At 39.9% G+C, this 144,179-nt stretch overlaps 1 protein-coding gene and 2 long non-coding RNA genes across 4 annotated transcripts in view; 1 reads left to right on the top strand and 2 right to left on the bottom strand.

Annotated features, from left to right (window-relative positions):
* Positions 1–33,442: 33,442 nt before the first annotated feature.
* Positions 33,443–133,790, top strand: SACK1B (scaffolding CK1 anchoring protein B). 2 transcript variants are annotated; one of them, XM_081517482.1, is made up of 5 exons: positions 33,443–33,558; positions 54,586–55,089; positions 125,414–125,578; positions 126,260–126,384; positions 131,064–133,790. In XM_081517482.1, exons 2-5 carry the CDS (start codon positions 54,646–54,648, stop codon positions 133,372–133,374), a joined length of 3,045 nt encoding a protein of 1,014 aa, XP_081373608.1. In that variant the 5' UTR covers positions 33,443–33,558; positions 54,586–54,645; the 3' UTR covers positions 133,375–133,790. The 2 variants fall into 2 exon arrangements, with proteins under 2 accessions (XP_081373608.1, XP_081373609.1); XM_081517483.1 differs by lacking the exon at positions 33,443–33,558 and adding an exon at positions 34,353–34,711.
* LOC145516343 (uncharacterized) lies at positions 92,368–131,648 on the bottom strand. The gene is made up of 4 exons (XR_014061312.1): positions 131,408–131,648; positions 131,248–131,292; positions 95,859–95,963; positions 92,368–92,898 (listed from the first exon to the last, which is right to left on the bottom strand). It is a non-coding gene; the product is annotated as an uncharacterized LOC145516343 (long non-coding RNA).
* Positions 133,791–139,237: 5,447 nt separating the features above from the next.
* LOC145516340 (uncharacterized) overlaps positions 139,238–144,179 on the bottom strand; it is a 9,378-nt gene continuing 4,436 nt past the window's right edge. The window contains exons 2-3 of the long non-coding RNA XR_014061311.1: positions 142,416–142,581; positions 139,238–140,443 (exon numbers count right to left, since the gene is read on the bottom strand). This is a non-coding gene — a long non-coding RNA (uncharacterized LOC145516340). The remainder of the gene's footprint in view (positions 140,444–142,415; positions 142,582–144,179) is intronic.

Here is a 144,179-nt window from a genome sequence, read left to right as displayed (position 1 = left end):
TCTATCTCTGCTAAGTGATGTGACAAATGCTGTGTGTTACTGTGAGTGCCAGAGCTCTCCGTATCTCTGAAGAGGGTTCTGGAGTTGTACTCTAAAATGTAAGATAAGGAGGATACAGTACAAAAGAAAGCTTAATCCCCCTTTGGCTGAGTGATTCATTTCCTGGTGGAGGTGTAATGGAGCAATCTTCCCATGATAGACACCCCCACAGTGTCCTCCGTCTGCCTCTAGTATGTAGAAAAACTTTAGCCCAAGAATAAATTTCATTTGAGAAGTGAGAAAATGCAGAAACAAAGGAAAGCAGTCAAACAAAGCCAAATAATAACAGTTCAGTCTTTAAGCAAACTCAAGGATTTTAGTTCCTCTTCAAGAGCTGGAGATAGTAGGTGCATGCATGCTCAGTCGCTTCAGTCCTGTCTGACTCTTTTTTACCCTATGGACTGAAGCCTGCCAGGCTCCTGTGTACATGGGATTCTCCAGGCAAGAATACTGGAGTGGGTTGCCATGCCCTTCTCCAGGATATCTTCCCCACCCAGGGATCAAACCCACATCTCTTATGTCTCCTGCATTGGCAGGCGGGTTCTTTACCACTAGCGCTGCCTGGGAAGTCCATTATAGACAATATTCTGAGCCACATCCTTTGAGCTCAGATATACTGAGTCCCAAAATTATAGCTACTGAAGCCCCCACCAGGGGTAAGTTAACTACGTGATGACCAGACTCCCATAACAAGAACTGGCCTCAAAGAAATGGGAACAAACCAACCCTAGAACTGAAGATTAACTGTATGGACTTAAACCAATAAAGATGATGCTGGTCAGACCACCAATGACCACTTTCAAGATGACTGTCAGAGTTGACTGTGTTGTTTCTGCATGCGGCCCCCTCCCTCCACTGATAGACCCCTGAAACTGCCCTTTAAAAGTTCTTACCCCCTGACTGGCAGAGGGCAGTTTGTTCTTTGGGACATGAGTTTACCTTCTCCCCAGAATTGCTGACTTCCTCAATAAAGCTACCTTTCTTTTTACCCAACACTTATCTCTTAGTATTGGTCAAGAGCTCTTGAGCAACGAGGTCTCCAACTTGAGATTGGTAACAGAAGTGATACATGAAAACAGCTGTGTCACTAAGCAAGAGCAGGATGCTACAGACACTGTATGACCGGGGTCCCCAGTCCTTGGGCTGCAGAGCAGTATTGGTTCACAGCCTGTAAGAAACCAGGCCGCACAGTAGGAGGTGAGCGGAGGGCAAACGAGGGACACTTCATCTGCTGCTCCCCACCCACCCCCCATTGCTCGCATTACCATCTGAACCAACCCCCTCCACCCTGTCAGTGGAAAAATTGTCTTCCATGGAACTGGTCTCTAGTGTCAAAAAGCCTGGGGACCACTGATGTACAAGACTATTAGTACATGGTGATTTATTAAATATTTAACACAGCAAGCTCATGTGAAGAAGCATTGAAAAATGAGCTTGGCATTACTTTTCACTGCTCTGAGCCCTGCAGGAAGGAATCATAGTTGTTCTCTATCTTCTCAAGAGGGCAAGCTGGTCTTCTTTGGAAAGTAGATACTCCTTCTTCACAAGAAGACATCAGGAAAAAGAAAAAAAAAGGTTTTGTGTTTTATGAAGACATTGAAAGTGGAGATGGAAACCCTGGTGGCAACACTTTATGACTTTTGGAGCAAGGAGGCATCCCAGGAAGAGAAAGTTATGGCAGCTTTGCATTTAGAGTTGAGGTGTGTATGTGGGGAAGGGCTTAAAACAGGAAATACCCATCCAGCAACAGAGAAGTTTCAGGACTGAAATTTTGGGAGCAACACAGGGGCCTGAGAAAGCTTATTTGAAGTTTCTTTCTTAGGAAACCAGTGCTCAAAACCAAGCACATCTTCCTGGGTACCTGTGAGCACCAGGTATGTGGTTAGGAGCAGGGAACGGGGGCACTATGTAAGCAGCACAGCCTGGAAGCCCAAGCGGGGGGCCCCCAAGACAGAACCTGGACTCGAGGAGAGAGTGACACGTGGAGCGGTCCAGCTGGAGGGCTCTGCTGGTTTGGGCAGGAAGCTGAGGACGACCCCTCATCGGTGACACGTCAGCACCAGTGCTCTCCAAGATACTCTGCTCCCACTCGAAAATGAGGTTGCTATAGAAAGTGTGGGATTTTTTTTCTAAACCAAATAAGCACATGAGCCTGCATGTTTATATAAACTTAGGGATGGAAAAGGAGCTCCTGGAAAAAAGGTTGATAGAGGTAGTGGCTGTGGCTGCACTAAACGCGATTCAGTAATCCAATCCCCGTTCATTATTATTATTATCGTTAAGAGCACTTAACATGAGATATGCCTTCTTAAATGTTTGGGTCCAAAACAGTGTTAATAACTATGGACGATAAAGCAAAAGATAACAGGATCAGTGTTTACACAAGACCCAACAGTCTCTTTAAGTACAGTATTTAAAAGGATCTTCAATGGCTGTATATAATCCATGCATTGTCTATTTTGAGAGCCCTCCCCAATTTTAGCAAAGCTAATATGATGGATGACACAGACATTAAAAGCTCCTTTCTCTTTATGATACAATTAGGTCTGACAGCAATAACACTGGAACTGTTAGACGGAGATGAGTAGCCTGTTTGCAGAATGTTAAACACAGGCTAGGCTTTCTTGAGCATTTTCTATATGGTTTAGGACTTGGGATAGTATTGATTCTATCAGTAGCATATCATATATTACATTCATATAGAATATTTTAATCTATTCATTATGTATCTATTGCCTAGTGGTATCAAATAGAGATTAAAATATGGTAAATAGATAGAAGTGCACCACGCACAGTCCTCAGAGTGTCCCACCAGCGGGTAATTTATGGCTTTCTCTAATCTAGTTAATTCTTTCTGCCTTGTTTCTCCCTTGTAAAGTTGAGATAATACTACTTGTTAATATTTATAGGCTAGGCTTCAGGATACTATGCTTTGGAGAAGGGAACAGCTACCCACTCCGGTATTCTGGCCTAGAGAATTCCATGGACAGAGGAGCCTAGCAGGCTATAGTCCATGGGATCACAAAGAATATCCGATATGACTGAATGACTTTAACTCGCTTGGGATACTCAGATGAATGATGTTATTAGATACATATATTACACATAATTTAATTAACGACCACTTCACTTCTTGGGTTCAGTCGCTCAGTCATGTCTGACTCTTTGGGACCCCATGGACTGCAGCATGCCAGGCTTCCTTGTCCATCGCCAACTCCCCAAGCTTGCTCAAATTCATGTCCATTGAGTCGGTGATGCCATCCAACCATCTCATCCTCTATCATCCCCTTCTCCTTCTGTCTTCAATTTTTCCCATGATCAGGGTCTTTTCCAATGAGTCAGTTCTTTGCATAGATAGCCAAAGTATTGGAGTTTCAGCTTCAGCATCAGTCCTTCCAATGAATATTCAGAGTTGATTTCCTTTAGGATTGACTTTTTGCTGTCCAAGGGAATCTCAAGAGTCTTCTCCAACATCACAGTTCAAAAACACCAATTCTTCTGCACTCAGCTTTCTTTATAGTCCAACACTCACATCCATACATGACTACTGGAAAAATCATAGCTTTGACTAGATGGACGTTAGTTGGCAAAGTAATGTCTCTGCTTTTTAATATGCTGTCTAGGTTGGTCATAACTTTTCTTCCAAGGAGTGAAGAAAATAAAATCTGTCACTGTTTCCATTGTTCCTCCATCTATTTGCCGTGAAGTGATGGGACCAGATGCCATGATCTTCATTTTTTGAACGTTGAGTTTTAAGCCTCTTTCACTTTCATCAAGAGGCTCATTAGTTCTTCTTCACTTTCTGCCATAAGAGTGGTGTCATCTGCATATCTGAAGCTATTGATATTTCTCCTAGCAATCTTGATTCCAGCTTGTGCTTCATCCAGCCTGGCATTTTGCATTTAATTTATATACTCTGCATATAAGTCAGATAAGCAGGGTGACAATATGCAGCCTTGACGTACTCCTTTCCTGATTTGGAACCAGTCCATGTACATTTCTAACTATTGCTTCTTGACCTGCATACAGATTTCTCAGGAGGCAGGTCAGGTGGTCTGGTATTCCTGTCTCTTTAAGAATTTCCCACAGTTTGCTGCAATCCTTACAGTCAAAGGCTTTGGTGTAGTCAATAAAGCAGAAGTAGATGTTGTTCTGGAACTCTCTTGCTTTTTCTGTAATCCAAAAGATGTTGGCAATTTGATCTCTGGTTCCTCTGCCTTTTCTAAATTCAGCTTGAACATCTGGAAGTTCTCGGTTCACGTATTATTGAAGCCTGGCTTGGAGAATTTTGAGAATTACTTTGCTAGCGTGTGAGATGAGTACAGTTGTGTTGTAGTTTGAACATTGTCTGGCATTGCCTTTCTTTGGGATTGGAATGAGAACTGACCTTTTCCAGTCCTGTGGCCACTGCTGAGTTTTCCAAATTTGCTGGCACATTGAGTGTAGCACTTTCACAGCATCATCTTTTAGGTTTTGAAATAGCTCAGCTGTAATCCATCACCTCCACTAGCTTTGTTCATAGTGATGCTTCCTAAGGCCACTTGACTTCTCACTCCAGGATGTGTGGCCCTAGGTGAGTGATCACACCATCGTGATTATCTGGGCTGTGAAGATCTTTTTTTGTATGGTTCTTCTGTGTATTCTTGCCACCTCTTAATATCTTCTGTTTCTGTCTCTATTTCTTTGTGAATGTGGAACCTAAGATTGATGAGGGTAAGTGATGTGCTGAAAATAGTATTGTAAGTTAGGGATAGTGCTAGAAATATAGACTAATGATTATAAAACTAACTAGGATAGATATGAGTAGAATCAAATTCAAATCAAGAAATTCCCAACTATTTGTTTTATGTAGAGTTTAATGACAGGTTTGGTAAATTTTCAAAAGAAAGCCACTCACATACTAAACAAGAGTATTATAAAACATTTTTTACTCTAAAGCTCTTGTATTTGATATACACTATCATAGGTTTGCCAAAATCTATGAAAATTCTATGGACATAATGAGACAATAATTGGAGAATAAAGTTACAATGGAAATGCTATAGATGGTAATTTGAGATGTGAGTATAACATCTAACTTTATTTCCTTCAGTGAAAGATATTATGACTCTTACAAATCCTGAATTAAACATTTCTCTCCACTATTCTCATCTCCTGAAGTTTCTCAAAGTCCAACAATTTTCCTCAAACTTTATTCTGAACACAGTTTGCAACATCTCTTTCAGGTATTACAGTAATTTTCTAATGCTGTCGTAACAAATTACCGCAAGCTCAGTGGTTTAAAACAACACAACTTAACCATTTATAGTTCTAGAGCTCAGGAATTCAAAATGGGTCTCGTTGGCCAAATATCAAGGTGTGTGCAGGACTGTGTTTACTCTGGAGATTCTAGGGGGATAATCTTGTTTTCTTGCCTTTTCCAGCTTCTAGAAGCTTCCTCTTCATACTGTTGTTGTCTCTCTGCTTCTCCCTCTTTTTGTCTCCTCCTTACATCAATCACAACCCTTCTGATTACATCCCCCCCACACACAAAATAACACAGGAAAAGATTATCAACCTTGATCCCATCTTCTACCTTAATACTTCTCTGCCATGCAAGGTAACATATTTCCAGGTCTTGGGGATTTGAGTATGGATATCTTTGGAAGGTCATTAATCTGCCTGCCACAGATGTTAAAAATTAAAGATGCTCAAATGAGTAGTAAGTATAGAAATAGTTGCCAAAAATCTCCATATTAATCTCAAAAGTTCAGCCCTCTTTTCATTATGCCTAAATGTCAAGACTATGGTTTTTCCAGTGGTCATGTATGGATGTGAGTTGGACTATAAAGAAAGCTGAGCGCCGAAGAATTGATGCTTTTGAACTGTGGTGTTGGAGAAGACTCTTGCGAGTCCCTTGGACTGCAAGGAGATCCAACCAGTCCATCCTAAAGGAGATCAGTCCTGGTTGATCATTGGAAGGACTGATGTTGAAGCTGAAACTCCAGTACTTTGGCCACCTGATGCTTAGAGCTGACTCATTGGAAAAGACCCTGATACTGGGAAAGATTAAGGGCAGGAGGAGAAGGGGGTGACAGAGGATGAGATGGTTGGATGGCATCACTGACTGGATGGACACGGGTTTGGGTAAACCCCGGGAGTTGGTGATGGACAGGGAGGCCCGGTGTGCTGCAGTCCATGGGGTCGCAGAGTCGGACACGACTGAGTGACTGAACTGAACTGAACTAAGTGTCATCCTAATTACTTAGACAAGATTTTTAAACTCAAACTTTTGTATATTTTTTCTGATCATTAATGAAGATGAAAATACTCCTGGCTGATAATTATTTGAAAACATACAATAAATAGAATCATATATGACCAGTAACACCACCAGCTAGTCAACGTAAGCACACAGAATTTATAAATCTGCATGGTAATAGGAGTAGACAGACAAGGAGAAATGCATTTGGGCATTTTAAAATAGAAAACATATGTTTATAATGATGGTGAATAGTTCCTTTCTCATAATTTATATTGGAAAGTGATCACACATATTTTATGCTCCGTGAGAATTTTGTTCTTTTTGTTTTTTTCCTTTAATCAATACATCTTTCCATTAAAACTGGAGAGAAACTTTGTGACGGGCAATTACAGAATCATTTTTAATTTTAAATGTAATCTGTGTTATGTGGTTATCCAAAATATGTTGACTTAAATAAGTACATTTCTGAAGAAGTTTGCTAATTTCTCTTTTTGAAATATGGGTTCTTTTCTCATTATTTGTTGAGGACACTACTCTTCCCCACTCACTCAGCATCATCATTTGCACTTCAATTTCCTATCAAGATATTAAATTCTGCTATTCTTCTTTTGAAGTAATATTTTCACTGTTGCCTACTTGCAGTCCTAATCAATCAGTACCAACATTACTATAAGAACGTATCTTAAGGATTACTGTTTGTTGTTTGTAGTCAGTAAGTCTTCTCCGACTGTTTGCAACCCCACGGACTATCGCCCACTAGGTTCTTCTGTCCATGGAATTTCCCAGGCAAGAATACTGGAGTGAGTTGCCATTTCCTTCTCCAGGGGATCTTCCCACCCAGAGACTGAACCTACATCTCCTGCATTGGCAGGTTCTTTACCACTTAGCCACCTGGGAAACCTATCTTAAGAATTGGTCCATACTATTTTTTTTTTTTTTAATTAAGAAAAAAAAATCAGCTCACAGTTACTTTACAAAAGCTTTAAAATGTAAAGCTTTTTAGTTCCCACCTTACTCCTGTGAGTTGAGTACTATTTTAATCTCATTTCCCAAGTGAGAAAACGGAGATGTGGGGAAATTAAATAATTTGCTCAAAGTTGGGTAGATTGGAGTGGTAAAGCCAAATTTCACAATCAGGTAGCCTGGGCTGGGTTTCCACCAACCTGCTCCGCACTCTGCCTGGAATATTTTATGGGAGGCACATGAGCTCCGTTTGTACCTGGAGGACTGTGTGACCCACCATGCCTAATGCTATCATTCTGACAGATTTCACTGGGAGCTGGAGGGCGTATTTGATAGACAAGGAACCACTGGGTGTGAGGGCCTCCATTCCCAAAGAGGGAAAGAGAAGGAACAAGTCTTACCAGCCCCAGACAGAAACTAGCAGAGTCCTGTTTCCCTAGTCCTGCCTCATCAGCCTTCCCTCCTCCTAGCTTCACAGCATCGCTGACAACAGCTCTTACATCATGCTGACCTTCCCAAGATCCTAAAGCAACTTTGTTTTACTTACAGGAGCAAGCCTGGACGACTCCCTCTGGCTCAGGAGATTGGCTTCATTGTGTCTGTTAATCTTCTACTTCTTCCAAATGTAGATTTCCCAGTTCCAAAATCTCCTACTCATCCTTTACTCCTCTTTTTCTCTAACAAGTTATAGCCAATCTACGAGCCAATCCCACTGACTTCAGCTTCAAAACATACTCCAAATCCAAGAATTTCTCAATACCTTTCTGGCCACCACCCTAGACCTCATAACCCTCATGCCTTGTTTGGACCATTGACACAGCTGCCTAACTGGTCCTGCTGCTTTCACTCTTACCTTTCTACAGAATCCTCCAGACACTGCAGTCCTAAACTTTCATAGAAATTACTCCTCTGCTAAAGTCCCCAATATCCGCCTATACCACACTGGTTAAAAACCAGAAGGTTTTACCAGTATGTGCAGAGCTTAACATAACTGGGCCCCAGAAATCTGTGACTTAATTGCTTTCCACTCTTACACATGATCAGTTTACACCAACCACTTGGGACATAGTATTTTTAGTAGATGTGCCTATAGAGTAATTTCAAAAGTTTTAGTATCACTCCCTGGAACATTAAAATAAAATAAGAACCCTTGGATTTTATATAAAAATATTGATTGAAATTCCTGGGGGAAACAATCATCATTCTAGTTGAAGTTGCAGTCTTTGAAGAAACGCAGCTTTTTTTATACACGTCTTTGTTTGGAAAAATTAAGAATTAAAGGTCGTCATTAAGTCCTCTTACAGCTTTAAAAAAAAATCATTTTAACTAGATATAATGTACCACTAATAAAACAATGACACCAGAGTTGTTACTAAATTGATACTTTCTAAGGAGAAAGAATCTTTGAAAATAAAAATCTGACCCTGGCTTATCTTTTAGTTTGATTATCCAATTTTAATTTTTGGTAATACCTAGCAAAAAAACCAACCTTCAAAGTAGCTCCTCCTTTTCCTTTTTTGAAGTAAAATCACTCCTACGACTAAGAAAAGAAGATTTTTCTTTATGTTCTATCTAAGTATACATTTCAGGAAAGTCTCCGTAATGTGGTTTTTATGAATATTTAAAAAATAAACTCCATTTTAGTGATAAACAAACTTGTATAAAACTGAAAAAATAAATGTCTTCTGATAAACTTTTCTTATTTAAGGTTGACCTGGTTTTTGCAACCAGGACTCAATAGAAAATGAAACTACAAAAGTGTTAAATAACATAATGAGATAATTATTATTTTTTTTAAATTATGGTACAACATACACAACAAAATTTTACCATTATAGCCATTTTTAAGTGTACAGTTTAGTGGAATTCAGTGTTTTCACATCGTGTGTCATGAAGCCAATGCCACTCTCCATTTCTGTAGTTTATTTTTGTCATTGCAAGCTGAAACGCTGTGCTGCTAAACAGAAACTCCCTATTTCTCTCTCCCCAGCCTCTAGTAACCATTCTTCTACTTCCTACATCTATGAACTTGGCTATTCTAGGTACCTCAAAAAAGTGGAATCATGTATTTGTCCTTTTTGTGTTTGTTTTATTTACCTTAACACAGTGTTTTCAAGTTTTGTCCTTGCTGTAACGTGTATCAGAGTTTCATTCAGTTTTTATGCTGAATAATATTCCATTGGGTGTGTATACCACATTTTGTTTATCCATTCATCTGTTGAAAAACATTTCAGCTCTGTCCTCTTTTTGACTCCTGTGATTAAGACTACTTTCTGTCCCTTTGTGCACACACCTACAGGCGGGATTGCTAAGTCTCATGGCAATACTGTTTCATTTTTTGAGGAACTGCCACACTGCTTTCTACAGCAGGTGCATCATCTTGTATTCCCATCAGCTATGCACTGTAGTTAACGTTTCTTCACATCCTAACATTTGTTGTTTTCTACTTTTTAAAAAATAGTCATCTTATTTGATGTGGAGATAATTCTTTTTTAATCTCAGAATAAGGAAGACTTTGGGCTTCCCAGGTGCCTCAGTGGTAAAGAACTTGCCTGCCAATGCAAGAGACATAAGACATGAGGGTTTGATCCCTGAGTCAGGAAGATACCCTGCAGACGAAAATGGCAACCTGCTCCAGTATTTTTGCCTGGAGAACTCCATGGACAGAGGAGCCAGGCAGGTTACAGTCCATGGGTGGCAAAAGAGTCAGACACAAATTAGTGACTAAACAACTAAAGGAAGACTTTTCCAAATATGATATAAAACCAAAACAGAGAGAGAGAGAAGCCATGAAATATTATGTTGATGAATTTGATTACTCAAAAGCAAAAATTGTTAAGGTTTCTGCAAGGCTGAAGTCACCTTAAGAAAAACCAGTATGAACACAAACTAGAAAATAATTGTGACTTTCAGACAAAGAGTTAATTTCCCTAACTTAGAAAAAGCTCCTTCAAATACTTAAGGAAATAATCACAAACTAATGAGAAGTGGAGAAAAGATATAATTAAAAATTATAGGAATAAGAAAACATCAATAGATCGTGAATATATGAAAAGATAAGTCTTAGGTCATCCATCTTCAAAATGAGCTAATGATGTCTACTGCATTAGGCCAAAATAAAGATTCAGGAAATAAGTATGCAATGAGTACATTTCATACATTTTCATTAACAATGCAAAATCTCTGGGAAGTAGAGTACCACAATCCACATACAACTCAGACAATGGGAAAAATCGTTCTTATTTTGAATTCAGCTAACATAATTAATTTCTTTAGGACAAATCAGGTTAAGATATTATAGTACAAGCCAAGTTATTGAATTGCATTGTCAAGTTAGTTCAGTAGAACAGTAACTTACAGAGAAGTGAAAGAAAGTGAAAGTGTTAGTTGCTCAGTCGTGCCTGATGCTTTGCAACCCCACGGACGGCAGCCCACCAGACTCCTCTGTCCACTGCATTTTCCAAGCAAGGATACTGGAGTGGTTTACCATTTCCTTCTCCAGCGGATCTTCCCGACCCAGGGATCGAACCGGGTCTCTTGTGTCTCCTGCAATGCCGGCAGATTCTTTACCGACTGAGCTACCAGAGAAGCCCATCTTACAGAATGGATACTCCAAAAAGGATATAGGGAAAATTTTAAACCAAACATCTATTTCCAAGGAGAAACCTTGGAACTTTTTGGATCCTAGCAACAGAAAACTCTCAGAGGATCTCTTCCAACACCTTCATCACCAGAGTTTGAAATAGCTAATCACATTATTCATACACATGAAAATCTCTAAAAGTCTTCACTCACTATGAAAAATGTGGTTTCAGTGAGTCTTGTAACTATTTAAGTGTAATTCTAAGATGCCTCATTAACTCTGAGAATGATTCTTCCTTGAGCAAAATTCCTTGGTAAGGAAAATATATTTAAATTTCATGAACATTTTGTATGGGAGGTATTTAATTATCATGTTTCACATCAGGGGATCAGAAAGATCAAGAGCATTTATGTAAGAGCACTTCTCATTTTCTCCATGAAGCTGTCAGGGAGAAAGTTTTCCTTTCATCTTCTAAGATCTTTTCGCTGGTAAAAGAATTAAATTGACATGAGACAGATTAGCAGCAGAAAATTACATAAAAGTTTAATAACAAATATATATAGAAGAGACTCAGGAAAACTGAGTTACTCTCCAAAATGAACCAAAGCCTTCACCTTAAAATACCATGTTCAGCTAAAGACAAAAAGAAGATGTTGCAGGTAATGGTTGGGATTTCAAAGAGGAGGAAGACATTTCATATAAAGGTAGAAAAGCTACTGTTTGCTGGGCTAGGCAGAGGTGCCTGGATGCAAACTGGACTCAGACCTCTAGGTTCTGCCAAGTTCTCCCCACCACACCCAGCCCATAGCTTTCCAGATATCTCTGGTAATAGCTCTGTTCTGGGAATGTCACCAAATCCAAGCTCTGTCTTCTCATGGCATGACAGACCAATAATCAGAGACGAGGTGTTGAGGTAAGGAAGGCGCTGTGTTGTGTGCTAAGTCACTTCAGTCGTGTCTGGCTCTGCGGGACCCCATGGACTGTAGCCTGCCAGGCTCCTCTGTCCATGAGATTCTCTAGGCAAGAATACTGGAGTGGGTGGCCGTGCCCTCCTTCAGGGAATCTTCCCAACCCAGGGGTGAAACCCATGTCTCACGTCTCCTGCACTGGCAGACGGGTTGTTTACCACTAGCACCACCTGCGAAATTCAATGTAAGCAATAGTGACTTTATCTGGAAAGCTTGCAGACAGAGAAGATGGCGGACTAGAGTCCTAGAACACCATGTTATCAGGGTCTGGATGCCAGTTCCTTTTATAGAACAGGAGAGGGGGAAGTAAGAAAGTAAGTTAAAAAGACGTTATTCTTGCAAAATATCTCCTGGCTTGGCCAGCATCAGGGAGGGGATGTGTTAATTTCTTCTTTTCTGCAGCCACTCACAGATGGGCCAGGTCTGAAGGTCTCCCTTTGAGCTGGACGTAGGCACTTCCGTTTAACATTCAGGCAGAGGGGGCAAGGTTTGCCATGGGGAACCTGAGGTTTCCCCAAGGCAATCCACTATATATGCTTTCATCTATAGACAGCATCCTTGTAGTGATTATAATAACAAAAGCAGCAAAGAGCAAAGGTTAAAGTAAAAGAAACAGATCCAACATAAGTCAGCATTTGCTCTTTCCTGGTGTAGAAACAGGCCCTTGATCTAAATCCTGCTAGGCAGTGAAGGGGGCAATAATGAGAACAACTCCCTGAGTCATGTTCTTAAAAACAGTCTACACTAATCCTTATGCCAAAGAGACACATTTTGGGGTGACAAACTCTCCTCCCTTATAAAACCACTATTAAATGAGTAATCAATATTCATGTAAAGGGAAAGCTAAAGCTATTGAACTCAAAAAGTTCTTTTCTACACTAGAAGTTAGCTTTTTCTCCAACTTCCATTAATAAATGTAATTGGCTTCTTTGGTGGCTCAGATGGTAAAGAATCTGTCTGTGATGTAGGAGAGCCAGGTTCAATTCCTGGGTTGGGAAGGTTCCCTGGGGAAGAGAATGACAATCGTCTCCAGTATTCGTGCCTGGAGAATTCCATGGACAGAGAAACCTGGTGAGCTATAGCCCACGGGGTCACAAAGGGTCAGACACGACTGAGCAACTGACACTTCCTATTAGATATTGAGTACCTTCTCTGTGTGCCAAATGCTACTCGTGATGTTTTTAGGTAGAATTGTGAATACATGTGATGAAATCCCCAAACTCAGAAAGACTCCATGGTAATAGGAAGAGGCCACGAAAAAGGTAAAAACGAACAAAGATGTAATAGAGTAAGTGTTGCAGGAAGGAGTACCCCTTCCAGGGCGTGAGGGTGGGCTCTTGCCTAACTCTCGGAAGTGAATTGTCTGAGGAGACACGTGGTACCGACAAAGCAAGAGATTTATTGGGAAGGGACTCCCAGGTGGAGAACAGCAGGATAAGGGAACCCAGGAGGACTGCTCTTGGGTGCCCTAAGCCTGCAGCAGCTTGAAGCAGTGTTTCCATCCCTGGTCAGCAATTGAGGTAGGGTTGCTGCAGTGAGAGCCACATCCTAGCCACTATACTAGTGGTCAGTGACAAAGCCCTGACTCTTCAGCTTTGCAGAAAAGTGTTCCCACAAGAGAGGAGCGAAACCAGTAGTGTTTATTAGGGGAAAAAGATACAGTACATGTGGATAGACATGCAGGCGTCCTCAGAGAGAGTAGTGCCCTTGTGGTAGTTTAAATCACTTTCATGGGGCATTTCTTTTGGGTTTCCTTTGGCCAATCATTTTGATTTGCTGATTCGGAGTCCTTATTTGATATATTTCAGGATCCTCCCATATGTGTGCATGCATCTCTCAGCCAAGACGGATTCTAGCAAACAAGACTATGGGTAGACTTGGCATCACTCCCCGTTTGACCTCCAAGGAGCTTTCTAGTCAGGAAGGTCTCCTTGACTTCAAGAATAAGAAATACATGGCCTCTTATCTCTTATCTGGGCAGGGCCCAGCCTCCTCTCTCAATTGTCCTGTTATTAATACTTTGGAGTTTCTGACTCATGGTCCTCTCTGCTGGCATGAGCATCTCTCAGCCAAGATGGATTCCAGAGTGAGGGATTCTGGGTAGTTGGCAGGATGTATTATGGGCTGACATCTCCTCTCTCCTTTTGGCCATTCCTGAGTTCTCCTGGTTAGTTTTCAGTGGCAGCACCAAATGCCTTATTGGTAACATGACCATGGGCATGGCTCCTGAGGTAGATTGCAGGTTAAGAAGATTGGAGGAAAAATTAACAACAACAACAACAACAAAAATCACTGGTGACCAGAGCATGTAGGAGAAATAACCTGTGTGGATACCGTACTCACTGGGAATCCAAGAAATAACCAGATGCTAGGGGCGTCAGGGAATCAGAGAGGGTGTCTAAGAAGTGTGTAGATGACACCAACAGGAGAGATACCAGGTGGCCAGATGACTCATGTCTGCTTTCAGCTGGGCTGTCTTAGCTGTCTGAGTGCCCTGGAACCTTGGGGTACTCCTCTGTTGGATATGTTTAATAACATTGGCATATTTTATCCATTTTATTAAGTGCTGACAATATAATAGGCCCTGAAGAAGGAAGGAGAATAAGGATGGCACAGTCTCTGGTATTAGGAAAATCCATATAACAGGAAAGCTGGGAGGAAAACAAATGGTAATGCAGTAAAAATGCATTCCAGCAATCTATGGAATATCAGCAACAGGAAATTATGATAGTGGTAAGTTTTTTAAATGAAACCATTCTGAATCACACACAAGTCATCCCTGGTTGCAGTTCAAAACTGGATCCACCTCCCATTGATTGTCTCAAAAATATCTACTGAGTACAATATAAAAGTGTACACAATATGGTAGAAGATACAAACATATATTAGACCGAAACTCTGTCTTAATATTGAACTATGTGATGGCAGGTCATGTTACAGGTAAGATTTCCCATGATTCATTTTCTTTTTCAGACCTTTTTATTTAGGTAGCTATGGAGGTTCTATGTAGCTAGGGCTAAAGATGTTCTTTCATGTTACATCAAATTGTCTGTGTCATGTAAGCATTTGTTTAAAATTTAAAACCAGAGTATCAACTAAGAAAAATATCAGGGGAAAGCAAAACCATATCCTGAAGACACTATATACCAAGTGTTATCTCTCTGAACATAATCACAAGATTTTCTATCAGAACTTAAAATAGGATCAGTATCTGTGGGGTATCATTATTTTTGTTTGTGGGGAATATTTGGATCAAATAATCATATCTGTCAAGATGACTCATAATGCCACCTGATGGCTGGTATTTACTTCTTAATAACAATCATACCATGCTAGTGAATAACTGATACAAAAAACAGAACTAAAAAAACAAAAAACTTACTTCTCTTCTTGGAATTATTCCAACCTTTTCTGTTGGAAGTTTAATATATTATAGTTCACTTAAGGAAACTCATTATTTATTAATTCTTTAATTTATAATAATTTGCCTGACATTTATAATAACTTATTTATAATAACTTATAATAACGCGGGCTTCCCTGATAGCTCAAGGGACTTCCCTGGTGGCTCAGACGGTAAAGCGTCTGCCTACAATGCAGGAGACCCGGGTTCAATTCCTGGGTCTGGAAGATCTCCTGGAGAAGGAAATGGCAACCCACTCCAGTATTCTTGCCTGGAAAATCCCATGGACGGAGGAGCCTGGTAGGCTACAGTCCATGGGATCGCAAAGAGTCAGACACGACTGAGTGACTTCACTCACTCCCTGATAGCTCAGTTGGTAAAGAATCCACCTGCAATGCAGGACACCCCGGTTTGATCCCTGGGTTGGGAAGATCCCCTGGAGAAGGGATAGGCTGCCCATCCCAGTGTTCTGGCCTGGAGAATACATAGGTGCCAGTGAACAGAACCCAGCTAGTGTTTGGGCACACACTCAGTGGAGCTTAATTGAATTTTCAGACAGAGAAATGACCTGAGGTCTGGATTGACGTTAAGCCTCGGAAGACAGTGGGATTAGGTCCAGGAGAGTCATCAAAAGTCTCTTTCCATCTCCCTTGTTTATCTCTGAACATCTGGATTGGCTTTTTCATTTCTGCTTACTGGCTTCCTCTGCTTCTCATCTTTAAGATGAAATGGGGTTGCCACAGCCCCTGAGTTTGCATGTTGTGGTTCCAGTCACACACCACAGCTCACTAGCTCATTCCCAAGACTGTATTTAATACAGAGAAAGTGTGATAGGTCCAGCTTGGCTCAATAAGCTCTTCCTGATTCCTTAGGATCCAGAAGCTGATGCAGTTTAATGGTGGCTGCCCTCTCACCCTCCTGATGCTTGAGAAGTTCCCAGGTGAAGGATGATTACTGTCAACCTTGCAAAAAAGACATGTCCTAGTCTTGACTTCTCAGCTCATCTATGTCTTTCTTTCTACATATCCAAAGATATCCTACTCATGATTCAACTAACCAATACATAATAACAAACGCTTAACTATTTCATGACTGGAGAAATCCTGAATTAATAATCATTATTTTGCCCAGAGGCAAAACATAGGGGATAGATCAGGACTTTTTAAGACAGAAACAACTCAAACTAACAAAACTAAAAGGGAAATTTATTAGCTCATTTAATTTGGAATTTCTAGATTCAGGCTCAAATAGATTTCAAAGTTCAAACAATTTTCCAATATGTACATCTCTACCTCCACTGCTTCCCTCTGTATAGAGCCTTAATATCCCCAGCTACAGAGGGGTGTTCTCCATGTGTCTAGGGAAGATATGTCACTATTAGATTCCTGGTGTGATAACCCAGTTTTTGCTCCACTATCTAATTATATGATCCAGTGGAAGACTCATGATTGATCTGTCTTGGTCATATACCCACCCAGGACCAACTGGTATATTTAAGCAAAATGGAATTTGGTCTATTTGCATTGTGTTATTTTTGTCTGCCAAATTCCTTTTTAAGACACCAATTTATGTATGAGGACTCTTTGGGTTTCAAGGGACAAAACCCAACTCAAATTATATTTAAAACATGAACAATGATTTTATACTTAGCTATTTCCAGGACACAATCATCTTATTAAGTGTCCGTTCCCCTATCTCCCAATTACTTCAAGTTTAATTTTCTTCGTAAGTTGGCTTTATCACCTTTCTCTTCATCATTCCTCCAAAAGTTAGGAAAGGAAAAGGCTATAGTTCCCCGCTTCAGCAGAAAGACAGCTTCTAACTTCTGTAACTGTATCATGATATACGGATGTCAGCTTAAACTTTAGAAAATAATCCTATATTTCATTTAGTGATACATTCATAAGTGAAGAACCAAGTGTCAGAACAGACATGGGAATGAAAATTGGGGAGAGCGATTACCTTTCCAAGATCACAGAATGACCTGTGGTGCGGTTCGTAGGGGCTGTATTAGGTTACAGCCGCCATGTGAGGTTCCATGTTAGGTTACAGCCTCCATGTGAGGTTCCATGTTAGGTTACAGCCTCCATGTGAGGCTACACGTTAGGTTACGGCCTCTATGTAAGGCTACACGTTAGGTTACGGCCTCCATGTGAGGTTACATGTTAGGTTACGGCCTCCATACGAGGTTACATGTTAGGTTACAGCCTCCATATGAGGTTACATGTTAGGTTACAGACTCCATATGAGGTTACATGGATCCTCATATGACTCCGTATATATTTTAGTCTGTTAAGATATTTTATCATTAAAATTTAAATGTTATTAATGTTGAAATTTTGGTTCTAGAGACAACTGCTGGATGGCCCTATGTAGATGATTTGAGCAGTCTAGTCTATTTTTTTTTTCCCAGGTAAACATGCAAGGTCAGATCATTCACTTACCACTGTGGCTGTGAAGAGAGTGAGGAAGTACTGGGGTCCTCAGCCCCATTAGACCCAGAAGGAACAGGGGAAATATAGTTTTCCCAAAATGAGGATATTGGCTGGACAAAAACATCTAAGGGGCATTACAATTAGTTAATTTTCTCTAAGTGAAGCTCATTCTTTCTTGAGTTCATTTTCAATCTGTTCTTATATACTGCTACCAAAAATTGCAGCCTTAACCATAGCCAACACACCTGAGAAACAGTGGTGGGAGGAAAACAGAATGAATCTTTAATGAAATAAATCCTGATCTTTTCCTTGTACGGTGCCCTTCAAAGTCTCCCCTGGGAGGAGCATGAGGAAAGCTCCTCTGTGCGGGGGTGTGTCTGCAAATACACATGGGTGTGTGGTCATCACTTACTTCCTAGTGCTGCTTAAACTTAGATCTGAGGGGAACCCAAGGGAATAATACTTCCTCCATTGTTTGTTATCATGGGTCACTGTTCCTCAGAATTTCACACTGTTACTGCCCTGAAACTTCCTGAGTTGTCTTTTAAATTCATTTGAGGGGACTTAAATTGCTTAAAAAAATTTTTTTTTCACAAGACACGGCTTATTAGGACACATTCCAAACAGTATTTTACCATGAGAGCTCCCTGTCTGTGATAATGAGTTATGACCAGTGCTTACCATCCTCTGCTGACTGACCTCGGCCACAGGTAACAATGGGATGAGGAAGAAGCCTTTCTTAACCATGACCCTGTCCTGCTCCTTCCTCCTGACAAGGAGGAGCCTTACGATGGAATGAGCCTTACGATGAAACACAAAGATTACTACTTCTGGGGACAAAATGTTAGAAGACAGCTTTAAAGACATGGGGAGGGAGGGGGGTGGTAAGTTTTAATATACATACACCCAATGTTTTGATTTATACTTTTAAAATCATTGCATCAATCTTATCCATAGTACCTGATGTATCCATCTACTGCATGTGATTTATGATTAATTTTTTTGTTTGGGTCTCAAATATGGCAGAAAGTGAAGAGGAACGAAGTAGCCTCTTGATGAGTGTGAAACAAGACAGTGAAAAACCTGGCTTGAAACTCAACATTCAAAAACTAAGATCATGGCATCCGGTCCCATCGCTTCATGGCAAATAGAAGGGGAAAAAGTGAAAGTAGTGACAGATTTAATTTTCTTGGGCTCCAAAATCACTGCAGATGGTGACTGCAGCCATGAAACTAAAAGGTACTTACTCCTTGGAAGGAAAGCTATGACAAAACTAGACCACATATTAAAAAGCAGAGACATGACTTTGCCAGCAAAGGTCCATCTAGTCAAAGCTACGGTTTTGCCAATAGTCAAGTTTGGATGTGAGAGTTGGACCATAAAGAGCACTGAGTGCCATCGGATTGATGCTTTTGAACTGTGGTGCTGGAGAAGACCCTTGAGAGTCCCTTGGACTGCAAGGAGGTCAAACCGGTCAATCTTAAAGGAAATTAAACCAAAATATTCTTTAGAAGGACTGTTGCTGAAGCTGAAGGTCCAATACTTTGGCCACCTGATGCAAAGAGTCAACTCATTGGAAAAGTCTCTGATGTTGGGCAAGACTGACGGCAGAAGGAAAAACGGGTGGCAGAGGGTGAGATGGTTAGATAGCATCACTGACTCAAAAGACATGAATCTGAGTAAACTCCAGGAGATAGAGGAGGGCTGAGGAGCCCTGGCGTGCTGTAGTCCGTGGGGGCACCAAGAGTCAGAAGCAACTTAGCAACTGAACAACAGCAACAATTTTTAATCATTGACCCAGATTTTCTTTATCTGCTTACAGACAAATGCAGGACTGGAATGTATCCTGGGTTAAAACAAAACATCTCAGGGGGCACACAGCACACTTCCATACATATTGTTATTTGTTACTGTTTCCACCAATGTTTCTTTTTTGGAAATCACAGAGCCTAAGTGTCAAGAGCCAACAGATGAGAGTTTAACCAAATACTTCACACTGTGGTGTGGTACACACTATCAGTTTCTCCTTCTGGGATGCGGGAATTCACCCTGGATCTGACTCTCTTGACAGCCAGTGCTACATTTTCTGCAGGTCTGTTATCCTTTCTCAGCTCTTTAACTGATACTAAACAGGTCATTAGTTAGAATTTTTAGATCTCGAGTAACAGAGGCCAGATTGTATTTGCAAATGTAGGAGTGAGAGATGCTTTAGGAGAATAAATGTATCTCTCCAAGCCTAGGATGGGATTGCACTGAAGCCCACAACAGAATCTGGACCTGGAAAGTGGAAAGCAACTAATGCTCAGTTTTAACTTTTGTCTCTACTCTGCTCTGGGCTTTTGTGAATTTATCCTCTTTGCAGGTAAGTTCTCTTTGCTTTCTGTCTAATGTAAGTTCCCTACACATGAACCTTCAAGTTGCAAACTTTCCAAGATGCGAACATGCATTCGCATGCCCAGTCATGTAAGTTAGTCTGCGTGTCTGGTGTACACTGTCACCTGTGTGCATCCTCTAAAAGTGGTTGTGCTTTGTGTGTTTTTCCATAGTACTGTATAGAGTACAGTAGTACAGTATCTTTATTTCAAGCTCGGGACACCCGGAACCAAGCATAAAAGCAGCGGTATATAGCTGATTGTTGGGTACCTAGGCTTACGGTTGGACTTCCAAACAAATTGGACTTGAAAACATTCTCAAAAAAGAACTCATTTGAATATAGGGCACTTACTGTACATGACTAAGTATGGCTTCTTGCAAGCTGATTTTATATTAATAGCTCTAGATAGATGCTGTGGTTGTCTCTAGATTCCAAGAAAATTTCTGATTGGCTTCCCCTAGTCCTCAGGTTGCGTGAGCTGAAAACCTAATGAGGTGGAGCGGTTATTTTGAAACATAATCTCCTCTTTTTAGGACATGATCATACATGGTGAGCCATCAGAATAGAGTTTTGTAATGTAGAGAATGAGGCTGCTTCTGTCCTAATTCATCTCAGAGCTTGTCTCCGCTTTGATGTTTGAAATAGGTGTGGCATGACTGCAGTAATGATAACCATAGTCATATTGGACTTTTGTATGTAATTGCAGGTTTTCTAAGCTACCTAACATCCCTTTGAGGTTGGTCAGTATTATTATAATTATACCAGATTTAGGGGTATGGATTTGTAGGCACAGGCATTTACGATGCCATGCTAAGGGTCATGACGAATCCAGGATTTGAAGGAAAGTCATCTGGCTGTAAAACTTGGGCTCATAAACTTTGGTCATATTATTGGATTTAAATCTTTTTTCCATCTGGATTTCTATTTTCTTCTCACCATTTTTCACTCCAGATGCTCTAATGTCCCAGCTGAATTTTATAATAGATTTTTAATTGAAAATAATGTTCTTTATATAATAACAAATAGCAATATAATTTGACTTTCTATAGCAAGAGTATCTCTTAGATTTGTCATTTTTTTCCTTTATTAAACATTCTCCCTTAACTTGTTTTCTCCAACTAATAATCATGATGATGGTGAGTTTTATTTTCCTTGTAAGCAGAATTAGAGCCTTAAGGAATATTTGCTTAAATGAAGTCTGCTGCTGCTAAGTCGCTTCAGTCGTGTCCGACTCTGTGCGACCCCACAGACGGCAGCCCACCAGGCTCTGCCATCCCTGGGATTCTCCAGGCAAGAATACTGGAGTGGGATGGCATTTCCTTCTCCAGTGCATGAAAGGGAAAAGTGAAAGTGAAGTCGCTCAGTCGTGTCCGACTCTTCGCGACCCCATGACCTACAGCCTACCAGGCTCCTCCGTCCATGGGATTTTCCAGGCAAGAGTTACTGGAGTGGGGTGCCATTGCCTTCTCCTAAATGAAGTCTAGTGTATTTAAAATAATCCCCTCTGGGGAAATAAACTTTTGGTTGGAATATGGTTGCTGGTGAAGGCAGAACATGGTGCTGTTAAAAAGTGAGTCTGTTTGTATTTGAATATGAATGACTTCATTCTCATGATTAGAGAGAGAGTAAAAGATACATTCTGATATTTGAAGTTTGAGCAATATAGAAGTGTGATTTTTGAAACTCACAGTGCCCTCTAACACCACATCAACTCAGTTTTCAGAGGGAAAGAGGAAATGGAAGCTCCAATACTTTGGCCCGCTGATGTGAAAAGCTGACTCATTGGAAAGAATTTTGATGCTGGGAAAAGTTAAGGGCAAGAGAAGAAGTGGGTGACAGAGGATGAAGTGGTGGGAAGGCATCACTGACTCAATGGACATGAAAGTGAAAGTCGCTCAGTCGTGTCCAGCTCTTCGCAACCTCATGGACTATACAGTCCATGGAATTCTCCAGGTCAGAATACAGGAGTGGGTAGCCTTTCCCTTCTCCAGGGATCTTCCCAATCCACGGATCGAACCCAAGTCTCCCACATTGCAGGCGAATTCTTTACCAGCTGAGCCACCAGGGAAGCTGGAAGCAAATCAGAGACAGTGAAGGACAGGGAGGCCTGGCATGTTGCAGTTCATGGGGTCGCAAAGAGTCGGACCTGACTGAGCAATTGCACAACAGCTACAGGAAATAATAAGAGACAAAAGGTGAGTACGCAGGCACCACTTGGAAGAGTGAAAGAGAAAGTGCTCTTGGATTTAATAAGTCATTCACCTCTTCATTCATTATTCATGTATATTTTAAGTAGGATTTCTTTTTTATGGGTTTATTTTTTAATCCGGAGCTAATTAAGGTTATGAACTATAGGTGACGTGATCATGACTAGATATTTGATCTTAAGGAGTTACTGTTAAACATTTTAAGTGTCATATTTTCTTTTTTAAAATGTTATTTATTTTTAATTGAAGATAATTGCTTTATAATACTGTATTGGTTTCTGCCGTATATCAACATGAATCAGCCATAGATATACATATGTACCCTCTCTCTTGAACCTCTGTCTCACCTCTCACCCCATCAGACCCCTCAGAGTTACGACAGAGCACCGGATTTGAACTCCCTGCATCATACAATAAAAGTCCACCGGCTATCTAATTTCACCTGTGGTGATGTGTGTTTCAATGCTACTCTCTCAGTTCGCCCCATTTCCCCCTATTTGTCTACAAGTCTGTTCTCTATGTCTACATCTCTACTGCTGCCCTGAAGACAGATTGTTCAGCATCATCTTTTTAGATTTCATATATATATTTTAAAATATACCTGTCTTTCTCTTTCTGACATACTTCACTCTGTAAAATAAGTTCTAGGTTCCTCCACCTTATTAGAACTGACTCACATGTGTTCCTTCTGAGGCTGAATAATATTCCATTGTGTATACATACCATGACTTCGTCATCCCTCCTTCTGCCAGTGGACATCTAGGTTGATTCCGTGTTGTCGCTACTGTAAATAGTGCTGCGATGAACAGTGGGGTGGTTTCCTCAGGGCACGTGCCCGGTACTGGAACTGTTGGGTCATGAAGTAGTTGTTATATTCCTGGTGTTTAAAGGAATCTCCATACTGTCTTCCATAGTGGCTGTATCAGTTTACACTCCCACCAACAGTGCAAGAGCGTTCCCTTTTCTCCACACCTTCTTCAGCGTTTATTATTTGTAGATTTTTTTGATGATGGCCATTCTGACGAGTGTGGGTGATACCTCATTGTAGTTTTGATTTGCATTTCTCTAGTAATAAGCAATGCTGAGCATTTTTTCCTGTGTTTATTGGCCATCCGTATGTCTCCTTGAAGAAATGTCTGTTTAGGCCTGCCCACTTTTGGACTGGGTTGCTTGTTTTTCTGGTATGGAGCTGAATGACCTGTTTGCACATTTTGGAGATTAATCCTTTGTCAGTTGTTTTGCTTGCTAATATTTTCTCCCTTTGGAGAAGGAAATGGCAACCCACTCCAGTGTTCTTGCCTGGAGAATCCCATGGACAGAGGGGCCTGGTGGGCTACAGTCTATGGGGTTGCAAAGAGTTTGACATGACTAAGCAACTAACACACATTTTCTCCCATTCTGAGGGTTTCACCTTGTTTATAGTTTCCTTCATGTACAAAAGCTTTTAAGCTTAATTAGGCCCCATTTATTCATTTTTGTTTTTATTTCCTTTACTCTAGGAAGTGGGTCATAGAGATCTCGCTGTGATTTATATCAAAGAATGTTCTGCCTATGTTTTCCTCTAAGAGTTTTATAATTTCTGGTCTTACATTTAGGTCTCTAGTCCATCTTGAGTTTATTATGCTGGTAGGGAGTGTTCTAATTTTATTCTTTTACACATAGTGGTCCAGTTTTCCCAGCACCATTTACTGAAGAGACTATCTTTTCTCCACTGTATATTCTTGCATCTTTTGTCAAAGATAAGGTGCCCATAGGTGCATGGGTTTCTCTCTGCACTTTCTGTCTTGTTCCATTGGCCTATTATTTCTGTTTTTGTGCTCGTACCATGCTGTCTTGGTGACTGTAGTTTTGTAGTATAATCTGAAGTCAGGCAGGTTGATTCCTCCAGCTCCATTCTTCTTTCTCAAGATTGCTTTGTCTATTCAGTGTCTTTTGTGTTTCCATACAAATTGTGAAATTTTGTTCCAGTTCTGTGAAAATTACCATTGGTAGTTTGACAGAGATTGCACTGAGTCTGTTGAGTGCTTTGGGTAATATATTCATTTTCACAATATTGATTCTTCCAGCCCAGGAACATGGTATATCTCTCCATCTGTTTGCATCATCTTTGATTTCTTTTATCAGTGTCTTATAGTTTTCTGCATACAGGTCTTTTATCTCTTTAGGTAGGTTTATTCCTTGGTATTTTATTATTTTTGTTGCAATGGTGAATGGGATTGTTTCCTTAATTTCGCTTTCTGATTTTTTCATTATTAGTGTATAAGAATGCAAGGAATTTTTGTGTATTAATTTTATATTCTACAACATTGCTATATTCATTGATTTGCTCTAGTAATTTTCTGGTGGCATCTTTAGGGTTTTCTATGTATAGTATCATGTTATAAGCAAATAGTGAGAGTTTTACTTCTTTTCCAATCTGGATTCCTTTTATTTCTTTTTTCTTTTCTGATTGCTCTAGCTAGGACTTCCAAAACTATTTTGAATAATCATGGCAAGAGTGGGCACCCTTGTCTTGTTCCCGATCTTAGAGGAAATGCTTTCAGTTTTTCACTGTTGAGAATAATGTTTGCTGTGGGTTTGTAATATATGTCCTTTATTATGTTAAGATATGTTCCTTCTATGCCTATTTACTGAAAAGTTTTTTTTTTTATCATAAATGGGGGTTGAATTTTGTCAAAAGTTTCTTTGCATCTATTGAGATGATTATATGATGTTTATCTTTCAATTTGTTAATATGGTATATCACATTGATTGATTTGTGTATGCTGAAGAGTTCTTGCATCCCTGGAATAAGAGCCCACTTGATCACAATGTATGATCCTTTTAATGTATTTTTTTGTTCTGTTTGCTAAAATTTGGGTGAGGATTTTTGCATCTATGTTCATCAATGATATTGGCCTGTAATTTTCTTTTTTGTGGCATCTCTATCTGGGTGAAGGTGGCTGGTGGAAAGGTTTTCAATCCTCTTCCTTAGCCACTCTGCCTCTGGGACTCAGTTGTATTTTTATCCCCACCTCTGCATGTGGGTCATCCAGAGGAGTCTGCCCTGAGGCTGCCCTGGAGGATGTGGGTCTGCCCAGTGAGGACCTGGCATGGAGGTGGCACAGCTGCTTGGATCATGGGGGCTCTGGAAGCACCAGGTGTGCAAGGGAGCTAGCGGTCATGGGCACACAGGTGAGATGGCACTGTTGGGGCTTTTTCCCAGCCTCTGGCAGCTCTGCCCCAGTGCGGATCAGGCATGGAGGTGGTGCAGCTGATTGGATCGTGGGAAACCCGGCAGCATCAGGTGTGCAGGAAAGCCAGTGGCCACAGGCATAGCGGATAAGGTGCCCTTAGAATCTTTCTCCAGTTTCTGGCAGCTGGCATTCGAGGGCTTGTCTGGCTGGTCATTCTTTGTTGCTTGGCACAGCAGGTGCTCAAAGGGCACCCCTGGCTGATGTCCTTGATCTATTGGTCAGCTTATCAGGCTCTCAAAGGCCACCTTCCCTGGGGTCTTCCTCTATTGGGCAGCTGCTGGCCCCTGCAGGTGGGGAGAAAGAGAGGCTATAGTGATGGTTCCACCTCCTTCGCCTTCGGTGACTCAGCAGTTGTTGCCTTGCCTCCTTGGCTGCCCAGCTCTCCTCCAAGGGCCTTCCCTGCTGTGATCTCCTCCTTCACATCCCCTTGGGGCCATCTCCCCACAGTCAACAGCAGTCCGCACCCTGAGATTGCCCTCCAATCCCTATGCTCTAGCTCCCAGCCATAGCAAGTACCAGAGGAACTGCATCCCCGTTTGGGGTGTGAAGGGCTGCTGTATGGATTGTCTATGCAGTTCTCACTCCATTCAGACCATCATAGATCAGCTGCTTCCCTCTCCAACAGCCTCAGATGCCTCTGCTCTGTCCCAAACTACTGCTCCTACATGGGGATCTCACCCCCGCTTCAGTTCCTCCACCCCTTGGGAGCAGGTCCAATCTCACTCTCCCCCTCTTTTTCCCTTCCCCCCTTTATCCTACCAAGTTTTGTGTGGACCTATATATTCCTTTCTGGTGGTCAGGGATACTGCCAGCCTTCAGTTGGCGCTCTGTGAGATCCTCTGCATCTGAAGATGTATTCTTGATGCATCCATGGAGAGAGAAATATTCCACATCCACCTACTCGTCCACCATCTCATCATCTCTCCATTAGTCATATATTTTTGAACCCCTTATTATGCACCGGGGGTCCTGTAGTGGACAGGAACAGATAGATGCTTATTCCCTGGGAACTAAAGGAGTGAAACAATTGTATAAATAACCTTAAAATTATAATTACTACTGGGACTTCCTTGGTGATCCAGTGGGTAAGAATCCACCTTCCAATGCAGGCAATGTGGATTCAATCCCTTGAAAGGGAACTAAGATCCCATAAGCTGATAGGGAGCTAAGTCTTCCCTCTTCAATCAGTGAGCCCAGGTTCCACAATTAAGACCTGACACAGCCAGAAATAAAGTAATTAAATAAATGATTTAGAAGATAGAATTACTATAGTTTTTAGGAAGACAAACCACGTGGAAATATACAAACTTAGAAGTGACCCAGTCTAAGAAGCCAGGAAGTCTTTCCAGTGGAAGAAAGGGTAACATTTAACTCAAAGGAGAAGCTCATAGTAGACCTTCCTTAAATGCACAAAGATGTTTATTGCAACATGGTGAATAGTAGACAAATAAAGGAATGTTACAGCAAGCCCCCTACACAAGAACCAGTTCCATTCTGAGACTGCGTTTGTAAGTCCAATTTGTTCATTAAGTCCAACAAAGTTAGCCAGGTACCCAACGAATACAATCGGCTGTATAATACTGTACTGTAATAGGTTTATAATACCTTTCACATAAGCAATACATAAAAACTAACACAAAAGTGAAGAAAACATTTTTAATCTTATAGCACAAAGTACAGTAGCACAACAGCTGGCGTACAAGGGCTGGCATTGAATGAATGGGCAGGGAGAGTTACCGGAGGAGGGAGGGGAGGTGGGAGATCTTGGAGCTGAAGGATCATTGGCAATTGGAGGCAGAGGGCACTCTGCCTTCCACCCAATCTTAACAGCATCTTTGAAAATACGCAGCTTTAAGGTTCATATGTTAGGAATCTTACTGTATAAGGTTGCACACTTTTGGCAGAGAAGTGGTAAAGAGATTGAGGCTTTTGAATTTTGAGAAGCCCACATTAGTCAAAGCTAGAATTAGATGCTGTAAGAACAGGGCTGGGTGGTGAGCAATAGCGACCCTGCAGAGAGGCAGAAGGGCACCCAGGAGAGGGGCAGGCATCACAGGACAGAGATCCACAGCGCAGACGCGGGCAAAGCGATGAAGGGCAAATAAACGTGGTTTGTCTGGGAGACAGGGATATAGGGTTGCAGATAGTCCCAAGTTAGACCTTCCAGAAAATGCAGTAGGATTGGCAGTTTGCTACTGTTTTCACACTCGCCGCCCCCTCATTGCTGTAACTACCAATGTACAAGCTACACCTCAGACCTCAACTGACCTCTTTGAAATCCACTCCAGGTATGAATGACCTTGAGAACACCTAGAATGATCACCACTGATGTATCTCTAAATAACTCACACAACGTAGGAGAGTGATGGATGTTAGTGATTATGTTAATAACACTGGTGATCATGGCTGCTGCATATTGCCATTCTAAACTGCCTTAGGAAATTCATATTCATCCATAAGAATGATAAAATAGCTAACGACATTTCAGAAGTGAAGCCTTTTAAAAGATATTTAAACTGGACAATTTTTATACATCTTTGCAAACAGTGTTTTCCACTAATGAAAATTGAAAAAGAAATAATTAGTACATTTCATTAAATATCTTCTGTTAGCATCGCTACATGTTCTGTCCCTCTATTTTATTGCATGATTATGTATTTTACTAGTAAACATTGGCAAGATTTTTAAAGTTATGTGTGAGGGTCATAAAAAATGTAAGAAAGCTATTTGTTCTGCCCAGATTGAAGAGAAAATGCATTTGTGAGAAGGTAGGACCTAATGGGCTATTTAAAAATATAGGAGGATGGTTTTCTGCATTTTAATTACCATTTTGTTTCTCTTTACCTCACTTCCTAAAATAATTTATTACAATTATCTAACCTTTTATATTTACTTCTAGATGAAAAAATAATTACACAGTAATACACCATAATTTCAAGGAATGGAGGAAGTACAAAGTACAATAATATTTGATATTTCCCATCCTTCTAAAAGAATTTAGTGGTGGAAAAAAAAACAGAAAAACTATGATTAATCTACATATGTAGCTACTTATATATAACTGCATTTTTTCCATACCTCTTTTCACAAAGAATCACAGCATCTTTTTGGACTTTAAATTGTATTTAAAATTTTTCCATCTTTACACACACATGAACATACACAGACACACAGACACACAGACACACACACATCAAAGATTCAGATAAACAGCTGATTTCTAGGCATACCTATTATGCCTAAGTAACTTTCCACCCTCTGCCCTAACTAGTGTCTGGTATGATGCCTTTTCTCCAGAAAGTTCTCAATAAATATGTGTTGAGTTAACGACACTTACCTTATGAAACAACTTAAATGTGGAACATAGATAAAATGTTCAATGATTTCCACAGTAGTCATTGAAATGTCATAAGACAATTAAACTCATGTGATTATTCACCCAACAGTACTTTTTGCCCAACACTGATAGGAATTTTCCTTCTTAATTTTCCCCAAAATACTGCGGGGAAACTGTTACTGATAAGCACAACTAGTTTTTTATTGTTAGATGTGACATTCTTTCTGTATCAATGGCTTTATCTGCCTGGAAGGTATTGCCTTGAAGTGCACTAAAATGTTTATTTTAAAGCTCTTGAAAGAGCTTTAGTATAGAAGCTTGGTACTCCTTTGGTCTATAAATAATGGCTGAAATCTAGTAATTCATTGAAATTGCTTCTTATCATTTTTCTAAGACATTTTGAAGGAACACAGATTTGTTAAAAGCATAATAAACAGAAAAAATAGTCAATGAGAATATAAATTTTCTTATTTTCCAGTAAACTTTAGTTGTTTTTTCTCTTCTATGATTTCTCTCTCTTATTTTTATGCATACTTTTGTGCATCTATATATTACTCTGTTATTCTATTTCATTATAGTTTGTCTTCTCAATTAAATTATAAGTACTTTGAGGGTCAGAAAAAATACCTCATACTCTTTTGAAATGCCTTGTGTATGTGAACTCAATATGGGAGATAGATCAAGCTCTGTTGAATGAAATTTGACATTGCCACTATTTTGTTCTTGGACCTCAGCCTAAATTTTGTGGAATGGGGTAAAGAGGGACTCACTGTTTGATCAATAAATATTGTCTTCGGAGCCTCTTAGTTATAAATACCATCTTCTCGCTCATCTTGTTTGTTATTTTTTAAGTATAAAATTATTTGTAAAATTCTTCTTTTAGTTCTTGGTTTCAATCTATGCTACTGTTAAAAAAAAAAAATAAAGGTTAGAACATGCTAAGCACAGTTTTCACAGGAAAGACTGAGGTTTATGTGTTCTTCCCACACTATCTGGATCTTGTTCCTTACCACTGTTCTTTCTATCCTCTGCTGTTTCCTTTTCACAATGTTTATAGATTTAGAGAGGTCCCTATCATCTCAGAAATAAATTTCACATGACCCTGTTCCTGAAAAGTAGGAAGACCTACTTTTCACACACATGGCTAGTTTATTTCTTTCCTTTCCCCCACTGATAACTTTTAGCTACTCTGGTCATTTCCTATTTCATTCCCTTGAATTTCCACATCCACTCTGACCCCAAATGATACTGATTTTCAGTCTCAGTGGTTGTCAAATTGGTCTCCTTTCTGTTGTCACTGCTGCCACCCTGCCACCCTTTTTATACCACAGCTGGCCCAACTGCTCTTACACTCTAGAATTTATCTAGATGGGAAACAGCTATGAGATTAGTCATTATTTCACCATCAGTAGATACCAGGTCTTTGCAGCTTTACAATCAGGAATCTTCACAATCCAAGCCCAAGTATAACAATAGTGGCCACTTATTACCACATATCAGAGCTCAGATAAGGGTTTTACAAGTACTATTCCTAATTCATAATTCTTACAACAATCCTAGGCAGTAAATAACTATGATCTCATTCTGCAGGTGAGGAAATATCTGTAAACTTTATTCCTAAACTTACCTTCCAACGCAGTCTTGCCACAACCATGGCCATGTGTGGCCACTTCTGTGCAGGGCCCCAGAACTCACTTTTACTGTCTTGCCTCTAACCTTTCCTCTGTGATCTCAGCACCTAGTTGTACGTCAGCTTCCATCTCCTGTCAAGTTTGCTTATCAGTCAGGACTCAATTCAAATTCCAACATTTCTGTGAAGTTCTGCTTGCATTCCCCAGTGATCTAAGCAGTTAATCATTTCTTCCTCTTGCCTGTAAAGCACCTGGAGCTTTCCACGTAAAGTTCCTTTCATTGGCTCATGCTAGTTCTGTTGCTGCACATGTGTCCTGTCTCATCTAGCTTGTTGGCTCCTTAAGATGTCATGTCAGTTTCATACAGTCTCTCAACACATTAAAGATGGAAAGCCCTTAGTATAGGGCCTTTAATAGATTCTTCCTCTCTACTTATAGTTTCCTCTCTTTTATTGTTTTGAATAATTAACATCTTAGTAGAGATCCTTCTTTGCGATTTCACTTGCTTTATGTACAAATGCATATCTTAATAAAATTCAGCTTCCCATGGGCCCTTTTAATTTGTTTAGTCTAAATAAGCTTGCTGTTTTTAAAATAAGATAAGCATATAATTATTAACATAGTTTCAGGTGCTAATATTTTAGAAGGAAATGGTAACCCACTCCAGTATTCTTGCCTGGAGAATCCCATGGACAGAGGAGCCTGGCAGGCTATATTCCATGGTGTCACAAGAGTTAGACATGACTTGGGGACTAAACCAGCTGCTCATCAGTTCAGTTCAGTTCAGTTCAGTCGCTCAGTCATTCTGACTCTTTGCGACCCCATGAATCGCAGCACACCAGGCCTCCCTGTCCATCACCAACTCCCGGAGTTTACCAGGTCCATCGAGTCAGTGATGCCATCCAACCATCTCATCCTCTGTCATCCCCTTCTCCTCCGCCTCCAATCCTTCCCAGCATTAGGGTCTTTTCCAATGAGTCAACGCTTCACATGAGGTGGCCAAAGTGTTGGAGTTTCAGCTTCAACATCAGTCTTTCCAATGAACAACCAGGACTGATCTCCTTTAGGATGGACTGATTGGATCTCCTTGCAGTCCAAGGGACTCTCAAGAGTCTTCTCCAACACCACAGTTCAAAAGCATCAATTCTTCGGCGCTCAGCTGTCTTCACCGTCCAACCCTCACATCCATACATGACCACTGGAAAAACCATAGCCTTGACTAGACGGACTTCTGTTGGCAGAGTAATGTCTCTGCTTTTAAATATGCTATCTAGGTTGGTCATAACCTTCCTTCCAAGGAGTAAGCGTCTTTTAATTTCATGGCTGCAATCACCATCAGCAGTGATTTTGGAGCCCCAAAATTAAAGTCTGACACTGTTTCCAAATAGGAAAAGGAGTACGTCAAGGCTGTATATTGTCACCCTGCTTATTTAACTTATATGCAGAGTACATCATGAGAAACGTTGGGCTGGAAGAAACACAAGGTGGAATCAAGATTGCTGGGAGGAATATCAATAACCTCAGATATGCAGATGACACCACCCTTATGGCAGAAAGTGAAGAAGAACTAAAGAGCCTCTTGATGATGGTGAAAGAGGAGAGTGAAAAAGTTGGCTTAAAGCTCAACGTTCAGAAAACTAAGATCATGGCATCTGGTCCCATCACTTCATGGCAGATAGATGGGAAACCAGCTGCTCATAGTAAATGCAAATCCACACAGAGAACATGAATTTAGTGACTCAGAAGAGTGCATGCAAAAAATGAAGAGCAGAATTGCAAAAATATTAAAAGGTGAAACATGGGAATTGGCAGAAAGGGAAGAAAGAAGTTAAATGTGTAAAACAAGAATATTCTCCACTTGCTGTTGAAGAAACTACAGATCACAGATACCGCAATCTTAGCTTTGTGATGTGATGGGACTTACTGTTAGTTTCCACCTTTGTCCTTTGCTCTGTTTCAACATCTAGAAAATCCAAATTTCATTCCCCTGCATCCACTCATCATTCAGGAGGACCTAACTCAAATCTCAACAGTTTAGCATTTTCCCCAAGTGATTTATTCCGGGCAAAATAACCATAAAAGTCATTTAAAAAGTCAATGCCAGCTTATGATAATTGACACATCATGCCAGAAGTTCAAAATATGCCTATTTTTTCCTAAAGATTCATTTTCCTCCCTACTAGGATGCATTTTTGACATTTATGGCAAATGGCTAGATCTTGAAGACAATGCGATGATACACTTATTAGAAACACTCGAAACAGATTTATGAGATGTAGACGAGAAAATATAAAATTCGTTTTATTAATTGCTGCAATTATATTCAAACCAAAGGAGAGTGTCTCTCGGTCCACAGTACTGCTCCATGGCACCCCACCGAGTGACCTGCTTTTCGCTGAGGTCTTCCTTTCATTCCAAGTCAGTAACCAGGACAATCCAAAGACAGTCCCACATCTCTGAGATTCTTAAAATTCTTCTCTCTTCCAAAAAGGTGACTTCACAAGCTCTTTGTCTGACCCTTTCTAGTGCCTTCTCTCCTCCAAGCCCGGACACACTGGGGCGGGCGGCGGGGTAGGGTCTGCAAGGCCAGCTCCAGATAGGAATTATCTCCCGGGAGCCTAGTCCGCCGGGTCCCCGGGGGTGGTCCCAGCCGGGCTCTCACCACGCCGCCCCCCGCCGCCCCCGCTGCATTCCTGAGCCGGGAGCGCACCGGGGAGAGGGGCCGGCGGCCGCCCCGCGCGCCCACCCCGGCCAGGTGAGCGCCGCCAGCCTCCTGGGGGTCTGCTCACCCGGGTCCGGATGCCGGGACCTGTCGAGGCTGAGTAGCCCCGAGAGCGGACAGAAAAAGAAGGGTTTTCTACTTTGCCGGCCGAGGGCTGGATGTCTGAGTTCGGACAGGCTCCCAGGCGCTGGCCAGCTGCGCGCGCTGCTGTGCGACCCGGCGCGGGACCTGTTGCAACCCGTCCCCACCCCGCCCTCGCCGTCGAGGCACCTGGGCCCGGGAGGCGCGGCCCGGGCGGGCCCGCGCTGCCCTCCGCCGCCCAACGCAGGTGACTCCCCGCCTCCTGCGCCCTCGGCCTCCTGGGACACGAACCTTCGGCGCGGGCGCGGCTGTGCACGGCGCGGGGCGCTCCCGGCGGTGAGTGGGGTCCCTGCTCCCGATCCTCCCTGGAGGGTGCGGGGCGACGACAGGGGCGGGGACCGCCGGCACCCCCGGGCTGCCGGGAGGGGAGGGCGCGCGCGCGCCGGATCGGACGGTCGCGGGCGTGCAGAGTTGGGTCCTCGCCTTTCTCTGGTTTTCTTTTCTGGGCGCGCGGGTTAGGAAGTTTGCAAAGTTCCGTCCCCGGCCGGCCGCGTTCGGCCGCCCCAGGGACCCGCGCCGCCCGCGATGGGCTTTGGATCCCGTTTCCTCGTGGCTCCGGGGTCCGCGGCGCGGGGGGTCCCGGAGGGGCGCGTGTGTGGGAGCCGCGGCTGCACCGCCCGTGGGTGTACTTCAGATCCCGCGTGGGGAACTGAGCTCAAAAAGGAAAATCCAAGTGTGCCTGGATACCCTCTCCCGTTTGTGTGGGTCCCGCTTCAGCTCTCAGAGGGGTCCAGACTTTAGAAACTTTCCGTTTCCCGGTCCCTGGGTCTGTGACCTTGACAAGCTCGCCGGGTCGTTCTGCTTCCAATCAGATTCTGAGAACCGCCGATGCGGGAGCTGGTGGCCTTCAGAGGAGAGGCGGTTACTCCTGGAGAGTCGCATGGAGACGTTAGGCCTGTTCTTTGTGTCTTGTTGGGAGAATGATTACCTCCATGGGGGGTGGGGGTGGTGAGGAGGCAGCTAACGTGTGTGTCAGTCGCTGGAATTACGGGTGAGTGAAGAGACAATAGTGCTTTATTGGGAAGAGGCTGGCGGTCCGGGAGCACAGGTCTGCCTGGGGCCGGTGCCCAGAGGGATGCGGTTATAAAGTGGAGTTAAGAGCTAAAGGCTTCGGGCTTCCCTGGTGGCTCAGCTGGTAAAGAATCCGCCTGCAGTGTGGGAGACCTGGGTTCGATTTCTGGGCCAGGAAGATCCCCTGGAGAAGGGAAAGGCTACCCACTCCAGTATTCTGGCCTGGAGAATTCCATGGACTGTATAGTCCATGGGGTCGCACAGAGTCGGACAGGACTGAGCGACTTTCACTTCACTTCATTTCAAGAGCTAAGGAGGCCCAAACAGTAGAAAAGACCCGCGCTGGTGGCCAGCAGTCAAGATGAGGCTGGATGTCCCACGGCTCCTTTCCAGATTCCTCTGGAGATTCTTCTGCCAGGTTAGGGCCAGGCACCTCCGGACTTCCCTGTCTCATCCCCAACACAGACAGAGCCCCAGGGAAGTCCATGATTGATGCTGAATCAGACTTGACAAGAAGTAGGATAGGAAACAGAGAGGAAAGAGAAAGCTGGTCTTTTTGGTTTTCCAGAATAACCAAAGAAGGGGAGCGGTGTGAAACCAGATCCAGTAGGGGTGGGCTGGGTCCTTGGTTTTGTTTGATTTCTCCCTGTCTTCCTACTGTTCCTGGAGTGATAGAGGCCCCCACACACCTTCCAGCCAAAATTGCCTCCCTCGCTTTTGAGTTTACAGCGCACGTGGTGTACACACCTGGCTGCACCCAGCAGAGCCTGCCTGAGGGGCTGGGTGGATCCTGTCTTTCAAGTTGGCACGTTCTAGACCCCAGATGCTCAGAACGTATTGTGGGAAACATCTCCCATTGAACCGCTGCTGAAAAGAATTGCATACAGGAAGACAAACCACACCCATTGCTGCTGACTCAGTGACGTTTTTTTTGTGATCACTCTTTGGAGGTTGTTGCTTTAACCATAACTGACTAAACTCTTTGGGATGGGTTAGTTAATTTATTATTCTATTATATCCCCTCCTGTGACCGTACTCCTTACAGTTTGTGGTGGAGCTTTTCTTGATCGTGACTTAGTCACCCTGCAACAACTCGCCTCCTGCTTCCTGTCCAGTTGCATCACACAACTGTGAGTTTCCAAGCTGGGAAAGGATCCTTCGAGTTTGGAGAACCTTGTGGTGAAAATGTGATTCCAGTAAATCAGGCCTCTTCTATAATATACATCTGGTGGGAGGAGACCTTTTGAAAAGGCCCCACACTTAGCTTAATTTAACTAATTATTTGTAAACATACAAGTTGTCCTTGTGTAGCTAGTTAGGTAAGTTCACGTCTCTCCCTCTGTAACTTGCCAAATGTAAGTGTTCCAGGGATGTTTCACAATTTCACAGAGTCTGTGAAACACAGTGTTTTAAATATACTTTTGATCGTTTAATTATTTCTAATTTGGAAGTGAGAGGTATTTGAGGACTTTGCTGGTGAATTTATTGAAAATCAATCAGAATGCCCCCCCTACCCCCCGCCACCACCATGGAAACACAATTCTAAATGATGGATTTTACTGATACCATGGATTAAATTTTATACAGATATCACCTACGCTTCATCAAGAATTAAATCCACCAACATGACTCTGAGCAAACATGCCGGAGCCTGTAGGTGACTCTTCCTTCCTACCACCATGCAAAGTAGAGCCGGGCTCCAAAGGGGATTGGCATCTGCCGGTTGGCAGATGAGTACTCTGGCTGGCTGACCCTGAAGGTGGGGGATGGTGGGCTCTAGTGGAAAGGGGAAGCGTGGAGGTGAATTTGAATGGGAGCCAGTTAACTTCCATTAGGAAAGGAGGGTTTTTAAGGAGTTGAGAAGCTGGCGTATGTAAGAGGTTAGGGACAGGGGTTGAGGGAGGCAAAAGATGTTTTGAGCAGCTGTGATGCTGTGCGGAAGATGCGCCTGGGCTGGAGAGATGATCCAAAGATAAGGGATATTCACCCGCTGGACACTTCTACTTCGGGACTTGCTTGAGCCACATGATCATGGCTAATACCAGGAACCTTTTCCTCAGGGGACATCTAATTACTACCCAGTTTGTGTTTTATTTTTCAAACTGTCCTTAAGAGTGAGGCCAGATGTCCCCTAGAGGCACAGGCCATTTAGCTTCTGAGCTATGTGTCAAATAATTCGTAGGCTGAGCCTATCCTTGGGGAAGGTACGGTGGTAGTGGGCAGTCTCTCGAGGACTGGTGTAGGGTCTGGTGTAACCTCCAGATTACTAGCAGCAGCCTACATTTAAATTTTTTTAAAATAGCATTCTTTCTTTGGCTGCTGTGGGACTCAGTTGTAGCACACAGGATCTTTGTTGCATCGTGCGGGATCCTTTGTGGACGCGTACAGACTCTCTAGTTGTGGGGCACCGGCTCACTCAATGCGCCGCGAGGGCTTAGTTGCTCTGCAGCATCTGCGATCTTCCTCCTCCGACCGGGGATCCAACTTGTGTCCCTGAATGACAAGGCGGATTCTTAACCACTGGGCCACCAGGGAAATCCGAGCAGCCTGTTTCAAAGAATTCAATACAAAAGTTGTGCACTCATGATGGGTAAAAGTTATAATTTTGTGCTTCTGTGCCCCTGTTGTTGTTCAGTCTCTAAGTTGTGTTTGACTCTTTATGACCCTATAGACAATGTAGCACACCTATCCTCCACTGTCTCCTAGAGTTTGCTCAAATTCATGTCCATTGAGGCAGTGATGCCATCCAACCATCTCATCCTTTGCCGCCTCCTTCTCCTCTTGCCTTCAAACTTTCCCAGCATCAGCGTCTTTTCCAGTGAGTCGACTGTTTGCATAAAGTGGCCAAAGTATTGGAGCTTCAGCTTTAGCATCCGTCCTGCCAATAGATATTCAGGGTTGAGTCCCTTTAGAATTGACTGCTTTGATCCCTTTGCAGTTCGAGGGACTCTCAAGAGTCTTCTTCAACACCACGGTTCAAAAGTATCAATTCTTTGGTGCTCAGCCTTCTTTATGGTCCGACTCTCACAACCATACATGACCACTGGAAAACTATAGCTTTGACTATACAGACCTTTGAAGGCAAAGTGATGTCTCTTTTTTAATATGCTGTCTAGGTTGGTCATAGCTTTTCTTCCAGGGAGCAAGTGTCTGTTAATTTCATGGCTGCAGTCACCATCTGCAGCGATTTTGGAGCCCAAGAAAAGAACATCTGCCACTGTTTCCAGTATTTCCCCTTCTCTTTGCCATGAAGTGATGGGACTGGATGCCATGATCTTAGTTTGTTTGAATGTTGAGTTTCAAGCCAACTTTTCCACTCTCCTCTCTCACCCTCACCAGGAGGCTCTTTAGTTCCTCTTCAGGCTTGTGCCCTATCCAGTCATTAGACCTACATATGTTGGCTATGATGTGCTCACCAATGTATTCTGCTCTGGGTATATGGGGTTAACATTGTTCTCGGCTCTCAGGAAGTTCATTGTTATGAACCTAATAATAAGTACAAACAGATATTAATGGATCAGGTTCCTTTACTTAGTATTCCCTTCATGCTCTCTGAAGATCCCAGCAGATACTGTATATGTTCACTAATAATTTGTGACATTATCAGACCTGAGTTAGTGGTAATTTTGGCCAAGTATTTAAATTCTCTCAGCCTCTCGAGTTTTTCAGTGATGCCACGAAGGCCTTGAACACTTGATCACTGGTGTGTGTCATCAGCTCTGAAATTCTGTGTGATCACTTTTTTTGAGGGTTCAATAAAATAATGTTAGCTAAGGTCTCCCCAGAGTGTCCCTGGAACCCAGTTATTTCCACTTCCGTTATCCAGCTTTCGTCTCGGTGAGTTTTAGATCTCTATTTATTATTACATTGCTTCTCAGATTGTATAAGCATTGCTCACTTGGGGAAGAAAAGGCAGTTTTCAGAGCACTAAAGTGTGGCATTTTCCACCCCAATGACCATGATAGAGTTCTTCACCGTAGGGTGTCAGTCTGTCATCAATATACATGCACAGTGATGATGGCTTCGCTATAAACAGCGAGTTCCTCTAAATACTCAGTCTCATCTGACTCATTCAACAGCTGTTTCCTGATTTTTTTTTTAATCTACATTTTTCTCAAATAAATGTAACTCCTGAATTGTTTGAGAAAAGTAAAATAAAGTTAAGGTGTTTTTAAAGTAAGGAACTGTTGACAGTGTTCCCCAATGGTTTCCTTTTTAATTTTTTATTTTTTCTTTCAGTCTCAGCCCTTCCTTTGCTTTCTAGTCTCTTACTGTCCTTTAACTTTTTGGTCCCATCTTGGCATTTCTGACCTCCCTTTGCCCCTTATTGTTCCTTCTTGCCCCCTTCTTTCTTTGCCTCGGTCTTCCCTTTCTGTTTTTGCTCTCTCTCTTTCCTTCCTCTCCTCCTCTTTGGTCACCTCATCTTTCATCTCTTCTCTGCTCTGCACGCCCAATCCCTGCTTCTGTTTGTCTGTTAGTATTCCCTTCATGCTCTCTGAAGATCCCAGCACATATTGTATATGTTCACTAATAACTTGTGAACTTGGACGTTATCAGGCCTGCGTCAGTGGTGATTTTGAACACAGTATTTAAATTCTCTCAGCCTCTCAACCTTTTCAGTGATGCCATGAAGGCCTTGAACACTTGATCACTGGTGTGTGTCATTCTGCTCTGAAATTCTGTGTGATTACTTTTATTTGAAGGTTCAATAAAATAATGTATTTTGTTCATCTGCTTTTTAAAAATCTTTCTTCGTTTCCATCTGCCATCTTTCTCCATCATTTCAAGACTCGATTTTGGCATATTATATGTTTCTAAGACTCTAAAATAAAATTATATTAAAAATATAAATTACAAAGGAAATTTTATTCTCTAACAGCCAAAATATGTTATAAATAAAATTTCCAGTTACACTTTAATGTTAAATACAGTGTTTAACGTACATTTATAGCATTTTTATGCATTTAAAATTTTTGTCTTTTCCTTCCTAGTGGAACGGATGTACAATGATCATCTGGTTAAAACTAAAGATTTGCCTCATTTGGCATATCTAATAATTCCATCTTTGCCTTGATTGTATTCCGCTTATTAGATAAGCATTTTGTCACTACCATGGAGACTTTTATTTTTCTGTTTTTCATAAATTTATAAAATGAGTTCAATTTGGAATAAAATATTCAAATAGAATGCAAATAAGACAATAAAAAGAGTGTAATGATGTTATTGAAACTGCATACTGGTGTGCTGACAGCCTAACTGGGCAGGAAATTGAAATATTTGTTAATGGATGGATTAAAGACTGGATTTGTCACAGAAGAGTTACTCTGAGTGTTAGTGTCTAATGCAGAAAAGTTCACAGGGCAAAAGAAGTAAGGAGGGAACCACTTATACATATAATTGAATCTTTCTTTAAAAAAAAAATCTCAGCAGGAATATTATACAAAAGAAAATTAAAAGTATACCCTATGTCTACAATTTCCATGTCTGTTAATGCCAGGCAAAAAGCATCAGCCTCTAGACATTGAAAGTGACACGGACATTGCTTTGTTACAAAAGCATTTGTTTCTGCAGTTGGCCACTTCTTGCACACTCATATCTAAAGGTACTCCTGAAAAATCAGTCGCATCTGGTACATCCTCAAAGGCCTAATTCAGAGCCCTATTATTAAGACAGTGTCTTCACACTATTTTACATTCTGTGTTGTGTTTATAGAGTAGATTTGCTTCCGTCTAGCAGTTTACATCTTGTACATAGTAGACTTAGGACAAAAAACCTAAATGGAAAAGAGCATAAACTCTCTTCAAAGCCACTGGATCCTGAATACTATTCCTCAGAAATTTGGCACAAGAGCCCTTGACCATCCTGAGTAAGACACCACCTGTGGAATAAGTGACTTGATAAAATCATTAATGATTCGAGTTAAAGAAACAAATTGTTATCTTTGATTTTAATATCATTGCATAATAATAACATTATTTGAGGGAGACCCAAACAGTTTATTTTGTTTACATTTCATATAGATGACTTTTATTTTTAATGATTTTTATCATGGTGAAAGTCACATAATATAAAGGATACTGTTTTAACCACATTTAGCTGTAGAGTTCAGTGGCACTAAGTATACTCATATTGTTGTATGCAGCTCTCACCATCGTCCATCTCATGAGGTTTTCAGCTTTCTAAACTGAAACTGGGTCCCCATTAAACACTAACTGCCCATTCCCTGTACCCTTTCCTCCCCCCATTCCTCATTGCCTGGCATCTACCCGTGTACTTTCTGACTCTATGAATTTGACTGTTCTAGTTATCTGGTATATAACTGGAATCAAACCTTATTTTTCAGCATCTAATGTATATTGGAATGCATTTTTCAGGTTAACTTAACATATGTCCTGCAAACATATTGTACCTTCGTTTTTCCCCACCCCTGTGCTATACACGGTACTCACTGGTTATCTGTTTTATTCATAGTAGTGTGTGTTTATGTCGATTTCCAATCTCCCAATTTATTCCACCCCTCCTTTTTCCCCGCTTTATGTCCATCCTATACCTGGATAAAACCACAATTGCAAAAGATGCACGCACCTCAGTGTTCCTTGCAGCACTGTTTACAGTAGCCAGGACATGGAAACAGCACAGATGTCTGTAGACAGAGGGACGGATACAGAAGATGTGGTACACGTATGCAATGGAATATTACTCAGCCAAAAAAGGGACAAAATCGTGCCCTTTGCAGAGACAGGAATGACTTTCTTGGTTTGTATAAAGGATGGTGACAGCTGAGGGCTTGCCTAGTGGCTCAGATAGTAAAGAATCTGCCTGCAATGCAGGAGACCTGGGTTCGATCCCTGGGTCAGGAAGATCCTGGAGAAGAGAAGAGAAGAAGAGGAGAATGGCTACCCGCTCCAGTGTTCTTGCCTGGAGAATCCATGGGCAGTCCATGGACTTGCAAAGGGTCGGACACACACACACACACACACCTCCACACCCCTGAAGCAAACAGAAGACAGCTTTTGCTAATGTAACCGATGATAACACACCTTCAGAACAGTGCTAAGTTCTTTCCACTTAGAAATGTACCTTGTTGTAGGTATTGTCTTCTGTTACACCCTCTACAGTTACAGAGGGAGTCACAGGGAACCGAGGTTACTGTTCCTGTGAAATCCTTAAGACCTAGAGTCCATTATACATTCCAGCAGCATTTTACACATGTAAGAAATGTGTTTATTTAGATCTCATTGACTGATTTCTTTGTGTGCATGTGTTTTATAAACAAGAGAAAGGAGCCAGTGAAGAAACTTATTGAGAAAATAATAAAAGGGCTGACTTAGCATGGCCTCTTTTTCCGGTCACATTTTTTTTGGGGGGTGGGGATCTCTGGGAGGAAATAAAAGAGGAATACTCTATTTCAACTGTGATATCTAGGAAGACTTGATTAAAAGTGACTCCCGAGGGAAAAGACAAATAAAAGACTGCTAGATGTTGGTGTTGTTTTAGATGTTCTGATTTTTTTTTTATGGCTCTTTACACAAATTGAAACTAATATTTTTCTGAGCTAGATATATTATTACCATTTTTTAGCATTTTAATGAAATAAATGTGTGTCAGTTTGTACAGTATGCACATCATCTTCGCATGGTTTTCAATGTTTACTTTCTAACAGTCCAGGATTATTTTTTTTGCTGCTAAATATTTATAACACCTTGAATTTCAATGGCTGTTCCCAACATACCTTCACAAAATACATCTTCTCAAGGCATTGTATTTAGAAGCTTCTGTTTTTTTCCTAAAGTACACTGTTTTTACTAATGTATTTGGAAAGCCACTTTTATAGTTCACATTGGAGCACAGAATTATTATGTTTTCCTACAGCACCTGTTCTTCTGTAAATGTCAATGTGAACCACGATTGACCTTTTATTACCTTAAATAGACTCAAAAGGTGGGCCAGGAATGCATTTAACACATGTTCAATCTTCCTCTGTAGGTGGTCCTTGTTGCCTGCAGTGCCCTGGGCTAAATATATCAAGCCTTTGTTATAAATTCTGCTAAAGTTCAGAAGCTGAAGTTGAAAGATCCTGAACCCCACTTCCTGTGGGATCAGGGATCTGTAGATGGGTGTTGTGAAGTGAGAGGAAAGGCGAGGCAAACAGGTGAGCAGATGAATGGATGGATGGATGGATGGATAGTTGGATGAATGGATGGATGGATGGATGGAGGCAGAGAGATAGATCCTTAGATATTTCTCCTTTGTGATTACACAGAGAGAATAAAACACAAGAGGAGAACATGAGACATGAGGCCTATCCAAGACAGTGGGGATATGTACTAACCAGTATGGTAAGGGCACTGGTAAACTAGAATACTGTTTGGTGGCCTTTGAGGGGTTTCCATTCTAGTGAGGGGGATACAGGCCGTGGCAAGTAAATAAATACCTTTGCTATTTTACAGCATGCTAAGTGATATAGGTTAAATAAAACCAGGGAAGAGAATTAAACATGGCAGGCAGGGTGTTTTTTTGTTTTTTCTTTTTATCAGCAGTCTGAAAGACTTCTGTAAGGGGGTGACATACAAGAAAGGAGTGAAAAGAAGGGGTGTTCCAGGTAGATGAACAACTAGTGTCAAGATCCTAAGATGGGAATGAACTCGTAATGTTAAAGGTAAAAAAAGAAAGGTACACAGGGAAGATGTTGGAACCAATTGACTATATGGATCTGGAGCCTAGGGGAGCAGTCAGGTCTGGGGATTCGCCTGTCACCTGTGGACACAGGGTGTGTCCACCTGTAAGGTTCCTGGGGAGAGTGTTGACAGAGACGGCTGAGGACGGAGATGAGTGTAGCTCCCAAGTTCAAGCCTAGAAACGGGAAAATGAGCCTTGGTGACATTTGAAGGTAACTCTCCGCTGCTGCCCTGGAGCCCAGCGTGGAGGGTATCTCAGCTGTGTTTTTTAGATATTGTGGCTCTAAAAATCACTTCCCCTAACACTCTAGCAGTTCTCAAGATAAAAGTAGATCCTGGTCCTATTGCAAGTTTTACCTGCCTTTAGAACAGAGAGATTTACATACTTCTTGAAACTATAATCTGGTTTTGTATCAGGATAACTTATGGGATAAACTGAAGCTTCACTGTGCAGTGTTTTATTAAGTTGTAAAAAGAAATATAGACTTTTAAGCTTCTCAGGGCTGCTCAGGAATATATAGTTTACTCCAGTTTCATGTTAACGATATACCAAACGTCTATAATCATAATTCATTTAAGCACCCAGTGAATACTTTCTTCCTGCTGAAATAAATCTGTTTAAAAATAGAACTGACATTAATGACACAGGGAAATGAGTCATGCTTTACAGCTAATTTGTACCACTATTTCTGTTGAAAAATGCAAGACTTAGAACTTTATTTCGTTAAGATGAAGTGCAGAGAAGTCATTTTTCAGAATGACTTTAACATAATTAAACATTTTAAAATACAAATTTTAGGAGAATCTCCAAGTGACACAATAACATTTTCATACTTCTGATAAAGTACTCATTTGAAATTAACTTTTTTTTTTTGATAGAGAGCATGGATTTATCTATGGACTTTTACAGTACTCAATGGATTTCTGATTATTCTCCTAAAAGTGCTTTGCAAAAGGGTAATAATTTGTATTACCAAAAAACTAAGCTCCACTTAGCAGAAACAAATAAGTGCTTACACCTTTCAAGTTCTGCACATGCGTGCGTGAATGCTTAGTCACTTCAGTCGTGTCTGACTCTTTGCAACCCCATGGACTGGAGCCTGTCATGCTCCTCTGTCTATGGGATTATCCCAGCAAGAATACTGGCGTTGTTTCCACACCCGCCTACAGAGGATCTTCCTGACCCAGGGATCAAACCCACGTCTCTTTACGTCTCCTGCGTTGGCACTAGCACCACTTTGAAGTGAAGTCACTCAGTCGTGTCCGACTCTTTGCGACCCCGTGAACTGTAGCCTGTCAGGCTCCTCCATCCACGGGATTTTCCAGGCAAGAATACTGGATTGGGTTGCCATTTCCTTCTCCAGGGGATCTTCCCAACCCAGGGATCGAACCACTTGAATCAACTCTAATTCTGTTACTTTGAGTTTTTAAGGCAGTATGTGATTAGCTGGTTATTTAACAGTTATGTCCATCCTGAGCACTGATGAGTGTGCTAAACAGACAGTTTCCTCGATCACAGGCTCCTAGCCTTAGGAAAGAGGTAGAGAACAAGGCCTTTAATCGAAGCATCACACAAGATGCTCGGTGCTGGAAGTGCTGTGGTTGCCCCTTGCCCTGGCTGTGGTCCTGACTCCCTGAGAGTTGGGGATGACATTGCATCTGTCTCCCTGAGCTACTTATCTCACTAACCACATGTAATTATTTTCATTGTCTTTTCTTTATGGCCCCCGTTACAATATAGCTTTATTTTCTGTATGTTTTGTACCTGTTCATGTGTTGCTTTGTAATAGTTATTAGACCATTTTATATGCAGTGTTTTGAATTACCTATTACAGTCAACTTAGCACATGAATGAAAAAAGAAGAGGATTTTCTAAAGTTAAAAGTAACTGTTGGAATAATTGTTTTATCAACTTTCTTTTTCCCCAGTGTGAACATTCTCTTTCCCAGTATGAACAGTATATAGTCATTGATAAAAGTGTGTGTTAGTTGCTCAGTTGTGTCCAACTTTTTGAGACCCCATGAACTGTAGCCCACCAGGCTCCTTTGTCCATGGGATTTTCCAACAAGAATACTGGAGTGGATAGCCATGTCCTTCTCTAGGAGATCTTCCTGACCCAGAGATCAAACCTGGTCTCCTGCATTGCAGGCAGACTCTTTACCATATGGGCCACCAGGCAATCCCATATATTCACTGCTAAAAAAGTGAAAGTTGCTCGTGTCCGATTCTGTGACCCCATGGACTATACAGTCCATGGAATTCTCCAGGCCAGAATACTGGAGTGGGTAGCCTTTCCCTTCTCCAGGGGATCTTTCCTACCCAGGGATCAAACCCAGGTCTCCTGCATTGCAGGCGGTTTCTTTACCAACTGAGCCACAAGGGAAGCCCAGTCATTACTAAACATTTGGCAGATACAGAAAGGTGTAAAGAATTTAAAAACATCACCCATAGCACCACCCCTCAAAGACAAGTGCTTTCATTTTTGTGTGTGTTTCCTTTTGGTTTTGGATGAATTTTCTTAAGTTATAATTTTTCTCTTAGGTAGTTCGGTAGCCTGCTTGTTGTCCGTATGGCATCCCAGCAGAAGTGAGAGACACCTGACTGTCTTGGCTTTTTTGTTCTTTTGTTTTGCATTTGAAAATGGGTGTGTTTAGTGTTGTTTATTTAGCTTCAATAAAATGAAGCTGAATGGTGGAGGCTGACCCAGGAGAATCCAGGACAGGACTTAGTAGGCAGGTCTTTGTCACACCCCAGTGAAACATACTTTCTTAACCACCTCCCTGCTTCCAAGTAAAGTTCATGAGTTTGTGGGTATCTATTCCAAATTTTTTCAGCAGGCAATATAGATATCATCTTAGAGCAAACGGTGTCCCCCCAGAACCCAACTTGTGACACGTTATAGGACTCTGTCCAAAAATGTGTCCTCTGCCTGAATACATACAGAAAGAGAGTACACGGTTAGAAAATAAGAAAAAATGGAGCCATTACTAAATGAAATCCATCGTATGTGACTGCCTCACCATTTGTAGCAATGTTTATGGCTGATATATAGTGAGGCTTTTGTAGAAACCCTTTGCTATCAGTACAGGAACATGAGGTTTGGAGTCATGAAATGACCAAGGTCTTACAACGAGTATGTGGCGGAGGAGAAGTCAAATCCTAGGCTATTTTTCCCACTCTGGGTCACTGAACCAACCTCTGATTTGTTGTTTGCCTTTAAAATCATTCTCCTTTCCTGTTTCATGTAGTTAAAGATTACCCTAATATGCCTCTCTTTGTGTTCTCTTTGGATGAACAATTTCCATTTTTCAAGTATTCTTTATGACATAATCTTCCCCCTACCCTCCTCCAGCCTGTATTTATACAACTAGTTTTTAATGTAAACTTAAACTTCAAAATTTATTGTATTGGGTTGCACCCTATCAAGTTGATTTATTATCTTACTATGTAAGATCATTTTCAATATTGAGTCTGTCATCTAACATATGTTGTTGTTCAATTCTGTAAACTGTATCAATGTTTTTCTATTTATTGGTACAAATAATTGTCACACACACTGATCAGGACTAGGCTGAGATGGAGCGTTTTTGGCACAAGATGCAACCAGTTGAGGTTGCCTTGTTCCATTCCTTGGATCTTTTGGTGTACTAATATCATAATAAAACACAATTTAGGAATAGGTCAGATATTGGTCCAAGAGTAATTTGCTTTAATTTCTCTTTCATTTTAAGCCATGCATAGAGTAATTCTCTGCAGTTTGACTATTAAGTACATATTCTCTCAGTAAAGTGTTTATTCTTTCTCCTACACATTTCTCTACAGGAATTACTCAATAAATTCCTCCAAATATAATAAATGACTATGTTTTATTGTCATGAACATAAACTCATGGTCTTTATTCTTACATTTGAACTATAGTTTAGACTGGGGATGCCAATATATTGAAGAGCAGCCAATAACAAATAAATGCTGGAATTATTTTGGTGTGAAAGTGCTCGTCATGCTATTTCCTAATTAAAAGAGATTAAGGAAACCGAGAAATGATTCGATAGTGAGCAAGTGATATTTTCGTCGGGATTTATAAGACGAGTTGCAGCTGCTTAGTTTTGTCCTTTTCAAGAGTTTGATAAGATGCATGATTCTCTTGATGGCCACGTGTGGAGGCATTTGCACCCACACTAACTGCGTGTGCCTCACGGGCATATCCACCTGTGGACAGTGTGTGCACCCGCACTGCATGTGCCACAAGAGCTTGAATTCCTTGGCTGCCCCGTGGAAGCCTGTGACCTGCACTATTGGCCATTTTGTCCTAAGTGTTATTATGGAGTCAACTTAGAAGCTTAGTATGTTTGGATGCCACATTAGGCATCTGATTGCCCTTGGCAGATTATTATAGTGAATTTTAAATTTAGTAATAGCTTCTTTAATGTTTTCATGGTCATCTTAAATTTCTTAAAATCAAAGTCAAACATAATATTGGCAGAGCTGGTGATGGACAGTGAAGCCTGGCATGCTGCAGTCCCCTGGGTTGCAAAGAGGTGGACATGACTGAGCGACTGAACTGAGCTGAAAAATTTGAAGAAAGACGAGATATGTTACTTTCAACTGTTGTCCACTCTAGATTATGATTTTATCAGACAGGGATGTTCTGAAACAAACCTTTATAAAACATTTTCTCATCTTCTATAAGCAAACATTTTGATGCACATCACAGAGTCAATGCTCCCTCCAAAAAGAGTGATTTGAAGTATCTTTTTCCTCAGTATTTGAAAGACTATAAAATGTCCCTTAAAGAAATTTGCCTAACGTTGAAGTTATGTCAGAAAACTTGTATTATAATAACACTTACACTAGAAAAACAATTGAAAGCATTTGTGAAGGGTAAATTAATTTTTTTAAGTTCCTTTATTTGACAGTTTTAAGATTTACAAATAAAAATAATCCTATGTGTGTTTACGTTAGCTTCCTAGGGCTGCTGTAACAAAACGCCACAAATTTTGGCCTATAACAATAGAGTTTATTCTCTCACAGTTCTAGAGGCTAATAGTCTGATGTCAGGGTGTCCTTGGGACTGTGTTTTCTTGGAAGCTCTGGGGGATAATCTGTTCATGACTTTCTCTTAGGTCTGGTGTTGCCGGTAACCTCTAGGATTCTGATCTCTGTCTCTTCAGTCACTTGGAGTTATCCCGTGTGTTTGTCTGTCTTGTGTCTTGCAGACAATACTCTGTTTCTAAATGAGATCACATTTGCTGGTACTGAGGGTTAGGTCTTGAACATATTTTCTTGGAGGACTCAGTTGAATCCATGACAACATTGTTGTTGTTTGTTCAGTCGCTCAGTCATGTCTGACTCTTTGTGACCCCATGGACTGCAGCACACCAGGCTTCCGGTCTTCACCATCTCCCGGGTCTTGCTCAAACTCAAGTCCATTGAGTCGGTGATGCCATCCAACCAACTTGTCCTCTGTCGTCGCCTTCTCCTCCTGCCTTCAATCCTTCCCAGCATCAAGGTCTTTTCCAATGAGTCAGCTCTTCGCATCAGGTGGCCAAAGTATTGAAGTTTCAGCTTTAGCATCAGTCCTTCCAATGAATATTCAGGATTGATTTCCTTTAGGATGGACTGGTTGGATCTCCTTGCAGTCCAAGGGACTCTCAAGAGTCTTCTCCAACATTACAGTTCAAAAGCATCAATTCTTCGGCACTCAGCTTTCTTTACCATCCAGCTCTCACATCCATACATGACTACTGGAAAAACCATAGGTTTGGCTATGCGGACCTCTGTCAGCAAAGTAATGTCTCTGCTTTTTAATACACTGTCTAGGTTTGTCATGGTTTTTCTTCCAAGGAGCAAACGTCTTTTAATTTCATGGCTGCAGTCACCATCTGCAGTGATTTTGGAGCCCAAGAAAATAAACACTGTCACTGTTTCCATTGTTTCCCCATCTATTTGCCATGAAGTGATGGGACCAGGTGCCGTGATCTTCATTTTTTGAATGTTGAGTTTTTGGCCAGCTTTTTCACTCTCCTCTTTCACCTTCATCAAGAAGCTCTGTAGTTCCTCTTTGCTTTCTGACATAAAGGTGGTGTCATATGCACTGGTTGAATAGCAACAGCCTAAGACTGAAGTTGGTAATAGGACCTCAGGGACATTGGCAATGCTCATCTCTTTGGGATTTCTTTCAGCCAAAGTCCTGATTTGGGGCCCCCTGCTTGCCCATGAGCTAATCATAACCTCAGACATATCTGTTATTTAAGAAGCTTATAATTTCTCCTTGGAGCATTTTTCCACCAACCTCTTATTTCAGAAGTCTTTCCAATGATTGTTCTGTGATCAGAAACTGTAAGCAGTGGAGACTAGGTTTAGTGTTGGCTTAACACTACAGTTGACAAAACAGTGCTAACATTGCTGATGGGATGACAGAGACTCTGCCATTTTTTGAATCCTAAAAGAATTTTGTGACCAAATGTTTTATATCTTTAGAATAATTATACTGTAACATATTGTTAAAATGTAAAATAGGAATACTAGTATAATAATAATTATGGTAAAAGCTAAATACTTTACGGGCATTTACCTCATTTATTTCTTAGAATGACATAATGTCATGAACATGTAACTGAGCAGGACCTTCCTGGGATGGGCCCCTCCCCATATCTTCTGCTTGAGCACCTCTCTGAAGTACTCCCACCATAACAGCATCTCGTATTTTCCCAAGTTTTTCAGATGCTAAAAGCCACCACCGAGTAAAAGAAATTGATGACCAGGAGTATATAGCCCTCAGACCTATTGGAGCCTGAGGACTGATCATGTTAACCCCTGTGACACCACGCTGGTACCCCACCATTAACCGGAGAATTGTGCATCAGATGATACATTCCTTGGGATGCTTCTGCCTCACCTGCCTTTAAAAATGCTCTGCTGAAGCATTTCAGGGAGTTAAGGGTTTTTGAGCAGGAGTCACCCACTGTCCGTTCAGGGCTCTGCAATATGCCTTTCTCCAAACTCTGATGTTTCAGTTTGTTTGACCTCACTGTGGATCAGGAACACAAACTTGCATTTGGTAACAGGCACAGACTGAGGTTGCGTACATAGGTCACTTTCCAAGAACTTCACAACACGGTAAGTCCCCTACATACAAATGAGTTCCATTCCAAGAGTGCCATTTGCAAGTCCAATTTGTTCATAAGTCAAACAAAGTTAACCTAGGTACCCAGCTAACACAATCAGAGGGCAAGCTGCAGCTTAACTCACGCCTGATATTGCTGGAACACATGTTCACATCTTTTAAAGCTCACAATTTAAAAGTTCGTATGTAGGGAATTGACTGTGATTTGGGAAGCAGGCTTTGAACCTAGTGGTGTGACCCTGAACACAAGCTCTCACCCTCCCAGTTATATGTTATTTTTATTTTGTTTTCTATTTAAGGCAGGTGAAATTGCTAGTGAGTACAATTTTTTTTAAGATAATTGTAGATTCACATGAAGTTGAGAGAAATAATACAGAGAAATTCGTTGTTATCTTTTATGCAATTTCCCTCCATGGTTACATCTTGCAGAACTGTAACTCTTTATCATAGTCTTTGGGATTTGGCCTTTTTCACCCAGCATACTTCTTGTGGGGTTCATTGAGGTTGTTCAGGCATCAGAAGTTAGTTCACTGTATAGCCGATGAATACTCCATGATATGAGGGGTACCACAATTTGTATAATACTCAACTGCAAAAGACATTTGAGTTGTTTCCATCTTGGGGCTATTATAAATAAAACTGCTATAAACATTCATGTACAAATCTTTACGTGAAGGTAAGTTTCCATTTCTCGGGATCAACCCTAGGAGTGCAGCTGTTGCCTTATGTTAGTTGAATATTTAGTTTTATAATTGAAATTTCCAAACTGATTTTCAGAGTGGCCAATGCATTGAAATCTATTCTTTTATACCCTGTTTATATCTTTTGTATGTACAGATTTCCTTTTTGGAATTTATACTTCCCACTATGACCCTAAAGTTTGATAGCAAATGCAGTATATGGTGGTTTAGGGGTCTGAATTTGAATCATGTGTTTTGCAAGGCTCTTTTTCTAGAGTGAGTCACTTAAATTATAAATGAGCCAAGCCATCTCCTCAGCTTTTATATCATGGAGAGATTTTATTTTTCTCTCCTCGTTAACTCTATCCTGTGAAAAGAATGTACGTGAAACAGTATGTGAAAAGAATATACTTTCTAAGAGTTTTCAATGATTATTAATTAAATGATGCTAAATCTTTATATGTTTAAAGGTATACCCAATTCATTTTGTCCTCAAATATAACCCTTTGAATGTTTAACAACTGAACTCTGAAAGTGCTATAACTATAACTAACTACAGGTGCTATTTTATTGCAGTAGCTCTTTATATAGGAGCCATTGCTTTGCTCTCTCCCATTAACATTTATGTAGATGGCTCTTTTATAAGCACCCCCGTGTAAACAGCTCTTGCAATAAATGAGTAGATCTCTAGACAATGGTTGAAGGATAGCTTCTCTCCAGCAGGACAAATCAAGTGTATTTATTTCTTATCTTAACTCTTATACATCATATCTCAACTTCAGTGCTTATGGCTGTTGCATTTTTCCTGTGGTGTGTTTTATCTGCATCGTATCTGGTTTTGCTCTTGATTAGTCCTATAGGGTTTCACTTTTATTCTCATTTCCAGTTGTTTTTTCCTTCATAATTAATTTTTCATGTGTCCTCCTAGTTTTATTTTACTTTCATAATCCCTCTGATCTCTGTGATTTCTTGGCTTACACATAGTTCAAGAATGAGTTTTTAAAAAATATTTGCAGTGTATATATTTGCATAGGTAAAGCTCAGAAATGAATTGAGTATTTTTTCAAAGCACTTTATGCATTTTGATTTGCAGATGGAATAGGCATGTAGCGTCACATGTTTTAGGGACACAAAAGTTAAATTTTAAAAGTTTAAAAATGAGTGCTTAGGAGGCCTGGGACTGTTATGAACAGTCAGCAGTTGCCTACAGTTTATGACAATTGCAGATGATCTGTGTGATTTCCTGTGATCACTGGATGTTTGTCCCTTCGTGTGCTGGAATTATCAAATGAAAACTACACTTCACTAAACCTTAGGAAACTAAACTTTCATCAGATTAATTCATTCTGTCAAATAAAAACCTTATTTCTTTGTTAATATATGAGTGTTAATGTGCAAAAGACAACTTTAATGAGTACTGCAAAGGTCACTGTTTAGTAGTTGAATACTATGCACAGGAAGTGAGCGCCTTGATGAGGATCTCTCAACCTTGGCACCATTTGCACTTTGGACCAGATAATTCCTCACTGTGGACGGCTGTCCTGTGCATTGATGTGTACTTCACAGCATCCCTGGTCCCTACACAGCACATGCCAGTAACACATCTCCCCACAAGTCCTTATCATTAAGAACATCTCCAGACATTGCTCTTGCTTGGAGTAGGGGTGGCATGAAATCTTTCCTGTTGAGAACCCCTGGGCGCCTATATAAGTTTGAGACATTTATGAAAGTTTCCTTCTTAACATCCTGGTACATGTCAATAGATTAAGGTGGATGTAAAGAGGTAATAAAATGATCAAATTTTACTTCTTTATACCTTATCTCTCACACTAGCAGATAGCTTAGTACGTATTCCTCCAGCCCATGTAGGAGCGAGAGCATGTTACCCCAAAACTGCGCCATGATTCCACGGGAGGCAGGAAGACTGTGTTGCCCAGAACTCAGATGCCATGCTGCACAGATGATGATGGTCCCGGAACCCAGGGACAGTTCCAGTTGCCTTGGCTTTGGTCAAGTTATGGCTCAAGCTGAGGATCCTCCAGGAGACCGAAAGCAATGTGTTCTGTTTTTTTGCTTATGTCAGATTTAATCTTTAGGATTTCATTACTGCTAGATTTTCTCTGTAAAACCTCCAAGCCTAGGGATGGAGGCAGGCTTGTCTCCATCTATCTACAGAAAATAGTAAAGTAAGGTACCCTGAACCCCACTCACTCCTCAGCTCTGGCTTCCTATACGTTGGATCTTTTCTGACCTTTTCTCGCCCAGCAAAACTGTGGCCCTGTTTACTGTCCATTCCTTCATGACTAATGTCTACGGTTAGTGACTCTTGTTACATATTTTCAGGTGAGGAGTTAATAAATGGTAACGGCTTCCAGATTTGCTTTTCGGTAAGGCTGAGAGAAGTAGAAAATTGAAAACTACGGCAGGGCCACTGACAAAGATGTTTTTAGTCAAAAGAGCCGTGGAGTGCTGGTAGTACATCATAGAATCGCTCTTTGTCTGCATCCACACAATGGAGCTTGTGACTTCAAAAGCCTGGAAAGGCCCCGATGTGATGGACATAAGGTCCAGTCCAGTATCTCACACAGGGAGTGAGGGAATGAAGAGCACTTTGTGGGCATTGTGAGGCATGGGGCGTGGGCTTGGGTAGGTGGATTTTCCTTCCTAAGGGAAATCTGTATTGTCTTTGATGCCCTGAATTTCTTTATCACCTATATGCCGTCAAGCCATCAGATTTAAAGTTTGTGCTGTGAACCATTGCTTGAATATTCTTGTCACGTCCTCACTGGGAGTTTGAAAAGAGAAAGGCTCTCTCAGCTCCTTATCCCGCCTCTACTCCCCTGGTACTGCCAGACTAGTTGTTTTGAGCACAAGTTTTGCTGAATCATAACAGTCTCCCATGGACCTCCACACCTGGCTCCTTTTTGTCTCTTCTCCTTTATCTCCTGCCATGAATACAAGGATCCTGATTTCCAGCAGACCAAGTTGTCTTTTTTCTTTTTAATGAACTCTGAAGGTACCAAGCTCATATCTGTTCTGTGCTTTTGCTTATGTTTTACATTCTTGTGTGGGGTGAAAATATTCCTTCTTGACATCTGATCATATTTTTACTCATCGTCCCAAGTTCAGCTGAAGCCCACCTCCTTCTCTAGGCTATCCATAATGCATCTCTTCTATTCCATATTGATCTCTACTTGCTTTGATTCTGAAAGCATTGACTACAGACAGTACTCATTTTGGCCCTTAGCAGTATATGTCTTTGTTCAAAGTGGTAACAAACAGCTTTGTGTGTATAGTTCCCCTCTTCATCTTGTTAATACATTCCTGGAAGGCAAGTGTTTTGAGCTTTTTATATTTCATCAGGATATATGCTTAACAGGTACTTGGTAAAGATTTATATAAATGGCTGACCAGGCATTGGTTTTATTCTGATTCTAATCACACCGTGTGTAATCCCAGATTAAAGTTAAGAAGGATGGGCTTTCAGAATGTCAGAGGAGGAAGGTATATTTCCTTAGATGAGAAACTAAAGTTAGAGGTATCTTGGGAAGGGATTTATCAACTAGGAATCTGTAAAAGGAAATCAGTTTAACTTATTTGGATTATGGTATTATGTGAATAATACCATAATAATTATTGGGATTATGTGAATTGTGGTATTATTAATGCCACTTTGAATATAAAATGTATGCCATATTGAGTTGGTAGTAAAAATGAATAAATCTAGAAATAACAGTTGACAAGGATTTTAAGACATTTGATTTCCGAATTCTAACTGATCTTGATTTTCTTCTTTTTAAACATCCAGATACCTCTCATTCCTGCATGAATGGACATTTGAAAGAGCCCTTGTCAAAGATTCGCAAGCATGGAGTCCACATCAATGCTTTCCTCCTTGAATGACGAGTGTAAATCAGACAATTACATTGAACCTCACTACAAGGAATGGTACCGAGTGGCTGTGGACACACTGATTGAACATGGGTTAGAGGCATACCAAGAATTTCTTGCCAAGGAACGAGTGTCAGACTTTCTAGCTGAGGAAGAAATTAATTACATTTTGAAAAATGTTCAAAAAGTTGCACAAAGCACGTCACATGGTACTGATAATTCCTGCGATGATGGCTCATCTTCAGGGACTTACTGGCCTGTGGAGTCTGATGTGGAAGCCCCAAATCTTGACTTAGGCTGGCCATATGTAATGCCTGGACTCTTAGGGGGGACGCACATTGACCTCCTTTTTCATCCACCAAGAGCACAGCTGCTTACGATTAAGGAAACCATTCGGAAGATGATCAAAGAAGCAAGAAAGGTAATATTTCTATCTCTAGATGAAAGATTTGAAGCGTGGGAAATCACCAGAGTAGTATCAACAGAGCAGTCTCCAATCATTTCGGCCTCAGGAACCAGTTCGTGGAAGACAATTTTTCCACGGACCAGGTGGAGGGGATGGAAGGGATGGTTTGGAGATGATTTGAGTGCATTACATTTACTGTGCACTTTTTTTCTGTTATTCTCACATTGTCATATATAATGAAATAATCGTGCAACTCATCATAATGCAGAATCAGGGGGAGCCCTGAGCTTATTTTCCTGCAAGTGGGCGGTCCCATCTGGGGGTGATGGGAGACAGTAGCAGCTGCTCTCCGATGCTAGCATCACTGCCTCAGATCACCAGGCATTAGATTCTCATAAGGAATGAGCAATCTAGATCCTAGTAGTTCACTGCAGGGTTCCTGCTCGTCTTAGAATTAATGCCACCCCTGATCTGAGAGGAGGCACAGCTCAGACAGTACAGTGAGCGATGTGGAGCGGCTGGAGATACAGACGAAGTCTCGCTTGTTCACCCTCCACTCACCTCTTGCTGTGCAGCCCAGTTCCTAACAGACCTCAGGCTGGTAGCAGCCCGTGACCCAGGGTATAATAGATGCATATGTTAATAATGTTAGTAGGAACGTTAATAAGAATCTCTACCATGCTTGTTACTTTCGGGAAATATACATACGAATATACAGGCAGGCTATACTTCTCATATGTTGCAGGTATCTGAGATCAGGTGTTCCCTGCTGCAGGTGAAGATTTCCTTCTCTTTATCATGTTCATACATCTGGAGACCTTCATGCATCATATCTAAGGTGTATGGACTGGAAATGAATTGATCTGATGCATTCATAATCTAAATCATTTAACTTTTCCTTAATCTCTGAAAGGAAATATGTGGATAGTAAATCTGGTAAAATTTTCTTTGTTCATAACTGCACAGAGCCCTAATTCTTGCTCTGGATATAGTTTATTGTGGTAAATAAAGCATTTCGTTGTTGTTCAGTCATTCAGTGCTGTCTGACTCTTTGCAACCTCATGGACTGCAGCGCGCCAGGCTTCCCTGTCCTTCACTATCTCCCGGAGTTTGCTCAAACTGGTGTCCATTGAGTCAATGATGCCATCCTATCGTCTCATCCTCTGTTGCCCACTTCTCCTGCCCTCAATCTTTCTAAGCATCAGGGTCTTTTCCAATGAGTTGTCTCTTTGCATTAGGTGGCAGAATTATTGAGGCTTCAGCTGCAGTCTTTCTAATGAATATTCAGGGTTCATTTCCTTTAGGATTGACTGATTTGGTCTCCTTGCTGTGCAAAGGACTCTGAAGAGTCTTCTCCAGCACCACAATTCGAAAGCGTCATTCTTTGGTGCTCAGGTTTCTTTATGGTCCAACTCTCACATCATTCATGACTACTGGAAAAACCATAGCTTTGACTATATGGACCTTTATTGACAAAGTGATGTCTCTGCTTTTTAGCACGCTGTCTAGGTTTGTCATCGCTTTTCTTCTGAGGAACAAGCAACTTAATTTCATGACTGCAGTCACCGTCCATAGTGATTTTGGAGCCCAAGAAAATAAAGTCTGTTACTGTTTCCATTATTTCCCCATCTATTTGTCATGAAGTGATGGAACCAGATGCCATGATCTTAGTTTTCTGAATGGTGAGTTTCAAGCCAGCTTTTTCAATTTCCTCTTTTCACCTTCATCAAGAGGCTCTTTAGTTCCTCTTCAATTTCTGCCGTTAGAGTGGTATCATCTGCATATCTGAGGTTGTTGATATTTCTCCTGGCAATCTTGATTCCAGCTTGTTATTCATCCAGCCCAGCATTTCACATGATGTACCCTGCATATAAGTTAAATAAGCAGGGTGACAATATACAGCCTTGATATAATCCTTTCCCAATTTTGAACCAGTTCATTGTTCCGTGTCTGGTTCTAACTGTTGCTTCTTGACCTGCATACAGGGTTCTCAGGAGATAGGTGAGAAATTATTCCCTTCTCAGAAGGTAGTCTTGTTTTCCCTTCTTTAAGAATTTTCCACAGTTTGTTGTGATCCACACAGTCAAAGGGTTTTGTGTAGTCAATGAAGCAGAAGTAGATGTTTTTCTGGAATTCTCTTGCTTTTTCTTTGTTCCAACAGATGTTGGCAATTTGATCTCTGCTTCCTCTGCCTTTCCTAAATCCATCTTGAACGTCTGGAAATTCTCAGTTCACATATTGTTGAAGCCTGGCTAGGAGAATTTTGAGCATTACTTTGCTAGCATGTGAAATGAGTGCAACTGTGTGGTAACTTGAACATTCTTTGGCATTGCCCTTCTTTGGGACTGGAATGAAAAGTGAGCATTTCCAGTCCTGTGGCCACTGCTGAGTTTTCTAAATTTGCTGGCATATTGAGTGCAGCACTTCAGCAGCATCATCTTTTTAGGATTTGAAATAACTCAACTGGAATTCCATCACCTCCCGCTAGCTTTGTTTGTAGTAATGCTTCCTGAGGCCCACTTGACTTCACACTCCAGGATGTCTGACTCTAGGTCAGTGACCACACCATTATAGTTGTCTGGGTCATTAAGACTTTTTGTATAGTTCTTGTATTCTTGCCACCTCTTCTTAATCTCTTCTGATTCTGTTAGATTCATACCATTTCTGTCTTTTATTGTTCCCATCTTTGCATGAAACATTCATGTTTCTCATTTTCTTGATGAGATCGCTAGTCTTTCCCATTCTGTTGTTTTCTTCTATTTCTTTGCATTGTTCACTTAAGAAGGCTTTCTTATCTCTCCTTGCTATTTTTTGGAACTCTGCATTCAGATGAGTATTATCTGTTTTTTTTCTCTTTTGCCTTTTGCTCCTCTTCTTTTCTCAGCTATTTGTAAGGCCTCCTCAGACAACCATTTTGCCTTTTTGCATTTATTTTTTGGGGGAGAATGGTTTTGATCACTGCCTCCTGTATAATGTTATAAACCTTCATCCATAGTTCTTCAGGCACTCTATCAGATCTAATCTCTTGAATCTGTTTATCCTTTGAATAAAACATAGATTTTTTTTAATTTATTTCCTGAATTGTGTGAAAACAGTATGTAATCAGGCTTGATAATGTAAAATTCTGAAGTAAGTTTCTGAGGTGCTTAGCATTTTAGGGTGTCTCTTCTCTTTGTGAAATATTTATATTGGCTTATCAATCTCAGAAATTCTATCATAGAGCTCTGTCAAAGCTGTAGAAATATTTTTTAATTAACATAATAAAGCTTATTGAGATCTTTCTATGTTCTCAGCACCATGATAGGTGCTTTGGAAATTACAACAAGATTTCCCAAGTTGTTTATTGAGTTTTAAAATATATAAACAAAAGATTGTTAACTATGAAGTGTCTACTTCTTGGTTATGGATACTGTGTTGTTATTGTTGTTGTTCAGTTGCTAAGTAGTGTCTGACTCTTTGCAACCCCATGGACTGCAGCACAACAGGCTCCTCTGTCCTCCACTCTCTCTTGGAATTTGCTCAAATTCATGTCCATTGAGTTAGTGATGCTATTTAACCATCTCATCCTCTGCCGCCCACTTCTCCTTTTGCCTTCAATCTTTCCCAGCATCAGGATCTTTTCTAATGAGTCAGTTCTTTGAATCAGGTGGCCTAAGTATTGGAGCTTCAGCTTCAGCAACAGTCCTTCCAGTGAATGTTCAGAGTTGATTTCCTTTAGGATTGACTGGTTTGATCTCCTTGCAGTCCAGGGGACTCTCAAGAGTCTTCTCCAGCACCACAGTTCAAAAGCACCAATTATTCAGTGTTCAGTCTTCTTGATGGTCAAATTCTCACATTCTTATGTAACTACTGGAAAAAACATAGCTTTGACTATTCAGACTTTTGTTGGCAAAATGATGTCTCTGCATTTTAATATGCTGTCTAGGTTGGTCATAGCTTTCCTTCCAATGAGCAAATGTCTTTATTTCATGGCTGTAGTCACTGTCTGCAGTGATTTTGGAGCCCCCAAAATGAAGTCTTTCATTGTTTCCATTGTTTCCCCATCTGTTTGCCATGAAGTGTTGAGACTGGATGCCATGATCTTAATGTCTTGCATGTTGAGTTTCAAGCCAGCTTTTTCACTGTCCTCTTTCACGTTCATCAGGAGGCTCTTTAGTTCCTCTTCACTTTCTGCCATTAGAGCGGCATTATCTGCATATTTGAGGTTGTTGATATTTCTCCCGGCCTTCTTGATTCCAGCTTGAGATTCATCCAGCCCAGCGTTTCACATGATGTACTCTGCATGTATGTCAAATAAGCAAGGTGACAATATACAGACTTGACATACCCCTTTCCAAGTTTTGAACCAATTCTTTGTTCTGTGTCTGGTTCTATCTGTTGCTTCTTGACATGTATACAGGTTTCACAGGAGACAGGTAAGTTGGTCTGGTGCTCCTGTATCTTTAAGTATTTTCCGCAGTTTATTGTGATCCACACAGTGGATCTATACATACTATGTATATCTATGGATACTTATGTATGTATACTATGCAGTATAAAAATTTAGACCGAAAAGGGGTTTGGGATGCAGACATACCTGGCATTGCTTTCTTTCCTGTCTACAAGACACAGAGATGCTTGGGAAAGTGTGCTTTTATGAAGTACAGATGTATTAGATTCCTTGAAACCCACAGGGACATGGTAGTTTGCAAGACAGGCAACCAAGAATCTCTAGTTCTCATTAAGGAGACACAATGTTCCAAGGCCAACGTCACATGCAGGCTTTGCAAAGTAGGGTGATTTTTTTCCCCTTAGATCTTCAAAGCTCAAATAAGCTGAATTTGTACTCGTATTAACCCCTTTAGCAGGATTACATTAAGAAAGCACTCTTCTATTCCAGTTGTTAAAAATTAGCTGTAGAATCAGGCACATGGTAGATACCCAGACTTTCACTGAATAAGTTGAACTATGAGAATTTTTAAAACTGGACTATTCTATGCTCTGTAAACAAAGTCTACAGTTGTATATTCTCGAGTTGCGCTGTTTTACAAATTACAACTGTAGAATTTGTTTACAGAGCATAGAATAGTCCAGTTTTAAAAATTCTCATAGTTCAACTTATATATAAATTCAATATATTAGTTCAATATATATAAGTCATTGTATAGGGAATATAGAACTTCCCTTGTGACTCAGCTGGTGAAGAATCTGCCTTCAATGCTAGAGACCTGGGTTCGATCCCTGGGTTGGGAAGATCCCCTGGAGAAGGGAAAGGCTACCCACTCCAGTATTCTGGCCTGGAGAATTCCATGGACTGTACAGTCCATGGGGTTGCAAAGAGTTGGACACAACTGAGCGACTTTCACTTCACTTTCACTTCATAGGTAATATAACAAATACCAAGCAGTAATATTTGCAAATTTCTGTTTGGGGAGACAGTATGTTTTTGAACTACAGTGTTAACTGAAAATTGAAAAATGCATCAGTGAAGCTTCATATTTTTATTATGTTAATCTTTGCAGTTATTAGTTCATCAGCCTGAACCCCAGGCAGTCTCCTTTGGGGCATTGCACATCTGTGATGCAAAGTGAAATTCAGGAGCTAGCTTGAGTTCTTAGGCAAGCACTCACAGGACGCTGAACATTAGTCATAACCTTCTGATGTATTTTTGTTTCTAATGTGACAGCTGTTTGTTTAGTAAACCTTTAAAAGTAATATCCTCTGCCTGGTCATTGTCTGCTGGGAATTCCCACTTGAATTAGCAAATAAGGAACTCAAAGTCCAAACTGTAAAACAATAATATGATGCTTTGCTTCTTTTTCATCAATTCCAAGTGGCATAAAATAAGGAAGAATTTTACCTTTACACTTACCCAAGGTATGTATATTACCTTGCATACATATATCCATTCTGAATTCAAAGAAAGGGAATTATTTGAACTTTATAAGTTGAGTAAGATGAAATTGACTATAAATCACAGTAGATAACTTAGTGGTTTTCTGTTATTTTCCCAAAAGCATTGGAGAATGTGTTTGTTTCTTACCAGAGTTAATACATATTTTGGCCAAATAGGCTATAAGTATATGGGATGTATGTTGTGAGAGTAGTTTGGAAGTTTCTTGCTATGTCACAACGTTAATTTAAAGATTTTTGAAGGATCCAATACTCCAGAGAAGACAGAGTTATTGACCACATTTTTAAACAATTTTGCACTGCTTGCCCATAACTGAACAAGGTCCTGTGAAAAATGTTAAAATGAGAAAAGAAAATATTGCTGTGAAATATTATTATGAAATCATAGCTTGTCAGAACATGTTGCCTTTGAAAGATTCTGCCTGCTTTTCATGAGTCAGCAGCTGAGTTAGGCTCTTGTAAACCTTCAGAGTCTAGCCTATTAGTTATTATAATAAACTTCTTATTTCTGAACTATTTTCAGAGGACAAATTCTCTTTACTGGTAACTGTCAATGAATTGTCATGATGGATGAAATGTACAAAGAGGATGATCTTTTTTTTTTTCCTATGAAGTACTTGAATAATGTTTATTTTAGAGGACAGAATAAAGTTTCTTGCTTCCACAATTCTTAGGGAAATTCTTTTGTGCTTTAATTTTCTTTTTGGCTGTGCTGTGTCTTCGTTGCTGCTTGCCGGCTTTCTCTGGTTGCCGGGAGCTGGGGCTCCTCTCTGGTTGCCTTGAGTGGCCTTCTCACTGCAGTAACTTCTCTTGTTTCAGATCACAGGCTCTGGGGTGCATGGGGCTCAGCAGTTGCGGGGCGCAGACTTAATTGCCCCGTGGACTGTGGATGCTTCTCGAACCAAAGATCGAACCCATGTCCCCTGGATTGGCAGGTGGATTCATAACCACTTCTTTACCACCAGGGAAGTCTATGGAAATTCTTTTCTTAATCATTATGAAACTATGGAGCTATGAGGTCATAACAAGGAGTACAAGGAATCAGCATAGCTGAACCCAGTAACGATCTCAGAGAAGAATTTAAATTTGTTTTCACTGTTCTGTTTGCAAATGAGATAAAAGTGCCTAAAATAAATGTCATTTAATGGAAAAAAATCAAAATAATAAAAAGAATTCAAAAGCAGTTTTCTTAGAGGTCCAAATATTTGAAGTCTGATCATAACCACCAAACTAACCTTCCAGTCCCTTGAGAAAGGAAATAAAAATGATGCTATATCTCACCTCTCTTGACTGGGAATAGTTTGTTTTTGAATTTTGCTAATTTATTGCATTTGCTTTATCTCTGAATCATTCTGCTTTTATAAGCAGAAGATAATCTTTATAGCATTTCAAGGATTCATAGATTTGCATTTATTCATTTTATTTTTGCTAGTTGTCACTTACAAGTTATTCAGAGAGATGTTCTCTTTTCTTTTTCTTTTGCACGTTTGATTATTTGAGAATTTTCCTATGAGAAAATCCAACTGTAGGTAGCACCTTGTGCCCTAAGAAGATCTTATTTTTATTTACTGGCTCTTTGTTAACCTCCTTCTATTTATGTCACTGTACGGTTGACATAATTATATTTGTTCAACTTTATAAAGTCTGATAGCGTCTAGCAAGACTTTTCCCAGGTAATTATTTGTCTCTCAAGAGGTGTTCCCAAGATGATATATGCATTTATTGCTAATTACCATGAATACCTCTTATGAAAATGTCTCCTCTAATTACTTGGAAAAGTCATCTTTCATTAAAATCACTTTTCTTCTCACCACTCAGTGGTAGATATCCATAAAGTCATCATTTCTGATCATCTTGAATATGTAAATGTTTAAGCAGAATACTGCTGGTTATTCTGTTTCCTAATTCTAGCCTAGCGTCTTCTGTGGGATGTGACTCTTACTCTTGTGAAATAGGGAGAAGTCACATAAGCAAAAATCTAGTGAGAATTAGGGCAGCGTGATTCCCAAGGTGCTCAGACCTGCATCTCCTGAGTTAAGTCTTGGTTGCTGCCTGAGTCACCGTTCCTGGGTGTGTCTGTTATGGCCTCAGGATCCTTAATACCAACAGAAACTTAAGTACCAGGTGGCCCCATTGCCACAAAGTGAAAGGTGGCCGATAATGGGGACTTTTCCTGGGACTTGATGGGTATAATAAAAGTACTGGTGGCTTGATAGCTAACTAGTTATGGATTGAACAAGTCATTGTGCCTCTCCAGGTATCTTCACTTATTTAATGAAAGACACAAAGCAAAACCTTTTAGGATTTTTAAATCGAACGTTCCTATCCAAATCTCTAATAGCAGTTACCGAGTCACAGTGATTTCAGCATGTTATCCTCCTGCATTGCATGAGCTGTATTTACTGTGTCACAGCGTGTCAATTTCATGCCAGTTCTTTGCAGTCATATCCTGCCAGCTAAGTGATATTTAGGTGTTTATCACTGCATTTATTATCTCTCTCCTGATGTCTCCAATGTTTATTAAGAATTTCTCCTCTGTACCCTCCCTATTTCAACACTCACCATGAATATTTCATTCTTTAAATTTCAGTCCAAATTAGTTTCTTCCAGGAAATAGCTTTTGCTTAGTCAGATTTAATGACAGTATTATCCTGTGACATTAATTTAACAGCTTTTCTTTGAGTAAATGCATTATATATGTGTGTGTAAATGTGTGCGTGTGTCTGTGTGTGTGTGTTGAGAAAGAGAGAGAAATCTTGCTAAGAATCTTTTTGACAAAATTTTTATTGGAGTAGTTATAGTTGCTTTACAATGTTGTATTAATTTCTGCTGCTGCTGCTGAGTCGCTTCAGTCATGTCCGACTCCGTGCGACCCCATAGACGGCAGCCCACCAGGCTCCCCCGTCCCTGGGATTCTCCAGGCAAGAACACTGGAGTGGGTTGCCATTTCCTTCTCCAATGGATGAAAGTGAAAAGTGAAAGTGAAGTCGCTCAGTCGTGTCCGACTCTTCGCGACCCCATGGACTGCAGCCCACCAGGCTCCTCCGTCCATGGGAGTTTCCAGGCAAGAGTATTGGAGTGGGGTGTCACTGCCTTCTCCGGTATTAATTTCTACTGCACAGCAAAGTGAATCAGCTATATGTACACATATGTCTCTTCTTTGAATTTCCTTCCCATTTCAGGTCATCACAGAGCATTCAGTAGATTTCCCTGTGCTATACAGTAGATTCTCATTAGTTGTCTATTTTATACACAGTATCAATAGTATATATATATATATATGAATCCCAATCTTCCAACTCATCCCATCCCCCTTTCCCCTTTGGTGTCCGTACATTATCTATATCTGTGTCTCTAGTTTTGCTTCATAAATAAGATCATCTATACCAGTTCTTTCTTCAGATTCCACATATATACATTAATGCTTGTTGTTTTTCTGACTTAGCTCACTCTGTATGACACTCTCTGGATCCATCCATGTCTCTACAGATGACTCAGTTTTGTCCCTTTTTGTGAATGAGTAATATTCCATTGTATATATGCACTGCTGCTGCTGCTGCTAAGTCACTTCAGTCGTGTCCGTCTCTGTGTGACCCCATAGACGGCAGCCCACCAGGCTCCGCCGTCCCTGGAATTCTCCAGGCAAGAATACTGGAGTGGGTTGCCATTTCCTTCTCCAGTGCATGAAAGGGAAAAGTGGAAGTAAAGTCGCTCAGTCGTGTCTGACTCTTAGCGACCCCATGCACTACATCTTCTTTATTCTTTCTTCTGTCGTTGGATGTTTAGGTTGTTTCGATGTCCTGGCTGTTGTAAACAGTGCTGCAATGAACACTCACTGGGGTACATGTGTTTTTTTGAATTATGATTTTCTCTGGGTATATGCCCACTGGTGGGATTGGTGGGTCATATGATAGTTCTATTTTTAGTGTTTTAAAGAACCTGTATCTTATTCTCCATAGTGGCTATATCAAGTTATATTCCCACCAACAATACAAAAGGGTTCTCCTTTCTCCACACCCTCTCCAGCATTTCTTGTTTGTAGATTTTGTGATGAAAGTCTTTTTTAAATTACACTGACTTTACTGTGTTAACTGTCATTGTGATTGCACGGGAATACTCTTTCTATGCCAACCCTGGTGCTGTTCTCCTATTCTCCACTACCACCAACAACCATGACAAAGTATATAATTTTTAACACAGTTACTTAAGGGAGAGGAAAGAGGAAAAAATGCTCTTTCAGTTCAGATCAGTTCAGTCGCTCAGTTGTGTCTGACTCTTTGAGACCCCCATGGACTGCAGCATGCCAGGCCTCCCTGTCCGACACCAACTCCCGTAGTTTACTCAAACTCATGTCCATTGAGTCGATGATGCCATCCAACCATCTCATCCTCTGTCATCCCCTTTTCCTCCTGCCTTCAATCTTTCCCAGCATCAGGGTCTTTTCAAATGAGTAAGCTTTTTGAATCAGGTGGCCAATGTATTGGAGCTTCAGCTTCAGCATCAGTCCTTCCAATGAATATTCAGGACTGATCTCATTTAGGATGGACTGGTTGGATCTCCTTGCAGTCCAAGGGACTCTGAAGAGTCTTCTCCAACACCACAGTTCAAAAGCATCAATTCTTCTGTGCTCAGCTTTCTTTGTAGTCCAACTCTCACATCCATATATGACTACTGGAAAACCATAGCCTTGACTAGATGGACCTTTGTTGACAAAGTAATGTCTCTGCTTTTTAATAAGCTGTCTAGGTTGGTCATATCTTTCCTTCCAAGGAGCAAGCCTCTTTTAGTTTCATGGCTGCAGTCACCATCTGCAGTGATTTTGGAGCCCAAAAAATAAAGTCTGGCACTGTTTCCACTGTTTCCCCATCTATTTGCCATGAAATGATGGGACCAGATGCCATGATCTTAGTTTTCTGAGTGTTGAGTTTTAAACCACTTTTTTCACTCTCCTCTTTCACTTTCATCAAGAAGCACTTTAGTTCTTCTTCACTTTCTACCATAGTGTGGTGTCATCTGCATATCTGAGGTTATTGATATTTTTCCTGGCAATCTTGATTCCAGCTTGTGCTTCCTCCAGCCCAGAATTTCTCATGATGTACTCTGCATATAAGTTAAATAAGCAGGGTGACAATATACAGCCTTGACATATTCCTTTTCCTATTTGGAACCAGTCTGTTGTTTCATGTCCAGTTCTAACTGTTGCTTCCTGACCTACATACAAATTTCTCAGGAGGCAGGTCAGGTGGTCTGGTATTCCCATCTCTTTCAGAACTTTCCAGTTTATTGTGATCCACACAGTCAAAGGCTTTGGCATAGTCAGTAAAGCAGAAATAGAACTCTCTTGCTATTTTGATGATCCAGTGGATGTTGGCAATTTTATCTCTGGTTCCTCTGCCTTTTTGAAATTCAGCTTGAACATCTGGAAGTGCATGGTTCACATATTGTTGAAGCCTGGCTTGGAGAATTTTGAGCATTACTTTACTAGTGTGTGAGATGAGGCAATTATGTGGTAGTTTGAGCATTCTTTGGCATTGCCTTTCTTTGGGACTAGAATGAAAACTGACCTTTTCTAGTCCTGTGGCCACTGCTGAGTTTTCCAAATTTGCTGGCATATTGAGTGCAGTCCTTTGACAGCATCATCTTTTAGGATTTGAAATAATTCAACTGGAATTCCATCACCTCCACTAGCTTTGTTCCTAGTGATGCTTTGTAAGGCCCACTTGACTTCACATTCCAGGATGTCTGGCTCTAGGGGAGTGATCACACCATCGTGATTATCTGGGTCGTGAAGATCTTTTTTGGACAGTTCTTCTGTGTATTCTTGCCACCTCTTCTTAATATCTTCTGCTTCTGTTAGGTCCATACCATTTCTGTCCTTTATTGAGCCCATCTTTTCATGAAATATTCCCTTGGTATCTCTAATTTTCTTGAAGAGTTCTCCAGTCTTTCCCATTCTATTGTTTTCCTCTATATCTTTGCATCGATCGCTGAGGAAGGCTTTCTTATCTCTCCTTGCTATTCTTTGGAACTCTGCATTCAAATGAGTATATCTTTCCTTTTCTCCTTTGCTTTTTGCTTCTCTTCTTTTCACAGCTATTTGTAAGGCCTCCTCAGACAGCCATTTTGCTTTTTTGCATTTCTTTTTCTTGAGGATCATCTTGATCACTGACTCTTGTACAATTTCACGAACCTCTGTCCATAGTTCATCAGGCACTCTGTCTATCAGACCTAGTCCCTTAAATCTATTTCTCACTTCCACTGTATAATCGTAAGGAATTTGATTTAGGTAATACCTGAATGGACTAGTGGTTTTCCCTACTTTCTTCAATTTAAGTCTGAATTTGGCAATAAGGAGTTCATGACCTGAGCCAATCAGCTCCTTGTGGCTCATGTTTTTGCTGACTGTATAGAGCTTCTCCATCTTTGGCTACAAAGAAGTGTTTGGGGTTTCTTGATTGACGATAACTTTTATGGGCAAAATGCTGTATTCTCTTTTAATAGTGCAATTTCAAATGATGCTTTTTTTTCAAAGAGACTTCAAGGAATCTCATGAAGGCTCTGAATCACAGAGTCAGTTAGAGCCAGGTTGAATCCCAACTCAAACAACTGTTTGCATTAGACATTGTACTATAACTGCTCTGAGCTTTAGTTTTCCTATCCGTGAAATGGATATGCTGATACTCCAGTGGTTCCTGGTGAGAATGGGATGGATGGACTGACATGTTTACCGTGTTTGGTGCGTGTGGTGTTGAGATGATGACAACCACTACTCCTCTTCCTCCTCCTTCTACTTTTCTTCCTCTTACTATATTTTTCCAGACCTTTATGTTGTCAAAATTTCATCAGCCTTTATTTTTGCATCACTGTGATTTGGCCTTTCTTTTTTAAAAGTGAGAGCAAATGCATGACCAAGTCTAGCATTTAAGAGGACAGCATCTTACCAGGAATGGCAGCCAAGGTTATTAGCTGTTGGTGAAATGGCTCAAATCCATTTCTGAAGTATTGTGGTGATTATGTAACAGTGCATTAGCGAAGTGCATAGCGTTTTCCAAGGGTTATTGCTTAGAAGGTTCGAAATGGTTACATATTGATCCAACATAAGTATGCATACTTGAAAATACTACCTACTGTGAAGACAGCTTACATGTTACAAATTTTATACTCAGAATGTGCAGAAAAGGCATCCTCTTTAATGGATAGTTGTTCAGAATTGATGAAAAAATTCTAAACCATGCTGAGATATGAAAAGATACAGAGTTTTGGTGAAAAGCTAAGGGGGAGGACGGGGAACATTGTTGTAGACCAAGAGAAAAAAAAAAAGAGGCATTCCATTTCATCTCTAATTTGAAAAGTGATAATTTTTTGGATTTTTATACAAAGATTTTATATTTATAAAAAAAGAAGGGCAATTTTGTGTAAATTTTATTTTAGAGCTGACATTTACTGTCCAAAGTTCAAGTAACCCTGAGTTTATGAACTATTATTACTTACTAAATATTTCTGATATAATTAAAAATGTAATATAGGACATATTATTTAAGACTTACCCTAATTAGTCGTCTCAGCTTAAAACTCTTACTTTCCAGACAGAGGGGCTATTTCCTTTTTTGCTTAATGGAAGCAATTCATCTGAAATGTATGAAAAAATACAAATAAACTTGTTATATAAGAGCTCCAGCTTGTTTTTTATACTAAAGTCACGTGTGATTTATGAGTTTCAGGTGTTTCACCAGGCTATGTCTTATCAGGTAAAATCTAAAAATCAGCCTTGATTTTCATTTTTAACCCATTTTTATTTGACAGTGACAATTTGGGAGAGTTTAACTTTTAAAAGAATGCTTAAAATCATTTATAGGAGACAGTAAACTTATCAGAAACTCTACCTTGGTAATATTAACCTATATCTCTATTACTAGTTGGGAAGAAAAGGTTTTAAAATTTGAATTATTCAGAGTGCACATGATTTATATTTGATTAAGGGAAATGTTTCTAAGACCATTTGCTGCCCTCAGTTGTTATCTTTTGGTATCCTTTCATTCTTTTTTTTTTTTTTTTTTTACAATGTGAGCTGTGTGAAGCAGTTCCCCCAGGACTGCATGTGGTGTGTATATTCTTTCTACTGAACTGTGAGGGTGACTGTTCTCGACCATGGCACAGAACTTAGTTCTGTGTATTCTGGGATCTCTGAAGTAGACAGTTTATTTTTTATGATCATTTCTGTTTACTCATTTTCCTTCCTGTCATAGGATTAAAATAAAAAATAAACAGGTACTTACTGAAGTGTGTAATATTTTTCTGATACCACACTTTTAGTAGTTTTTGGAATGGCACATCTAATTGCCATCATAAAACATTATGATCATAAAACATTCAGTTTTCCTAATGCCTAAGTGACACCGAAAGTTCATAGGGATAGAATTTAGCCATTTTGCAAACTCAGATGCTTTTTTTGGGCAAAGCCAGAAAAGTCATTCTGCACAGGAGAAAGGGGCAAGTGATATTCCAATGGGGAGTCAAAAGAGCATGGATGAAGAGAACTTAACCTCAACTCTGTGGGCATCCCTGTTTAAAGTGATGCAAATAGAGGCTTCCCTGGTGGCTAAGTGGCGAAGAATCCGCCTGCCAGTGCAAAAGATACAGTTCAGTATCTGGTGGTCTGGGCAGGCCCCACACGCGTGGAGTACCTAAGCCTGTGCACCACAGCTGCTGGGGCTGTGCTCTCGAACCCAGAGTCGCAACTACTGAAGCCCATGTTCCACATGAAGAGAGGCCACTGCAGTGAGAAGCTCGTGCTCTGAAGCTAGAGAACAGCCCCTGTGGCTGCAACTTAGAAAAAAGCCCATGCAGCAATGAAGACCCAGCACAGCCAAAAATAAATAAATAAGCAAAATTATTTTTTAAATGATATAAATAAATTGTAGTTTGCAGCTGATTGGGGTGATGAACTTAGGACCTCAGATCAGATTGAAGTATCTTATCAAATGTTAACTTCCATGAGAATAAAGGGACATAACTTTCTGTTGCTTATCTGTCCTCTTAATGAGATGTGAAATGTAATGGGGGGGTTGCTTTAAATGTCTTTTTGAGGTGAGGGAGGTTCTCGCACCAGATTGACATTTTGTAGTTCAAGGATTTTTGCCTATTCTCCTATAGTTGCCACAGATTCATCATGAGACATATACTTTATATCAATTTTTCATATCGTTTAACTAGCCACTCTGCAAATTTCTTGAAAAACATTGGTTGGCTTTTATTATCAGGACTGGAACTAGCAGTTGACTTTGAGGAAAGGATTTATATTATGAAATCTAGTGATAGTAACATGTAATATTTGTTGAACACTTATGTGTCATGTACTGGTCAGCAGTTTACATGCACTACTTTAAATTGACCTTCACATAACCCCCCTCTTGTGAAATAGGTACTTTTATGATCCGTATTTTAATGGTGAATAATCTGCTTTCTGGTAATAGGCATGATGCAGTCAGTGGTAATGATCCAAAAGGATCATAATCGGAAAGTATGAATGGCTGCATACTCCCAAATGGAGGTTTTAGAAGACCTGGAGAGAGGGTCTGGCATGGAGACCCATTGGTGGCCCTGTGGGAGTGCTGATTTCTAAATGATCCAGGCACAAGGCCACTGTGGAGTTTGCTGTTAGAAGTCAGAAATGACTGACTGGAACCGACAGAGGACTGTGGTACGTGGATGTGGTGTAGAGCCTAGGATGCCGACTGTATTAGGACACACGGAAAAGAAACAAATTCTCTGGGTTTCACATAAAGGAGACCTTGGAAGAAGTAATCAACGAGATCGTCCTTTGGCCTCTGTTGCGTTCAGCTATGACTGGATCAGCCAGCCTTCGGCTAGCCTTAACAGGTGATCAGTATAGCAGGCGGCGCACTCATTCAGCAAATATTTATTTAATGTAAATTGCATGTCAAGTACAGTTCTAAATTCTGAGGATACATAAGGGAATAAAACCCCAAAGAAACACTGTCTTTGAATGGAACTTATGGGCAGACAGGGAGATTTAGATAATAACACAATAAATGCGGAGTGCTATGGAGGAAAACAGAACACAAATATGGAGAACACTCAGGGAGCATTGAGTGGTGGCTGAGGGCAGTTTAAGATTTCAAACTGGAGTCTCAGAAGAGGCTTCATCAACAAGGTGACGAAAGAGTCAAGGTTTGAGGAAGGAAGGAATGGGCCCTGCATCTACTTGTGGGCAGAGCAAACTGGACATAGGGTAAGCTTTAGGGCAAGGACATGCCTTCTTGTGTATTAGAGGAATAGTGTGGATGCCAGTTCCTGGACCCAAGAAGCCAAAGGGAAATGGTTCTCTCTGAACCAAAAGGAGTTCAGAGAGGTACCATGAGGTCCTCGTGGACCATTACATGGACCTTGGCTTATGCTCCATGTAAAATGCGGAGCCACTGGAGAATTTTGGGCAAAAGAGAGACATGATCAATTTGAAATATGCTGTATTTTAAAAGGATACATCTGGGTGCAGTATTGAAAATTGACTATAGGAGCTCAAGAATAAGCTTGCTAATTTGCTCCAGTCATGTCTGACTCATCTCACATGCTAACAAAGTAATGCTCAAAAGTCTCCAAGCCAGGATTCAATAGTACATGAACTGTGAACTTCCAGATGTTCAAGCTGGTTTTAGAAAAGGCAGAGGAACCAGAGATCAAATTGCCAACATCCGCTGGATCATCGAAAAAGCAAGAGAGTTCCAGAAAAACATCTACTTCTGCTTTATTGACTATGCCAAAGCCTTTGGCTGTGTGGATCACAGCAGACTGTGGAAAATTCTGAAAGAGATGGGAATACCAGACCACATGACCTGCCTTCTGAGAAACCTGTATGCAGGTCAGGAAGCAACAGTTAGAACTGGACATGGAACAACAGACTGGTTCCAAATAGGAAAAGGAGTACGTCAAGGCTGTATATTGTCACCTGGCTTATTTAACTTATATGCAGAGTACATCATGAGAAATGCTGGGCTGGAAGAAGCACAAGCTGGAATCAAGATTGCCGGGAGAAATATCAATAACCTCAGATATGCAGATGACACCCCCCTTGTGGCAGAAAGCAAAGAACTAAAGAGCTTCTTAATGAAAATGAAAGAAGAGAGTGAAAAAGTTGGTTTAAAACTCAACATTCAGAAAACTAAGATCATGGTATCCGGTCCCATCACTTCATGACAAATAGATGGGGAAGCAATGGAAACAGTGACAGACTTTATTTTCTTGAGCTCCAAAATCACTGCAGATGGTGACTGCAGCCATGAAATTAAAAGACACTTGCTCCTTTGAAGGAAAGTTACGACCAACATAGACAGCATATTAAAAAGCAGAGACATTACTTTGTCAACAAAGGTCCATCTAGTCAAAGCTGTGGTTTTTCCAGTAGTCATGTATGGATGTGAAAATTGGACTACAAAGAAAGCTGAGCACCAAAGAATTGATGCTTTTGAACTGTGGTGTTGGAGAAGACTCTTGAGAGTCCCTTGGACTGCAAGGAGATCCAGCCAGTTCATCCTAAAGGAAATCAGTGCTGAATATTCATTGGAAGGACTGATGCTGAAGCTGAAACTCCAGTATTTTGGCCACCTGATGTGAAGAACTGACTGCTTTGAAAACACCCTGATGCTGGGGAAGATTGAAGGTGGAAGAAGAAGGCTACGACAGAGGATGAGATGGTTGGATGGCATCACCAACTCAATGGACAGGAGTTTGAGTAAACTCCGGGAGTTGGTGATGGACAGGGAGGCCTGGCGTGCTGCAGTCCATGGGGTCACAAAGAGTTGGACATGACTGAGTGACTGAACTGAACTGAACTGAACTGTCTGACTCTTTGTGACTCTATGGAGTGTAGCCTTCCAGACTCCTCTGTCCATGGGATTCTCTAGGCAAGAATACTGGAGTGGATTGCTGTGTCGTCCACCAGGAGATCTTCCTGACCCACAGATTGAACCCATGTCTCTTATGTCTCTTGCATTGGCAGATGGGTTCTTTACCACTGGCGTCATCTGGGAAGGAACCCAAGAATAAACTCAGCAGAGGCTATTACAGTAATTCAAGTGTGAGATTATCTTGTCTTAGATTGCCATGATGGTAGCAATGCTGATCAGATTCTGGGTATATTTTGAAGGCAGTAAGATACAAGGTATGAAATAAGTTGAAAATATAAGATTACTCCAACATTTTTGATCTGAGCATTTGGGAGGATGATGACATTGTCCTTGAATTCAGAGTCATCACCGTGTTTGAATCAAGATGCAGGCAGAGACCAAGTCACAGAGGCCTTTAAGTTATCATTTTCACCACAGCCCTGAGATAGCTGACTGGTGACTACAACCACCACTGTCTAAATAGTGACTAGGGTTCAGATTATAATCTCTACCCAGAGTGACTGGACTTGGAGACAGTCCTGGTCCTGAGGTCATTGGTGAGGGATGGACTGGGGCATAGCCGGATAAGCCTGAGATACAAATAAGTAGGTAAATAGAGCATGTGAGATAAGCAGACTGGCTGCATGATGACCCAAGGCCTGATAAGGCAGGAGGTTACAAAACCCCCAGAGAAGCAGAGCCTCCCAAAGGCAAGTGTTAAGCAACCCCACATGCTGATCTGGTGAAGGAAAGACAACAACTGGGAAGGTTTTTGTTGGGACCTCACTTTCTTGAGAGATCCCTGTGGCTCATATGTGTTGAGGAGTACGAGATGGACCCTGGAGAGCTTGGCATTTTCAACAACAGGGAATGTGGAGGGAGCAGAGTGGGGCTGGAAAAAGGAAGGCAGGGGGTGTTGAGATCAAAGTGAAGGGCCTTCAGTCCGGCTTTGTGAGTATGGATAGTTTCTGAGTGATATCATCACATCTGGTCTTGGACATATTAACATTTTCTTGGTTAGTTAAAATGTAGAGGGAAATATAAGTAGGTTGTAACAGATGTTGGTATAAAGCTCACCAAGAGGCTGATAATGGCTCAGAGCTGAAGATGTCTTCTTGAAATGAGAATATATTATACCTTCAATTTCATGCAGGAGTAGAATGCTATAACTACTTAATTCAGTATCTTAAGGAAGGCGATTTGGGGGAGTTATTTTTAAATGTCCTAACTATTTGATTTAAAGTCAATAAAATTTATTTCTGAATAAAAGTTACAACTATATACTATATTATATATAGTTTATATATATTTATTAAATCTTTGTTAAGTTCAAGCCACTCTACTAGGTCATATAAGTGGAAAAAGAAACACTTCAAGTGGTTTAGAGTCTAGTATTTGGGGGATGTGCTAAAAGATTTATGGGAGATTTATAGATAAGAGCTTGAGGGTGTTGGCCATTATGTGAGTGACCTATGTGTTACAAAGGGTCTGAATTTTTTTCCACCTTTTTTACTCTGTGTATCAGAGTGTTATAGAGATACTTCTTAAAGTTTCAAAGTAGCAAAATGTTTTGCCAAAATATTTATTGGCAAACCAGGATTACTAGTTCAACAAATACATAGAATAAAGGTTTATTTTTTCTTATTATCAGAGTATACACATTCCTTATAGAATATATGGGGAAAATACAAGAAAGAGTTAAGAAAATAAAATGTAGGTATTTTCTTCCCTCTAAGATATAAATAGATGGACAGAAAAGTACATGTGCACCCAAGTGTGTATTTTATACGTGTGTGTAAATCTCTGAACACCCAATATTACATCTCTGACATAGAATGTTCACATGTGATATACTTGAGATCATACTTGAAATTATATATAACAATTTGCCTCCTGCTTTTTCCACTTAGGACTTTTCCCATAATAAAATACTTGCTTTCCTGTGCTGATAAGCAGTGGCATAGAACGGGGGTAGTGAAGGGTACCTGGGTGCAGGTAATAAGGAAGTTCATTGCCTCTTGGGAATGTGAAAACGATAGTAAGACTGACTAAAAGGCAGTCTGCTTTTTTATGACACTGTGCACTGGCAGTTGTAAATAATATCAGTGATAATGTCCTGTTTCTCACCAGGGCAGCCTCTGCTGTAGGCAGGGCGGGTCCTTCTGTCTAGATCCGTCCCCACCCTCCTTCTACTCCTCTGTACATCAGTGCTGATATGATGAGGATCCCAGTAACATTCCTTTAGAAATGAAGAAAGCCTCATAACCACCTTTGTGTAATTATTAGCTACTCAATAAGCACTCTCGAAACTTTAAAAGCAAAAGACTCAGTAAGTGTACGTTTTCTTTCTAAACTTTGTTTCAGGCTGTATTAGTGCCTTATTAATCATCACCTATCAATTCCCCCTCATATGTCAAATGAATATTTTAAGCAAGTAAATAAATGTGAAAATGCAAAAGCATTGCCATTTGGCTAAATATCAATCCAATATGTGCTACTGGAAAATCCATAATCTTGGAAAACAATCAGTGTCTGTGTCACAGTACGCAGTCATAATCAAGCCGCTTGAAATTCAAGAACGGTTACTTAAAAAAAAAGAAAAGAATATGAACCCAGTGACCATGTAGCCTTTTTACTATGCACAGTTGGAAATTTGAACAAGCCCAAAAGTTCAAAGTCACCCAGCCGATTAGTAACCCTCAGGACAGATTGTCTTCAGGTGTCTTGATTCCATTCCCAAACTCTTACATTCCGGGTTGCTTCTCTACTGGGAAGGAGCACTAAATTTGTTCATGACATTAATACTCTCTAGCATTTATTGACTGGTTCATGCCAGGCAGGGTGGTAAGCTCTTTATATGTATTAGCACTTATATCCACAGCAGCTCTCTCAGATAGGTACCTCTGTTGCCTCCTTTCATGGGTGAAGAGAAAAGACATTAATAACTTTTTACTAGGATTTGAAGTAGGAAAGGTGAGGCTGGAACTTGAACCCAGACAGAGCACCTAATAGTCCTTGCCTGTTGGTACCGGGCAAACCACTGAATTCTCAGCACACTTTTGCACAGTTCTTATTACATCTGGGTCCTGACGATCTACCTAATAGAGTCCAGGTGGACAAACATGGCACATACGAGGCCCCTCCTGTTGAAGGTGGCTCCTCCTCGCCTTTGCCCTTTATCTCCTTCCTCTTCCCTCCCATCACCTGACTCTCCAGTGTTACTGCACTGCCATTCTGCAGGCTTTCCATGGCAGGAGATTGTGTCCTAATTTTCTACACGATTATTCTCCTCTGTGGAGCATCCCTTTGCTTATTCTTTGCCTCCCATTCATCTTTTAAAATCCTTGTTCAGGTTTACTTGCTAAGTTGAGCTCTGATCAATTCCCTCACCAGACTTGGATTAGTCAGTTGCCCTATGATATTGTCACGTTTATACTTGTCCTTTGGATTTTAGATGAGCTGTGTTCTCCACTCTATCATAGGGCTCAGGGTTCTTCACCCATTGTTTTCTTCTTCTGTTTCTTTTTTAAAGTTAGGTATTTGTTTGTTTAAAATTGATTTCTAAGAATCTTTTACACTGTCTGTGAATTCTCTGGGGCTCCCCAGGTAGCTAGCTCACTTCCCAATGCAGGAGATGCAGGTTTGATCCCTGGGTTGGGAAGATCCCTGGAGTAGAAATGGAAACCCACTCCATTTCCTTGCCTGGAGAATCCCATGGACAGAAGAGCATGACAGGCCACAGTCCAGGGAATCACAGAGGTGGACACGACTGAGTGACTGGGCACTCATGTATGCGTGAATTCTTTGTCAGATACATGTCTTGAGAATATGTTCAGTGGCTCGCGATCCATGAGGTTGCAAAGAATCGGACATAGCTGAGTATGCCCACAAGCAGCTTTGGGTTTACAAATCCTTCTGGTATAGATTCGTATGTGTCATGAAGTCAGGGTTCATTTTAGGTTTTGTAGAAATAGTACCAAGCTGACCTAGCTGCATTTATCACCCCTTCCATGTGTAACTGCAGTGCCACTACTGTCCGTCAGACATTAGTACACTTTTCGCGGTATTCTGTTCCACGGATCTATTCCTAACTTGGTCCAAGACTACAGTGTTTTAGTTTTTATACCTTTATAGTAAGTGTCTCTATCTGGTACCGTTACGTCCTCTTAGTTTTGCTTTTCTTCAATATCGCCTTAGTTATTCTAAATCCTTGGGTTCCCTGTAGGAATTTTAGAATCCTTTTATCAATTTAAAAAGAAAAATCGGAGCTTTCGATTGGGATTATATTGTATCTACATACTACTTGAACAGAATTAAAATTCACAATACTGAATCTTCCAATTCATGAGCGAGGTATATTCCTCCATTTAGTTATAAATACATTCTTTCAGTGAGATTTTGTAGGTTTCTGTATATAGGTATTACACATCATTTGATTTATCAGCCGTTGTTACTTTTTGATCATATTCAAAATGATATTTTGAACATTTTGTTCTAATTTTTCCTTTGCTAATGTATAGAAATACGTGTATTTTTTGTACTTTAACTTTGGATTCAATGACTTGATAAATTCACTTATTAATTCCAGTAGTTTTTATGTAGACCATTTGAATTTTCTAGGTATATCATCATATCTGGAGAAGGCAATGGCACCCCACTCCAGTACTCTTGCCTGGAAAATCCATGGACAGAGGAGCCTGGTAGGCTACAGTCCATGGGGTTGCTAAGAGTCGGACACGACTGAGCAACTTCACTTTCACTTTTCCCTTCCATGCACTGGAGAAGGAAATGGCAATCCACTCCAGTGTTCTTGCCTGGAGAATCCCAGGGACGGTGGAGTCTGGTGGGCTGCCGTCTGTGGGGCCGCACAGAGTCGGACACGACTGAAGCGACTTAGCAGCATCATATCTGTAACTAATGCTAGTTTTATTTTCCCTTTTTCAATCCATATAACTTTTATATTTTTTGAGTACCTTATTACATTGCTAGGGCTTCTTTTACAATGTTGAATATAACATGAAATATAAACAGTACTTTCTGTGAAATTTTTTTAAAATAAAATATCACTATATTTGTAAAGTCAGCTGACTTTTATTGTTGCTTATTTAGAGATAATATATTTTTTCCATATCTGCTTTTAAGACTTTATTTTCATTTCTGTAGCTTTAATATGATCTCACTGAGTGAGTACTTATTTTTACATTTTTTTCTTAGTAGGGCTTCTCTAATCTGTATCGTGTCTTTCTGCTTTTTAGGAAATGTCTCAGCTAGCATCTGTTCAAATGTTGACTCTCTCTCCTATTTCTGTTCCTGTCCCAGGAATTCTAGTTGCTGATATTAATTTGTTTGTTTTTTAAATTTTTGCTTACTTTTAAAAATAACCTATATATATTTCATATTCATTTTTGTGTTTTCCATTATTTTATCTCTCTGTATTTCATTCTGGGTGTTTTCTCTGTAGGTATCTTTAAAGTCACTAATCCTTTCCTTGAGGATTATTTATTATTAAACTCAACTGTTGAATTTTTAATTTTGGTATTGGTATTTTTCACACATATAATTATTGTTGTTGTTGTTTAGTTGCTCAGTCGTGTCTGGCTCTTTGTAACCCTATGGACTATAGCCCACCAGGCTCCTCTGTCCATGGGATTTCCCAGGCAAGAATACTGGAGTGGGTTGCCTTTTCTTTCTCCAGGGGATCTTCCTAACCCAGGGATTGAACCCACATCTCCCATATAATTCTTTAATGCCTCAATTAGTTACTTCAAAGTCTGTTTCTGATAACACCAGCAATCTGGATCACCTATATAAATCTATTTCTATTATCTGTGTTTTGTTTTTTCCTCTTGGTGTTTTTGGTCCTTTGTTTGTGTCCTTTCACCTCCTTGGAATTTTTTTTTGATTGAATGCTGACTATTTAGTATGAAAAGATGCAGAAGTAATCTCCATTAAAGAGGATTTAGTTTTCTTTAGGAGCAGGCAATCGCAACCCACTCCAGTACTCTTGCCTGGAAAATCCCATGGACGGGGGAGCCTTGGTGGGCTGCCATCTATGGGGTCTCACAGAGTCGGACACGACTGCAGCGACTTAGCAGCAGCAGCAGCAGTTTTCTTTAAGTTGACAGTTGAAGTAAGAGTAAATAACCGATTCCATAGAGACGGAGGTGTGAGGATGACATTTAGTCTTACAAACAGTGGACTGTTCCCAGTTTTCATTTACTTCTAGAGTAACTTTTCTGGGATTTCACTGGAGGTATTTACAGGAGCCTCTTTTTCTTGGAAGAATCTCAACTCCAATTTTTATCTTCGTAATCTGATTGTCGAAAGCTTTCTTAAGCTCTTCACCCTCTTATCAACTTTCCTCTCTCCGTTTTCTCCTCCCTTTACTCAGGGAGCAATCTAAGATTTCGGGAGTGTCTTTAGGGCAATAACTGCATGGAATCTTGAGTTCACTTTGTTGTGATTCTCTTTTCTCTGCTATCTGGTGTCTTAAAGTCCTTTTTGCGTCGGTGGTGTTCGAATTCTGTTTTTGCTTTCTTCATCGCTCTGAAATTGCTAAAAGCTCTTCACCACAGCCTTTAGTGCCCTTTAGTGCCAATTTGGATTGGCAAATATGAAAAAAATGTTAGGTGAAAAGTGGCAGGAAACATCCATTTACTCTTGTTTCTTCTTTATCTCTGATTTTGGCTCCACAAATCCTGGCTACCTTTATTTTTGTTTTTCAGCCCTTATTGTCTCCAGTAAGAAATTTGGTCTAGCACAAGCTATCATAGTCTTGTATCAGAGGACTGCCTTTCACTTAATTTAGAATGAATTGGTATGATTAAATATCACAAAGTCTATCTGTATGTGAATTTAAGGAAAACATTTATACATATTTTAGATATATATTTATAGAGTTAAAAATAAAACTAAAGGGTAAAGGTATCACTATTTTAAAGTTTTGAGAATTTGTTTAAAATTTGTCTAGTATTAAATGTAGATATTACTCATTCAGTGAATCAGTTAAAGACTTTTTATTTTACTCTTATTTTAAGAATTTCCAGTATGTTTATGGACAGAAACCAACCCTGTATTTTACTTTTTATCTGCATGGCTTACTTTCCAACATTTTTCCACACAGTACACATCACTAAGCTCATTATTTCAACCATCATCTTCGTAGTTTCATCTATTTAAGCTACAAATGATGCAGTCTTGTGTTTAAAATACTACTTAAAATAGTATACAAGTGAAAATAAGTTTATGTATGGGTGTTCTGTGCCAGGATAGATGTTCATGTTTACATATGTTTTATATGTGCATACTTTTCACTTCTTCATATTTAAAATCTTAAAGCATATTGCTTAAGCTGCTTAACTCTATGGGAAATTTAATAGAATTTAAGCGCTCTTAGGTTTAAAGCCTTAAAAGAAACCTCTGTATCTGTTTAAAATGGCTTTATATATGTTATAAATATCATGTACAGCAATATATTATTTAATAGTGATGTTTACATATATACTTTATACATATAACTTTAATATTTTAACCATTTCTGTTAAACTTAATTTTTTAAATATTCTCTTTTTTTCTGTTTTTGATTTTCGCTGTGCTGCACAACTTGTGGGATCTTAGTTCCCTGACCAGGGATTGAAGTTGGGGCCACAGCAGTGAAAGTGCAGAGTCCTAACTACTGATCCACCAGGGAGCTACCTAAACTTTTTTAAACAAAAATATATAATGCCAGAATCTATTCAGAGTATCAAAAGGAAAGAACTGCCCCAAGTGAAAACAAATACAGTGATTTTATAGCATTATATTCATCAAAAGTTATAGTATAGAAAGCATAACGTTTGGGAAAATGTAGTGTTAATCTTTTCAAATGTATGTTCGTTTCATCCTTTTTCAGAAAACATCTGCCACGTTCAAACAATAAATGTACTCACTGAGCCAAGCACACCAGGCCTTTTTCTCTTTCTAAGTTAAATTTCAAATAGTTTATTTCTGTTAACAATCCAATTTGGAAAACCACGCAACTTGCCTCTATAATAAAAGGTTGTCACGTCAGCTGCCTTTTAATGTGGTTGTAAAAGTAGACCTGTTCTGATTCAGTCATCAGAGCTTTCAGGATTTATTTTCATAGTTTCACAGTAGCAGAATCCCTGGAGCTCAGAGTCACAGGTTTCCCAGAGCTTAGTTTCACATTAACGTGTGTGTCCACACTGTTTTATTTTTAATGGTAAGATCAAATAAATTGAGAGCCCAAACAATCATTTTAAAATAACACTTCAGGAAATGTGACCCAAGGAATGCACTCACTGATTACACATGTGAAATTCTCCCCTCAACCCCAGAAGTAGAAAAAGTCTCTGTTTTTGGTTTCCTAGTTACTGCCAAAGAAACTGCTTACAGATTGCTGTAACCTATGTCACCATATATTCAACTCATGCAATCACCGTAATAAAGACGGGGTCACAAGATAATTTTTTAAATTAATTTTATTGGAGTATCGTTGCTTTACAATATTGTGTTAGTTTCTATTGTACAGCAAAGTGAATCAGCCATACATATACATACATTCCCTCCTTTTTGAATTTCCTTCTCATTCAGATCACCCCAGAGCACTGAGCTTCCTGTGCAATACAGTAAGTTCTCATTAGTTACCTGTTCTGTATATATTATCAGTAGTGTATATGTGTCAATCCCAGTCTCCCAGCTCCTCCCACTCCCCCTTCCCTTGGGTATCCATATATTTGTTCTCTGCATCTGTGTCTCTATTTCTTCTTTGCAAATAAGGTCATCTGTACCATTTTTCTAGATTGCACATATACCTGTCCATATATGATATTTGGTTTTCTCTCTATGACTTACTTCACTCTGTATGGTACTCTCTCAGTCCATTCACGTCTCTGCAAATGGCCCAATATCTTTCTTTGTTTATGGACTGAGTAATATTCCACTGGCTATATGCACCACATCTTTATCCCTTCCTCTGTTGATGGATGCTGAAGTTGTTCCTTGTCCTGGCTGCTGTAAATAGTGCTGCAGTGAACGTTGAGGAGCATGTATCTTTCTGAATTATGGCATTTTCTGGGTATATGCCTAAGAGCGGGATTGCTGGATAATGTGGTAGTTATGTGTTTAGTTTCTTAAGGACCCTCCATACTCTTCTCCATGGTGGCTGAATCAGTTTACACTCCTACCAACAGTGCGTGAGGGTTCCCTTTTCTCCACACTTACTCCAGCATTCGGTTTGTAGAATTTCTTGAATGGGGCTTAGTGTGTGAAACTCTATTGAACGTCTCAACTCCTTAATCTCTAAGAACTGCTTCCCTGCATTAATCCTTGATGTGAGCACTTTCCAAGTGAATCCCTTTCAACTGCTAGCTTTTCCCGGCAAAATCTAATGTAGGCTGTCATCTCTTCTAATCTGCTTTCTTCAGAGGAAAAAAAAAAAAAGAATTTGTGATCTTAACTGCCCTCTGCAGTGCCATTACTTGGATTTCTATGTCTTTATTTCACAGTTACGGTGATTTCTCTCTGCTTTCCAGTACGACACCCCGAGTGAGGTACTTGCCTCCATACCGTTACCATTCTTTCTCTCATTTTTTAATCATTATACTTCCTTAGGGAGTAGATCATCAAGTGTCTCTGCTTCTTTATTCTCCTTCCTCTCACCTCGGCAGTTTGGGTCTCTGTTCCATTCCTTCCTAACCCGGTGCCTCAGAGTCCACTGTGTTTCCCGTGGTTAAGACACGCCAGCCACGTTTTAGCAAACCACAGCCTCCTCAGCTTCTCTGCAAGCACTGGTCACCTTTCATCTCTTACCATTGTTTACTCTGACGTTTCTCTCTCTTCGTTCTGTCTCTTCCTGTCCTTTTGTAGCTCTCTTTCCATCTCCTGCAAATGCATGCTTAAAAGGTTTTAATCCTTGGGTCTGTTCTCTCTGCACGTTACCCCCTGGTGTGCCTTCCCAAGTCCACACCTCCTCCTCTTTGCAGCTCTGGTGTGGACTGACTTCTCAATGCCGCCCTTTAACTTTTTTTGACCGTCCCATATCTTTACCTACAGGGCTCACTGGGCTTTCAAATGCAGTTGTGTCCAAAAGAGTTTATGAAGTTCACTAAACGTTTTCTCCTGTCTCCTCTCTCTGTGAAAGGCATCATCGCTTTCTCTGATACCAAGGCCACCTTGGAATCACATATGACTCATCCTTCTCTCACCTCACACCTCCCGTTTTGCCACCAGGCCCTGAGGTTTGGACCTCTGCCATGTCTCCCTCCTAATTCTCTCTGTTGCTACTGCCCAAGTTCTGCTCTCAACTTTCCATGGTTAATCACAATAGTCCCTCTAACTCATCTTGCTACCTAACAATTCTGCTTTCTCCAGTATCCATGCCGTCACTTGCCAGAAGGACACATCATCCTTTTCTGATGACAGACCCCTGTACCTTTGCCACAGAAGCACCGACTGCATCCAGCATCTGCCCCTGTAGCTTTGACATCTGCCATTTTCTACCTTTAAATATTCGCTTCTGCCCTTCCCTCTTCCAGAAATGCTCTTCTTCATCTCTGCCTACTAATTCTGCATATATTTTGGGCACAGCATCTTACTGTTGCATGTGCTAATATGTCCACAACTCTTAACAGTCCTCCTTCCAAAAGTAGAGCTGAATTCTCTTCTCCTTGAGTGTATTCTAGACTGAGTAGCTCCCCTCTAATGAACAGAACATGGTAGAAGTGAGACCAAGTGATAAGTAGGTATCTTGCTTACTCCTCTCTCTCTGGATGATGTCTTGCCCTGAGAGAAGTCATCTGCTGTGTCATGAGGTCCCTCCGCAGTTTATACAGAGGCCCGTGGGGCCAGGAACCAAGACCTCCTACACCCGATGTGTGAATGAACCCCCTTGGGAGCAGATACTCCTCAGCCAGCCTCCGATGACTACAACCTGGGCTCTGAGTCAGAACCACCCAGCTAACTTAAGCCGCGTTCACATTCTTCACCCACACTAACTGTGAGATAATTAATGTTTGCTGTGTGAAGCCACTGCATTTTAGAGACAATTCTCTATTCAGCGTTAGGTAACTGTTAAGAAGCCTGATCTCAACTAGCGAGATGAGATTACGTCTGAGAATTCTTTTGATTTATACCAATGACGTGTTCCTTGACACAGACTATTCCTATTATAGTTATATGTTAATCCATTTTATAGTTGATGTATTAGGACACATTTTTACAAGTCTAAACTGTTTAATAATATACAGAATGCATATTATGTTTAATAACTATGCCAAATGCATCAGCACTTATAACATGAACCAAATTTCTGATATCAGTCAGTTCAGTAACTTAACACTTTATATCTTGGTTCTAGAGATGATCTTTGCCAAATCAGCTGCTGCTTGATAAAAGACATCCTCAGCATCACGTTTCACATTTCCAGCGATGATATATGCCCGACATCTATGGACCAATTAAAATGTTACCCTTCTACTAAATCAGGTTATATACAGAGTCAATTTCTAAATTAAATTGAAGGTCAAATATCTGAACAAAATGATGCAGATGGAAAGTGACTTTTTATTAAAAAAATTCTTCTAAAGTTTAGCACCTAGGATTCTCCTTTGATAATATTTATGTGAAGAGAAATACAAGGAACCCTCGGAGTCCTTTCTTGTGCACATGTGAATATATGTGAGGCCTCAATATTTATTCCTGTAATCATCCTGCTCCTCTCCGTTCTGGAAGTGGTTTGACATCCAAATTACTCTGTTACAAGTGCTAAAAAATAATTGGTTTCGTGTCACCTTACTTGAACCTTAATCAATATGTTTTATGGTGGTTGGAAAACTGTACTGTTTAATTATTCCATTAAGGAGACTGTTTTTGCCATTTGGACGTTTACATTTGTCTGTTAGTTTGAGGGTTAATTTAAGGGTGAGAGAGAAGAGTTTCTTCCTGGCTCATATTTAATAGTGTGTCTTTTGCACTTGAATCCCGTAAGTGCTGTATGTGGCCAGTGACCTTCAGTCCATTGATTTAAATGATTTTCCCAGTGTCCCATATCTAAATTCACAGCAATAGATCTGCCCAGAATTTACAAAATCCAAGTCTTAGAAGTAATTTTTTTTTTCCTGATAGATGATATATGTAGTCTATATGGATACTAATGGGTCTCTTGATTTTGTTTAAGATGATAATCATTAGGTAAATTGGGGAAATATAATCTACCCTCTGTACCATATCATGTTTGTGATGTCTGCCAATAAAAAATGCACATATGCCAAAAATGGTATAAATACAACATAGTTTATGCAGGTGTCTTATATTTGAGAGAATATACTTGAGGAGATTTTAATTAAAAATATGTGCATCTTAGGGGATGTAAGAAACAGAACTCTACAGAGGTATGCCTTAGCCATCTGGGTTTGAATTGACATTTTTGTTGTTTAGTGGAATAGAATACAAAATCTGAATCTCCAGTTTTCAATAGATGACATATTAGAAAGAGCAGTAGACCCTTGGAATTGGGCTGCTAATGAAGAATGGCTTTGGCCAGAAAACTATTGGAAATAAGTAGGGTAAAATATGGTATGATACTTTTCAGAAAGAAACTTCAGAATATGCAAATATATTTGGCAGCTTAGGACAGGGATCATGAACATGGACATGAGCCCTGGGTCCTGACTGCCTGGTGTTCAAACTCAGCTATCACCTAGCCTTTCCTTTGTGTTAGGTACGATGCTACATGGTTAAGAGACTGTTGTTCCATTCTTGAAAAGACTCTGGGGGTATGCCTTATTTTCCTATTTTTCAGATAAAGAAACTGGCATTTCAAAAAGTTAAGTAATTTGACCAAAGCTAGGTAGTTCCATGGAGCAGGCAATGGCAACCCACTCCAGTGTTCTTGCCTGGAGAATCCCAGGGACAGGGGAGCCTGGTGGGCTGCTGTCTATGGAATCGCATAGAGTTGGACACGACTGAGCGACTTCACTTTCACTTTTCACTTTCATGCATTGGAGAAGGAAATGGCAACCTACTCCAGTGTTCCTGCCTTGAGAATCCCAGGGACAGGGGAGCCTGGTGGGCTGCCGTCTATGGGGCTGCGCAGAGTCGGACACGAGTGAAGTGACTTAGCAGCAGCAGCAGCAGCAGGTAGTTCCAAGCCTGGAACCAAATTATTGCCAGGGCATTTATAGATCTACTTTATTGCCTCTGTAACTCAGAGGGGCTTCCCTCTTAGCTCAGTTGGTAAAGAATCCGCCTGCTGTTCAATTCCTGGGTCGGGAAGATCCGCTGGAGAAGGGATAGGCCACCCAATCCAGTATTCTTGGGCTTCCCCTGTGGCTCAGCTGGTAAAGAATCTGCGTGCAATGTGGGAAACATGGATTCAATCCCCGGGTTGGGAAGATCCCCTGGAGAAGGGAAAGGCTACTCACTCTAGTATTCTGGCCTGGAGAATTCCATGGACTGTAAAGTCCGTGGGGTCTCAAAGAGTCGCACACAACTGAGCGACTTTCACTTTCACTGTAACTCAGAAGGGTTGTGGGAAAACAACCACGGTAACATCCAAAATGTGGGTGAGTGAGAATTTGAAGGGATGATCACTGCTGAGCCTGAATAGGACAGGTTATGGTTTGTCTGGGACAGGTATATTCTTGGGAAGGTAAAGGGACAGATTCAATACCCCATCAAGATCCCTTCTGGTTTTTCTTTTTTTTTTTTTTTTCATTTTAGTCTTGCAAAAATTCCTATTTTACTGTGTTGTGGGGTTCCCAGGTGGTGCTAGTGGTAAAGAATCCACCTGCCAATGCAGAAGACACAAGAGATGCAGGTTCAATCCCTGAGTTGGGGAGATCCCCTGGAGAAATGAATGGCTACCCACTCCAGTGTTCTTGCCTGGAGAATTCCATGGACAGAGGAGCCTGGTGGGCTGCAGTCCATGGGGTCCCAAAGAGTCAGACACACTGAGCACATTGTTCAGTTTATGCTGCGTTGTCCTTCCTTGAGTCTTGTCCATATCTTTTTATAATATATACCTGTTTTTTCTGTTCTCAGGTAGATGTGCCAGCTTGTGGTTCTGGCTTTTATTGTCTCAGGGAAGTTTGTGTTCAAACATGATTGTTGCGTCAGAGAATTTTGATACACACTCAGATATCAAGGCATCATATATTCTGAAAATAAACATGCCAAATTCATGTTCATAGTTTTTGGTTGTGTGTGTTGTAAATGTTGTTTGTAATGGTTGTCTCTGTTGAGAGGGGCTTCATCTAAATGAGGGAAAAATGGGTTCTTAAACCAAATCCCGAAAACATTGGTTGTTATTTAGTCTTGAAGTCGTGTCTGATTCTCTGTGACCCCATGGACTGCAGCACACCAGGCTTCCCTGTTCTCCACTGTCTCCCAGAGTCTACTCAAACGCAGGTGCATTGAGTCGGTGATGCCATCCAACCATCTCATCCTCTGTCGCCTCCTTCTCCTCTTGACCTCAGTCTTACCCAGTATCAGGGTCTTTTCCAATGAATCGACTCTCACATCAGGTGGCCAGAGTATTGAAGCTTCAGCTTCAGCATCAGTCAGTCCTTCCAGAGAAAAGCATGGCAAAGCCTAAAAAAAAAAATCATTGGTTAAAATACTTTATAATCAATTGCTTAAACTAAAGTGCACACCAACCTGCTACCTTTGCAGATCTGGCTGCCTGCAGCACCCATCTAGAATGATGCAGACAATCAAGAAATAAGAAAATTGATCCTAGAACAGCCAAAGTAGACATGACAAAAGCTACAGTTTTTTGGTGGAACAGCCTCTTAGTCCCTTATGTGTGTGTACCTGCTCAGCTGCTCAGTCAGGTACAGCTCTTTGTGACCCCATGGACTATAGCCTTCCGGGCTCCCCTATCCATGAAATTTTCCTGGCAAGAATACTAGAGTGGGTTGCCATTCCGTAATCCAAGGGAATCTTCCTGACCCAGGGGGTCCCTTATATTATACAAAATTCAAATTAGCTCTTAAATCTTTACAAACCCAGATCAGATTACAAATATTAAATTAGAAGACAAGAAGCCATGCTGTCAAGAAAGAAAGTGTTAGCTTGACATCCTGATAGCAAGAGAAACACAGTAAGAACCATACAAAAGAATAACATAAGCAAAGCCTCATAAAGCCCTAGAACACAGCAACTGCCTCCGCAATCAACCTTTAATACTGTCACTGTCTTACAGTACCTTTAGATACTATCAAATTTGAATCATATTCAGTCTACTACTATGCTTGAGAAGTCAGGGAAGATTTATTCTTTTTTTATTAACCATTTTTTAAAATTGAAGTATAGTTCATTTACAATGTTATGTTAATTTCAGGAATACAGCAAAGTGACTCAGGTGTGTGTGTGTGTATACACATATATAGATATATATTGTTTTCCATTTACATTATTACAAAATATTGTATATAGTTACCTGTGCTATACAGTAACTCTTTGTTGTTTATCTATTTTATATATGTTCGTGTATATATCAAGGGAAAATTCTTCTGTATTTAAGAATGTTATCAATCTAAAATTGATAGAATAAAAACAACAAACATATTTTGTTGTTTAGTCACATTTCAATAATTATTAGGAAAATTTACCTGGTTTGAACTTACATATGTTACCCCAAATCCTTGGAAAGATCTTCCTTAATAAAAATCAGTTGCATTTGTTAAAAATTCAACATAATTTAATATTATAGTCAAGTCTAGATTCTAAGACATCACATGGAAACAGTACAGCTCAGAAGAGTGTAAGATTACTTTTGACACCGTCCTGTTAGTATTTAGCGAGATGTTGTCTATTTCCTTCCCTTTCATCTTTGGGGTTCTTATTTCTACTGTTCTTGTTTTCCTACATGTTACTGCTGCATTCTTTCCCAGGTCTTCTCTCCGAGACCCATTAGGTTACTTAGTGCGGTGAGCAGACCTAGGCCAGCTTTAGCAGCCAGGACCGCTGCTGCACTGGGGCGGAGTAACCCACCATGTGACCGGATAATAGAAAACATCGACGACAGCATCTGGAAAGTAGGGAAATCAGAGGTGGACAACTGTTCTGGGTACCACGATTAACCTAAAATGATATTTGCAATCTTCTTGCTGAGAATAAAAGCCTTGATTGCATAGATGTATATCCTGAGTAGTTTAAATGATTTAAAATGGAGCGCTCTTAGATGAGATTAAAATTTCTGACATGTGCTTATATATTATTGTGTTCTCTACAAGTAGAATATAGGGACAGAGGACTCACACATTTTTCTTACAGCTTTTGACAGAAACTCTGGTAACAATTTTTGTGTGAAAAATTCTGTGGATGTCTGGAAAAAGACAAAAGAACATGAGAACCTAGCTGTTAAGTTAGCTGTCAAATTCAGGTCAAAGTGTTTAAGCTTTCATTTGGTAAATATCCTGGAACTTCCAGTCATTCTCTTTTTGTCTAGACCAGTAGGATAATGTGACGGTAAAAAAAGACATGTCAGTAACACTAAGGCATCTGCCAGAAGACGTATTAAAAGGCGTCTATCTGCCAGAAGAATTAGCAGGGCAGGTGCCAGCCAGTTCACAGCCAGCAAAGATTTTGGCAAGCAGATAGCGATTAGACATGTATGAAATAAAAACAGTACCTGTACTGTTTTCCTAATTAGAAACCTTGAAAGTTATGGAATTTCAATGTGATAATTACAGCATACTGAAGGAAAACAATCAATTATTGGGGCCCAAGAGAAGAGCAGAAAAGGGAAATATCTCTCCGTTCTCTACTCAGGGTGGACTTTCTTAGAGTGGCTAATGTTATTTTCTTCCTCCTCCTATGGGTATTTAGCTAAACTTTTTGTCTCATATAGGGTTTCTAAGGATCCAGTATGGTTTTCCTGTATATTCCCTGGGAATTGAATCTGAAATGAACCAGAAGCTTCTGGCATAGCTGAACCCGCCTGTTGCTCCTGTCCAGCTCTTTCTTGCCAAGCTGTCTACAGCTCAGAGAAGAGTTTTCTGCCAACCCTACGTCAGTGTAGGAAGCACAAGAGTCCGTGGGGGGCTCATCACTGGCTCTGTTCAGGTGTGAAGCAGGCTCAGAGATGCTCAACACGTGGCAAAGGCACAGATACAGAGATGGCTGGTCTTTGCAGGTCATGTGATGTTTGTGACGATTTGGGACAAAGGTCAGAAAGAATGAAGTGATGTGACTAGTGGAGATCTCAGGACATTGGCATCTGAGTGTCCCAAGCATTCCAAATTTAGTACTTCCCCAGATGAGCGTCTACCCCACTTCCAAATCAGATGTTGCAGTTACATTTTCTGACTCTATCACCATCTTATCATGTGTTGAACAAACACACAGTGTGAGAGTTTTGAGTTAAGTTTTATTGGGGGCAAAATGAGGACTGTAGCCTGGGAAACATCATTTTAGATGGCTCTGAGAAACTGCTCTGAGGAGGCGAGGGAGAAAGTAGGATATATAGGAGTTTTGCAACAAAGGGCAGGTAGTTGGGAACATCAAAATATTGTTGTTGTTCAGTCACTAAGTCGTGTCTGACTCTCTGTGACCCCATGGACTGCAGCACACCAGGCTTCCTTGTCCTTCACTATCTCCCAGAGCTTGCTCTGACTCGTGTCCATTGTGTCAATGATGCCACCCAACCACCTCATCCTCTGTTTGCCCCCTTCTTCTCCTGCCCTCAAACTTTCCCAGCATCAGAGTCTTTTCCAATGAGTCAGCCCTTTGCATTAGGTGACCAAAGTATTGGAGCTTCAGGTTCAGCATCAAAAGATTAGTGTTAATTAAAGAAAACCAGATCTGTCAAGTTAAGGAGTTCAGTGCTTTACTATGTATGGGAAGATGCAAAAGTCTGGGCTTACTGAAATCATTCCTTTGATCCTGGGGAGCTATCTGGGGCCAGTATCCTGTATTTTCACATCCTGAGTTCCCTCAGGGCTTACCTCTTCACATTGGAGAGGCACAATTGCTGATGACTGTGAAATCCTTGTTTACTGATATGGCAGGAAATATTCCATTTCTCACATGCATTCAAAATAGTAACTCAACTATACTCCAATACAAAATACAAATTAAAACAAAAAAAAACCCAAAATAATAACCTTGAAATTAATTGATTTAACTCCTTCCTCTGTTCCATACTTCCCTACACCCATACAAATTTTTATCAACACTTGTTGGTTCTTTCACCAACACTCTGCTCCTAGCGCCTCTGCTCAACTTCAGACTTGCATAGTCTCTTGTCTGGTCTGATTTGGGAACCTCTCCTGTGTTCTTCTATAGTCATCTTTCCTGTTGATTTCCCCTTAGCCTTTACATTTTAGTTAACACATCTCTGCTGAGCGTTTCTTGAACTTCCCAGATGTGTTTAGTGTTACCTTCCAGGCTCCTTTGTGTATCTGTGTAGCCTTAATCTCTCTGTGACTCAAATCTGTTTATGCCTCTGTTTCTCCAATGAGACTCTAAAGTCCTTGAGAAAGGAACTTTATCTTGCACACTTTAAAATTCCTGATCCACAGCGAATACATAGCGTATTTCTTTTTTTTGCAAATTGATTTTTATTTTTATTTTTTTTATTCATTTTAGTTGGGGGCTAATTACTTAAATAAAAATGAGAAGTAGAAAGATGGGTCCTGATTTGTCATGAAACCCAAAATCAGTGGTATAAACTGATAAAGTAGAAATTAGAAAAGCCTTATTATATTTTACATGAACTTTACATACAACATTTATGCAAATGGGAGAATTGGTTCAAGGTTTTTCCAAACATTTCTCTCTGAAGTGTCTTATAAATCACATGCAATTATAACTTGCACTGAGATTTTTGGATGTAATAGTAAATGCAGCAACTTGAAGCCTGATTCAAAATGCTCATTTTATCCTTAGTCATACTGAGTAATACAGTGCATTTTATCCTTTGTCATACCCTATAATCCAGTGCCTTCTTTACCTAGATCTATCAGTGTTCTGTTCAAAAGCTCATGAAAATTGCCAAACTTAATGCTTTCAAATGTTCATCCTCAGAGTTTCATGACTCAAAATAAATTGAGCTTCAAGGACCAAATGACTGACAGCACACTTTTTAATCACAATGAAATGAAGTGATTCAGTTTAAAACAAACAAAAGTCAAGCCCGATGTATGCTGCTGCTGCTAAGTTGCGTCAGTCGTGTCCGACTCTGTGCGACCCCATAGACGGCAGCCCACCAGACTCTCCCGTCCCTGGGATTCTCCAGGCAAGAACACTGGAGTGGGTTGCCATTTCCTTCTCCAACGCATGAAAGTGAAAAGTGAAAGTGAAGTCGCTCAGTCGTGTCCAACTCTTCTCGACCCCATGGACTGCAGCCTACCAGGCTCCTGAGTCCATGGGATTCTCCAGGCAAGAGTACTGGAGTGGGTTGCCATTGCCTTTTCCAAGCCCGACGTATGAAACAGGTTAAAAAAGTTTATCCCATGATATATAGTTTATAGATGATTCAACATGAAGCATCACATTTAAAATCAACTAAATTTTATGAAAATGCACCTTTGATATGTTCAGTGCAAGTATGTACACAAAGTTATTCATGCAACTAATATTACGGCATACTTCAGATTAAGGCACAGCTTGAAAGCAGGAACGGACAGCTTGTCTCTCTTTAGACCATAGCCTTTCAGTGGATGGAGTGATGGGAAGAGAGTGAGGTGTCCCCAGCCTTATCCCACCCCTGTGGGCCCAGCGCAGAATTCTGGGGGCCCTTTTCAAGCTACTCATTCACGGCCTGGCAGGGGTGGCAGTGCACAATCTCAGGGTGTAAAGAAGTGTTCACTTGATGCCAGTGTGGCATTCTTGAGGAAGATTGAGGCACCAAAAAATAATAGTGCTACTGAAGCCAGCAGTTGGCAGGATTTCCTTCTCATATTTCCAGAAACACCGAAATAAAACACTTTTTGTATTTTTACATACTCAGATGAAGCATTCATAAAAATAATAGTGTTGGTGCCACAGATTCTGTCTTTGCTGTTGATCAAGTAAATGTTGATGGCTGAGGGGAGAAAAAGGTACATGTCAATGACACCACACACACACACACACACACACACACACACACACGTATATGTATAACAAATATACAGAGCAAATAAAATGCTTGATTATGGAGGCTGAATTGACTGTGCTTTCAGCTTAAATGGCAGCATGAATCAAATAAGTTCTTTTAGCAAGAACTGAGAGATGCAAAAATTGATGTTTGTGTTGGGCCATCCCATTGACCTGGTAAGAATGGCTGGGAAATGTGGGATGCAGGGACCCCACGTGTAACTGCCCTGGTGTATTCAACATTCAAAGCAACTCTAATTGTGTATTAGGAGATTAAAGGGCGACCATAGGTCAAAATTTAAATTTTTTCAATAGAACATGACTCTTCTTTGACACTTGTCAACTTTACTGATTTACTGAGTTCCTGGCAACAAAAGCTTTTCTTGACACGTATGTGGAAAGAAGTGAGAATCCGCCTATGTGTCTCACCAAATCAGTATTCCTGAATAAGCTACAAAGAAGAAGTCTAAAGGTTAAAGATGACACATGTCTCAGAACTCAGTTAATATTGATCCTGCTTTTTAGGCTATTCTCCTTGAGTTCTTTGGCTCTCCTTTTAATACATATATGTTTTCTTAGACTGGAAATACTGTGGGGCCTGGGGAATTGAGAAAATATGTAGTTCAGTACAGAATCTCAGTAAGACTACCAGCTTTGCAAAGTTGTTCAACATTTAAAAAAAAAAAAGTGTATTACTATCGTCTTGAAGCAAAGACGGTGAAAGCCTGTTACAGTAAAGCAGGTAGATGATTGATCCTCACATCCCTCGAAACCACTATGTTAAAGAGCTCCCTGTTGAGACTCAGCTGGGGGCCCAGCTGCTAAGACTCAGTGCTCCCCGTGCGGGGGGCGCAGGTTTGATCCCTGGTCAGGGGTCTAGGTCCCACATGCTGCAACTGAGACCCTACCCAGCCAAATAAATGAATAAACATTAAAACAAATTTCCTGTCAAAGGAAAAAAGTATATAACACATTATGTACTCAGGGGAGAATTTTTTTTTTTAATGTAATAGCATAGCATTGCCATGCTATGGAAAGTTTATAAAATAACTTATGTAGGTTCTTATGAAAATAGCGTTGCTTTCTTTATTCAGTCCTTTAATATTGAACATAAAGGAAAGAAAGAGCAGTTGCTGACTGAAGTTAGGTTGTTGAGGCACTAAGTTCTTCCTTGCAGTCAATATTTTACATTCAGAAATTACATTTTTATTAATCAGATTTATAAAATAATTTAAGGTAATTAAGCACTTTAACTCTGACAGGTTGACGTTGTTCAGTGACAGGTATGTCATTTGCACAGCAAGTAGCTAAGTTGACAGACTATTTTTCCAACCTGGAGTTGTCCCTCCTCTGCCTCCATTTCAAGTTGAAAGAGGTCAGCTGTCTTCCCATCCCTGGATCTTTCTTATTTAGGGAGGTTAAGACCGACTTCATTTTCGCTCATGATTTGTGAATTTGCCATCATTTGCTTGAACCACTTTCAACACAATTTTTTCTTTCTTTTCTTTTTTGGTACAAAAATTTTAAATAGTTTATTACCATTATTCTTCCTTATGTCTTTTGTTTTATATTGGCGTATAGTTGATTTACAATGCTGTGTTAACTTCAGGTGTACAGTAAGGTAATTCAGTTATACATATACATGTACCCATTCTTTTTCAGGTTGTCTTCCTACATAGATTGTTATAGAGTATCGACTAGAGTTCCCTGTAATATACAGTAGGTCCTTGTTGATTATCTATTTTACATATAGTAGTGTTTATCTGTTAATCCCAGACTCCTAATTTATCCCGTCCACCATACTTCCCCTATGGGAACCTACGTTTATTTTCCTGTTTCTTATTTCATCCACCTCCCAGCTAAGGGGTTACCTTATTTCTGTTTAGTCACTAAGTTGTGTCGGACTCTTTGCGATCCCATGGACTGAAGCCCACCAGGCCCTCTGTCCATGGGATTTTCCAGGTAAGAATACTGGAGCGGGTTGCCATGCCGTCCTCCAGAGGATCTTCCTGACCCCGGGATCGAGTCTGCGTGTCTTATGTCTCCTGCATTGGCAGGCAGGTTCTGTACCACTAGCGCCACCTGGGAAGTCTTTATTAGGTGAGACATCGTGTCCTGTGTCTCTGTTTTGTCTCTGACAATGACATTCAACTGCATGATGTGAGCGATAGAGTAATGCTATTCCCCAGTGTTGAGTCCAAAAACAAGGCCGTGTCCCCAAGCACCCCACATTCTATTTCAGAGCTGTGAATCTGTAAATCATGACTTCACTTCTATTAATCCTGGATCGTATTTCCATTGTTTTGACTCTAGCAACTTCCAGAAGTAGACATTTAATGAATCCAATATCTATTGTATGGAATTTTTTCTTATCTGGAAATTCATTAGTAGAAATTGTCCAAGTCTCCCATGATTTCTGTCTTCAGTTCTATTGTGATCATAGTCTGAGAATTCTGTCAATTTGCCATGATTATGGGAGAGGCTACATGCCCTTCTTAATAATTATAGTTATCTTGTTTTCAACAGTTTTCAAAACTTTTGTGTAGGTTCTAAGATAAAAGAACTATTGAATTCCAGGCAGACCTCCTTTATTTTGTGAGTGAGTCAGACTGTCCTTTCATTTTATTCCTAGGTCTCTATTAGGGATGGGTTTCCCTCGCAGCTCAGTCGGTAAACAGCCAGCCTGCAGTGCAGGAGACCCAGGTTCGATCCTTGGGCCAGAAAGAGTTTCCTGGAGAAGGAAATGGCAACCCACTCCAGCATTCTTACTTGGAGAATCCCTTGGACAGAGGCACCTGGCAGGCTACAGTCCACGGGGTTGCAAGAGTCGGAAACAACTTAGTGACTAAATCACCACTACTAGTGAGGTCCAAAATTTTACATATATGTAACCGGTAGCTCACTTACTCAGGCAGAAATGTCTCATTAAGACAGAATTTTTCAAGGAGTGCTGCGTACTGTATTTGCTTTCTCTATGCACAGGAATCTTGAGAGACTCTTCAACTTCAGCCTCTAGGATAGAGCAAGATGATTAAAGGTGAATATGATATTATTTGATTTCATAAACATTTAAAACAAATGCATTTATAATCAAAAAAAATAGAACTAGTTTCATTACAATAATACAGCAGAAGAATAAGAGGAAGATAGAAGACAATAAAAATAACCTGAAACATATTTGGTAATTGTAATTGTAGTTTTTTTCCTTTGTATATATTTCTGTATATTTCAGTCAGTGGGTTTCTGTCCTACATAATGCTTGTAACTTGGCTTATTTTTGCCGCTGTTTTCCATGATATGACTGTACCGTAACTGTAATGCCGTATTATTTATTGGGCGCATAGACAGCTTACAGATGGCTGTTGTCACAGGGAGTGAAGGGTTGAATATGTACATCTCTGCATTTGAGTACCATCTCCATTAGGATGAGTCCAGGGAATTGGTCTGGTGGATGTGGTTTGGGACCTGTTCACTGTAAAGAACGTTACCAGATTGTCACTTTGGAAAATTGTCTCAGTTTATACCACCATTGAGATTTTTTTCTCACCACCTGCCAACAGGGAGTGCTGTCGGTCACTTCCATTTTTTTAATAGGCTGATAGGTGAGACATGATAGCTTGATTTGCATTACTGTCTGTTGTTGAGTTTTTGTACTGCACCCCTTATGCTTTATTGACCATGTGTATTTGCTTTCATTATTTTTCTTTTGGAGTATTAGTCTTTATTTTTTTTATTTCCTAACTCCACTAATGTAATAACATAGTTCTTTCTTAACTGTTTGAAAAGCACCTTTAATAGATTCTTGACTATATTTTTAAACTCATTCTTCTTTATTTTTTCTGTTCCTTTCTATTGGTCTATTTTTAATATGCCATAGTATACTATTTACCCTATCATAATATTACACTTTCAGTTATTCTTTCCTTTGAGTATTTCTCTTTAGTCACACTTCATTTCTAGGTGAATATTAGAATCATTGCTCTATATGCTTACAGGTCATGTGTATACAGAGTAAGTTCTAATGTCACTTCCTAGCTCCTCCTCACTAAGGAATTAGTGTCAACCCTTAACTGGTGTGACTGGACAGGAGTTCTTTGTTAGGCTGAAACTGTCCTGGGCACCCTAGATGGTTATTGTCTTACTCCATTTGGCCAAGATATTTACTTTTTTAATGTTAATTAAAAATACTTTATTGCTAAAAAATGCTGGCCATCATCAATCAGAGCCTTTAGCAAGTTGTCATCTTTTTGAAATAGTAACGTCAAGGGTCACCAATCAGATCAGAATAACAAATATAACAACAATGAAACTGTTTGAAATATTGTGAGAATTGCCAAAATGTGACACAGAGCCACAAAGTGAGAAAATGCTGCTGGAAATATGATGCCAGTAGACTTTGTTAAATAGCATCACCAACTCAATGAACATGAATTTGAGCAAACTCTGGGAGATAGTGGAGGACAGAGGAGCCTGGCGTGCTGCAGTCCATGTGTGTGTTAGTCGCTCAGTCTCATCTGACACTTTGTGACCCCAGGACTATAGCCCACCAGGCTCCAGTCCAAGGGATTCTCCAGGCAAGAATACTGGAGTGGGTAGCCATCTCCTTCTCTGGGGGATCTTCCTGACCCAGGGATCGAACCTAGGTCTCCTGAATTGCAGGCAGATTCTTTACCATCTGAGCCACCAGGCAAAATATCAGACATGACTTAGCAACTGAACAACAACAGCAACAAAAAGACTTGCTCAACGCAGAGGTGCCACAAAGTTCCCATTTGTAAAAACCGCAGTATCTGTGAAGCACAATAAAGCAAAATGCAATAAAATGAGGTGCATTTTAACATGGCCCCTAGCTGCAGAAATCCTTACAAAATCCCCAGTGAACTCTGATGCCACCAAGTTGCAAGATATTTGCTTTCTATTTTAAGTCTCCTATGTGAAGTGAGTGAAAGTCACTCAGTCTCGTCCAACTCTTTGCTACCCCATGGACTGTATAGTCCATGGAATTCTCTAGGCCAGAATACTGGAGTGGGTAGCCTTTCCCTTCTCCAGGGGATCTTCCCAACCCAGGGATCGAACCCAGGTCTCCCGCATTGCAGGCAGATTCTTTACCAGCTGAGCCACAAGGGAAGCCCCAGAGGGAAGTCTCCTATGACTAATCACAAATAAAGTCTTTGTTTGCATATTGTTTAACATTCAACTTTAAAAGGTCAGTGGTCTTAAAATATCATAACTGAAAGACTATTTCTCTCTCTTCAAAATGTCTACAAATTAGCTGGTCTCCTCAGATATTTAACAGTGTTGTTGGACAGGACTCTTTTTTTTGTTGTTTAATTAGTTTATTTATCTATTTTTTAACTTTACAATATTGTATTGGTTTTGCCATACATTGACATGAATCTACCATGGGTGTACAAGACTCTTGAGAGTCCCTTGGACTGCAAGGAGATCCAACCAGTCCATCCTAAAGGAGATCAGTCCTGGGTGTTCACTGGAAGGACTGATGTTGAAGCTGAAACTCCAATACTTTGGCCACCTGATGGGAAAAGTTGACTCATTGGAAAAGACCTTGATGCTGGGAAGGATTGAGGGCAGGAGGAGAAGGGGAGACAGAGGATGAGATGGCTGGATGGCATCACTGACTTGATGGACATGAGTTTGGGTAAACTCCGGGAGCTGGTGATGGACAGGGAGGCCTGGCATGCTGCGATTCATGGGGTTGCAAAGAGTCGGACACAACTGAGCGACTGAACTAACTAACTAAGGAGTGATGGTCCTCACATGTGCTGATATGGAGACAGTTATCAGCAAGTCCATCTGAGCAAACAAAACTTGTCCCAAAGCAGTGAGTAGCATCATCTTCCAAAAGTCCTAAGGTATTTTGTTGAATGAATTTACGGAAGTTACCATTTCTACCTAGAAGTACTATTGTCCAAAGATTATTTATTGTTCTAACCTAGATGATTGCCTCCCCAATCCTTTCTAAGATAAACACTCTTCCACCGTACCCTGCCCCCTTCCTCCAGCCTCAATTTAATACCTCGCAGGGTCTGGCAAAGCATGAGAGCTCAGTGCACTTTAGTTAAAAAATAAACAGATGGGTAATGAATGCTTCTGCCCATTCTAGTTTGTTCCATGGATGGGCCAAATAGATTCTGGCTGTTAAGACATTAGACCTAAGTTCAGAAGGCTGAGTCTGTAGATACCTTTAGCGCTAAAGCTACGGGGCCTGCAAAGTGTGGGGACTAGAGTGGAGCTATGGCACAGGAGCCTCACGCAAGCCAGCGTTGGCAGAGTGGTGATGGGAGTCAAGGACTCACTTTTAGAGAAGCCAAGCAGTAAAAAAGAGCAAAGAAAATACATATTCAAGGGAACAAAGAAAGAGCAAAAAAGACACAGAGAAAGTGAGAGGTGCCACATATCTGATATTTATCTTTCTCTGACTTCATTTACCTAATGTGACAATCTCTCAGTCTATCCATGTTGCTGCAAATGGCATTGTTTCATCCTTTTTATGGCTGAGTAGTATTCCAATTCCGTATATTTGTACCACATCTTCTTTATCCATTCATCTGTCCCTGGACATTTAGGTTGCTTCCATGTCTTGGCCATTGTAAATAGTGCTGCAGTTAATGTTGGGGTACATGTATCTTTTCAAATAATGGTTTTCTCTGTATATAAGCCCAAGAGTCAGATTGCAGGATACAAATGAACTTACATACAGATCTGAAATAGACTCACAGACATAGAATACAAATTTATGATTACCAAATTAAGAGTTTGGGATTAACATATACACACAACTCTGTAAAACAGATAAACAGGAACCTACTATATACCACAGGGAACTATATCCAATATCTTGTAATAATCTATAATGGAAAAGAATCTGAAAAAGATATACATCTGAATCAGGTTGCTGAACACCTGAAAGGAACAGAACACTGTAAATCAGCTGTCCTTCCATTTCAAAAGAGAGAAAATGAAAAGGAGGGAGTGGTGGGTGGGGGAAGGGAGGTTAGTGACCTGTAAGCAAAAGGAAGGACATTCTGGAGAGGCCTGGAAAAGTCCCCCCAGAGGCCACAGCCGCGTGGGAGGCAGGGGGGTGTGTAGAGCTGGGGAGTGGCGGCTGCCGCCCGCCCTGGTCTCCTGTGAGTCGAGTTCTGTGCTTCCTCCTGAAGGGAGAGGTGGAGAAAAAGACAGAAAACGTGGAAGCCTGGGGGACAGGTTGAAATGCCTGTGGGCTCCAGCAGTGCCTCTCACCACTGCTTCCACAATGACCAGGTGCCTGGGGGCCTCTCCTCAGATAACAGCTTCCTCCCTTGTTCCAAGATGAAGCTCTCCGTGTGTGTCTTTGTGCTGAAAGAACTAGATTAAAAGTTCCAGGCTCTTGTTTGACCTGACCTTCCTGTTTTATCTCTATGGAGAACCGAAATTCCATTTAAATGGGATTTTCAAAAGACCACGAAGTACAGAATGTCTGGTTGTATTTAGAAATAAGCTAGGTCATTTATTCGATTAAGAGCAGATAAAAGGAGCAGAACCTGTGACGATGAGCCTGTATGGTAATACACATGGGCTGAATGAAGCTGGTGGCTATACAGACTCAGGTTTGTTGCCCCTGAAAAATCAATGAGAGACAGACTGAGAGAAAGAAGTTGCCTTTCATCAGAATTCTGGGGAGAAGGCAGACTCATGTTCCCCCAAAACCAACTGTAAAGATTCTGCTTGACCATGAAAGTTCTTCAAGAGAAAAACGGGAGATAATCTCGGTGAATCATTGGGGTAAGAAGTCAGAGTCCTTGCCTTCCCTCCCCGTGGGCAGTCTTGTCACCATCTTGTGATCTTTCTTTAGTTGCTGGCTTGTTTACATAGTTTATTTCTCGAGATTACTGAAGGGGAAGCTGGAGACGAGATCTGGTCATCTGTTAATTACTTATTCTTCATTTCTACTTCTTTCATGTATGGAACAGATTGGGCGAGACTCATGTGTTAATATTTGAAAAAGGTGCTTAAGACTGAGATAAGCAGAGGACTGAGCTTCCTGGTGTGAGGTTACTGACAAGGCAAAAGGGGGTCCCTGCAGAGAACTCTTTTGGCAAAGAGCTCTTTCCTGCCAGAAGCTGCTTGCACTGCCTGATCTATTTTATCTGATTTTATCACCTAAATTTTGATTAAGGAAAAAACCTTTCTAAACCTAGAACTCAATCTAGTAGAATTTAGAGTCAGAAGCAAAACAATTATTGGTTATTCCTACAGTTAATAGGTGATTTTAAATCTACAATGATTTGATGTGATGTTGCTAAGAATTATCTTTAAGATTTTGTAAAATATTATGACTAACAACATACTGAAATATCCATTTACAGGTATGGCAAGTATTATGAAATCTCTTTCATTCGACATGTATGTAAGAGCCTTTTTAATTTGACATTCTTTTCTGGTTATATTAAAATTCATCCTGTTTTATGAAGTGCCATTTCCATTTCATTCTATTATTGTAATGTGTTTAGGGTAAATAGGACTATCAACTATAGAGCTCATTACAGTCATATGGAGAAAGTCTACTTTTAGTATGAGCTAAAAGGCATTCCATTTCAGGCAGTGCCTTTTCTTGAGTGATGATTAACAGCAAAAAAAAGTGTTAGACATACTTTTCAGCCTTTTTTGTTGTTTCTTCAGTGGCATAAAGCCATTGTCTAGATTAGTCTTATTATATTTTAATTAAATTAAACAAGATTATTCCCATCATTGTTTTATTTAATCTAATGCTATTTATGAATGTATTATTTTTCTTAGACATATAATTTTATTTGCTGATTTCAATCCTTTGGACATGTTTCCATGGAAAACAACCAGATGACTCCAAAACATTGTTCAGTGTTGCTGAAATATATAAGCAGAAGGTGCCAGTGTGGCTAACATTTCTGAGTGATGTCATAGCCCCGTGATATTCTCTTTAATTCCTTACTCTCTTTACTCCCATTTGATCCTCACTTTCAACTTCTGTGTCTAATGTCTCATTAGCCTGTAGCATGAGGAGCCGATGGCATGAGAGGGAGGAAGTAAGGGAGAATTCTTGGTGATATTTTCATAAGAAATCTTTTGTGAAATGTGAAGTTTCTTTTTTAACAAGCATAGAAACTCAGAGCTTGAAAGCACTTCAAGAGGGCAGGGTTGGCCTAATTCATGCCTTTGCTCAAAAATGGTTTTTTAAAAATTCTATGCAAGATTCCAGTTAAATATTGAACCAAACTTCGGAAAATGTGTTCAATTTTGAAGAAATCTCGGAAGAGACATGTTTCCCTGGAGCTCAGATGGTTAAAGAATCCGCCTGCAATGTGGGAGACCTGGGTTCAATCCTGTGTTGGGAAGATCCCCTGGAGGGCCGCATGGCAGCCCACTCCAGTAGTCTTGCCTGGAGAATCCCATGGACAGAGGAGTCTGGCGGGCTACAGTCCATGGGGTCCCAAAGAGTCAGACACGACTAAGCACACACACAGAAAAGAGACATAATGACCTAAGTGTTATGATGACTTATTTAGCTTGAGTGGCCATACGATTTTTATTAAAGGAGTAACATTGAGCTGATGTGACATAGAACCTGTCATGAGAGAAAATCCACTCGAGGGATTAAAAAAAAATTACCACTACTTATTTAAGGCTCTCCTTTACCAAAATTTGGGGGAAGAAAAATTAAATGGACTTAACACTTGTGAAATACAACTGTTGCTACCTCATTTATTGACCCAGTGGAGCTCTCTGCCTTCTTGGCATTTCTTGGGGTGGAGGGGAAGAGGCTAGCAAATGCTGGCAAGGGTGCTGGTAAAAGATACCCTATTAATAGGAATTGTAATTATTGATTTCTTTCAGCTTCAAATTCCTTATCTCCTCATCCCAATTTATTTTGTTTGTCCATTTCTTTATTAGGAACTAAGCAATTTTTTTTTTTTCATGAGCTATTCTACTTACACTTTTGCAGTACATTTCCTTACTTGGCAAGACTCTTCCATTTTGAGAAACATCCTGAAAGTGCGGTTCTGCCACCATGAAGTAGAACTTCTTTAAACACTTTGAAACCTATCTCATTTAAATATTCTATATATTTTTAGCATGGATGAACATACGATATATTCTGATTACTTGATTTTTAAGTTCATTAGTGAGATGGATTTTTCAAATAACCACTTGTCAGCTATATAAAGACAAAAATCTAGCCATAATTTTCATATCTCATATAATTTATGATACATATTTATGAGACATATCTCATGTATTGGAAAGCATCCAGAGTGAGTTTATATACATTTTCTTTCCAGTTTTACTGAGATAGAATTGATGTACAGCATCATGTAAGTTTAAGGTGTACAGCATAATGTACTTATATCATGAAATGATTATCACAGTAAATTTAGTAAACTTCCATCATCTCATATAGACACAAATGTCGCTTGAGATGAGAACTCTTAGCATTTACTCTCAACACCTTTCATATATAATATATCGCAGTCTTAGTTATATTTATTGTGCTGTACCTTATATCCCTTATATTTGTTTATCTTATAACTGAAAGTTTGTATCCTTTGACAACCTGATCTAGTTCTTCTTCCCCTCTTCATAGCCCACCTCCCGCCTCTGGTAACCACAAATCCGGTTTCTTTTTCTATGAATTTGTTTTTGAGGCGTAATTAGCCTAATCCACTATGTTAGTTGCTGGTACATAGCATGAAAGTGAAAGTGAAAGTCATCCAGTTGTGTCCAACTCTTTTTGAGCCCATGGACTATACAGTCCATGGAATTCTCCAGGCCAGAATACTGGAGTGGGTAGCCTTTCCCTTCTCCAGGGCATTTTCCCAACCCAGGGATCGAATCCAGCTCTCCCGCATTGCAGGCAGATTCTTTACCAGCTGAGTCACACAAGAGAAGCCCAGGAATACTGAAGTGGGTAGCCTATCCCTTCTCCAGTGGATCTTCCTGACCCAGGAATTGAACTGGGGTCTCCTGCATTGCAGGCAGATTCTTTACCACCTGAGCTATCAGAGAATCCGTGATTTGATATTTCTATATGTTCAAAATAATCACCATGGTAAATCTAGTTACCATCTGTCACCATTCAAAGATGTTATATAGTTATTGGTCATTTTCCCCACACTGTACATTTCATATCTGTGACTCATTGATTTTGTAATTTAAAGTTTATACTTCTCAGTCTCCCTCATCTGTGTTTCTCTTGCCCTCAACCCGCTCCTCTCTGGCAATCACCTGTTTGTTCTCTATATCTATGACTCTGTTTCTATTTGGTTATGTTCATTTGTTTTCTTGGAGTCCACATGTAAGTGATGACGTAGAGTATTTGTCTTTATCTGTCTGATTTATTTCACTTAGCATAATACCCTTATGGTCCATCTGTGGTATCCCAAGTGGCATTATTGCATTCTTTTTTATGGCCGAGTTAATATTCCACTGTTATTTGTACACCACACCCTCTTTATCCATTCATCCCCTGATGGACATTTAGGTTGTTTCCATGTCTTGGCTGTAATAAATAATGCTGCTGTGAACATAGGGATGCATATGTCCTTCCGAGTTATTCTTTTTGTAGTCTTTGGATGAATTGGTAAGTCATGCGGTAGCTCTATTTTTGATTTTTTGGGAAACCACCATACTATTTTCCATAGTGGTTTCATTAATTTATATTCCCACCAGCTCTTCACAGGGGTTCCTCTTTCTCTGCATTCTGATAGCTGTCAGCTGGGTTTTATACATGTTTGGAATAGAGTCTCTCCAATGAAGATTCTGTCCCATAGTGGCTCAGACATAGCTATAGATAGAATGTAGAGACAAAGTAGAATTTGATACTAGCTTAACCTAATGATAATACTGTGGGGATTGTCAGAACTTTTAGCCAAGATTCAAAAAATGGGGTACAATTATATTTCAAGAATGGAACTCTGCATCAAAGTGTTCTTTGCTTTTCACTATCAATGAGGCATTAACCACACATCTGGGAACAAACTGAACTCTACCAAAGGATGGTCACCGTGTTCTGGAACCTCTTCAGGTATACACATTTTCCCCTGAACTCAAGCAGTGGGTTGAGGGCTTATGGCCTGATGGCGGAGTACTGAACTACAAGAAAACTCAGTTCTAGCTGTAGCTTCATCACTTATGGTGTGATCTTAAATAAACACCTTAATTTCTATGATTTTCAGCTGTTTTGTTGCTGGTGCCACTGATGTGAAAATACTACTTATCCAGCCCAACTAATTTTTTGGGAAAGATGATTCTTACTAATACCCTCCATGTTACAAATGATATCATTCTGTTCAGTTCAGTTGCTCAGTCATGTCCATCTCTTTGCAACCCCATGGAATGAAGCACACCAGGCCTCCGGGTCCATCACCAACTCCTGGAGTTTACTCAAACTCATGTCCATTGAGTCAGTGATGCCATCCAGCCATCTCATCCTCTGCCGTCCCCTTCTCCTCCTGCCGTCAATCTTTTCCAGCATCAGGATCTTTTCCAGTGAGTCAGTTCTTCGCATCTGGTGGCCAAAGTATTGGAGTTTCAGCTTCAGCATCAGTCCTTCCAATAAATATTCGGGACTGATTTCCTTTAGGATTGACTGGTTGGATCACCTTGCAGTCCAAGGGACTCTCAAGAGTCTTCCCCAACACCACAGTTCAAAAGCATCAATTCTTCAGCACTCAGCTTTCTTCACAGTCCAACTCTCACATCCATACATGACTAGTGGTAAAACCATAGCTTTGACTAGACAGACCTTTGTTGGCAAAGTAATGTCTCTGCTTTTTAATATGCTGTCTAGGTTAGTCATCACTTTTCTTCCAAGGAGCAAGCATCTTTTAATTTCATGGTTGCAGTCACCATCAGTGATTTTGGAGCCCCCCAAAATAAAATCTGTCACTGTTTCCACTGTTTCTCCATCTATTTGCCATGAAGTGATGGGACCAGATGCCGTGATCTTAGTTATATGAATGTTGAGTTTTAAGCCAGCTTTTTCCCTCTCCTCTTTCACTTTCATCAAGAGGCTCTTTAGTTCTTCTTGGCTTTTTTCTATCTTTATTACCTGTGTCATTTAGGATAAGTTGTAGAACATAGTTCATTTGAACAGCAGGCAGATGACCTTTAGGCGCCTTCTAGCTATTTGGGGCAATGGCACCCCACTCCAGTACTCTTGCCTGGAAACTCCCATGGACAGAAGAGCCTGGTAGGCGGCAGTCCATGGGGTCGCGAAGAGTCGGACATGACTGAGCGACTTCCCTTTCACTTTTCACTTTCATGCATTGGAGAAGGAAATGGCAACCCACTCCAGTGTTCTTGCCTGGAGAATCCCAGGGACGGGAGAGCCTGGTGGGCTGCCATCTATGGGGTCGCACAGAGTCGGACATGACTGAAGCGACTTAGCAGCAGCAGCAGCAGCAGCTATTTCATGCAAGTGTACATACATAAAATAATTCCCAGAAGGAGAAGACCAATAACACAGTTGTCCCATCAATTCACATGCTCCAACCTACCTCCATCACAGACTCTAAATTGTAAATGAAAAGTGTCGAGAGATTTCTGAGACACTAGTTTCTTTAGAAACAATGGAAACAGTGACAGACTTTATTTTCTTGGGCTCTAAAATCACTGTGGATGGTGACTGCAGCTATGACATCAAAAGACACTTGCCCCTTGAAAGAAAAGCTATGACAAACCTAGACAATGTATTTAAAAGCAGAGACATTATTTTGCCTACAAAGCTCCATATACTCAAAGCTATGGTTTTTCCAGTAGTCATGTACAGATGTGAGAGCTGGACGATAAAAAAGGCTGAGCACTGAAGAAGTGATGCCTTCAAACTGTGTTGTTGGAGAAGACTCTTGAGAGTCCTTTGGATGGCAAGGAGGTCTAACCAGTCCATCCTAAAGAAATTCAACTCTGAATATTCATTGGAAGGATTGATGCTGAAGCTGAAGCTCCAACACTTTGGCCACCTGATGCAAAGAGCCAACTCATTGGAAAAGACCCTGATGTTGGGAAAGATTGCAGGTGGGAGGAGAAGGGGATGACAGAGAATGAGATGGTTGGATGGCATCACCGTCTCAGTGGACATGAGTTTGAGCAAGCTCCGGGAAACAGTGAGGACACGGAAGCTGGCATGCTGCAGTCTGTCTAGTCGCAAAAAGTCAGACATGACTGAACGACTGAACAACAGCAACACTTTCTTTAGAAAATCATAGAAACTTTTAGGAGTTCAAAATAAGAAGTGTAAATATTCAGTTAAAAACATTGGCTTGTTTACTATTTGAAAATAACCATACTTGATGCTTCAGAGAAATAGCTTGAATAATATAATAAATTTTATTGAGTTGTAACTTCCAGATGTTCAAGCTAGTTTTAGAAAAGACAGAGGAACCAGAGATCAAATTGCCAACATCCACTGGATCATCGAAAAAGCAAGAGAGTTCCAGAAAAACATCCATTTCTTCTTTATTGACTATGCCAAAGCCTTTGACTGTGTGGATCACAATAAACTGTGGAAAATTCTGAAAGAGATGGGAATACCAGACCATCTGACCTGTCTCTGGAGAAACCTGTATGCAGGTCAGGAAGAAACAGTTAGAACTGGACATGGAACAACAGACTGGTTCCAAACAGGAAAAGGAGTACATCAAGGCTATATATTGTCACCCTGCTTATTTAACTTATATGCAGAGTACATCATGAGAAACCCTGGGCTGGAAGAAGCACAAGCTGGAATCAATAAGAAATATCAATAACCTCAGATATGCAGATGACACCACCCTTATGGCAGAAAGTGAAGAGGAACTAAAAAGCCTCTTGATGAAAGTGAAAGAGGAGAGTGAAAAAGCTGGCTTAAAACTCAACATTCAGAAAACTAAGATCATGGCATCTGGTCCCATCACTTCATGGGAAATATATGGGGTAACAGTGGCTGACTTTATTTTTGTGGGCTCCAAAATCACTGCAGATGGTGATTGCAGCCATGAAATTAAAAGATTGTTACTCCTTGGAAGGAAAGTTATGACCAACCTAGATAGCATATTAAAAAGCAGAGACATTACTTTGCCAACAAAGGTCCGTCTAGTCAAGGCTATGGTTTTACCACTAGTCATATATGGATGTGAGAGTTGGATGGTGAAGAAAGCTGAGCTCTGAAGAATTGATGCTTTTGAACTGTGGTGTTGGAGAAGACTCTTGAGAGTCCCTTGGGCTGCAAGGAGATCTGACCAGTCCATCCTAAAGGAGATCAGTCCTGGGTGTTCATTGGAAGGACTGATGTTGAAGCTGATACTCCAATACTTTGGCCACCTCATGCAAAGAGTTGACTCATTGGAAAAGATCTGCTGCTAGGAAGGATTGGGAGCAGGAGGAGAAGGGGACGACAGAGGATGAGATGGCTGGATGGCATCACTGACTCGATGGACATGAGTTTGGGTAAATTCCGGGAGTTGGTGATGGACAGGGAGGCCTGGCGTGCTGCGATTCATGGGGTCGCAAGGAGTCAGACACGACTGAGCGACTGAACTGACTGACTGATTGATTATTAAGTTGATGGGGACACAAAATGACTAAGGTATATTTTCCCCACTCTCCCCTAGCTTATTATTCCCTTAAAAGTAGTAATTGAGCAACAAGGCTGATGAAATAAATGCTGTGCTGAATGTATGAAAAACCATAGATGAAGCATAAATTAGGATGGTATTGATGCAAGCTCAGGGAATCAGCAGCAGCTTTGTGAAAGAGGCCTGCAGGTAAACTCGGCCTTGAGAGGGGAGTTGGATTTTGATAAAGAAAGAGAAGGTGGGGATTTTAGACAAAAGAAATTGCAGGATGCATGGAAGATGCAGTGAGCCCTAAAGTGAAGCAGACAGACTCCGCATGCCACTGTAAAGTTTACATTTGAGTTTATAAATTACGTATTCTTAAGTAGTCTGACTTATGTGTGGAAGTCTGTAGAATTGCAGGCCAGAAGCTTTCTCCTGACAACCAGCAGCCTGTAAGGGTTTCCATGTAGCTGTGTCATAGATGGTTGACCATCCACAGACCCAAAGCCAGCCTTGTCCCTTTCCAACCTCCCATCTGCCTGTGTCCGTCACTGACAACATCAGCCACTCAGTCATTCAATCCAGAAATCGGCAAGTTGTCCAGAAGTAGTTTCTCCTTGTGTACCCCACTATCCAGTTGACGGGAGGTGCCAGCAGGGAAGGGAACCCCAGAAGGAAAGAAGTTTATTTTCTGTTTTTCCTGCTTTCTCTCTCCCCTTAAGTGACAGACTTGGGTCTCTACAGTCAGTTTACTTAACTGTGCCCACACTTCTGTAAATAGTCTTTTCTTTAATTTTTCAACACTGAAAACTCCTAGGGAAATGTTTTCTTGACAGATATTGATATGATCCCTGTTGCCAATCGGATTCTGAAACTTTACAGCAGACTTCTAGTTGGCCCTTCTACATTCAAACTACATTCTTCACAGCGATTTTTGGAAAACTCTCTTATCTAAAAACATGATATTATGACAGTTTGTATAGTAGGAGAACATTCCTTAATGACAAACATATAACATACACATTACGTAAATAATATCTCAGTTTCTAAAAGTATGCATACAACAGGATAAAAGAAAAAATGCCATTGTCCCTGGCATAATTGTGCGATTATTGCAATTGTTCCTTTTTTAGTCTGTTTTTTAAAAACAATCATTCTTCCCCTGGAGGTTGAAAGAGACAGACCATCTCTCTTTCTCTCGTTCTCTTTCCCTCTCCCTGTGTGTGTGTATAATTATGAAGCATACTTGATAAATTTTTTTCATGTCATAAGAATATTGCTGTCTACTTGTTTATTTATTTTCTGATCCAGACACTAGAATTGAAAGAAATTCCCCTAAATTTTACTTAGGAAGTTTGAGTTCAATGTGAAAAAAAGGCAATCTAATCTTAAGTCTAAAAAGCCATGAGATTATCTTTTCCCTGAATAATTAGCCTTTCTGAGAAAGTGGGGCTGGGGATCTTTTCTGATACTCATGAAACTTTCATTTCCTTAATTTTAATTTGAAACTAAATATGTCATTGACAGTGTCCTCTCCTATCAGAAAGTTAAATTCACTGCACACCCCTTTCTTCCCTCCTCTCGGAGGACAGATTCCTTTGGTTCTCTTATCAGTCGGGAGGCTTTCTGTTGCCTTTGATCAGCTCAATAATAAAAGCTGAAGGTTAGATTTCTTATTGAACTACTTTACATTTTAATGATTTGGATAATTTTTTCTTCCCCTATGATTATCTGAACCTTTTAATGCTTATCCAGTGTACTTTTCTTTTGCCATTTGATCTGTTTTCAGAAATGAAGTCTCAAGAAACCTAAATTCACAGGCATATTTAATTTTTTTCAATATTTCGCTGGCCCAGATTGAAACTCCACATTCAATTTTGTTAGAATGGAGGTACTTTTAAAATATTATTTGTGTCCTAAAAGATGAAATTATTTGACCTTTGGAAATATTTGAAGCTTAAATGGCTTTGAAATGTCATTTGACAAATTTGGTATGGTAACCGAATTTAATGTATTCAAGAGAATTTTTGTATAGTTTTTTCCTCATCTCATTCTATTCCTTTTCTTTAATCATTAGCTCCCACTTTGCCAATATTTACAGCTTTAAGAGCTGCTTGAGGATATATTTATATAAAATATTTTATTTTTCAAGTAACATATTTATGTAGAATCTTAATCAAAGGTCATATGTAAAGACATGGATCTTCCTTAATTTTATGGATAAAACAATTTGGTTTAACCTAATGAAAGTGGCTGGAATAAATGTGGCTATCTCAGCTTTTGATAAAGGCAGTTTTATTTTAATAAAACCTCAATGTTCAGATGTAGTATGGGTAATAAACAGACTTTCAACCTAGAACTATGACAAGACCCTTTTTATGAACCTACTGAAGGAAAATAAATTATGCTTTAGAATTTTCCTAGCAGAGAAAGTGAATATCTTCACAATGAGATTTTAATCATATTAATGAAGACTTGGAAATGCTAATAAAATAGGAAACCTGTGTCTTGTTTTTGTAGCCCAACTGATAAACTTTCACTGCTTTGTATCTGAATATTGTTTATCTATATAGAATGAGTATCATTAGGTGTTCAGAATACTTAAGAAACTTGGAGTGTGTGGGAGACAAATTATTCAGGAAATATTCTAAGTAATGTGGCTAATTGTTTTCAACTGAGGTTGATGATACCCTGAAAATTAGTTATTCCCCTGTGTCTTAGCTTTTAGAGTGACTGTTCCCTACCACAAAAGGTATGCTGTCTTTCAATTTTCAGGCATCAAAGTGAAAAATAATACACAGTTCTCAGAAGCTAGTGGTAAAATAAAATTCTCCAAGAGAGAAAAGAGAGCAGTGGAGTTAAATAAACAGGGGATTAAGTTCATATAACTTGACTACAGGGTAAAGACACAGGAAGCCTTACATTGAATACAAAAATGCCACTGCAATAGTTCATGACTTTTATGTCAAACTCCTTGATATTCAAATTTCTTATTCAAATAGAAATTATTATTGGATAAATAGGACCTGTGGTATTTTTACCACGCTATGTGATTGATTTTTTTTTATGTCAAGTTAATTAATTGTTGAAATTCAAGGGACACAATTATTGCTCAAGTAAAGAATGCAGTCTAGGGAGGAGCTTGCGGTTGTGGGTCATTGATCCCAGGGCGGCTTGGACGGGGCACACAGACACTCATAGACCCTCCCTGAGCATCTTTTCTCCTAACCTGAGCATGGGCTCCGGTACTTGTGTCATGTGGCCTCAGTTGTTCCGAGGCATGTGGAATCTTCCTAGACCAGGGATCAAACCTGTGTCCCCTGCACTGGCAGATGGATTCTTTTTTTTTTTAATTAATTTTTTTATTGAAGGATAATTGCTTTACAGAATTTTGTTTTTTTCTGTCAAACCTCAACATGAATCAGCCATAGGTATACATATGAAAGTGAAAGTGAAGTTGCTCAATCCTGTCTGACTCTTTGTGACCCCATGGACTGTAGCCTACCAGGCTCCTCCGACCATGGGATTTTCCAGGCAAGAATACTGGAATGGGTTGCCATTTCCTCCTCCAGGGGATCTTCCTGACCCAGGGACCAAACCAGGTCTCCTGCATTGTAGGCAGACACTTTACCATCTGAGCCAGCAGGGAAGTCCTGGTATTTACATATATCCCCTCCCTTTTGAACCTTCCTCCCATTTCCCTCCCAATCCCAACCCTCTGAGTTAGATCAGAACCCCTCTTTGAGTTTGCTGAGCCAAACAGCAAATTCCCATTGGCTATCTATTTTACATATGGTAATGTAAGTTTTCACGTCACTCTTTCCATTCCCAATGGAATATTACTCAGCCATAAAAAGGAATGCATTTGAGTCAGTTCTGATGAGGTGGATGAACCTAGAACTTATTATACAGAGTAAAGTGAGTCAGAATGCAAAAGATAAATATCATATTCTAACACATATATATGGAATCTAGAAGAATGGTACTGAAGAACTTATTTACAGGGCAGCAATGGAGAAACAGACATTGAGAATAGACTTATGAACATGGGGCGAGGGGAGGAGAGGGTGAGATATATGGAAAGTGTAACATGGAAACTTACATTACCATTTGTAAAACAGATAGCCAACGGGATTTGCTCTATGGATTAGGAAACTCAAACAGGGGCTCATATTCAACCTAGAGGGGTGAGATGGGGATGGAGATGGGAGGGAGCTTCAAAAGGGAGGGATATATGTATACCTATGGCTGATTCATGTGGAGGTTTGACAGAAAACAACAAAATTCTGTAAAGCAATTATCCTTCAATAAAAAATAAATTTAAAAAAAAGAATCTAATCTAATGCAGGAACAGAAAGTTTTGTTATTGTAGTTGTTTTAATTATTAGGGAATATTTGGTTACAATCGATCTATGAATCAAGAAAACATGGCTTCAAACGTGAAATATTTTACTCATTTCTTTAAATTAGGAATGCTCAAATTTTCCTCAAATATGACAAAATTATCTATCCTTCAAGCTTACATTATCACCCACATTTTCATTAATAGTTCAGTTCAGTGGCTCAGTCGTGTCCGACTCTTTGAGACCCCATGGACTGTAGCACACCAGGCCTCCCTGTCCATCACCAACTCCCAGAGCTTACTCAAACTCATGTCTGTTGCATTAGTGATGCCATCCAACCATCTCATCTGTCATCCCCTTCTCCTCCTGCCTTCAATCATTCCCAGCATCAGGGTCTTTTCTAATGAGTCAGTTCTTCGCATCAGGTGGCCGAACTATTGGAGCTTCAGCATCAGTCCTTCCAATGAATATTCAGGACTGATTTCCTTTACAATTGACTGATTTGATCTCCTTGCATTAATAGTAGCAAGTAGTTAATGATCCTTTGCCATGTGCTCGTAATGTGTACGATCCTTTACAGCAGGTCGCTTTCTAAGGACTTGACATACATCATCTGACTTTTCCAAGCAATTGTGTAGGGTAAGAATTATTGACTGGATTTTATACATGAGAAGATAGTTCACCTCATTAGAAAATGGCAGATCCCAGATTCAGAGAGATGGGACAGATAGCTGCAGAAGAAAAGGAAATACTAAAGGGTGACTTAGGAAGGAGGACAAAAATAAAAGGGAGGGACTTTGCTGGTGGCCCCGTTGCTAAGGCTCCATGCTCCCAATGCAGGGGGCCCTGGGTTTGACCCCAGGTCAGGGAATTCGATCCCACATGCCTCAAGAGTTCACATGCAGCCACTAAAGATCCTGAGTGCCACAACTAAGACCTGACACAGACAAATACATAAAACAAATAAACAGATAAAGGGAAGACGTAGCAAGGATAATATCTGAATTTAAAAGGTAAAAATGGAAAAGAGAGAGAAGAAGATGGACTTGGATGGAGTAAAAGTTAAGTCCTTGATTCCGTATCATCTTGCTCTGGAACATTTCAAACGTGTATAACAGAAAAGCAAACAACATAATGATTCCTCATGCGCCTTAACTTGTATGCAATTTCATTTCCTCCACACCTCTCACTACTGCTGAATTAAGTTGAAGGAAATCTCATTTTCACATGTCATTGCTTCAACATTATTCTCTTAAAAATAAGGGCACTTAAAAACACATAAATTATCAAACTTAAAAATTTCAGTAATATTACCTGTCTAGTCAGTTTTGAAATTTCCCCTTTACCTAATTGTCTTTTGACAGTTGTTGAACATTGCTGGAACATTTCTCCAAAACTTTCTAAAATGTTGATTTCAAGTTTACAAGAAAACAGATTTTCAGTTGGGCTCTCACTGTTACAGCGCAGAACTCCTTTTAATTCCCTGTTAACTTCGGGCCTTACTCCTCAGAGCAGCTGTTCTGGATCTTTTTCATCCCCACGCAAGCCCACAGTCTGAGCCCTCACTGACCGAGGCCGCAGAGTTGGGCTTTCCCTCCAGCCATGGAGTATATGCTGAGGGCATTCTTGACAGTCCCCTAATGTTCCCATTTCCTCCTCTCACAATACTCTACACGGTAAGGCCTCTACAGAATTTCAAAGATGCGAGTGTGCATTCCATCAGCAGCAGGCATGAGTGAGATTGCAGCTTGCACTGTCTCCCACTGCTGATGATCCTTCAGCTCCACCATCTCCCACCTCCTTCGCCTCTTCCAGTTAAATAACTCTTCCTGCCTGTTCACTAGATGCCAGCCCCTGTGTGCCAGCTGTTGTTCTGTACTTTTCAAGATACTCTACTGTAGGCTAAAAATGTTTTCTTTTTTGAGTGTTTGTTTCTTATGTATTATTTCTGTGAAAAGTATTATAAACCTGTTACAGAACAGTACCATACAGCTGATTGTGTTAGTTGGATACCTAGGCTAAACTTTGTTGGATTCACAAACAAATCGGACTTACGAACACGCTCTTGGAACAGAACTTATTTGTAGGTAGGTGAGTGGCTGTACACCATCAAAACATTTCTTGTAGTTATCATTGTTTCTCTTCTTCCCCATAGCCTTAGCACATCTGTAGAACCTGATTCTAAGACAAAATTCTGCCCTGCTTATCCCATCCCACTCTGGCACCACTGAGATCATATGCCATCAATTTTATTACCTCTTTCCCACATTTTTCCTTTGATATCCACCTAATTTTTCCCGTATATCTACAAACACTTAAGTTTCAATGATTAGAAAAAAAAAAGAAGAATAAAAAAAGCATGGATGGATAGATAATAGATAAATAGGTAAATAGACAAAACAAAAAAAGTACAACTTTTTAGCACAGTGTTTATCACATTGTTTCGGTTTGCCTTGTATACAAAATATTCCTTTCCAGTTTCAAATGTTCTTATAATGGTACAATACTTCTGCATGTAATTCAGGTCTCTTATACCTAATGAGCCCTGACCAGCCTCTCCCTTTTGTTTTCCTCAAGTACTCAGCCATGGAATCTTGTCAAATCATCCCTTGCAGCTTTACTTCCATCCCTTTCTTTTATTCTTGCCGCCTCTGTCCACGTTGGGATCTTATACATATATGCTCCATTAGGACTGAAACTCTTTAATGCCTCTACCTGCTGATAGATGCCCCAATTTCTCACGCATCCCATATATACTAGCATATTAATCTTACTGTTCTGATCACATAATTCTTTCGCTATAAAGCTTTAAATGTGTCCCCATTATGCCTTATGGAATCTGTAGTTAGCCTGGCATGCAAGGGCTGCCCTCTACAGTCTTGGCCAGACTGACCATTCTCATCCTTCTGTCTTTGTGACCAATTCCTCCTCAGCAGAATTCCATGTCCCAGCACAATGGGTCCAGTAGCTATTCCTGCTGATCCCCCCTAATGCTTCAGTTCCTATTACCCAAACTGTTCTTTTCCTTCGAGCTCTACTTTACAGTTTTTGCAGTATAACTAGTTTCTCATTCCTTTCTTCTCTCTTTTTCTTTCTGTCTACAGTGCCCTTCTCTCCTTTGTTCCTGACAGTTTGGTTCAGTTGAGTCACTTAGTCATGTCTGACTCTTTGCAACCCCATGGACTGGAGCACGCCAGGCTTCCTTGTCTATCACCAACTCCGGGAGTTTGCTCAAACTCATGTCCATTGAGTTGGTGATGCCATCCAACCATCTCATCCTCTGTCGTTCCCTTCTCCTCCTGCCCTCAATCTTTCCCAGCATCAGGGTCTTTTCTAGTGAGTCAGCTCTTCCCATCAGGTGGCCAAAGTACTGGAGCTTCAGCTTCAGCATCAGCCCTTCCAATGAATATTCAGGACTGATTTCCTTTAGGATGGGCTGGTTGGATCTCCTTGCAGTCCAAGGGACTCTTAACAGTCTTCTCCAACACCACAGTTCAGAGGCATCAATTCTTCAACCCTCAGCTTTCTTTATGGTCCAACCTCACATGACTCTTACATGACTATTGGAAAAACCAGAGCTTTGACTATACAGACCTTGTCAGCAAAGTAATGTCTCTGCTTTTTCATATGCTGTCTAGGTTTGTCATAGCTTTTCTTCCAAAGAGCAAGCATCTTTTAATTTCATGGTTGCAGTCACCATCTGCAGTGATTTTGGAGCCCAAGAAAATAAAGTCTGTCACTGTTTCCATTGTTTTCCCATCTATTTACCTTGAAGTGACAGGACCAGATGCCATGATCTTTGTTTTCTGAATGTTGAGTTTTCACTCTCTTCTTTCACTTTCATCTTTCACTTTCATCACTTCTTTAGTTCCTCTTTGCTTTCTGCCATAAGGGTGGTGTCATCTGCATATCAGAGGTTGTTGATATTTCTCGTGGTGATCTTCTTGACAGACACCCCTTTATATTGCAAAATTTTAAATAAGAAAATAGCTACTCCAAGCCAATGGATGATTACATTACAGACCAAAGGAGATCTCCTAAAAGCCTCAGGAAAACAAGTTACTTTTGTCCGTGAGCCAAGATCTAGATCCTGACCCATTGGCTTGGCAGACCAGGCACGGGACCCTTGTCAGGCCAGTTTTCAGGAAAAGGGCACTTGTCAGAAAATGCTAGAAAGACAAGAACTGGTAAGAGAGCTGAATTGTAAAATCAGAAGACTATGACTCTTCTTGCTGTTTCTTTTAAGCCTGCTCAGGATTTCAAAATCTGAATTTTTGAAAGATACAAACATTTAGTCCCTAACACTGGTGTATAAGTACTTTCAATCATGTAACACAATGCAGAAACAGAGGGAAATGATTTATGAAACCCTTCTGAGTTGTCAAACATATGTACCAGTTCTACAAAATATGTTGTACCTATAACAGAGCCTAGACATTCCCATTTAACGTTTTCTGTTGACTTTAGGTACAGTGCCCAGGTGTTTTTTGTTTGTTTTTACTATCACCAGGTCATGGTTAGTAAGGTTTTAAAAAAACTAAGTACAATGCATGTTTTAATCCAATTGCTGAGTAATTAGGAGTAAGTGAATAGTTATTGAAACATAGCATTTTAGAACTTAATACACACACCATCTTCTGTGGATAATTTAATATATCGTAGAGGTCAGTGAGACTCAGAATCATTTGTGACTTTCCAAAGATTACACAATTCATAGCAGACCAAATCAGTTGATTCGATTTAGCTGCTAGTATACTCATATGTGTGCAAAAATTATTGTATGCATAATGAATGTGAAGTCAACTGGCCCTTAGGAAGCATCACTACAAACAAAGCTAGTGGAGGTGATGGAATTCCAGCTGAACTATTACAAATCCTAAAAGATGATGCTATTAAAGTGTTGTACTCAATATGCCAGCAAATTTGGAAAACTCAACAGTGTCCGCAGGACTGGAAAAGGTCAGTTTTTATTCCAAACCCAAAGAAGGATGCCAACAAATGTTCAAACTATGCACAGTTGCACTCATTTCACATGCTAGCAAGGTAATGTTCAAAATCCTTGAAGCTAGGCTTCAACAGTATGGGAACTGAGAAATTCCAGATGTACAAGCTGGATTTAGAAGCAGAAGAACCAGAGATCAAATTGCCAGCATCCGTTGAATCATAGAAAAAGCAAGAGAATTCTAGAAAAACATCTACTTCTTCTTTGTTGACTATGCTAAAGCCTTAGACTGTGTGGTCACAACAAAATGTGGAATATCCTTAAATATAGGAATACCAAACTGCCTTACCTGCCTCCAGCAAAACCTGTATGTAGGTCAGAAACAATAGTTAGAACCAGACGTGGAAAAATGGACTGGTTCAACATTCTGAAAGGAGTGTGTCAAGGCTGTATATTGTCACCCTGTTTATTTAACTTGTATGCAGAGTACACCATGTGAAATGCTGGGCTGGATGAATCACAAGCTGGAATCAAAATTGCCAGTAGAAATATCAACAACCTCAGATATGCAGATGATACCACTGTAAAGAGAGAAAGTGAAGAGGAACTAAAGAGCCTCTTGAGGAAGGTGAAAAGAAGAGAGTGAAAAAGCTGGCTTAAACTGAACTTTCAAAAAACTAAGATCATGGCTTCCTGTCCCATAACTTCATGGCTAATAGATGGGAAAACAATGGAAACAGTGACAGACTTTATTTTCTTGGACTCCAAAATCACTGTGGATGGAGACTGCCCATGAAAGTAAAAGTTGCTTGCTACTTGGAAAAAAAGCTATGACAAACGTAGACAGAGTATTGAAAAGCAGAGACATCACTTTGCTGACAAAGGTCCATATATATTCAAAGCTCTGGTTTTTCCACTAGTCATGAATGATGTGAGAGTGGACCTTGAAGAAGCCTGAATTCCAAAGAATTGATGCTTTTGAATTGTTGTGCTGGAGAAGACTCTTCAGAGTCCCTTGGACTGCAAGGAGATGAAACCATTCAATCTTAAAGGAAATCAACCCTGAACATTCATTGGAAGGACTGATGCTGAAGCTGAAACTCCAATACTTTGGCCACCTCATGGGAAGAGCTGACTCATTGGAAAAGACCCTGATGCTGGGAAAGAATGAAGGCAGGGGGAGAAGGGGATGACAGAGGACGAGACGGTTGGATGGAATCGCTGATTCAATGGACAAGAGTTTGAGCAAGCTCTGGGAAATAATGAAGAACATGGAAGTCTGGCAGGCTGCAGTCCATGGGGTCACAAAGAGTTGGACATGACTGAACTACTAAACAGCGAATGTAAAACTGAAACTTACTCTAGTGCATACACTATATTATATATGAAATTCCACACAAAATGGATACTTTCACTTAGGCTGCAGTAGGATAAGGGTCAAAATCACGTATTCTTAGTATCAGGCTCTCTTATTTCTAAAATTCATTTAGGACATTGCTTTTAACAGGCATTACAGATTTACAAATCTGTATTTCTTAAGTGATCATTTATCTTAATTATCACTCAGTTTTAAAGTTTTCCAGCTGTGTTGATTTTTATTATAAATGCAATTATTAAAGTGCTCTTTTTTATTATTATTAATTTGAATTACTCTTTAGCTTTTCTCCTATTGGAAGGAAGTAAATCCTCCTCCAGTATATATGTAGAAAATTACCAAGAAAGTCTGAATACTTTCAAATTGTGCTTAGCATTTTGAAGCATAAAAGGTATAATATTCACTTTTTCAATTTTTGAAGGTGATTCTGGCAGTTCTGTAACTACAGAACATTAACCCAAAGTATACTTACATTTCATTAAGTATCTGGGTCATATAAAGGCATATTGCTAATAGTGTTCTATCTTAATGGATTACAGTGGAGAAAACAACACAGGTTTCAAAATTAAAATTCTGAAGGTGATGAGGCATGTTTCTAAGGAAATGGAAGTAATTCAGTGTCAACGTTATGATGAGCATTTTCTATCAAATCTACCACACTTTTCATTTTTCTTGTCACTGGCTTCTACCTCACAAATAAAAAATATTTCACTGCCCCTAATAGCATTACAATAAAAGAGGGGCTTCATAATCCTCTTTAGTCAATGTGAATCAATAGAATTCAGATATTTTCAATATGAATATTGCTATCAGATACATTTTCCCAGGACACTATTTTGTGTGGGTATTTTATTTTTCAGAGTTTATATTCCTATCAATATCAAATCTAAACGTATATCAGATTTGCAAGATACTTCGTAGAGCTATACAGTTAAGTCCCAAATAAATTTGCTCCATATTCATAAAGCGGATAAGCTTTGTGCTTATTTTTAGGTTAATTCAATAAACATTTATTAAAATATTACTGTGATCATCATTCTGATCTTTGCCTCTCTGCCTGTAATGCTAGTCTTCCAGTTGTATGGCTAAAAATAATCTTTATTGATTTATTTAAGGCTTATTCATGAAGCCCCAGTAGTGGATGTCATCCTACTTTGTACTCACCCCTAACATTCTTGTAGAAATAGAATATTTTTTCCTTTCTCTGAATTATTTTTAGAGTGTCTTACATAACAACTCATTATTTCCTTCTCTAAAGGAATTTAAGTTGTATCATGAATATGAAGTTACCATAAATGTATTGTCACTATTTATATTATTTTAGTTAATTGTGTCTAGGTCTCTTCAGGGAAATTTACTAATCTGAGATAAATAAGTGGAAACTCACATCCTTGAATCAAGTTCTCTGAAACTACTAAAAGATGCAAGATATCTCTCAAATAAGTCTCATGTTGTTGAGGAATGCATTTGCTTGTTTACATTTCCAATTTATCAAACAAGAATAAAAGTAACTAATGAAGACGCAAGAAAAGTTTAAAAATTTGTTACATGGTAGTTTAATGGATCCCATTTAATGTAAATGACTTCTGTGTTGACATAAAATTAATTAACGTACCCTTTGAAAAACCTTGTACTAACCAAGTATATCATTTTTATTTCATCAGATACAGTCATTTTGGTTATTTCTACAGCACAGTGTGATTTAGCTAACTAGCTGGGAATGTAATACCTTCATATCAGATTTGGCATAGCTCATTTCTAATTATCATTCCTTTCCATGAATGTAAACCACCATTTAAAAAGGTGGCTACATTTTATATTTTATTTTGCCTTTCTTGGCACAGCTGAAATTCTCTGTAGACTTTATATATATAATTTTTCTAGGTATCTATTGAGGGTACTGGGAACCAGAAATCCTGATAAGGTACCTGGCTCTGTTGCCATCAGATAAACTTGTCAGAAAGGTGTAATCTGGTCTCCCGGATCCTGATGTATTGTGTTATCTGTCATGCAAGAGAGATTGTCATTTGTTCTATCTTACATGTGTTAGAATCATCCATTGGCTGAATGGCTTCAATTACTTTTAACAAACAAAACCTTTTATTTATCTGTCATACATTTGTGTTCATTTCCAAAGTCTGAAGTAATTTGTTACATGATTTTTCTGGCAAATTATAAATAAATTCTTTAGATATGCTGGTCAATTTTTTTTTAAATACTATGTAGTATGATACTATTTTTCTATTTAAAAAAATCCCATTCTAGTTAAAAAATTAGTGCTAGACTGCTCCAGACATGGTTTTTAAAGTTATTTTGTAAAATAAGTTTGTAAAATGGACACTTTCACTTCTTTATGTCAATGTCCATATACCATCACATCACTCATTATTGTATCATAAACACGTTAATAATTGTGGATGTGACTGAAGGTTTTCACATGTTTGATTTTCTAAAGAGTATGTAGAAGATACAGATGAGGCTGTTCTAACTAGCTTCTCCCTTCAGGCACCTCATCTCAATTTTAAATAAGGAAAGGGTCATGGGAGGCCATTAGAAGGATTGAAATTATTCTTCCTAAAGAAAATCTGATTGAAGTATGTTTTATTGACTGTTTAAAGAATGTCATCTTGTGTTATTTGAACATGGTCCAGTATTTTGTTCTAACATCTTATTGGATTAAACCAGATATTATCCATGACTTTCTTCATCGATGTATTTGCAGTGTATCCAACACATCATCTTAGTGATTGCTGCCATGTGCCTATTGCCAGGGCATTTCATTTCCTTCTTGTTTCTTTTTTTTTTTTTTAATAAATTTATTTCTTCTTGTTTCTTAACCATTTTTGTTCCTTGGTGTCCATCACTCTTTCCAGCAGTTCTGCTGGAAATTTCAATATCTGTGAAAAGGATCTGAATCCTTTTCCTTCTCTCCTCCCACAATCTTGTCCTACATGCGTCTCAGCCCTGACTCCCAATCATGTCCTTGATAGCATCACAGTCTGTACCTGCAGATCCTGTAGGACATAATTCACCCTCCTCTGACCAGCACTCCTGCTTGTATTTCTGGCACCTGGTACCTCTGGAACCTGCTAATATCTAATGTCCACTTATTCACTTATCTATTTAGTTTTAACTTTGCGCTGTGGAAATTTTCAAATGTAGAGGAAACAGCATATAGAACACTCAGGTACCATCAACTGGCTTCCACTTTTCATCACCAATTTTAGTTCACCTTTTATAATGTGAATTAAATACAAGGCAACATTTTCTATCTGTAGCTACCTTTTATGATTATATTACTGTCATTGTAAAAAATTAAGGACAATTCCTTAACATTTAACTATCGTTTAGCTCCAGTGAGACCTCACATTCTTTGATCCTACCCCTGTTTCCCTGCCTTTCACATCTGTGACACTATCTCTCCTCTCTTTATCGAGTTTAAATCCCAGGTTCAATCATCTTAGCTACTGCACATTGTGTGTGTGTGTGTATTAGTCGCTCAGTCGTGTCCAACTCTTTGCGACCCCATGGACTGCAGCCCACGAGGCTCTTCTGTCCATGGGATTTCCCAGGCAAGGATGCTGGAGTGGGTTGCCATTTCCTTCTCCAGGGGATCTTCCAGACCCAGGGATCGAACCTGGGTCTCCTGCACTGCAGGCAGATTCTTTACCCTCTGCGCTACAAGGGAAACCTCCTACATTACACATCTTCTATCTCTTTCATCATTAATTTTCACTCTTCACTGGAGCATTTCAGTTGACTGCGTGCTGCATGACTGCTCCCCTGTTCACCAGCACATTGACTGGTCTCATTTTATGATTTGATGGGTCCTTAATGTTGCCCTGCAGTTACACTATATTCATAACCTATTGCCTTTTCTATCATTTTAGATTACTACTTAATGCCCCTTCCCTCACAACACTTAGATGTCTTCCATAATCCAAGGTCTTCCCATCTCACAAAGAAATGGCAGCATTCGGAGGAGAGCATCATCCCCCACCACAAGCACCACACCTGCCTTCCCACCAGCACCTTCTACCTGGCTTCTGCCTTGGTAGTACAGTGATCTTTTACTGGCCTTTATTCCCTATACTCTGATTATTTTACCCCTATAGCCTATATTTTATTGTCTACTCCAAGATTTTCCTCCAGAAACCCCCAATGCCCCATACCACCTCCAACTATCTCTTGCATCATTAACTTTCACTCTTCACTGTAGCATTTCATTAGCACACAGACCTGCTGTTACTTCTCTCACCTTAAAATAAAAAATACAATTTCCATTGACCCAGCTTAACCCACTGCTACCGCTCTGTTTTTCTGCTTCTTCTTGTAGCCAGATTACTCAAAAAGAGTTACCTGTACCTGCTATTTCCAGTGTCTGGCCACTCAAGCTCTCTTAAACCCTTCCCAAGAAAGCTTTTGATCTCACTACTCCACTAAAACTACACTGTGAAGTCATCAATAACATGTATATTACTAAATCCGATGAATGCTTAATCCCCATGTTACCTGGCCTTGTGGCATGATAGGACACCCTTGAGGACACCGTTCTTGTTAATACCTTGTCTTGACGTACCTCTCAGGAGGCCCACTTTTCTTAGCCTTCCTTTGCTGCCCTACCCATTGTACTAGACCACATAACTTACTCATCTAGTCTCCCCTGTCGACTTGGACTTAGTCATCATCATCTCTACCCCATGACACCCAGTTGAAAGTTCAGACCTAGACCTCCCTATGCAGCATTCCCCTTGAATATCCAGGTCCCCTGACTTTCTAATCTTTTACCTAAAATTTACTCCAGCTGTATTCTCCCCTATGTCAGTTGATGACAACGTGGTCCTTGAGGTTAAAGAGCCCCCAAATCTTAGAGTCAGCCTCTTTCCCCCTCTCTCTCTCCCATCCCACATTCAGCCCATACAGAAGTCCTTGCAGCTCAGAGAGCCCCGTGCTGACTGCTTCTGCTCACCACTGAAGGTGGCTGCTCCCAGGACCGTTCTAGTGCGGGCCACCAGGACCTCCCACCGGCCTCCCTGTTTCCACCCTGCCTCCCAGCGTTACCATCTGTTCCTAACACAGGGGACAGAACAATCTTTTTTGAACATAAATGAGACCATATTATTGCCTCAATAAAAAGCTAACATTTTATTCAGGAAAAAAACACTGAAAGCTTTGTACCGTCTTCAAGGCTTTCTGATAAGATTTTCCACTCCTTCTTTTATTTCCCACCCTTGCTGTTTCTTAAACCTGAGGTAGGACCTTTGCACTGTGGGGTCCCCCAGCCTGAGATACAATCTGTCAGGATATCCAGCTTAAGGGCTTTTTCAAAGGACATTCTCTCAGAGATGCCACAACCCCCCCACTTCTCCATTTGCAAGAACTCGTGACCCTCCTCACCCTGCTCTAATTTTCCCCCAGTAAACACTATCTTACAGCTCATCACATAATTTCCTCTTCTATGCATTGTTTATGGTCTCTTTCCCCTCTTTGTAAGCTTCGCAAAGGGCAGGGATTCCGCCCCCCGCATCTGGCGTGTAGTGGGTGGCCAGTTCAATGACTTCCACTTCTTTCACCATCATTTCATTCCCCTTGCTTCTCAGTCAGTAATGGTTCTGTTTTCAACAGTTAATTTGGACTCTCTCCATTTTAGGGGCCTATTCCTTTAGGATATTTCTCTCTGCATTTACCATTTTAATCATCTTTTTTCCTTTTTTTTTTTTTTTCCTTTTACTTGTTCTGTCTGCTCAGCTGATTTTAGGCATATATATTTAATTTTCTGGTCTTCAATTCTCCTTATACTTTTCTTATCTTTGGTCCTTTCTCAGCTATATTTCTATTTCTAGAAGATTTTTTTTTTTTTCTGTCCCCGTTCACCAAGACTTTTATTCTTAAAACTACTAGTTCCAGAAATGTTGCTTTCCCCTGGAAACATTTCCCATAGAAACAGTAGCACTAATTTCCACCCTTCATCTAACTGCCCCCTCTATTCACCCTGCAGACAACCTTGATCACCGAGATTCATATCTGCCCTTCACTCAACATTCTACTGAAATGCAGATTCCCTTTGATTTAAAGCTAGTATGAAATTATTTAATGTGATAAATCTGTATATAGTTTATTTTCAATATACATTTAGCTATTTTCTATTTTATCCATTTTTTCTGAAAGCAAGCACTTTCTTGGTCTTTCTCTGTTGGGTATCTAACATTGGTTCCTATTCGTATCTTTAACAGGTCATTGCCTTAGTGATGGATATGTTTACAGACGTGGACATTTTCAAAGAAATCGTGGAGGCATCAACTCGAGGAATATCTGTGTACATTCTGCTTGATGAGTCCAACTTTTGTCATTTCCTAAGTATGACAGAGAAACAGGGCTGTCAAGTTCAACGTCTCAGAGTAAGAATTCTGTAGTTTGTTTTGTTGTCTTCTGGTACTCTCTCTCAGTCAAATGAAAGGCACGTGAAGCTATATCACTCCAAATGTACACCATATGTTTAACGTGGTGACCACAGAAGGGTCCCCTTGTCCTTTTCAGATTATGACTTCATCATCTTCATGATGGTTTTATAGGGTGCTTTTCTTGATGGTGGGGCACTTAAGCTCCTGAGTTAACTTTGCTGTCAGTCATAATTAATGTTTCAGTTTTGCATGGGCAACCTTGAAACAACTGACTTGAGTGAGTCTTTCATTCAGCAGATGTTTCTTGTCGCAATCATTTCAGTGAAGGCTGAGTCATCAAGATGAGGCTGAATTTTAACCTTGTTTTGTTGTCATGCTATATAACCTGAAAGGAGCTCCTGCAGTAGAACCCTAAGAGATCTATAAAACCATCAGGTAGAAATGATTTAAGTTACATTAAAATGCATTATTTAAGTGACCATTTTCTTCGAGTGCGTCCTTTTCAGGTTTTGTTTTAAAATGTACTATTCCCTATCTTTATTGTTGTTGTTACATGTTTAAAGAAATTGTTACATGTGTACTTTTTTGATTAAAAAGTTTTTATGTTAATATATTTTACTTTTCAAAATATCCCCGCTCTAACCATAATATTTACTTTATATTTACATTCAATTCTAGAATATTCGAGTGCGGACAGTAAAAGGTCAAGATTATCTTTCCAAAACAGGAGCAAAATTTCATGGAAAAATGGAACAGAAATTTTTGCTGGTTGACTGCCAGAAAGTTATGTATGGTTCCTACAGGTAAGGTCATTGTATTTACACTCCAATATTATCAATCATTTATAGAATTGATGAGTTTCAAGCTTTAATGTAATCTGCTTAGTTATTTCTTAAAAATAAAAGAAGAACCCTTGCATGGAAAACTTGGAGAGACTTGCGTTTCAGTTCTGCATGAAGGAATATTAAGTCATCGGCAAGTCACATAACTTACCTGGGCTTCAAGTTCTTCCTCCCCAAAATGAGGGAATTGAATAATATCTCAGGTTCCCTAAAGCTTTATAATGCTTAAGGTGTTCTTGTTCCTTATGAAAACAGTATGAAGCATAAATTGTTCATATAAATAGAAACTGTATCACCTTGAAGAACCTGCTTAATGGATTGCTCTTATTTTAGTATTATTGAGACTCTGATGATTATTATGCTGTAATCAGAATGTTACTGAAAAAAATCATTAAAGAGTCTGACTGTTTAAATGCTTGGTGGGCAGATTTTCCAGCCCCAGATCTACTCTTTGGCTTCTTTCTATACTACCGCTGGAGGAATATAACCACTTCTGTTCTAACTTGGCCCTTATGTTTCATTCCCAGTCCTTACAACGTATCTGCAAGGCAGATGTTTTTATCTACATTTTATAAATGATGAAACTGAAGTTCTGGAAGGTTCAGTGGCTTGTCTAAAAACATCACAGCTAAGGACCAAAAGGCAGTCCAGGTCCGGCTGGCTCTAGAGAAAAGCGCTGCCTTAAAACTCCCTTATAAATTTCAGACATAGATCTTGAATGGGTCACATATTGTTAAGGCCATAACAATAGGCAGATAAAAATGCCAACAAACACCTGAACTCCTAGGTCACCGGAGCACAGTAGACTCACTCCTAAAGGCTGTAGGAAAAGTTCAGGAGAGCTGTGGATGTCAACAGGATAAGAAAAGGGAAAAGTTTGCCTCTTATCTTAAGAACTTAAAAGTCCAGAAGAAAGAGGCAATGCATTGAAGGGAATGGCCGTGGGCAAGTTACTTACTTTGGTTGCGTGTTAGTTTCTTCCTCTGTAAAAGGAGCATAATCAGAGAATCTACCTCGTATCATGAGAATTAAATGAGTTAATGCATCCAAAGCCCCAAAAGTCAGCTATTATTCTAGGCATGTTTTAACTGTTAATATTTGCTCAAGGATCCTCTAGTGAAAATCCTCTTTGCAGTTTGAAAGGAAAACGTGTTAAGAGCAGTGCTTGAAATTAATGAATTATTGCAAATGACTCATTACTTGTATATCTATTTGTTCAGACCCACTTGGTTTTAGAGGGGCTTTAACTGAAAATTTTAATTAAAATGAGAGTTCACTTGACTTATAGAATGGTGTTTACTAGTTAATCTCATCCTAATGAGGGCTTTCTATTTTATGATTAACTTGACTTTGAAGATTATCTTCGGCAATAGCTTCATGTCAGCTTCGTCTTCCTACTAATAGGTGTTATCTTTTGAGATGACTGTAACTGAGCTGCTTTAAAACTGGTGTTGGGCATCTAGGCTGCTTCCATGTCCTTATAAACAGTGCTGCGATGAACATTGGGGTACATGTGTCTGTTTCAATTCTGGTTTCCTCAGTGTGTATGCCCAGCAGTGGGAGTGAAGTAAGCCAGAAAGAAAAACACCAATACAGTATACTAACACATATATATGGAATTTAGTAAATCGGTAAAGATAACCCAGTATGTGAGACAGCAAAAGAGACACAGATAAATAGAACAGTATTATGGACTCTATGGGAGAGGGCAAGGGCGGGATGATATGGGAGAATGGCATTGAAGCATGTAAATTATCATGTGTGAAACGAATCGCCAGTCCGGGTTCGATGCATGATACAGGGTGCTCCGGGCTGGTGCACCGGGATGACCTGGGGGGATGGGATGGGGAGGGAGGTGGGAGGGGGGTTCTGGAAGGGGAACACATGTACACCCATGGTAGATTCATGTCAATGTATGGCAAAACAAATACAAGATTGTAAAGTTAAAAAAAATAGATAAATAAACTAATTAAAAAAAAAAAACTAGTGTTGGGAAGAACAAACAAATAGCCACAGAAACTTTTTATCTTTTCATCTACATCATAAGACAGAGGCAAAACTTAAGTTACTATTTGTGGAAGTGAATATGGACTTGTAGGAGCACAGATTATTAAAATTCATCAAAACTATTATCTAACAACTCTACTCTCTATTATTTCATGTTAATTTCAAATAGACTTCTTTAAAAAAAATGATGCTGGTAGCCCTTGCCATTTTGGCTTTTTTTTTTCTGACTAATCATTATGGATTTTTCTTATCATCAGCAAAGGACAGGTTCTGGTGGAACAGTTATGAACCGGTTTTTGTGGAAACTGGTTAAAAATGTACACCCTTTTGGATAAAAACAGCTTTTACGTCTCTTGTTCTAGTATTGCCGTTGTTTTCCTTGTAGGCAAATTCAGAATGCCTCTTTCTTGGTGTTGCTATTTTTACTGGAGTATAGTTGCTTTACAGTGTTGTATTAGCTTCTACCGTACAGCAAAGTGAATCAGCTATACATAGACATATACCCCCTCTTCCTCAGATTTCCTTCCCATTTAGGTCACCACAGAGCACTGAGGAGAGTTCCCTGAGGAGAGTCAGTTCTCATCACTTATCTATTTTATACATACTTCAATTCAAATTTCTTTGCCATAAAGTGTCTTTATATGCTAAACTCCCAGCATTTCTAGAGAGGTCTGGCATCTCTACTCCCACCTCACACAGTGTGACAGCCCACACGTCATGAGGACGGTGTTATCAGGAAGATACAACAGGTGATGGCTACATCATGATACCAACATTGAGGACATAAAACACATAAACTTTTCTTTGTCAAAGTATGTAAATCAAATTTTGAATTGGATACCCTCATTTGAAATTGTCATAGTAAAACCTGGATGATACATAGTATTGTCCACAGGTTTGACTGAGAGAGAATTTTGTGTAAGTTTTTTTTTAATCTTGTGATCTCTTTGCTTTGATTTCAAGATTTCTTCCACTAGTTCAAAGATTTTATTTTGCTGTGGACCATTTTTAGAGTCTTTATTGAGTTTGTTACAGTATTGCTTCTGTTTTTTTGTTTTGGTTTTTTGGCCACCAGGCATGTGGAATCTTACTTTCCTGACCAGGGATCAAACCCTCACCCCTTTCATTGGAAAGGTGAAATCTTAACCACTGGATTGTTAGGGAAGACCCCATCAGTCTGTTCTATAGCTTCTTCAATTAAGTATAATTTGCTTTCTGTGTTCAACCAAAACACGGCCACTCCTGTTTCCATTCTTTTTCCATCTTTCTTCTTTCCCCAAAATGGTTTTCCCACTTTTCAGATCTGAACTTCATGGCTTCATAGTTTCTGTCAAAATACTGCTAAACTCTTACTGTCTCTGGGGATAGCCTCCTATTTGAAAGCCTTTGCTTGCTGTTTTTAGCAAATTTTATTTTCATATATTCATATCTACAGTTGGATTGAAAATTCCTGTAACAATTCACTTTTGTACCATTTCTTGTAAGTCATCCTAGTTGCCACATATCTGTACATAAAAAGTACTTTTATGTACTCTGCTCATACCATGAATTTAGTAAGCACACTAGAAAAAATTGAACATATCAGAATAAGATTTTTAAGTCGCACACTGCTGCTTATGATAGTTTATGTATTTTATTGTTCTGTAAATTCTTTTAATATTTCCATCTGCCTTTGTTACTGTCTTCCCTGTATAAATAGTATGCTCCTTTCATATGACCCCCCCCATTATATCATGTCCATTTTTTTGAGACACAGCATATTAAAATGGCTTTTTCAGCTCAGTGACTCTGTATGTTATATCATCAAGATTTTCTAAAATAAGATTTAAAATTATATATGAAACTTCAAAACAAGTGTCACCTCTAAAATCTGGGAAAGAGATTTAGAAATTCCGCAAAGTACAATAAAGGCATTTCTGTACATAAACGCAACTGTATTCTACAAGCAGAGATCTTAATTGGCATTCTAACTGGCTTGGTTTGTGAGGACTGCATTTACTGCGGACACTGAGTGAATTGAAGGATGCCGTTAGTGGCTGAGGCTCCTGCCACAAATCCTATGTCCATTTCCAACTTCTAGCACCCTAAACTCCATGTACACTTAAGACACAGAGATGAAGTACGTGCATTAGCACAGACTGTCTTGCATCATGACATGTTGTGACCATAAGGAATTGTAACAATTATACTGTCCTTATTCTCATTCTGGCTGGGAGGAAACTAATGTCTAAGTTCATGGGGAATAATTGGCTTGGAAGAGGCCAGTTTTCTCAACTTTTCCTTCAATAGCAGCTCGCCTGCACCTGACCAGGATGCTGCATATGAAGTAGAATGCCATATTTTGCTCCATAAACTCTTAGTAGGCAGAGTTGCAAAATGCACACTCAGCTTTTCTTTGTACTTTTCAAAATTATGATGGATTCAAAGCCAGGACTTGAGTTGCCTTGTTATTTAAAATATGAATACAGGAGTGAGGAGACATATTGCAAAGATGTAATGACTGAAGTTCTAAATTATGGTAATTAAAGAAAACAAAAATACTCTTTGTCAACATTAAATGACACATATCATTAGAGCTAAGTATTGTCAGCACAGTTAATGTTTGCCAATTTTTATTTTTTTATTTTTTCCAGCTACATGTGGTCATTTGAAAAAGCGCACCTCAGCATGGTTCAGATCATCACAGGACACCTTGTCGAGTCCTTCGATGAGGAGTTTAGAACTCTCTACGCCAGGTCCTGTGTCCCCAGCTCTTTTGCCCCGGAAGAGTCAGTCAGGGTGAACCACGGCAAAGCCCTCTGGGAGAACGGTACTTACCAGCGCTCCGTGTCTTCCTTAGCTTCTGTCTCCAGCCAGAGAAACCTTTTTGGCAGACAAGACAGCATTCATAAGCTCGATTCTAGCTACTTCAAAAACAGAGGGTTATATACTCGCAATGAACATGACAAATACAACATAAGAAATCATGCGTACAAACCTCACTTTGTTCCCAACTTTAACGGTCCAATCCGTCAGCACCAGCCCAGTCAGTTACATGAAAATTGGAAGAGGCACAGTTATGCCGGGGAACAGCCGGAAACGACGCCATACTTGCTGCTCAACAGGGCTCTGAATCGAAATGTCAACGCGCCTGGGAATTGGAAGAGGCCTTCAGACAGCCTCAGCGTGGCGTCCTCATCCCGGGGAGGCTACGGAGGCCGCCAGCACACACCTGCCCAGAGTTTTGCCGACCGACTCGCCCAGAGGAAGACGACCAATCTTCCAGAAAGGAATTCTAACGTGCGGAGGTCTTTTAACGGGACGGACAATCATATTCGCTTCTTGCAACAACGCATGCCAACCCTTGAACATACCACAAAGTCATTTTTGCGTAACTGGAGGATTGAGTCCTACTTAAATGACCACTCAGAGGCCGCCCCTGATTCCAACGGATCTGCTCCCGCCGACAGGTTTGAGGGCTACGAGGGGCCGGAGAATTTGAAAGCCAGCGCTCTGTACACTCACTCTCGGCTTCGCTCCTCTCTCGTGTTTAAACCCACTTTACCTGAGCAGCAGGAAGTCAACAGCTGTACAACTGATTCCTCAAATTCAACGGTCGTTGGTTCACAGGGAAGTGACACACCTAAAAAGATCCCAGACACCCCAACAGGCACACAGCTCACGACAGACCGACCCTCAGAGGAGCCAGCACCCCAGTTCTCAGTGCAGCCAGAGGCACCAAAAATGCACACCTTACAGGTTCCTGAAAGCCACCCGCCAGCCTTGAACCCAACTACAAATGGGCCTACGGAGTCAAACAACTATTTATATACAACCTTGTGTGCAAATAAGCAGACAGAAAACCTAAAGAATCAGAAAAATGAGAATCTGCTTAAAAGGCGCAGTTTCCCATTCTTTGACCACTCAAAAGCTAACATGGGTCATGGAAATAGTAAGCAGTATGTGTATAGCACACTTACCAGGAATCCAGTGAGACAACCAGAAAAACCTAAAGAGGATCTGTTAAAAAGCTCTAAAAGCATGCACAACATGACACATGGTGTGGAAGAGGCGGAGGAGGGGGAAGAGGAGGGTCCCAAGGGAGAGCCTCCAAGTGGCACTGCTACCAAGTCAGTTTCCATGGCTGCGCTGCTTGATGTGAATAGAGAGGAGCCCAGCAAAGAAGTCACTTCCAAGAAAGAAGTGAAGGGTTCCCCAAATTTTTTGAAAAAGGGATCTCAGAAGTTAAGATCATTACTTAGCCTTACCCCAGAAAAGAAAGACAATCTATCCAAAAACAAAGCACCTGCCTTTTACAGAATGTGTAGTAGTTCTGACACCTTAATTTCTGAGGCTGAAGAGAATCAAAAACAAAAAAAATCAGGACCCAAAAATGATTCATCACCTAAGAGAAAGACTTCCTCTTCATCCAACTCTCCAGGCAGCATCCACAAGAGTAAGGAAGATGTAGCAGTACGTTCATCTCAGAGGACACATTCTCCATCCGACGAAAGTAACAAAACCATAGCTTCTTCAGGTCCAGCTGAAAGCAAGTTCTCAGAAACAGCAGGAGATGCCTCTGCCCCCAGATTCAACACTGAGCAGATCCAGTACCGAGATTCAAAGGAGATTAAAGCAGTTGCTGTTCCTGAAAGAAAACCAACTTCTTCTCCCAGATCAAAGCCCAATGATGAGCTTCTGAGAACTCATTCAATGGACCGGCGTGTTTACAGTCGTTTTGAGCCATTTTGTAGGATTGAAAGCTCTATTCAGCCAACAAACAACATGCCAAATAGCAGCACACACCGGCCAGAAGTGAAATCCTCAACTATGGGCAACAGTTATGGCAGGGCCAGCCCGATGCTTAATTATAACACTGGTGTTTACCACTCGTTTCAGCCAAATGAAAGCAAGTTTCGAGGATTTATGCAGAGGTTTGGAAACTTCATACACAAAAATAAATGAGCTACTGTAATTACAAATAGACTCTAAAATATAAAATCAATGTGGCTATAAATATTTGTCAAAAGAACATTATGGAATGTTAGCATGGAAAAAATAAGCATAGAAAAATTAACATATTTTTGTAATATGCTAATTGATTTCTATGGGGGGCAGAATTTGAGGTATGATGTATGTGTTTACCAACTCACATATGTACAGTATTGTTCTGTATGATAAAGTTAGTTGTGCTTAATTACACTATAGATGGAATGTCTTAAATACATGATTTTTAAATGGTAAGACAAATGTAATGAAATTGTTTTCTTCAGACTGAAGTTCTGCTTGTCTTAAATGGAAGCTTTAGTGGAGAGGTGGTGTATGGATTTTAGCCATTCATTGCAAACTCTTTCCTTATTAAAAATGATCATAACACTGTCCACAGTCTTTTATAGTATGTCTTTGTGGGGTTTTCATATTTTCAAATTATGTGAAAATAGGGCAAAGCATTTGTGGTTTTCAATTACTTTTAAATTCCGCAGGATAACTTGTATTTTATTAATGTTTTATTAATTTTTCTGTGAAACTGGTAGGGCAACAGTAGTACAATTTAAACCACATAGCTCAGCACATTTTTTGTCTCAGGTATTTGCAAAGTATTGGCCTCAGGTATTTCAAATTAATCATAGAAATTTATTTTCAGAATGTGCTTATTTCCACTTTGGACCAAGGGAAACTGTAGCCACCCCACCCATCAGCTGCTGACTTGTATAGTCATTCTTTCCTTCAAACTTACAGCAAGCCAGAAGGAATTTGGAAAACCTAAATTATTCCCCTCCTTTTTCTCATATGAAGAAGACTTTAAAAATGTAAACTTTCACATAAATTTTTATCTTGGATTAGTATGACAGTGCTTAGGTGTTTTGCTTGCAAAACTCTTTGCTCGCAAAACCCTTTGCTCATTACTATACTATGCCAGATACACTCCAGCTGCATCATGTTTTTTTGAGAGCACCCTGATGACAATGAGAAGTGCTACATGGCCTGGTTCTTCCACGACCTTGGGGCCTGGTTGAAACTTTTAGATCTTTCTATATTTTAGTTTGATGATGATATGTAGTTCATAAGATCCCCTTTTGCCTTTCTTAGAGTAATGAAATAAAAGTTCCATGTTCATTACAGAGACTGTATAACTTGGCTTTTTTTTTTTTTTTCATTCACAAAGAGCAGAATTCAAGAAACAATGCATCATTTGGAGTGGAAAGTGTTTCTATGACACATTTGGGGGGGGGGTGGTGGCTGTGCAGCAAGGTATGCAGGCTGTTAGTTCCCTGACCAGGGATTGAGCCTGCAGCTCCTGAAATGGAAGTATGGCGTCTTAACCACTGGATCGCCAGGGAATTCCCATAAGTTAAGTGGCCACTCAGTCGTGTCTGGCTCTTTGCCACCTCATGGACTGTAGTCCCCAGGTTCCTCTGTCCATGGAATTCTCCAGACAGGAATATTGGATCCTTCTTTAGAGGGTCTTCCCCACCCAGAGATTGAATCTGGGTTTCTTGCATTGCCAGCAGATCCTTTACCATCTGATCCACCAGGGAAGTCCCACATGACACTTTAAATATATTATTTAACACCTTCTAAGTTGCTATATGGGATGACATGTTTTAAAAATTCAAAATTCAGCCAAATATTAAAAGCTACATCATTACTAAGTAAAATAATAACATTAACCTATGTCATTAACATAATTTTCCACAATATTTTAAAACCACAGTAAGAAACATGACAAAAAAATAAACAACAGCAGGAGAAAAAAACCCCAGCATTCCTAGACAAGGTCCTGAGCTAGACTCTGGAGTCCTCAGAGCAGTATTTTATGGGTACCATTTTCCTCATTATCTATAGGTGATAATTGTGATATTGTGACTCAGAGAGCTAATGCCCCAAACCACATCACCGATAAGTCATGATACTAAAGTGTCTGTAACATTCTGTCACATATTACCTCCCAAATATGTTCAACACCTGCTTCGCCCAAGTTGTTGAGAATTAGATGAGAGAACGTTTACATTTCCTGACTCAACAGCGATCAACTAGAAAAGGTTTAGTTGAATTCTGCCAGACTCCCAAGCATACGCCGAGCTTAAAACTCTCTTAGTAGGTGAGGCTGCTCTCTGAACATAACCTAGGAGTCCACTTTTAATTGCTAGGCAACATTTTTGACCTCTTTCCAGTTGACCTTTGACAAGGAGAGGACGAGTAAAGGAACCGGAAGTGAACTTACCCCTAACGTGCTTCTACTCTAGAGAAGGAAGTCCACTAGGTTAGGAGCTAGGAAATGAATAGAACGCAAGGTTAAGTATATTGTCTCATTACATATTCAGTCACCCTGTGAAGTTAATACCTCCTTTTTGCACATGAGAAAACTAAGCCTCAGAGAAGTTGTGTAACTTTTCAAGAGCTAAACAGCTCTCTATTGGTAGAACTATGGTTGGAGTACAAAAGCCTGTATTTTTAATACTTACCCACATCATAACTTGCTGGCTTCTACTCCACTCTGCTTGAGGAAACTTTTTTGGAAGTAGTTGTCTTTCTCTTTAGCCATCTCTCTAAGGGTTGCAAAAATAGACAAGTAACCACAGCAGTGGTATTTGATACACACAAATCCAGAATGCGGTACTCAATTTCACATCACTCATAAAAGCTGGTTTTAAAACTCCCTTATAGGGAATTTCCAACTGCTATAACATGAGTATCTATCTGTTTGCTTTGGAAAGCTGAGTGTCACAGATTGGAAAATTTGCACACTTCCTAATAATTCAACAGTATACAAATAAAACTTTAAGAGTGAACAGTCATTTTTCACAGGAAAAGTAGCCAAATATATTTACCAGAAAAAATTGATTTTTTAAATAGCCTTTGGAATGTATATTTCCTTATAATCAAATAAGGAATTCAGTTGCAATAAGAAAATATTTTTAATTGTTTGTGTGTTAAATTTTAGAGCCATCTGACAATTGTGTCATCTGTTAGATTTGATGTTTAATGAGCGAGATTTTTCATTTTGTTCTTAGAAAAATTTGCTTTTGTGATTCTGGACCATAGTCATTTACGGACTTAGCAAAGGCAGAACCCAGAGTTAACCAAGCCAATTTGGCTTTAATATTATCCATTCTTTCTTATTGTTAGATGGGGCTTCTTTCAGAGCTAACGGCTAATGGGCTGTCATTAGGCAGCTCTGAAATTGGAAGTCCTGAAATTTACAGCAATGCAACTGAAATTGCATAAAGCTGAAATTACATAAAGACGAGAGTTTTAATCATGTTTAATTACACGCAAAAGCCTGTTCTTTTTTTCCACAGCAGTTGCCATCATTTCTGGAAACACAGAGAGCTTTTAAGTAGCTCCTGAGATCCCCTTGTCACTGATGGAGTAGGAAGCCCAGGGCTTCATTCCATTCACCTGTGAGGTAGCGTGGGCTTTTTCACAGCAGATTTACTTCCCTCTCTGCATTTTATCTTTGACTATTCTCCTTCTATTTTTTTCCTCCACAAATATCTGTATGTCAGCATCTATACATGGTAACTTTCCAAAGTTTCTGAAGCTGAGGAACTCCCAGGGTTAAGACTAAGCAAGCACATAATGCTTCAGATAATTTACTCAGGGTTTTGAGTTTTCAACAGACACTCCCAGGCTTCATGGATGTAATTTCAAGCAATATGTTTCCTTTTTCTCACCATGTTATTATTGGTGGAAAGATAACATCGCTTGGATGTACTTTCATATTAAAGTTTGGCGAGACAGTTTTTACTCTCTACATAATGTATAGGTTTGTAAGCAGAAACTCAAGAAATTAGGTATGATTTCAAAGTAATTCTTGGCAGATAGTTTCAGAGCAGTTTAAGTGCCTTTGTCCTGAATACTCTGGTATCCTCTGTTTCAGGGATTGGGGCTGGCCGCAATTCTGACATAGTGTGTTGAGATCTGGGTTTATTTCAACATCTACATTTGTGGAAGCAGATATCTTATTTAATTGAGATGTGCTCCAAATAAGTTTGAACTCTGGCTGTACTTAACTTTAACTTTACTCAAGATTTTCTAGTTATTCAAATACTATTCCACAGATATTTTTCTTTTGCGAATATCTGTTGATTCTTAATGTGCCTTAAAGCTAAGGGATATAAAGTAGAATCATTATTTCATATAATGTGTGACTTATGTGTGATGCTGTTCAAAAAAATTTTATCATAAAATTCATTTTGGTTCTAGAATATTTAAAAAGAAAAAACTGAAATTATAAACCAAGGAGAGTCAACTTTTTATATACCTACAATGTTAACAAATATTCTTCCAAATTTTGTTGTCAGATCTAATAAATGAATATTAAATAATTTTGTACAAAATCAATATATTGTATGTTGTTTACTTTTTATCTTCATACCATGTATTTCACCACTGACCCTGATGTTTTTCACTTAGTTATTACATCATGAATTTAGATTTTTACATATTTCAAAACATTTCTCCATAAATTTTGGAATTATCTCTTAAACATTATTTTTTGATTAACTATTATATTTCATATAATAATTTATCCACATTTGACATCCAGTGATGATACTCTTCCCTTAACCGTGGTACTAAGTTGTTCTTTATTGAATACACTTATTTGATCAGTTAAAATAGGTTTGAGGCTTGGAATAAAGTGTCACTATGTGGGAAATTATAGTACAAAAGATAGTTTGGTGTGACCCATAGTATTCAATTTTATTATTAAGCTGAATGCTGCAGTAGAAAGAGTATCTATTTTTTGTAGATGACACCACCGCAGGAAGACTATCTTGCACCATAGAAAATAAGTTTGAAAATAACCTAGGTAAGTGAGAAACTATTTAGAAATGCAGAATGACTTTACATTTTTAAAAATTAGAAAAATGGCTCTACAAATATAAGTTAAATGGTGAGTTTGATGCCTGGAGCCTCTGTAAAGCAGGGCATTTCTTTGTGGTTGCAAAGCTAAAGAAAATGAGAATGTAATGCTAAAGAGACCAGTACAACAAGGGGAGTACAGATGTTTCCACATGGAGTGGAGTAAAGGGAAGAATGTATGTTCAGGAGGATTCTCTTTTCATACTAGGGTCAAGCTTGAATAAAGGATATAAGTCACCTGGAACAAGAAATGTTTCTGTTCAAATACACAAGCACACCTCAGAGATACTGGGAGTTCAGTTCCAGATGACCACCACAATAGAGGGAAAATGCAGTGAAGTGAGTCACGAGAATTGTTAAATTTCCCAGTATGTATATAAAGTTTATGGCTTCCTAGGTGGCACAATGGTAAAGAATCCACTTGCCAGTGCAGGAGACCCAAGAGATATGGGTTCGATCCCTAGGTCAGGAAGATCCCCTGGAGTTGAAAATGGCAATCCACTCCAGTGTTAATATTTTTGCCTGGAAAATTCCATGCACAGAAGAGCCTGGTGGGCTACAGTCCATGGGGTTGCAAAGAGGTGAACATGACTGAGCGTAGCATAGCAGCAGCAGCATAAAAATTGTGTTTACATTAGGCTGTAGTATATGTATGTATCTTAATTTAAAACTCTCTTTACTGATAAAGGATGCTAAACATCATCTGAGCCTGCAGTGAGTCAGAATCTTTTTGCTGGTGGATGATCTTGCCTCAATGGCTACAGACTGATCAGGGTTGCTGAAGATTGGGGTGACAATTTCTTAAAATAAGACAACAGTGATATTTGCCACATCAAATGCCTCTTCACTTGAACACCTAAAAACCATTGTAGGGTTATTATTTGGCCTAATATCAATATTGTGTGCCTCAGGGAATGGGAAGGTCTGCAGAGAGGGAGAGAGACAGCGGAGCAGCTGGTCAGAGGAGAGTCAGAGCACACACATTTATTTTTCTCAGTTCACCATCTTATATGGACATGGTTCCCAGCACCTCAAAGCAGTTATAATAGCATCATCAAAGATCACAGACCACCATAACAAATACACTAATAATGAAAAATTGATAAATGATAATAATTACCAAAATGTGAAGATACAAAGAGAGCAAATGCTATTGGAAAAATTCCGAGTGACTTCCTTACCACAGTGATGTCACAAAGCCTTAAATTTAAAGGAAAAAATAAAAAAGTATCTGAGAAAAGCAATCAAAGAAGAAGTGAGGTCTGCCTGTTCTGAGTCAGGGAAACGATTTTATGATGTCATGAATTGTCCTTCCTAGGTTGTCTTAGCTTTGTCCATGGCCTACCTTAACCTTCATCTGTTTGGACCAATTCTAGAAAAATTTTCTAGGACACACTTTGTGACAAAAACCGTGTGTCAAATTTAGAGCAATATCAAGAAGCTAAGATGTTTAAAAGGCTGGGAGCCTCACAAGGAGGTTAACACCTAGTATGGAATACAGAAATCTCTTAGAGGAAATATTGAACAGGGTGAGACTAACTTATGAAAAGTTATTCCATTGTGTAAAACAGTGTTTGCCGTTACTACCACCAAACCAAATAAATTTAGTGGTCCATAATTCCATTTAAAAAAATTAATAGAATAGGAGACACTAGAATAAAAAGTATCAATGCCTTACAAATAATAAGAACAATATTTGATGTCACTATAATAGTTCACAATTGTGGAGGCTTTGGTCATGATGGAAAAAATATTTTTTAACTTACTGAGAGAGTTTCAAACATGCACACTTGGACAGGTATTTTAATGAATGCCCATCATTCATCACCTGTCCTGAACACTCATCAACCCATGGATAAATGTGCCTCTTCCAGACTCTATCTCACCATTTCATATCATTTTGAAGTCATATCACATGTCACATCTGTGTTTTCATTATGTATCCCTAAAATTTAAAGATCTGAAACGTGTTTCTATATGTCATTCATGATCATCATCTACATTTCACCTAGAAGAAGTAATGCCCCTGACACTACAAATGGTGATTTGTCTCAGTATGAGATAGTGGGGAATTTGTGACATCGTTTCTGAATTAGTTTTTGATGGAGAGGCAAAGTAGAATTTTCTGGGATGCTTTAAATGTGGAGCCAACATTTCCTTCATTCTGCAAATAAAAAGAGAGGAGAAAATGATAACTTTCCAGATTTTTCATCCTCCCTAAAATGTGTTACTCTTCAACAATTTTATCTACCTCATTGTAATATCACTAAGATTCTTATTTATAGGAATTATTAGGAATGCTGCCTTGGATTCACTTATGCATTCATTCACTAAAATTACATGTCTATTACTGGCTTGATACCTATGGTGTACACATAATCCCCTCTTTTTGCAAGCACAATTTAGTGAGCAAAGAGTCACAAGTAAACAATCTATATCCCATGTGAAAAGCCACAGTGGAGACTCTGTACGGCAGTAAGATAAAATAGAGGATCTACTCTAGGCAGAGAAAAAGAATATACAGAGAAAGAAATGTAAAAAGGCATGGCATTTTTCATAAAACAATGGAGAGGTTTGTGTGGTTTGGTCTTGGTGTTTATGCATGTGAAAATAAAGAGCAGTAATTGTCAGAAGAGAAGCTTTAGAGCCAAATTATAAGGCATCCTATGTGCCAAGCTAAAGTCTAGACTGCTTCTTGAAAACAGTGAGAAATCTCTGGAGGCTCTTAAGGTTGTAATAACCTTTAATTTTTTTTTTTTGCAAAATTAATCTTAGGAAGTGATCCTACAAATGGGTTGGAAGGAAACCCGGAGTCCAGCTAGAAAGCTATTGCAGTAATCTAAGAAATTTTTAATGGATGATGAATACATTCAGTGGCACTGGGGGATGAAGAGGAAACAAAATTGACAAGTATTTTTGCATATTAGAATAAAATAATTGATAATCAAATATATGATTTTCATTAAAGGGAAAGGATGAGTTTTGATCATTTGAGTTGCTTAGCTTGGAAGGCTGCATAGTCTCCTCACCTGATGTAAGTTACGTAGAAGAAGGGGTAGGTGTGGCGTGTGTTTGTGTGTGTGGCGGGGGAAGTATGCTGAGTCATTTGTAGTTGTTATGTTTCAGATGCATGTGAGACACTTGGTAGGCAGCCGTTAATGGTGTGTATCTGGGGTTCGGGGCAGAAGACTGAGTTGAATGTGCAAGTAATCTGCATTGAAGTGGATAATTGAAGTGGGTAATTACACTAAGACTGTCCAGAAAGAGCTACAAAGAGAAGAGGAAAGAAATTAAGAGAAGAGAGGAAAGAAGAGCAAATAGCAGAGATTTTAGCCTTATTTCTTTTCACGAGTCCACAAAGTAAATGAATCTCCGCTGCTGAAAATATGTTTATTTTACAGTTTATTGTATGTTTTAAATAGTTAATGACAGTTTTCCTAAACACTTTCCTGGGAAATTCTTATTTAAATCCAAGATCCTGACCTTGTATCTTAAATACTTCCTCAACTGCCTTACGCTAAATGTAACAACCAAGGAAAATAGCTTTCTATGTTATCTCTTGAACTTCTCCTTATGCAGATTATTCTTCATGATAGAAACACAGACTTAATGGTGAAGCATTTTCACAAAGGATCTTTCTGTACTGATATGTTTTGCCAAGTAAAGTTATTATATTTCAAAATATGATCAGACATGGACTGAATAACTACAGCAGAAAACAGACCTGCTTAGAACTGGAAACTAGAATCACTTCTAATGAGGCATGGGGACAGTGTAGCTATTCCAACTGGAAAAACGAGAGGAAGGTATTGAATATAACTTCGAATATTGGAGGTGTAACAAGGGACCACAATAGTCCAACACAGAATTCAATGTTTGAAGGTACTAACAAGGAATATGATGAGGCCCCCAAAGGTTGGTATATGAAACACAAAAATCGCTAATTTATCTGCAAGTAGCTGGCATAGAGAGTTATGGCTGGCTAAAGGGGCTACTCCTGACAGCATCTTGGGTTGACTTTGGGACTGATTTAAGCAACTAAGTTTCTCTAAAACTGGAGATCTTTGGTGGGTACATTTATGCTCAATTGCTTCAGTCATGTCCGACTCTTTGCGACCCCATGAACTATAGCCCACCTCTGTCCATGGGATTCTCCAGATAAGAATGTTGGAGTGGGTTGCCATGCCTTCCCCAGGGGATCTTCCTGACCCAAGGATCGAACCTGCATCTTCAGCACTGAAGGCAGATTTTTTACTGCTGAGCCACCAGGGAGCCCTCTTTGGTGGGTATCCAAGCAAAATTCTGGATTGAGAGAACAAAATAGGAAAACAGTGGCTCAGTCTGAGAAATTAGGGTTTAGGGGAGTGAAATTTTAGTGTCTGAGTTCTGTGTTTTCTGCCTTGTGCCTTCTTAGGTTCTGTGATAAAGAAACACCTGACACGCTAGTGTCTGTTCTGTCCCACACTCGGGGCTTAGCTGAGAAGCATGGTTAATGCTTGCATCCGTGCTTCTTACGTTGCATGCTTCTTACGGCCCTCCTGCCTCTCTTTGCCCCCTCTCTTGCCCCACGTGTTTCATCCATGCATGCACACAGCAATGGCCTATTGATTGGCTTTGTCCCTGACTAATCTTCTCACTAATAAATGAAGCCTTGCAGGGCAGCTATAAGAAGGGAAGTTAGAAGTATACCATGGTGGACAATTTACCTTCTGGGATAGGAGATAGGAACATGAGAAGAGGTGCGCAGATGTTAAATTGTTTTTTCAGAAATAGGGATGCGATTTGATAACTACATAAAGTAGAACTAGCTAGTAGGGTCAGTCAGACTGGCCATGAGCATCATGACATTACTCCTCAAAGGGAGGCTTTAGAGCTACTTGAATATCCCTGACCAGGACCAAGATCCATCTTAAAGACTCAAAGGTGGCTGAGCGTGAGCTTGTTAAAGAGACAACGTGGAGCAGGTATGGCTGTGTCTAAACTGCCCTGAGTCAGAGCAGTAACATAACTAGGCAGGACCTGCAGCTATCTACAACAGGCATCGTTGGCAAACATTCTACTTAAACTCATGATTTACATTTGCTCCAGACTTCCTGGCACATACATCAGATTTCTCCTTTTTATGAAGAATTGATTTAGAGCAGAGGTCCTCCAACATTCATGTGCAACTCAATGTCTTGGAGAGCTCATGAAAACATAGATGTCTGATCTAACTCGTAGAGTTTCTGCATTAGTAGGTGTGGAGTGAGACCTAAAATGTGCATTTCTACGTCTCCAGATGATGTTTGTGCTGTTAGCCCAGGGATCGCAACATGAGACCCACTGAATGCTAAGTCTCTTAGTGCTTCCAGGAAATTCTTAAGCCTCAATAATGTCAGAAAGGTTTACACTACCAAAACTTAATGTTGAAATCACAAAAATTAGCTATAGTATATTCTACTCAAATAAAATATTAAAACTTGTTTCTTTAGGACTGATTTGTCTGCTTCACCTCATTGTCATCTCCTGCAAAACTGTCACACACATGCACACACACAAACATATTCACACACTTCCTAGGATCCACGTTTGGTAAATGACATTATGTTAGAGAGAAATCATGCTTCCTCCATTTTTAAGCATAAAGAGTTTTCCAATGAAAAAGTTCCCTCTTCAAATTGTTAGTTGATATCCACCTAAGTGAAATTTGTAGGCTTGCTTGCTCAGCTGTATGAGATATTTTATATCTGTATATATCAGAAAGGGATAAGGATCACATCTCCACCATTTTGCCTTATTGTGACAAATGTGGCTTAGCTTTGTGGTAAAGTATACTATTTTTAATAAAAAATAATTGGAATTATGTAATCCATATCATTTATTGATCATAAAAATATATATTTTTTGCCATTTGAGAAAGG

Source organism: Giraffa tippelskirchi, chromosome 8 (assembly GCF_054371585.1).
Source record: "Giraffa tippelskirchi isolate mGirTip1 chromosome 8, T2T-mGirTip1v1.2.pri, whole genome shotgun sequence".
NCBI lineage: Eukaryota > Metazoa > Chordata > Mammalia > Artiodactyla > Giraffidae > Giraffa > Giraffa tippelskirchi.
This window is presented reverse-complemented; position numbering and strand designations above follow the sequence as displayed.

What these genes read in the sequence shown, in the direction of transcription:
- SACK1B (XM_081517482.1), top strand. Translation starts at nt 54,646, where the DNA reads ATGGAGTCCACATCAATGCTTTCCTCCTTGAATGACGAGTGTAAATCA. An exon ending in TGATCAAAGAAGCAAGAAAG is followed by an intron (nt 55,090 to 125,413) that starts GTAATATTTCTA and finishes TATCTTTAACAG; the next exon opens with GTCATTGCCTTAGTGATGGA. An exon ending in GTTATGTATGGTTCCTACAG is followed by an intron (nt 126,385 to 131,063) that starts GTAAGGTCATTG and finishes TATTTTTTCCAG; the next exon opens with CTACATGTGGTCATTTGAAA.